Here is a 144,179-nt window from a genome sequence, read left to right as displayed (position 1 = left end):
ATAATAAACACACAAATGGCTTTGCTAGGAAACAGAGGCGACAGGGCCCCAGAGTGGCACAATGGAAGTACAAGGGGGTAGCCTATTTCAATGGGTGATCGAATAAGGCTTATGCAGAAAGGGGCCTGAGATGGACTATGTTAGGAAGCTTGAAGTGGTTCCATATGTAGAAAGTGAGGAGGAATAATGCTCAAGAACAAAGAAGTTCTGGCTATGGAGAGGCTTGTTGGTCTGTACTTTCTTCTGGGGTACTGGAGAGCTGCTGCATGGCTAAAAGCAAGGGCTTCAGATGCAGTTAATTTGAGGAAATAGAACAAGCACTGGGTAGAAGCATTTCCCGGGAGCCTTAAAGGTGTTATGCACAGAACAGGTGTTTAGAATATTCTTTAATGAATATAAAGACAGTTATGTGTTCTTTGTTATGGGGTGAGGCCACAACATTAGTAACAAAGAAACAGAATTTCCAGAGGATGAGGCCCAGAAATCAGGACTTTAAAAAGATTCCTAGGTGATTCTAATGTGCAGCCAAGGTTGAGAACCACTGCTCTAAACCATGGGGCCCAGAATAAGGGTGCCTCTTGCCTCTGGGAAGAGTGAGCTGCCTGCATGACCACCATTCTGCAGCCACCCAGCATTCCTGGTCCTTGTCTTCTAGATACACTTCCCTTTCCAAGGCTGGGGGCAGGGGAGGTGGTGGTGGGGAGAGCTATGATTGACAGGAGGTGATCTTAACCTTCACTCCCATTGCTCTCAAAAGCTATCTTCTATGGGGCCTGGAGAGCATCATGTTAAGCGAAATAAGTCAGTCAGAGAAAGATAAATCACATGATCTCACTCGTTTGTGGAATATAATGAACAACATAAACTGATGAACAAAAACAGAACCAGAGAAGAATTGATCAGACTATCAAACCTCAGAGGGCCGAAACCGGTTTGGCTCAGTGGATAGAGCGTCGGCCTGCGGACTGAAGGGTCCCGGGTTCGATTCCGGTCAAGGGCATGTACCTGGGTTGCGGGCATATCCCCAGTGGGAGATGTGCAGGAGGCAGCTGATCGATGTTTCTCTCTCATCGATGTTTCTAACTCTCTATCTCTCTCCCTTCCTCTCTGTAAAAAATCAATAAAATATATTTAAAAAAAAAAAAAAAAAAAAAAAAACCTCAGAGGGAAGGCAGGGGAGGGTGGGGGGAAGGGGCAGAGATCAACCAAAGGATTTGTATGCATGCATATAAGCATAACCAACGGACACAGGCACTACGGAGGTGAGGGCATGAGTGGGGGGATAGGAGGGCAATGGGGGGATATGTAATACCTCAATCAATAAAGAAAAAAAAAAGTAAAAAGAAAAAGCTATTTTCTACATATCTCTCTCAAGTACTATTTGTGTCACTTTAATGATTTAGGTACTTAAAAGGATTGACTTCAGGTAGCTTCAGATTTCTGGGTAGGGGATGAGAAGACAATCCCAGAGGCAAGGGATTGTGAAGGGTTTGGCTATCTGCTTACAATAGGTAGAGGGAAGGTTACAGGAAAAACTAACAAGTGGTGGGAAGGTAAATTTTAATTGTCACCTTCAGCCCCTGCATTAGGGGCCATTCTGGAAATCAGGTTAGAAAAATGGAACCCTTATTAGAGTAACACTGGCAAGTCCTTTCACCTGAGAGTGATACAGCTTCAAGGGCCAGCTGACAGGAGGAGGTGTGGTGGGGACGAGATTAGGAGGTCTTCAGCCCGTTGGAGAGCCTTTCCCAGAAGCATGGAGTGACAGTTTGTCTCCAGGACTCAGGTACTCTTAAGTAGGACGGTGACTAACGAGCCACGTTGTATTTTAGTAGCCCAGCATGAAAAAGGGCACGTTTTGCATCAGATTGATCAGGTATAATTATAATATAGGTTAGAAGAGTGGTAAGAAAAGAAAAAATTAGGCCCAGAGGGAAAAAAATATCAAAAGTAAATTGTAATTTTATACTGTGAGCTAATTGGAAGATTTAAATGGCAATTGAAATCCTCTCGGGGCCCCAGGGAGATGAGGTGGCCGTCTTCAGAATGTTTGAACGTAATTACCAGGTGTAGCAAAAGCGGAATGGATTTTACAAAATTACCTAAAATAATCATGTTGGGCCCCAGAAATGGTTATATTTCTCCAACGGCCTTAGCACTGCTTTCAAGTTGAAAGATCATTTGAATTATTGAAAATTTAGTAGAAACTCATTTAAAGCTTACAAATTTATGAGGTAGCTATCATTTCCTTTATAGATTAATGTATTTTTTCAGATGAGTAGGAGAATTTTAATGTATTTTCAGATGAATGGGAGAATGTTTGAAAATTCGTTCTATACCCTGCCCCAGCCAGGTGGCTCACTTGGTTGGAGCATCATCCCGTACACCAAAAGGTTGTTGGTTCTGTTACCTGCTTGTCAGGGCACATACCTAGGTTGCAGGTTTGATCCCCTGCCAGGGCGGATAGAGGAGGCTAACGGATCTCTCTCTCTCTCTCTCTCTCTCTCTCTCTCTCTCTCTCTCTCTCTCTCTCCCTCCCCCTCTCCTTTCCCTCTCTCTCTTCTCTACCGCCCCCCCCCCCCCTCCGCTTTCTCTCTCCCTAAAAATCAATAAAAAAAATATCCTTGGGTGAGGATTTAAAAAGAAATGTATTTTGTACCCTGTCAGAAATGTATTTGGGTTTAAAATGTATATGAATACATCTTTAATGTCATATTGGTATATTGGCAGCACATTTCATATGTTCTTAAAAATATTTTTAAAAGGGAAAGGTAATATAATATCACTGCAAAATTTTAGGAAAAAAATCTACAATCTTACCAGGCTATTATAAGAACTCATCTTTTTATAATCCTCTCTGGGCATATGGTTTTCATATTGTTATGCAATTTTGTATTATGCTCTTTTTTTCTTTATTATAAAATAAGTTTTTTTCTGATGTTGTTACATATTCCACATTTTAATTTAAAATTGTAATGGTTGCATGATATTCCTTCTAGGAGATGTGCCAAAATTTACTTAAATGTTGTCTGTAGGATAAAATATTTAGATTTTCTTTGCAATTCTGCCATTAAAAATAAAAATACAATGAATATATTCATGTGTAAAGTGCCCTCCTTCATCGCTTGTTCTGGTTCCAGACTTTCAATTATTTCTAAGAAGTGGAATTAATGAGTAAAAGAGTATGACATTTTCTTGGCTCTGAATATATATTTTAAATTGCTTTACACTAGGGTTGTTCCAATGAAATAAAATGCTACGATATATTAGGCCTCCATGGCCATTGTACTCACCATCATTTCATCTCTCTCTCTCTTTTTTTCTCTTTCTTGCTAATTTAGTTGTTTGTAATATTTTGTTATACTTCTGTGTATTTCTGTGGTGTCAGTTCTTACTCCTCTTTAATTTCTAATTTTATTTATTTGGGTCCTCTTTCTTGCTAATGTAATAATAGTTGTCTTTGATATGTGTTTATTTGTGAGCAGAGCTAAATATTTTTGCTTATGTTTATTATTTATTATGTCTTTTATATTTAGGATTTATGGATTAAACCCTTTCATGGGGGCCTAAATTTAACTGATGACAAATTTATTACTAGTTTCTGAAAATTTGTTAGAAGAAAGTAATTATACTCCCAACCTAAGGGAACAAAATTTTTAGTTATATTTGAATTAGAAATGGAATGTTTTTTAATGAAGGTTATTTAAGGTAATTGTTTTCTTTGGTTACCTCATTAATCTCAAACTAATTTCCCTTAAAATGTGAATAAGAATTCACTGAAAAGAGTTCCATAATCAAATAAGTTGGAAGATGGCCCTTAAGTGGGGATGGTGAGCAAAAAGAACACTTCCTCTGCTCCACACTAAGAGCCTAGACAAATTGAATCATATAATCCCTTATTCTTACTTCCCAAACTGTTCTAAAAGGCCCGGACTCTAGCTCCTCCTGGGGCTTTCCAAAGCACATTAGCATATTAACAGCTCTGCGATGTCCTGTGCTACATAAATCTGGCTAAACTATTTGCATTTTTGTGGATTTGATTATGAGAGGAACCTAGGGCCTTCTTCCCTTTGAAAAGAGGCACATTTTTCCTCCTTAGACTCTACCCCTTTCTACCAAAGCTAAACGAGTAGCAAAGAGGGCTTGGGAGCAGGGGATGCTTATCTGGGTCTTAGGGAGAAGCCTTCATTGCCTTGGATTCGTGTTTTCTTGATCTTTTTGTCATTAAGCTGTAAATTCTGTTACAGTGGTAGTGTGGTTGAGGATGCTGGGGTGTGTGAAAGAATATCCACTAGAGCCCGGCTGGTGTGGTTCAGTGGTTGAGCATTGCCCTATGAACCAGGAGGTCACAGTTCAATTCCTGGTCAGGGCACATGCCCCGGTTATGTGCTTGATCCCCAGTAGGGGGCATGCAGGAGGCAGTGGATCAATGATTCTCATCATTGTTATTTCTATCTCTCTCTCCCTTCCTCTCTGAATAACACACATATTTTTAAAAAGCTATAGAATATCCACTAAAGCTATAGAAGAATGTAATAGAACCTCTAATTTTGTTTATTTTTCACCTTATCATTTGGATATTTCTAACTCTTTTTGTGTTGTATAACATAGAGCTGTGCATCTACACTAATAAAAGAGAAAAATGGTAATTGGCGTACGACGATACCCTTTTCATTGGCTAATCAGGGCTATATGCAAATTAACTGCCAACTAAGATTGGCAGTTAACTGCCAACTAAGATTGGCAGTTAACTGCAAACTAAGATTGGCAGTTAACTGCCAACAAGATGGCGGTTAATTTGCATATGTAGGCACAATGCAGGGAGGCGAAAGGAAAAGCAGGAAGAAGCCCCCTGCCACTGACAGTGATCGGAAACCCAGGGGGGAGCTAAGAGCTGGGGGGCAGGGCAAAGGCGGCCCTGGGGCCACCTTTGCCCTGCCCCCCAGCCACGATCGGAGAATCAGGTGCCTTTTCCGCCCTGGCCAGTGGTAGCAGGAAGTAGGGGTGGAGCCAGCGATGGGAGCTGGGCACGGTTGAAGCTGGCAGTCCCGGGAGCTAGGGTTCCCTTGCCTGGGCCTAAAGCGAAGCCCACAATCGCGGGGCCGCTGCAGCTGTGGGTCCCCGCTGTCCGGGCCGAACGCCTCAGCCAGAGGCATCCTGCAGGGGCAGGGGCAGAGCCCGCGTGATCGCGGCGCCCCCCGCTGCCACTGCAGGTCCCTGCTGCCCGGGCCGGACGCCTAAGCCAGAGGCGTCAGGCCTGGGCAAGGGGCCGATCCTGCGATTGGAGGGTGATGGGGGTCAACGCCTGAGGGGTCCCAGTATGTGAGAGGGGGCAGGCTGGGCTGAGGGACACTCCCCCCCGCCCCACACCCAGTGCACGAATTTCGTGCACCGGGCCCCTAGTGTTTATAATAAAAAAAACATGTACAGTATTAGGGACACATGCTGAAGGACACCAGTAATCTATAGCTAAGATTAGGTTGTGAACTTAAAATGAAATAGTTAGAGAGGCTGTTCATTCATTTATTTATTAAAAAACATTCTTCTTGAGCAAATACTGTGGGTATTATAACAAATAAGGGTCCCTACCTTTGGACCAGAAGGATAAAAAACATTCTGGTACCTCTTGTGTAATGAATACTTCTCATCAAATGGGAACATTGGGGTTTAGAATATACTAGTACTTTCATCTGGGGTTTTCTCTCTACTTACATCCACTTCCAAACTGTGGTGGCAGCAAATGACTTGTTAGGAATTTGGGACTGGTATTTTCAGTCCATCTCTTTCTTGCTATGGTTGTCCTTATTACAGTTATGATGCATACTATGCTAGATTCTAAGCCTGTGATTCTCAAAACTGGGTGCCCTTTAGAATGAGTCTAGCTAAGAGGTTCATTAATATATAAATTGTCCAGTTGATTTATATCAACTTGTGGTTGTGAGATGGTGTATTAGTTTGCCTGGGCTGCTGTAACCAAGTCCACAAATGGAGTGGCTTAAACAGCAGCTTGGAGGCTAGAAGGCTAAGATATTGGTAGGTTTGGTCTCTTTGAAGGCTCCAAGGGAAAATCTATACCATGCTTCTCTACTGGTTTGGTGGCAATCTTTGGCATTCCTTGGCGAGTAGATGCATTATTCCTATCTCTGCTTTCATCTTCATATGGCATTCTGTCTGTATGTGTGTTGCTGTGTCCAAATTTCCCCTTTTTCTAAGAACACTAGAGGCCCAGTGCACGAAATTCATGCACTCGGGGGGCGGGGTCCCTCAGCCCAGCCTGTGCCCTCTTGCATTCTGGGAGCCATTGGGGGATGTCCGACTGATGACTTAGGCCCGCCCCCCTTAGGGGCAGCAGGTCTAAGCCGTCAGTCAGACGTCTTTAGCACTGCCACAGAGGTGGGAGAGGCTCCTGCCACTGCTGCTGCGCTCGCCAGCCATGAGCCCAGCTTCTGGCTAAGCAGAGCTCCCCCTGTGGGAATGCACTGCATTGAGTGTCTGCCCCCTGGTGGTCAGTGGATGTCATAGTGACTGGTTGTTCTGCCATTTGGTCAATTTGCATATTAGCCTTTTATTATATAGGGTCAGTCATGTTTTATTAAGGCCCACCCTAATTACCTCATCTTAACTTGATCATCAGCAAACACCCTATTTCCAAATCAGATCACATTCATAGGCACTGGGAGTTAGGACTTTAACATCTTTTGGGGGGGACACAATTCAGTCCATAACAGATGATGAGAATGTGCTGATAGATGAAAGGATGGCTTGACAAGTGCCACCATGATTTTATACTACAATATTTTATATGCTAGGTTCTTTACAGAGACCATTTTCTTAAATATGTAATTCCAGTCTACATAGATAAAGACTGGGTGTTGATGCAATTTCAATAAAGAATCCAATTAAGTATCTGTTTGGTACCTGTAGTAAACAAGACAAAGGGCTGAATAGTGGCTCCTATGTAATAACATTCATGGAGAATGGAGTGTGACCATTGTGGGGGTTGCATTTCTGATTGAATGCTGTCAGTCGGAACTATTGCAGCCCTCTTTAGGTCCAGACAACTAGTTCTGATAACTTTAAATTTCATTCCTTAAGATTTATTACCACTTAGGGCAATTCACACTAATTGCTTCTGCTTCCTCTACCTTGGCCTCTAATTGTCCCTCAATTTTCTGAGACTTAATGACATGTTGAAAACAGAAGGGAAACAGATACACAAACTAGTATGTAGTTTGATACTATGGTTTCTAAGTACTGCTTCCTGGGTTGGGGGCAACACACTCACTGGAGGGACTGAAAATGCTGATTCCCAAGTCCATCCACGGAGATTCTGATTTAGAATGCCTGGGGTTGGGTATAGAGATGTGGTTCAAGAACCAGTAATTTAGGAGACACAGCTCACGTATCTCCTACTCCCTGTTGAGCTCTTCCTGGCTATAGACACCATCTGCCCCACTCTGTGGGGAAGGATTTTTTTTCTCTGGACCCCTGGAAATCTAGGTTCTAGACTCCAAGTTGTAAAAGGAGTTGAGAATCCCCAGGGTGGCAGTGTGGTGTAATGATTCGGAGCCTGAGGGATGGATTCTGCCACTGACTAGCTAGGTGCCCTTGGACTTAACTTCTCTGGGCTTCAGTTTCTTTATCTATAAAGGTACTGAGAGCTACCTCATAAATGCGTAAGCTTTAAATGAGTTTCTACATTTAAAGTACTGATAATAGTGCTTGGTAGATAGCAATCTCTCACATGACCCCATGTATGAACTAGGATTATCTCTGCTTCATGAACTAGATTTTATTTTCTTTGCTCAAGGTATCTGCATTTACATTACACATTTTCTGCATGTATTTTTATTTTCTGAGAAAAGTCAATAGACTGGATTAAAAACTAAAATATAAGCCAAGAAGCTTCCTGGTCTATGTTATCAAAAATGTTGAAGGCTGTTCACATGGGCAGTGAAGAGGGGACCAGGAGCATTCCAAGGTTAAGTTCAAGTTTATCCTCAGGCCCTCAGGGCCTTGAAGGAACTCTGCTGGCTCATTTCTAAAACTGACTCCTTGGAATAACCCCACCTGCCCCAGGATGACCTGGGGCAGCCTGGCTGGTGCCTGCTATGGAGTGGCAGCTGCTTGCAATTTTGCCGTGTTCTCCCTGCTACTGTCTCAGGTTCTGCAAGGATAAGAATTTTACACAGAACTGCCCCTGAAAGTGGTGGCCTCCCTCTTTGTCCCACCATGGCAGACTCCTCCTGGTGGATGGGCAGTCTCAGGGGCCCGAGTGGAAAACACAGCACAGCCATGTCCCTGTGCAGAGCTGCTGGTCTGGCCACAGTTTAAAACCTTCAGGCGAATGATTTCTTATTTAGCAAGAAAAAAAATGACTGCAAAGATTCTTAAATGCTGACATGTTCCTAAGGAGGGGGCGGGGGGCAGAATTGGCCCTGGTGGAGGAAGATGAGGAATGGACTGGAAGCATCTGAAAGGAGAGGCAAACAAGGAGAGCCCAGAGGAGGCTAAATTTAACCTCCGTATGTAGGTCAAGCTGGCCCGCCTGGGAGAGGGAAGTTGAGATGGGGGCTGGGTGTGAAGGTGTGGCAAACACAGAAATAGAAGTGGCCTAAGCCAGGGCTCCTCAGACTTTGACGAGCACACAAATTGCTGGGGTGTGTGTGTATGTGTGTGTGTGTGTGTGGGGGGGGGAGGGGGTCTTACTAAAATGCAGCTTCTGATTCAATCGGTCTAGGTGGGGCCTGAGAGTCTGCATTTCTATCAGGCTCCCAGGTGATACCGGCACTGCTAGTCCCTGCACTGCACATTGAAAGGTGAGGGCTTAGAAGACGGAGGGGACACAAAAGGGACTCTGTGGGCTGAGAGGAGTGCGGTTTAGCTCGTTGTTTGCTCATGTAAGGTCAGCCTAGTGCAGTGGTCGGCAAACTCATTAGTCAACAGAGCCAAATATCAACAGTCCAACGATTGAAATTTCTTTTGAGAGCCAAATTTTTTAAACTTAAACTATATAGGTAGGTACATTGCTATTAACTTAATTAGGGTACTCCTAAGGCTTAGGAAGAGCCACACTCAAGGGGCCAAAGAGCCGCATGTGGCTCGCGAGCCGCAGTTTGCCAACCACGGGCCTAGTGCTATAAATTGCTTGATCAAGTAAAGCCATCTGTGTTTACAGCCAGTCACACTTGGGAAGTTGCTGGTGTGGCGGAAAGGAGCTCAGGATTTTGCGTTGTGTCGACATGGGTGTGAATCCCAGGGAGCTTGGTGTTTATTTTGTAGGGGATGGGGCGGCTTTGAAGGGTTTAAGCCTCTACTGGTCAACTCCTTCCTTGGCCTCCTGCTAAGTGCCTCATTCGTGCTTGAGACACGGCCAGCCTTCAGCAGAAATGGGCCACCGCCACCATCCTGGCCACACGGAGCGATGCCTCCTGCCCAGAGCTGCTTCCCGGAAGGGGAGAAAGGCTGGGAAGGCCAGACCTCTCGCTGTGGTCAAGGGACTCACTGGACCTCATGACCCCTTTTCAGAATGAGGTCGGCTTCCTGGTCTATGTTATCTGTGCCTGACTCCCTTCCTACTCAAGGTCTGGTCCGCAGACCAGCGTATCTGCATCACCTCGTTAGAAACACAGACCCTGACCACACCTCAGACCTTGGAAATCAGAGTCTGCGCTTTAACAAGATCCCTAGGTGATGTGTGCGGGTGAGAAGCGCTGCCTTCCATAACGCTCCCCCGCCCCAGCACCCTCCAGTCCAGGGAATTTAATAAATCAAACAAGAGCTTACCCAGCCTTACTGTGGGCCAGGCAATGTTCTGAGCGCCTTCCTAATAGTAACTTTTCTGATCACCCATCAGCCACCTCACTGCACCCTTCTCTAACCCGATCCTGTGTCAGGGCCACCCTGCAGTGTCCTGGAGGGTGGCAGGTGCCCTGTGGTGGGGGGAGATTTGTATGTGAGGGAGCTCTTGGTAATCAGGGGGCACTACCGTTATTGAGGGCATGTATATATGCCAAGCCCTGCTGTAGGTGATGCCATGGGTTGTTTTTGTTTTTGTTTTTGTTTTTTTACATTAGCCCATTTTATAAATGAGGAAACAGAGACTGGGAGAGATGGGGTCACTTTAAGGGCAGGGCCGGTGTTAGAACTCAAGCGTGTCTGCTTGGAAAGCCCATCTTCTTTCCACCGCGCCATGCATTTTATTCAAAGTAAACTAAGCCCAGTGAGACACGCCCATTCAGAAGGCTTACCATCCTCAATGAAGTCCATTCCCACAAATATTGCTTGAATATTCCTTCAGCTGGGAGCTGGCCAGAGTAGAATTTGGCAGTAGCCTTTGGAGTCCCATTACCCAATGTGGGGGAAAGCAGTGAGAGGAAGTCTCAGGTTGCTATGGGCCCCCTCTTGGCCTTACCTCAGAGGTCCATGGTTTCCAAGGCAATGCAGCCCAGAAACCCAATGCCCTGCACTGCCTGGCTCAGCTTGCTGTGCAGCCCAGTGCAGGGTCCTTTCAGATAAATGAACGAGAGTATCTTATAGTGGGCAAACCATTCCGCAGACTCAATTCCGCGCCTCCGGCAGCAAAGCTTTGGGCATCAACTGTAATTGGAAATATTTTAAAAATGGAAACAAAAGGAATACTGGAAGAGTTCAAGAATAATGGACATCACACTAAGTGGCAGAGGAGAAGGATACATGTTTGGCAAAAGTGCTATTTTGTTATCAGTGGAATATTCAGGAATACAAACAAACTTGGGCAAAGACCTCCTCTCCTGGTGGGGTGTGGGCAAGGGAGAAGCTTCCCAATGAGGGTGATGCCTTAAGGAGGGGAGCAGTGAATCCAGAGGACACGACTGTCCCTCCTTTCTGCCTGCAGCAGAGCAGGCTTAAGGCGCCAACAGTGTACACACCACAATCCCAAGAGAGTGACTAAGCAGGAGAGCGACAATTGTCTAAATTAAGTAGCTCTGACCATGTGTTATTAATGACTATCACCCAGTGCCAATGGGCTGTGGTTGGACTATTGCTTAAGCTCTTTTACCTCTCCTCTCCCCGCTCATCCTTCCTCCCCACGTCTTCCTCTCCACCTTGGATCCCTGCTGGAAAGCTTGCTGCTCAGAGGCAGGCCTGGTATATGAGGGGTCTCCAGAGGGCAGAGGACCTTTCTTCTCAGCCTGTCTTAAGAGAGACAGGCAAAAGAAGATAGGAAGGGTGAAAGGACTAAGGTGGCCGTGGTGGGAAGAGAAAAGGAGAGGCCCGTGAAATCTCACTGACCTCTATTGTTCACTTTTGATAAACGCGGACACACCTTGTTTTGCTTTGTTTCCATCATTCATGAAGAATGCTTTCTAGTGGAAATGAAGTTGGTTGTTCTGACCATGGTGGCTGGAACCTGGAACTGCCATGTGAACCAAAAGGCAAATAGCCTTGGGGTGAAGGACCCAGAGAGGTGTTCCGGTGGTCACAAACCAACCTCACTCAATCCTCCCTCTGGGAAGGATACATGTAGAGTGGACAACAAGAGAGTGGCTCTCTCAGCGTCGGAATCCCAGGCGCTTCTGTGCCTCTTCCCAGTGACTGTGAACCCACCTTGCCCCCAGAGCTGGGAGAATTGAGCCTTGCGATGAATGCAGTAAAAATTTCCCTCCTACGTGGTCTGCCTACGGGCCCTTGCAACAAACCCTCATTCTGTGATCTGTAGGCTCTGTCTGCATTTCTGCCTTGTGACCCCGAGGAATGTGACTGAATGTTTGGGGCTTCACTTCCAGTTTTAACTCATTATCTAAGTACCAGGCTGCCAAACATGATTCTCTTAGAGTCCCCAATATCACAGTGCCCCAGGGCATGTTTGCCTGGACTGGGGAAGGGGGAGTCTGAAACATTTCAGAGTCTTTACTCAAAAGGGCAACCCAGACTACAGGACCTGCTACAAGTCATGAGAGTTCGAGCAGCAATGCCATACACAACTGTATACAGGAAGTACTGTGTGCAGGAAGAAGGCTTAGGGCTGGAGGTGGGTATAAGTAGTGAGTGGGACCTGGGTAAGATTCTCACTAGCCATCTGTCTTGGTCACGTGGAGCTTCAGTCACTCTGTTTCAGATCCCACCCTCCTCTGAACCCCAGCATGTTCTGCGCCATACACGCTGGCACTGATTCCCTTGGATCTCTCACTGGTTTCACACTGATGCCTCCTGAAAGACTGGTGGTTGGTTTACATGACCTCTCAGGTCCCTTCCATCCTCCTAATTTCTGAATTTGCTGCCAAGACACTTGAGGGCAGGGTTTTCTATGTCGTTGTTATCTCTCCCAACGAGGTGTCTTTTAAACAGGGGTTACCAGAGAAATACTGCATCCAGCTGGCCTCCTGCCTCTGCAGAAAACAAAGATGCAGCACAGAGCCCACGTCTGCCAGACTCTGGGCTCCTCTGTTACTTATACCCGCAGATTACAACACGGGTGAACTTTGGACGACTTTACAGTCCCATCACAGGTTAAACTTCAGCCAACTAGTGAAGTGGAAATGAGATGCACATTTCATTTAAAGGCTCCAGGAGCCTAATACTGTGGCTCTGTGCAGCTAATGATACAGATACAGACTCAGCAAAGAACAGGAGGGTTACTAGTAGTAAGAGGAAATTATGGTGGGCAAGACTGAGAAATACCCAAGAATAATACCAAACTGGCATTAGACTCAGTAGCTTCCACTAACTCTGTGGGGCTGGGGTAAGTCACATTCTCTGGTCCGCAGGATCCTCATAAATAAAATTTTGATTTTATATAGTTGAAACTATCAGTTGTTTCTTTTATTTACTGAAGATTTGAATCAGTCATAAATGTTGTCCCACTCTCTAAGAAGTTCACCCACAGTTTTTGTGTTCGTTCTATGGTTATATTTGTTTTATTTTACACTAGAGGCCTGTTGCACGAAGAGATTCATGCAATAAGCCTTCCTTTCCCCTGGCTGCTGGCACCAGTTTGCCTCCAGCACCTGGGGCCCAGGCCTTCGCTCTGGCTGAGTTCTGGCCAGAGCCGGCCCTGGAAACATCAGGCCTCGCTGCTCCGCCGGCCCCGGGCTGTCAGGTCAGGCTTCGCGCCACCACTTGGAGCCTATGTATGCAAATTAACCACCATATTTGTTGGCGGTTAATTTGCATCTCATGCTGATTAGCCAATGGGAGGCATAGTGAAGGTAAGATCAATTACCATGTTTGTCTATTATTAGATAGGATTGAGGTGTCTAAAGTTAGAAATGATGTGGAAGTATGGAGTATTTTATATTTTCTTTTCCAATGGCTATCTAGTTGTCCCAGTACCATTTATCAAAAGTTCCATCTCTTCCTCAGTCATATTTAGTACAACTTTAATCATAGGACAAATGATATGAACTTGTGCATATGTTGATTATTTCTATACGTTCTATTCTAGTCCACATTTCTTTCTATTTTTATGCTGAAATGAACTGTGTTATTGTAAAGGCTCCTTAGATATTTTAATAACCACTAGGGCTGTCTATTTTTTTCTCCTTGTTTTTAGAACTTTCATGATATCTTAGTCTGTTTGGGCTGCTGTAACAAACATGCTATAGACTGGTTGGCTTCTAAACAACAGCAATATTTTTTTCTCACAGTTCTGCAGGATAGAAAGTCTAATAAAATCAAGGTTCCAACAGATTCTGTGTCTGGTGAGGACCCACTTTCTGATTCATCAACAGCATCTTTTTTTCTGTGTCTTCACATGGTGAAAGGGCGAGGGAACTCTCTTGGGCCTCTTACAAGGGCACTAATCCCATTCATGAGGGCTCCACCCTCATGACCCAATTACCTACCAAATTCTCCACCTCTAATACAATCACATGGGGGATTAGATTTCAACATATGTATTGGGTGGGGGCACAAACACTAGGTCTATAGCACATGGTTAATGTTATCTATCTCTAAGAAATTTAAAATAAAATTGTCTAACTCCAACAAACAAACGAACAAATGTAGCATGCAAATAAATAAGTGGATGAGTACTGAACTGAGTTCAAATCCCTGCTTGGATTCTAAGTGTATAAACTAAGCGGGTAAGTTCTTTAGTTTCTCTGGGTCGTTTTCTCATTTGTAAAGCAAATGGGAAGCTAGCAGTACTGCACTGTAGAGTGGAATTAGGAATCAGACAGACCGGGTCCTATTCCTAATTTGGCCACATCCTCCTTGAGCCTCTGCCTCCTCACTGCAATACAGGGTCTGCATTAGGGCCGACATGATAGAATTGAGTGAGGACATCACCAGGCTCCTAGTAAGTGGAGAGAAAAAATAGTCAGTAGTTATGTGCTTGGGGATCATTTAATTATTGTTTTCTGCTTCAGGTTTTAACTAGTAGTGAAAAGATATAAGCGGCTAAACGGTGATCAGAGTCTGACTTGGGGTGATGAACACACAATACAATATATAGATGATGCATTATAGGATTATACACCTACAACTTAGATGATATTTTTAACCACTACCACCCCAATAAATTCAATAAAATTTTAAAAAAAGTTTTGGCTATATTATTGTGTCAGGTGCCCCCAAATCGCAAATGTCAGGTTTTCCTGGTAAAGCTGATTGGAGACATTAGCTGGGGCCTTGGTCAAGCGAGGGCCTCTTGCTGCTTCTCAAACCCAAGCCTTAGCCCTGCACCAGGGGAGCTTCTGGGTGGCACAGTGGGTGTGGGAAGCCTCGCTGGCTTTAGGGAGGGGGCTGTCACCTCCATTGTTGGCAGAGAAAGAAGGACCCCCAAGAGAATGGTGGCCTCCAGGTTGCCTCTTGAAGTCCTAACCAGAGGTCCTTTCTATTCAACAGGGAGTATCAGAGAGTCCTGGCCCTTCCCATACTTCCTCAAGGCAGGGAAAGGAGAGGCTGAGCAACCCTGTCCAGTGATTATCACATTCCCACCAACCAGGTTGTCCCCTACTATTGTGAAGAGCTTTGGGCTCAAGGTATTTGCAAATCTGGCAATTGGACGTCTCCAGGAAACGCTTTCTGACACCTGTCTCAGATATAATGTGCCATGTTTCCATTCACCTTGAGTGACCTGAATATCAGTTCCTGTTGAAGTTTCCGAAAGCCAAGGGCAGAACATCTGGAACTTTATAGTGCCAGATGCCCAAGAATACACATGAGTTAGTGATTTTGATAAAAAGAGACAGAATGCTTGTGTTTGGAAATGTTGACCTGGGGGAAGAGGGACAGTTTTCCTTGCCAACACTCCCCTCCTCTGGCTCCCATCACTACAGTGGGGCCTCCTAACAGATATTCCGGCTGGCTGGTTCTTTCTACTCCACTACAGCTCACACACAGCTTCTTAGCATCAGAGAGAAGGAGTAGCCAGACAGTGGTTGGAGTTGTAGGTAGGTTGGGGGCTGTTCAGAAGGTAGAACAACGCGTTTACCTTGAAACCAGCAAGAGACTATTTTCAGAGAAGAAGCCACGTGGGAGGCCAAGTTACTGCTTCTTGGCTCTGATGGTAGAACAGACAAGGGAGCATGATGTGTGTAATTATAGAACTTCAAGGCTGAATTATTTTCCAACTCTAAGCTGAGATGACTACTTCTAGTTATAACATGAACCCTTTTGGCCTCCTTGAAGATGGCTATACAAATGGATAGAAATGCAAAGGGGCCTAGATGGTGAAACATCCAAGGAGAAAGGGGGAAGCTTCTTGAAGCTTTATGGTCCTGGTGCAGTGAGTCAAACAGATAACTGGGAAACAGCATCTGATGGCTTAGCGACAGCATGTACAAAGATCACAGGACAAGAACACACTTCGTCTATTAACACATTGTTTGCGGGTAGTTTTTATCACGCGCTAACAGGTGGCGCGGGCCATTTTTGCTAATTTTTTGCACAAATGGCAACGTTCAGTAAAATTACGGTAACTTTAGTTTACGTATTTATACGTTACCCGCATTCTACCGCTAGTCTATAAAAAACGTATTAATACGTGTCCCGCACTCTACTACCAGTCAACGTAAAACATATAAGTAAAATGTATAAATACGTTTCCCGCATACAATGTGTTAAAGGCTGGTCAAGAAGACCAGAGGGGCTGGAGCACAATAATCAAGAAAAGGAGTGGCAGGGAAGCAGGCAGGAAGGGACTCAGGACAGATCAGATAGGACAGCTCTCAACCATCATGCACATTAGAATCACCCACATGCTTTAAAAACATAGGTGTCTGGGCATCACTCCCTCAGGATTTTGTATTGACTTTTAGGCTTTCTGGTTGCTCCACCAAAAAAGAATATTGTTGATGCTGCTATTGTTGTTTATGAAGAAATATTCACTTTTTAAACTTTTACGTAACCAAAGCCAATTATTTCAAAAACTTCAGACCCTCTTTGGAGAGTTTATGTGAGGAAAATGGGAGGACATGGCTGTGAAAGAGGTTGCTTTTCACCTGGGAGATCCAATAGGAAAACAGCAGAGCCTCACTGGGGCCAATAATCTTCAGACAGTTGAAGCTGCTGAAGCATGGTGGCTGCCCACATGTCGAGGTCACCATTTGAATGACCAAAAGCTTAGGTGGAGCAGGGAGAGTTCCGGTCTAGGTGAGCATGGGTTAATGCAGGAAATAGGGCGAGAAAAATCAAAGAGCAGTCCTGGCAGTAGCTTTGCACGTGAAAGAAGATGTCAAACAAGAAAGCAAGTGGCAGTAGAACTTTTCTTCCTTGCTCTGAGCCCTGACTCTCTCTTTTCTCCTTTGGGGCATAGAATATTCTTCATTGCCTCTCCATCTCATATGCCTTCCTTCACCAATCAAAAGCCAGCTCTGGAAAAGCATCCAACCCTTTCACTGTAAGACATTGTGGCCTATGGCAGCAACACTATCTCCCATTGCACATGTTCTTCTTGAGTTGACCTTAATACTCCTCCCATTGAGTGGTGAAGTCTGTGTCCTCTCTCCTTGAACTTGGACGGACCTTTTGATTGCCTCAAATTATAGAGTATGGTAGAAGTGGCACCATGTGACTCCCAAGGCTAAATAAAAACATATTGCATGTATTTTTACCTTCTTCTTTGGGGACACTTACCCTGGGAACCCAGCTGCCATTCCTTAAGAAAGACTGAACAAGCTCAGGCAGGGAGATCTGGTGGAGAAACCCTATGTAGGTGTTCTTAGTCAACAGACCTGCTGGGCTCTCAGCCAACAGCCAGTGTAAACCGAATATGTGAGTGTAGATACTCCAGATGATTTCAGCCCTGAGCCATTTAGGTGCCCCAGGCCCCTAAGTCTTAGCTGAGGTCCAAACATTGTCAAGTAGAGACAAGCTGTCAGTGCTGTGTCCTCTCCAAATTTCTGACAGATACTTAATTCATGTCTCAAATAATACCTCCTTGGAGAGGACTACTTGGACCACTTTTGTCTAAAATGGTATTTTTTAAAATTGAGGTTTAATGGACATAAAACATTATATTAGTTTCAGCTGTACAACAGAATGATCCAATATTTATGTATATTGCTAAATGATCACCACAGTAAGTCTAGTTAATATTCATCTCCACACATAGTTAGGCATTTATTTTTCTTGTGGTGAGGAAGCACGGTGGCTGCCCACATGTAGAGGTAACCATTTGAATGACTAGATCTCTTTCAGCAACATTCAAATATACAATACAGCATTATTAACTATAGTCACGATGATGTGCTTTACATACCCGAACTTATTTATTTTATAACTGGCAGTTTGTTCCTTTTGACCACCTTTGCCCATTTTGCCCAAAAAATAATATTCTTGACTACTCTTTATCTTCTTCCTTTTTTTCCATAGCACTCATCTGATAAAAAGATATAAAGGGTATCCCAAAAAATGTATACATACACTTTGAATAATCATAAAGGCAGTGTTTATTAAAATACATTTTATTTTCAAAATTGAGCTATCAGCTGTTAAAGTGTGTATACATTTTTGGGGGATACCCTGTATTTGTTTGTTGGTTTTCATTGCATGCCTCCCACAGTGGCATATAAACTGCACAATGAAAGGGACATTGATACTTAGACAAATGCCTGCACATATTAGACAGATATCTGTGAGATCAATATCCGTGGAGTGGAGTGAATAAAACTTGACAATTATGTTATTAGTTCTTTCTTCCAGAGTCATGTCAGACACCATTAAGCAACCCCAGAACTCTTTGCCCTCGAGCCTGGATTATGCCTCAGAATAACTCACAACACAATTATGCATTACCTATCTGAGTTAGCAGATGAAATGAAACCTGTTTTCCATACTTGGTCTATCACATTACTTTTGGCATGGTCTTCTTGTTGTTATTATTTGGGTGTGTCCAACTAGATACTAGATGCTCTCTCAGGCCGTAGAGTGGGTCTCATACTGTTTTTGTCACATAGTAGAAGTTCAAAGAGTCTTAGATGCATTGAAATGATTTGTGGTAATCTTCAGATCAACCATGTGGCAGGGTAGAAGGAGGACTAAATCAACATATGATCACTAAGCTTCAAAAGATAAGACAAAATATAACAGATGAGGAAGTTAGTTCTGATGCCAGAAACTTGGGGTTATAAGATGTTCAATATGAATTTCTGTAGGATTTGAAAAGTGAACATTTTCCACCTATTCCACCACAAAGTGTCCCGGACTTTCATTTGCATCATCTCCTTGCATATGGCATGATGCTGTTCCAATGGAATTTCTCCAGGGCTCAGCCTAGAAGCAGGGCTCAGGCTTTGGGTGAGGGAGAGGGAGGGATGGAAACGTGACAGCTATCATGCAGTTCTTCAGACGAAGATCAAAGTGAACCTGTTACCAAACTTTACTGGGAATGGGTGGTCTGTTTTAGGAGAAATAAAATCTGAATGATCTTCAACGTGGAAGGCCCTGGTTCCTGGGTAGATTTTGGGTCAAGACACTCTCAGTAGAAGCATGTCTTCTTGGCTGTCATTTGAGGGCCTTGCTCATATCAAATGTGTTTAAAACAGGAGAGATATATCCTAATTGGTTATGAATGCAATCACTTATACCGTAGGGCATGCATAGTCAAGAAGAACATCCCCAGTGAAACAGAGATGAATGCCAATTTTGGAAAGAAGTAGTTTCAACAAAGATTACCATCACACATGGAAACATCGCTCACCCCTATTATCAATATATCCATCACTCACAAACAACCCAAACTATGGAAACAAAAAAGATACCCCTCTGACGAATCAGATATTTACTCCTCCATCCTTCCTCGGTGAGTTGCAAGAAAATATATGGGTCAATAAAAGCATTCTTTTTTTCTGTAGACTTGTCTGAATGAAACCAGAGAAATGACCCAAGGGCAGATGCTACCCTGTGGCTGCAGCTGGCAGGGGTGCTCAGCCTTCGGGCAGTTGGAGGAATGCTCTGCTAATTTATTAAAGCTCCGAGTCAGGTCCAGATTCTAATGCTTAGGTCTGAGCAGTGACATTAGGTCCTATGGTAGGCTGAAAAAAAAAAATCAGAGAACGCTATGGACATCTGGCAGTTGGTATTGAAATAAAAATTTTCAAGCTTGCCTTAAATCTTATTCTTTGATCATTTATCCTGGACTGACTCTGTGTGTATGTAGGGAGATGGTGAGAGAATTGAAGGAAAAGCAGAATTGCCATCTTGGGCATTTTTCAGAAATTGCTTACGCCTATAAAATTGCAGAAATTGCTTAAGTCTATAAAATGCTCTGTGGCAGAAATTTGTTTAGGTTCAAAGTAAATCATTATTAAATTTGTTTTGCACAATCTAGGGAAAATTCAATGATGCATTTCCAAGTAAGGTCTTGTATACACGTTTAGAAGGATGATTACATTTGAGATTCTGTAATTCTGAAAAGTTAATCAAGGTGAATTTATTGTTAATGTTCTCCAAATTGATTTCAGAGGCTTTTTGACATAGAAGCAGAGGAGGATGCAATGTTTTCATCCATAGTTACTCATCAGCACCTAAAACTTCTATCAGTGTGACCCATCAAGTAGTTCAGGTTGCTTGTTAGAATTTCAAAATAGAGATTAGTGGGCAGACAAATCTATGCTCCTCCCAGAAGTTCTTGGTCCTTTTGCTTTTCTGAGTGTCCTTCCTGGCTTCTATATCCTTCTGCTCAACTTTAGGAGCCGGCGTCTGTGACACTTGTTAAATAATTTCCTGCAAGCTCTTAAAGACACTTTCCTGAACTCTCCAAAGCCAGAGAGCTAAAGTGCCCACATGTTTACTCTTATTCCCTGCCCCTCCTCTGCCTGGAGCACTGAGCCTTTGACCTCTGATGCAGGAATAGGACAACTCTGAGGTGTAGTTTAAACTCTAGAGCACACCCTGAGACCAGGCTGAGAGTGAGGCTGCTTACACTTTATCCCTGTTTTGCTTATCTTCCTGCTTCTTTCCCCTCCCCTTGTTCATCTTACCTAGGGGCACTGCCTAAGTAAATGACTCATGTGTGAAACTTTAGCTCAGGGTCTGCTTCTGGGGAAGCAATTACCTTCCCCATAAGGTAATGTTGTGGGAATTAAATAGGTAAATGCATGTAAATCACTTGTCATAGTGATTGGCCACAATATGTACTAAAAAATGTTAAATAGCTTACTATCATGGTTCTTGCATCAGTTTCTTGGACTCTGATAGTTGGTGCCAAGACTTGGAACATCGATCCATACAGTAGAGCACAGTGAAGGAACATTTAACTAAGACTGAAAGAATATGTGAAAGTGTATATTAGCACACCAAGTCCTCACCACTCTGGCTATCTATGCAAATGAAGCAAAATGAGAGTAAGGATAACTAGCAGTACAGAATCTGCTGGGGAGAGAGTCCGCCTTATACTTCTTTTAAAAACTAGTGAGCCCATTTCTCTAAGAGATGGAAATTTCATGTTTGACCATTTACTATGACTACTTATTTTTAAAGAAATCTCTTAGCTATGTCTCTCAGATATATGGTCGTGGTGGCAATGAGGTTCAAGAATCCTAATAGGGTTAGGGTTGGGAGAGAAATCACAGTGGTATGAACACTCCCCACCTAATGTGTTAGGTGGTGTTGCTTTGTGCTTTACCACCCAGAGACGGAACTAAGAAAGGGAAGTTTTATATTCATGTTGATAGGATTCTACAAAATTCAAGTCATAAAGAATCTGAAAGACTCTGAGATAGTTTGAACAATCTGTAGAATTTGTACTGGCAGGTTACTTTTTATTTAGACTTCTTTTTTTTAATATATATATTTTTAATTGATTTCAGAGAGGAAGGGTAAGAGATAGATAGAAACATCAATGATGGGAGAGAATCATTGATTGGCTGCCTCATGCACATCCCCTACTGGGGGGCGGGGATTGAGCCCACAACCTGGGCATGTGCCCTTGGCCAGAATCAAACCTGGGGCCCTTGAGTCCATAGGCGGACACTCTATCCACTGAGCCAAACCAGGTAGGACTTCTTTAGACTTTTTATGTGAAATAACAGAATTAGAAGGCAACGTTCAATGGGTGTGCATAAGTTCACTGTGGATTTTTTTAAAGCAGAAAATTAAGAATCTTAATATTCAAGAGGCCCTTGAGAAGCTATCTTGTCCTCTCACCTTTCATGAGGGGCTGATGATACAAAATATCAACACCAGATGGGATTGACTAATTCATTCCAATATCTAACAATTTTTACCATCTGGAGAGTCTCTTTGAACCTCTAAGGCAGCAAGTGAATTGAGCCTAGTTTCTCCTCTTTTTGGCCAGAGGACAGCCAGTCTCTGGGCTGGGCCAGAGCTTTTAACATTCTTTATGACTTCGATTCTATAGAATCATGTCGACTTAATTCTGGCAGTGGAAGGATTTGCATCACAAAGTTCAATCACCAATGGGTTCCCATGCATGTCCATCACCTTGGAATGCTTTGATTCTGTACCTCAGGTGCAGGACCTGGAACCCATTTTTAGATCTAGATCTTGACCCCAGGGCATATACAAGGTTCACTATAGTGCCAGGGAGTGGGAATTGACCAGTGGTTTTATCACCAGTGGAATAGGAGAGTAAAATTTGGAAGCAGTCTAAGGAACATTGAGCAGCCATGGGGGAAAAAAAAAAAAAGATAGGATGCACATATTGTAACATGGCTGTTTCCAAGATCAGTGTGGAGTATGACAAGCAGAGAGGATGAAATGTATTGTGCAACACTATTTGTGTAATGACCACTCACATGAAACAACACAGTATAGGAGGATACCCACACATTTAAAGACATACATTGAAAATATTATGGGTGTGGGATAGTATGGAAGAAGGAAAAAATAAAAAAGAGAGGCATTTGTACTGACCGAAGATGACAGCGTTGACCAGTGACGAGCATTTAGAATCCAGTTAACTAGACTCTGCATCCAATCTTCAAGGGAAATAAGAAAAAAGTGACTGGGAGCAAAAAAAAAGAAAGTGCTCCAAGTGACTCAGACCTCAGCCAAGTTCGGCCTTAGGGTGGCAGCCCTATTCTACAGAGACAATGGGGGCCCAAGAGGGGGACCATCCTCTTGGACTAAAGTGCCACATTCTCTTCTATCCCCCCACCACCTACCTGCCTTTTCTCACAGCCTATTTTTTTCTTTTCTTTTCCCACTAGAGGCCCGATGCATGAAATTTGTGCAAGGGGCTCGGCCCTCGCAGCCCTGGCTTCGCCAGAATGTTGTTCAGCTGTCCCGTCTAATTAGCATATTATGCTTTTATTATTATAGATAGCTCTTATTTTCTAATTTTTAATCTGTTATGATGCACTAAGCAACAAGGTTGGTGTTTGGCTTAAAAGAATGACAGGAAGAGACTAAATGGTTCTATTTTGAGCATTGTCTTCTCTCTTGGGTTTCTTGCTTTGCTAGTCAACATGGTTCGTTTACTGACTACTTACTACATGCCAGGCACTGTGCTTTACCTAAATCCTTTAATCTGCACCAAAAACTCAGTGAAGCCTGTTCCTATTTTTTAGATGACTAAAGTTTAGAGAGCTGTGTCTTTTCACACAACAGTTAAACTTAATATTCTATGGGTATTATCACTCCAGTTGAGACTACCGTGAATCATCCAACCAAAAGGATGTTTCTTTTATCAGATGGGAGAAAATAAGAAAGATGCCAAAACTTTGGTTGGTATTCAAGCAGAGAGAAATTAATCAAGTTCTTTCTTCATTGGATGGCTGAAGGATATGACCAGTCTGGTCTTTGGAGTAGAGAATGTGTTCAGACTCAAAGAATTTATATATTACCCATTTCATCTACATTCCATTGGAATTCCATGTCATTAAAATGTTATTTCTAAAGAAATGGTGTGTGACTATATATGATTAATTAACTTCTACCCAGGAGTTATCTGCTCCTAAATGATTTCCCTATTTTGTAGACTGTAGTCTGTAAATATGTAACTGATGAGGCACCTGCCCATGAACCTAGAGAAAAACCATGCATCTAAATGGCTTACCTAAAAATGCCCAATTTAGAGGAACTATCAGCATAGGGTGGAATTTTCAAATGCAGCCAAAGGAAATGGCATTGCTTCTGAAGCACTGCTTTGACTGGAGGTCACCAGTGTTGCCACACCTGTGCATTTTCATGTTGCATATATCACCTGCCTAATTGGAAATTCAAGAGAACAAAGTCTTCATCTGAAAATAAATTGTCATGAAATATAGAGTAATCTGATAAATCAGCATTTTTAAAAGAAAGAGAGGACATCTGTGGCTCAGGGTGTTTAATTCTACTTCTATGGTTTCTGTTAGAGGCCCTTCTTTTTTTTTAATTGCTCTTAGCCTTTCTTTTTTCCATTATGCTGCTTTTGGATTACTTAAACACATGCACATGCACACACAACAAACACAGTCTCCCTGGCTAACTTCTTAAAATGCAATAGTCACATTCTTCTAGGAAAAAACCAAATTATTGCTACTAACCTAATTCAAGAAAAAGCCTGGTAAATCTTCAGCTGGCAGAAAAGCATTCATTTCAGAAATGTGGAACTTACAAAATAGTTTCCAAACTTGTGATTCATTTCCCCCCCTCTGACTAGCAGAATGCATTCTACTTGGTTAATGTTACCATGATGAAAAACTGAATTTTGATAACTGATATATCATACAATGGAAGCAAATGTAAAAAATAAATTTTAGAAACATTGGATTCTTGTTCTTGAATGTCCATAATGAAATTACTTGTTATCTCAAAACCAGTAGGATTTGTGGTTCCTATAGTGCCAATATAGGGTGTTGAAATTCTTGGGGATTTGTCAGGCATTGTCTTAGGAGAAACTTAGATGAAGATTTTCTATAGATAAGACTCCATTGGTATGCATTATGTAAAAGGTGCCATGATCTGGACCATCTACCTTTAAAAGGTATGGGAATATGCTGGGAATCTCACAGCCTTTTTCTGCATCTATTTATTTATTTATTTATTTATTTATTTATTTATTTATTTATTTATTTATCAACTTCTTTCCACAGAGCTTTAGAAAACTTGCCACTCAGAAAAGTCCCCCATGAGATCCCATTGGAGACTCTTCTTCCCTCTGAGCGTGGGCAAACATTATACCACCTAGAAGTCCAGAAATTGTTTACACATTTTCCTAAAGGCTTTCTTGGATGTGCTTCTGAAAAGATTGATTTTCATGAGTCCACCAATGCAGCCTTTCACTTAATTGCTGGCAAACTGCCCAAAGCCAGGTTATAATAAGTCCATTAGAATAGAGACATCATTTGTTTTTCCCAGTGCTGCACCATGTCTAGTGACATAACCGTATTAGCCAAGAGCAAAGAACCAGACCCCTCATTTATATCATGGCTGGCAATGCCTAAAACAAGGATGACAATCCTCCCAGCTGCCTTGTTACTGGAGCACCCAGACCCCCATGACCCAGCACCTTAGTTTTTAAAAAAGCTATTAACATTACACTCATGGTAAGGGTAGTCCTTAATAAAAAACAAACTGGAGGCATTTTATAGCTAAACAATTTTATTGGCTTTTTGTGAAATAAAAAACACAAAACAAACCATCATGGTTAAAGGCCATAGTCAGCGTCAACCAAATGAACCAGCCACTTGGTTAGAGTAGCTGATGACACTAGTGTATATTATTGCTTATACCCCAGGTTCATTTATACGTCCATTATGTTTTTGGCAAGATTACAATCAAACGGGAGCTTTGGTTGTGTAAATTCAACTCTGACTGCACACTGAAAACTCAGCCTCTACCGTTTAGTGACAGGATATATGCCGATTCTTCCTGAGGCTTGGCATTTATCCTCTCATTCTGTGTCCCTTCTCCTTCCATTAATGATGCGCAACTCTATTGACGAAAAATTAAAGCAGATGCATTTATAGCCATCCCTCTGTACTCTACTGTCCCCTCCCCCTCCCCAGCCCTTGTCATGACAGGGTGATGCATTTCTGGGCTTCTCCAAACTCTTGTATCTGGTGTGTTTCCACTGTCAGTAATAAATGCCTATCTATAATCTGGATAGATTTTCAAATGCATGACTGTCAACATTGGGGTCTGGACTCTACTGTCTCTATTCCAAGTTCTGAAAGCTAGAAAAAAACAAAACCAAAGAAAACACAAATCCACAACCTTTAGCATCAGTAAGTTGACCTCCCAACAGAATAAGCCCTAGCTTCCACCACACAGCATCCCATGGCAGATATGAAGCTGTGGCCTTAAAATGCTTTGTATGAATGCTGCAACACTTTAATTCACAGAGAAGCAACGATTGACTGCCTTTCAAAAGCTCCCTGGCTCAGTACTTTCTATTTTAACAGTGAAAACTCAGAATGACAAGGGGTCAGAACAAACTCACAATAGCACCATTTCCTAGACTCTTGGAATAAGATTCCTGTCTACATTGGAGAACACAGGGACCCCAGACGACCCAGCCTCCAGCTTTGTGCCTTCATAGGCCCCGCTGAATTTCAGCTGGGGTGGGTGGTCCACCTTCCTTAGCCTATTTCTGCAGCAACATGGATTTTCCCTGGGAAGAATTAAAAATACGTGTCTTACAAGTGAAGTTGGCCACAGGTGAGAGACCTGAGGAAGCTTGTTTCTGGTGGTGAGATGTGACAAGCCTGCAGATGGTGGGACAGAGTTCAGGGACCCTTGCCCTTACCCAACTAGATTCAAGTCAGTAGAGAATCGGCATGCAGAAGCATGGCGAGATCAATGAATACTGAGAGACATAGACCCTAATACAGCAATCCAAACACCAACACTCTTATGGTATCTTTTGTATTCAGGTCCACCAGTGAGTTTGCCCTGGATAATGCTGGGATTTAATAAGCCCTTCTAATGATTAGAAAGATTATCCTCTTGAAACTAGACATTTTAAACAACAGAAGATTTGATATCACTATATTTTACATGGCACACATAACCATATAATTACTAGCACTTACACGGCAAATATTGTAAATACACGTTCTTGGAGTTGACTTGGTAATTATACCAGTGTTAGTTGGCAGAACAAAGATTAAACACTCTCTAACTTGCACTTTGGGGAGTTTTATTCCAACCCTTTACTTCACAACAAAAGGCTAACCCTCTAATTATGTAATAACGCTCCGTGATCGTGTGGGAACAGAGAATCACAGGGCGACTTCATGGTTAATTTGTGGCCTGTAAAATAAAGTAATACATAGTATTTTCATTTCAACAAAATACAAGAGACCATATAAAAATATTTTCCAAATTGGAATTTGCAACATGAAAGCTGAATTGTTTTTTTCCCTTTGTATAAAAAGAAACGAGAAAAAAAAAAAAAACCACCCAAAACGGACTAAGGTTTATTAAGCCTTCTAACAAAAAATATACATGTAAGTTGAAGGAATGCAGTGAGCATTGTCAACTTCCCTTTTGTCCAGGCTCATTGATGGTGAGCTTGTGCTTTGATCCCAGCCAGATAAATGCACAAAAGTGGAGGAAGACCAGTGCCTGAAACCTGACCTACAGCTTATCGCTAATAATAAGACTAATGGTACAGTAGTGCTTTCAAAAGGGTGTGATGGATTACTGACTTTTCCTCCTCTTCCTCCTCAGGCGACTGCTGGAGATGAATTCCAGAAGCACCACTTTCGTCTCGAGTGATGTTTATTTAGTGCAATATCTTCCTTCTCTCTTTCCCTTTTCACCCGCTGGTAGTGGTCTTCTTCCTTCAGGTACCACACCGGGGGCCACCGGTGGCGCTCAAAGTATTCCTGGTTGTCTGGTGAAAAAAAGGGGTGGATGATCATACCTGCGGTTCATGCATCGATTGCTTCTATGAACTAGGTTCTCTGTTTAATGCTTCACATGCATGATTATCCACAACCTGATGTGCTGGAACAATATTAAGACCATTTGCAGATTGTGACATTGACGTTATTTTTTTTGTTTTCTTTTTAAAAATATATTTTTATTGATTTCAGAGAGGAAGGGAAAGGGAGAGAGAGATAGAAACATCAATGATGAGAGAGAATCATTGACCCGCTGCCTTCTGCATGCTTCCCACTGGGCATGTGGGCTCACTGGGAATCAAATCGTGACTTCCTGGTTCATAGGTCAATGTTCAACCACTGAGCCATGCCAGCTGGATGACACTGAAGTTTTGAGTGATAGAATCACTTGCCCTAAACTCATGTAGCTGGGTACAGAGAACCGGAACCCAGGATCACTTGATATAGTGTAAGCTTGCTCCTAAGCCTGCCGCCCTAGATGAGGCTGAGCTGACAACCTCAGCATGCTCTGCGGCAGGGCCCCGTGAGCCCCACTCCACCCAAACCCCTCCAAACACGAAGTCCTCCAAAGAGAACCCCCAACCTACAATCCCTGTGTCATGTCACATGGGTATGTGACCACCAGCCAGTCACCAGAATTTCTCCCCGAGCTTCCTGTGGCCCATGTTCCTTCTCAAGGGCAAGTAGGATATCGACTTGGGACAGCTGGGTGGGACCCTGAATGGGATGGAAGGGGACCCCGAAGTCTCACCTGCAGATTTCGATTTGATCTCCTTGCGGAACTTGGAACAAACACTGTTGTAGTTGGTGCAGATGTGGTGCAGGCACCAGGCGGCCAGCTGGTGGGCATTGTGGAACTGCAGGGAAGTGAGCAAAAGTGGGTACACCTCTTTTTTTAATAAAGTGGGGATACAAACAAATAGGAAGCCACCGTAGGGGGGAGAGAAATAAAGGCCTGTATAGTAATTCAGTAAACACCTTGTCTTGGCTTTGGCTGTGGTCTATTCCAGCCAAGTATAGCCTTTGGCACACCCCTTCCTTATCCCCTGTGATAGGTGCACCAAAAATAATCACTGTATCAGATCAGGAGTTTAAAGTACGCCTGCCCTCCCGTACCCCACCCCCTGGCCCTCTCGTGTGATAAGTGGCCATGGCCTCTGAATGGCACCAGCCAACACCAGAAAACAGCGATGTCATCTCTGTTTAAGGAAGCCTGGGCAACGCAATACTCCGTGTCGCATGTCAGAGCTCAGCTTTCGGAGCCAAAGATCTGAAAGAGGAGACCGTGGAATGTGTGACTGTCCTATACCTGTCCTTTGGTTACATAAGAAGAGCAGGCAGTGTGGGCATGATGGGAGGGATCCAAACGCTTCACCCCTCCTTTTTTGAGTAGGTGCTCAGGGAGGTGACACTGAGGTGGCTGTGATGGAAAAAGACCCGATGCTCAAAAAACGACAGCTTCCCAAACATGAAAGGTCTCCTCCCATCCCTCACTCTTTTGGTCTATACCCCTTCTCAGACATCCATTCTAGTTGTTGCTCTTGACGTTTCTTGGATTAGATGAGACCCTGAAATCTACAGTCTGGCTTCTTCTGGGGCTCACATGGCCTTGAACAAAGGCCATGAGAAAAACCAAAGTCCTCAGAAACTAAGGCAAGAAGCTCCTTGAAAATTACAACCCCAACCTCATGGACAATTTTAGCTGGTGCTTCCAATTTCTCTTGATATTAGATTTCTTTCTGAAAGTAGGATTAAGATAGTGCTATATTGAAGTTGGCTTGTCCCTATTCAGGAGAGACAATTGTGGATATTTCTTCCCTACTCTGAATTCAGCGACTTGATGTTGTTAAAATTGGCCAGCTGGGAAATTTATACCATGGAATTAGAAAATGCAACAGATCAGGGTCCCACCCAGCTGTCCCAAAGCCTAGTGCACGTGTGTATTGGGATGACAGAATCACAATATCAGTGTTAGCAAATCCGGATTTTAGAAAACCCTGGAGAGCCACAGTGAGACGTGGGGCCTAGCGGGACTTCATGGAATCCTAGAAACAGATCTTGGCCAAAAAGTGTCCAAGAATTTTACAAAGGAGAGACAAATCCCTCCCCTAGACGGCCCCAAGTTGTTCTCCTGCATGCAAAGCTAGGGCCTCGGGGGACAATGCGGCTGGTGCGGGGGTTAGGTCCTTGTTGTTTTTTCAAAGGAAGCCCAGCGGGGTGAATGGTGCATGAAATGTAAAACTCTCAGATCTTCCCAGTGTACACAGGGGGCCTCTGTGACTCAGTGGTGACATCTTTATTTAGACAGATGCAACAGTGGAATGTTTTATCAGCATTAAATGAACTGGTTGAACACACTAAAAAGGTGAAAAGCAAATTGTTACAAACCTGGGCCAACTCCAAATAAGAGAGCACTTCCCCATCAATGCCCACGCCACTCACAGCAGCCTTGGTCAGCTCCTGAACTGCGTGCTGCTCTGGGGAAGAGAGGGACAGGAGAGAGTTAGACCATCCTCTGCAAGCCAGACATCTTGCCTGGAGGGTTGGGTCTGGTGTTGGGCCGCCTAAGAGGGGAGGAAGTATGGGGCATAGCGCTAACGGCCATCCTAACTGAACCTGAGGCCCATTCTGATGTGCGGCCCTTCAGTACAGAGTTTGGCCTCCAGCCATTGCACCTATGACTCTGAGGACACTAGTTAGCACTTCTGAAAGAGCCAGGTTCCCCCAGACCTTTGCTGTCCAGGATGGTAACTACTGGCCACGAGACTATTTCAGTTTCAATTAATTTAAACTTAAATGAAATGAAAAACCCAGGTCCTTAGCCACAACCAGCCACTTTTAAGTGCTCAATAGCCACATGAGTTTTGGACAAGGCAGATGCACAGCGTCCCCACCACCGCAAAAAATCCTATTGGACCTGCTGCTCTACACAGTCCAGCACCTTTCTAGAATCCTCTAGACCAGGGGTGGGCAAACTTTTTGACTCGAGGGCCACAATGGGTTCTTAAACTGGACCGGAGGGCCGGAACAAAAGCATGGATGGAGTATTTGTGTGAACTAATATAAATTCAAAGTAAACATCATTACATAAAAGGGTACGGTCTTTTTTTTTTTTTTTTTTTAGTTTTATTCATTTCAAACGGGCTGGATTTGGCCCACGGGCCGTAGTTTGCCCACGGCTGCTCTAGACTCTCTAGTTTCTTCCTGTTTGACAGTTTCCCCACTCACCTTGCTCCAAATCTCAACACTTTCTGACAGTGGAGAGAATGAGTAACAGGAACGAGTTCATATGGGGAATTAAAATGTGAATGCTGCCTGGATTAGTGGCTGAGCATTGACCTATGAGCCAGGAGGTCAGGGTTCAATTCCTGGTCAGGGTATATGCCCAGGTTGCAGGCTCCATGCCCAGTAGGGGGTGTGCAGGAGGCAGCTGATCAATGATTCTTTCCATCATTGATGTTTCTATCTCTCCCTCTCCCTTCCTCTCTGAAATCAATTTAAAAAATAAAAAATAAAATAAAGCGTGAATGCGTATGTCTATCTTAACAGCTGCAGATGGACCACATATTGCTCAACCCCTTAGATTCTAATGACTGTCAGCCAGAAGTAACACTAACCCAGCTGGGAGAACTGTTTCTGCTTGTGAGCCATGTCCAATGTTTCAAACCTGAATTTAAATTGTGGTTCTGAGACTGAGCTGTCCTGCCTCCGTTTAGGCTGTCACCTGCCTCTGGGACTGACAGGGAGTGGGTAGTCTAGGCCCCGTGTTTCTAGCTGCTTGATGTTACTATGTTTTGTTTTGTTTTTTTCCCATTTCTATCATTGCATCTGTTCTTCTAATCCACTATGTTGCTGAATCATGCTTACTTTCTGCTCTGGCTCTACATTCTTATTGGTCAATATGCCTCTATCTGGTCAATAAGTTATCTAGATTTCAGTGGTTTCTTTGGCATACCCTTCCTCAGCTCGCTTGAAAAATAAGAGCTATTTGGAACTAAATTTCCCAGAGAAGTCATCGGGCTTTTTAATTTGAGGTAACCTCACCATTCCTTGATATTCATTCAACACTTTGGCTTGCAAAGCATTTTCACCCCAGAAGCTGATTTTTAAACAAGATTCTAAACACTCTATCCTTACACTAAACAGTATACATCAATAGTATAAATGATTAGAGGAATCATCTTAGGAAGCTATCTATACTAATAAAAGGGTAAGGGTAATATGCTAATTAGATGGGACAGCTTCCAGATATCCTTCTGGACAAAGCCATGGTGGCAGGGGCCGAGGCAGAGGCGGTGAGGGGCGATTAGGCTGGCAGGGGGGAGCAGCTGGGGGCGATCAGGTTGGCAGGGCAGAGCAGTTAGGGATCTGGCCTAAACCAGCAGTCGGACATCCTCCGAGGGGTCCCGGATTGGAGAGGGTGCAGGTCGAGGTGAGGGACTCCCCTACGCCCTCCTGCATGAATTTCGTGCACTGGGCCTCTAGTATATTAAATAATTATAACAGTAATAATAGCATTTAATAACAAAAGTAAACAGAGAAGTCTATAGTTCATAGGGAAGGGTTTCTTTGGGTCAGTTTCTTTTATGAAGAAATCAGTCCCAGGTTTGCATCACCATACTTAATATTTAAGCAAAAATGACACTATGTTGAGATTGGTCACAAACCCTGTTCAATGGATTTGGCTCCAAATTGCTTCTGTTTTAAAAAAAAATCAAATTTATCCTTAAAGGACAAATACTTGGAAAAACAGCCAAGTGGTTTGCAACTCATACCTCTGAAAAAGGACACTGCCCATCACTGCTTCCTAGTTACTATTTAAAAAGTAGTGTATACTCATTTAGACCTATGACTTCAGGTTTATTAGTTAAAAACAGTTTTTTAAAAATCAGCTAGTGCCTGGCTGGTATGGCTTAGTGATTGAGTGTTGACCTGTGAACCAGGAGGTTACAGTTTGATTCCTGGTCAGGGCATATGCCTAGGTTGTGGGCTCAATCCCCAGCGCGGGGCATGTAGGAGGCAGCTGATCAATAATTCTCTCTCACCACTGATGTTTCTATCTCTCCCTCTCCCTTCCTCTCTGAAATAAATATATTTTAAAAATATCAGCTAGCAATGCTTCAACTATCTCTTGCTATCTCACTGAGAAAGAAGGCAGGGGAGGGGAGGACTCTGACCTCCTATTGGTTGCATGTAGTAGAAATGTGGAGTACAGAGAAATAAATCTTTTTCCTAAAGACACTGACAGAAAATAAAGCACAGACATGACTGGTTGGTTTGCTCATACATTCATTTAATGATTCAACAAATATTTATTGAGAACCAAACATCCTCAGGCACTTTTCTGTGTGCAGAAGATAAACCAATAGACAAAACAGGCACTATCTCTGCTTTCATGGTTAACAGGAGTAAACTAAATGTAGCGATAAACACCCAAATGGCTTGCTAACTGACACTGCTGGTGAATAAAGCTGAAGGTTTAAATGTAAGTGGAAGGTATTTGAATGCCTATGTCCTATTTAGACCTGCTTTAGCTTACCCACTGAACAAATCTACAAATGATACATAAGATTTTGAGAAGTTAAGCCAAGTCTCTTTTTTTTTTTCTCATTCTTTCTCCCAAAATGATCTTGACAATGTCGGAACATTTTCTAAAATAGCTTTAAGAAAACTACTTATATAATGCTGACTAGGACCAGACACTGTTCTAAGGACTTTATATATACATACATCTTAACTCTTTAATCTTCCCTACAGCTCCATGGAAGCATACCATTTTCCCCATGTTAAAGAGAGTGAGAGCTGAGATAGAGCGGATAAGTCAAGTAAGAAGTCAGTAAATGATGCAGTCAAAATTTGAACCCAAGCAATCTGGCTGGGTAGCCTATGTTCTTACCCACTGCCTCCTATAGCCTCTTTCTTAAAGACTGTGTCTGGACATATTATGAAGATGACATGGACACAACAGTGTTATTTCAAATTCCATTGTCCACAAGTGAGGTAGAGTGCAGAGAGCATGGGCCATGAGGGGATCGGCTGTGCATTATCCATCTTTTTATATTTGCATCACCTAACAGTCCCTACCACAAAGGAGGTGTTTAAAAATATTTGTTGAATTGAATTGGGCTGTCTGATACATTTGATCAGTTCATATCATCCTGTACAAGACTGTCTTATACTGGGTGATAAAAAATTAACTTTTAGTCCCTGGAAATCTTACTTTTGTTTAAATGTGAACTTGATAAATATGACAGTCAGACACCACATGGCCTGAGTCATCAGCCTTACCTGCAAGTGCAACCAAGTGTGGCAGGCAGAATCTGTTCGCCAAGGCAATTAATTCCAGTGGGTCCAGGTCCAAGTTAGGCGACAACTGCTTGGTGTAGAGATAATCCAGTACCGCCTGCATTGACATCTTGTTTATGTTCGGGAGATACACCTGAAATGTTATTTGAAAAGCTGAGTTCTGATGAAGAAAGCAGTGGGCACATTTTCAGGCTATACTGCTTATAAACATCCCAACTGTGTTATTCGAGATTGGCGAGTCTGGAACACCTGCTTTGAGGCTGTGTCTAGAAGTCATTCACTATTTATGGCTTTAAACATAACAGTTTGATTTGTAGATGACAAAAGCGTGGGGCTGTCTGACAAAGCCTGATTTGGAATTTTAAATGGCTATTTGGATTTATAAATCAGACAAATAGGTTGTAAATGTAAGATGACATTATGAGTCCTCCTTCCCAAGTACCTTACTTTATTGTGGGGAAAGAAAAAACCTAGCAACATGACAGGTGTCGGGGTGGGGGGTGGGGGGAGCTGCAAACCACACTATTGCTGACACACGGTAGAGCCCAGATCTCTAAGATGTCAAAGCAGAGTATATGCAACCACCTGTGACTGGCTTGATTCCAACATTCTATCGACATATATGCTAATATGATATACACACTTAATTATTTTTCCTATGGCACAACCACATAGATTCAGAACTACTGGAACATTACCAGGTGCCAGTAGATTGAGAGAACCCTTTGCCTGGGACTTCTGGGGGAACAGCTGGTTGGTATGGTGACCTCTCCCCTGCAGGGTTCCCCTAATCTCCCTCCTGAGTACCTGTAGCTGTTGTCCATGTGAATGCATGCTGGAGTTTGCTAGGCAGCCAGGGAGTTCTGGATGGCTGGGTGGGGCATGGATCAGTGAGATCTACACTGCATAGCAGCTGTTCTTTGCTGCAGGTCTCTAACTACATGAAATGGGCCCTGGTGTTTACTTCTGAAATGATGATTACAAAAATGAACCCCATTAAAGGCCTCCTATGCACAAGATATTGTGCTAAGCTTTCCACACGCAGTATCTAATTTAATCCTCACAGGAAAAGATGATTATTTCTACTACTTTACAGATAAGGAAATGGAGGTTTAGGGAGGTTAAGTTCCATATCCAAGGTCACAGAGCTAGTGAGTAGTGACTGAGATTTGGACCCAGGGAATATAATTCTACAGTCTGTGTTCAGAACTGCTGTGCAGTATTGGAAACCCCTCATGGCAAAGGAAGCAAAGGTTTGGGTTACATCTTTCATTACTAGTTTTTAAGAATTACATTTCTGAGTTCAAAAGGATAAGTAGTTATGCGCTTCCTAATTCTGGTATTTAATAAACCTCTCTACAGCATAGTATAAAGATATACATGTCTAATTATATATAATTATATCTATACTATATATCGAATTTTATTCTCTTTTCCTCTCTCCCTCTTCCCTTCTCTCTCTCTCTCTCTCTCTATCTCTCTCTCTCTCTCCCTCTCCCTCTCCTCATGTCTAATGCATTCTAGTGGTTCCAGAATTTTTTCAAGCATAGCAACCTTCTATATTATTCTCTTGTATAGCCACCAGCCACTTCAGAGAGGGAATATCCTTTCAGACAGAACTTCCCCTTAATGTATCAAAGAAAAGGCTCATAAAATTCCTAGATATATTTAGAAAATTATCTCCCCTGCTTCCTTCAGGTATTGTCAGTGAAAACAATTATTATTCCATAAATAAGGTATATCGGTTATTATCATCCATGATTTAACAAGTGTGACCATTGCAAATAAACTCTGCAACATATAGAACTTGGCAAGTAGAAACTATTACTAATATTATTTTGAAATAAAAAGCCCTTGTATTGTAATTAATTGCTATTCCAGTGAATCTAACACTGGTTGTACTTGTGTGCATGCTTACATAGGTAGACATGTTTATGTACACATGCATTTATTTTATACATACATAGATTTATTTCTAAACACCCAATTGTTTCTGTATGTGTGAGCACATGGCAAAATTTTCTCTCTCAAAAGTGGTGTTTGGATTAGTACAATTTTCTAGATAATGGAAGGCTAATTAAGTTGTAAAACTTTAAAATTGGAGCCATTTTGATTGTGAAAGTACAGTGCACATTTTACAAAGTGCCAAGTGCTAAAGGTGTTAGTGATTGTAATATAAAAAGCCCAAGGGCTTCCTGTGAACCCCTGCTCTCTCAGAGGGAGGATGTCTGCTGTTTCTAAAAATACGGGCTTGAAGGACAGGGCAAGAGTCTGGGGCAGGCCAGGGATGTCACTACAATGCCGGGTGATGTTTGACAAATCATTCACCTTCTATGACTCACAGTTGCCTCATCTGTTATAGGGGAGAAATTTGGAGTCAATGATATCTGAGGTTTCTCCTTTTTCACTGAAATGGATTTTCACAATATTCAGATTACTTTAGCAGGTTTTTGTTTTTCTTTGTAAGAGTCTGTTCTAAGTCATGGTTCTAAGAGATGGCAGAGTCCAGCAAGCAGCCCCCAAAACTCTCAATGTCTTTGGAATGTTCTGGCATTTGTAATCATTCGTGACTTGTTGCTTCCTTCTTGCTAAATGGTACTAATATTTTTTTGAAGTGATGGCCCTTTTTGGAAAATAATGTTAGGGACTTTTGGAAGTAACCAGCAAATAAGAATAAACTAAAAACACTTTCAGAGCACACATTTTTTTCCCCTCATAGTTCATTGTTTTTGGTTTTTTTTTAAAGCCTATTCATGTGATTTCAAGATTTACAATGGAACTGATTAACTATGGAGAGACTGTTTTATAGAATTAAAAAATAATATAAAGTGACATAAGAAATGGAATTAAGAATTTTGCATTGTACCTGCTTGATGTAGCTTTTAAAAAGAGAGTAATAAAAGAGAATATAATGCTATCCTAAATAACATTCCATATTCCAGTTTAGTTGGTTTAAAATTTTAATTGCAAAGATCAGCTCACACTATTAGGCTTATAATTAGAGACAGTCTCTTAGAGGATGAGAAAGTATAGTAGATCCAGAGCATTGCTTACTACAACCCTGGCATGCATTTTTAATAAACCATTTGCTGCGAACCTCTGGGGAGAGAATTATGCTTACTGCTGTATTGAAAGTAATGAGAAAAATATACGTAAAATAGTGTCTTCTTAAATATTAAATGACAAAAAAAGTTAAAGGAACATCAATGGGCACATTTTATTATTTTCTGAATATGCATGTGAATTCTATTAATGCCAAAAAATAGGCTGCATTTTGTATTGGGAAGTCAGATTTTCACAGGACAAAACAGAGTTACAAGGTGGCCTAGAAAAGACAAATCCCAAGTGCACATAGGGACCCAAATCAACCCTGGCGCATTTACTGGGCGCTTGAGTGCTCTTCCCTACCCCCAAAACCACCTCTACCAGGAAGGAAACTGGGGGCTTTCACTTAGGGCTTTCAGGGGACAAAGATCTTTAACTCCTCATTAGAAAGCACTTAACAAGAATCCTCTAGTTGGATAATGGTCACTAACGATTCTTAAATGTCCTAGACACCAAATTCAATGCGTTACGCACACACTCTCCTGCCTTGCCTGCCCTTTAAAGAAGGTTCTCTCCTTCTCTGTTATCCCCATTTTACAGACGAGGACACAGATTTAGAGAGGCTGGCCACTTGCCCAAGGTCGAGCTGAGACAGGAGTTCAACATTATATAACGATCACAGTCTAAACTGGATATGAAGAGAAGGAGCAGGAAAGGGCAGGAATGTCTGTGCACGTGGCATTTGCCATACGCTGGCTAGAGGAATTTCGGCACAGACCTTTGGTTGCTTGGTTCCAGGGCCTTGTCTTTTGAGCTGGGTTGGATCAAAACATACCTGTTATTAGCCTTAGCTACAGCTCTAAGTGGTGAGCGACCCTCACTTTCTGGGGGAGTGCTCAACAGGTGGCCATTTCCAGGGGAGGCTACTGAACAGCCGCAAACATGCACATTCACATTTGCTGCCAAGTGTTTGCTTCGGTCACCTCTCCTGCACATTTTAATCTGGAGACAATTACAATCCATTCTGGGAAGGGATAAAGGGGATTAGCATTTGTGAGGTCAGCTCCACAGTGTCCCTCTGTGCCTGGGTCCCCGACCTTGATCAGCTTCTCCCTGCTGGGTTAATCGCAGGCGGCTACAGCACCATCAGCACACATTGCAGTGAGCTGGAGAAAGGAGGGAAGCGAGCCTCTGGGCTTCTTATCTAGAGAGAACTGAAGTCAGTGAAATGCCTTTAGGATGAAGTTTTATTAATCAGCGGCGTCCTCACAGTTTTTTTTTTTTTTTCGAAGAGACAAAAAATATCAACACTGCTGGCATCAAAATAAGACTCCTGACAGCTACCATTATGTACAGTTGATGAGGTGCTTTGCACGTATTCATTCTTACACCTCATGACCACACTATGGCTTATTCTCATGATCTCCAGATAGGGAGACTGGCCCAAGGCCTCAAGCTTGCAGAGTAGGAGCTGGGATGCGAGCCTCGCAGCTCCTTCACTGGGTGGCCTCCACAGGCTACAGGGGTCTCCATGATAACTCCCCAGAACACCTCTGACAGTACAGGGACATTTTCATTGTCACACATGAGAAGTTCCTGATCTACAATGGCTGAAAGGCACCAGGAGAGGTCGTCAGGATAGTTCCAATGCTTTTCTCCAAACAGCAGACAGCCTTTTGCCGGGGGTTGGCTTAACAGCAGCTGCAGTTTGTTCTGGAGGCAGGGGGGTGGCCCAGTGACCTCTCTAGTCCTGGCCATCCCAACTTGTGATTCTAGGATTCTGTTTCCCTACTTGGGGATGCAAATGCAGGCTCCTGGGTCACAATGGGAGTGCTCAGATTTCTGGTGTGAGCAACCCTTTCCAAAAGTTAGCCATTGTTTTCTGTATTTCTTTTTAAAGTTTGGAGAGTTGCTGAGATAAGCAAAGCAAGCCTCTTAGGACAATCAACTTGATGGGGTGTCCCAATGTTTTTTCTTAAAAAAAAAAAGATGGTTAAAAATACTTGCGAAACTGAACAAAAATGCTTGCTCACCTCTAGGCTAACATTAGAAGTGTTTGAATGAAATTTTTATTTATTTTCCAACTGAGTGTGTAAAAAGATGCAGATACAGGGTCTCTGAGGTACAACTTGCTCTGCTCTAAAGAGTGCCCCTCTTCTGGAGATAAGGCCAGCATCTGACACTAACCCAGGGGCTTCCACTAGACCTAAGCACTTTGAGAGATGTGTTCAGAGGAGTAACCATTTGCTGTATTACTGTTTCCCTACTGTTGACAAACTCTCAGAGAAGGCAAGTTAAGGCAGAGCCACAGAGAGAGACATAGCTCAAGGAGACCTCAATGGCAATCCAGTGCATCCCTCATCTTGCGGATGAGGAGACAATGGCACAAGGAGGTGGCTTCTTGAGGTCCTCTCTCTGGTTAAGGCCAGAGCTGAGCCTAGGACATAAGTGACTGAAGACACATTTCACTGTCCTAAACTTTGGAAAGACAGGTTCTGTCCCTCTTATATATGCTTTTGATAATACGCCTGGAGACATCTGTTACAAAGTACAGCTGATCATGTTTTCAGGGGAGAGGAGAGTGGTGGGGATGAAAGGATAGGCACGGAAAGCACTTAGGTGCTCATACATAACAAGTGAACAATAATCAATGCTCCTCACAATTGCAGATTGAAGAAGAGGGTGATCGGACACACAGGCACTGCCTAAGGAACTATTTCACGGAAGGAGTTAAAGAAGCAAAGTCATCTGGCTAATAAAACACTCTATACAAATACACATGCACGTTCATGAACACTCACATAGGCTTTTCGGAAGGCACGTACCTCACTGTTGGCGCTTTCCACAAATGACCCCCCGAACATGGCAGACATCCACTGGCAGCTACAGATCAGCAGCGGTTTGTGGGCACTGATGGCTCCATCGTCCAACTTAAATGTCACATCTGCCCAGGGATTGAGGAAATACCACCGTGAGTCAGCCTCATTGAGAGTTGCACCCATATTCACCTATCTACGTCTTTTTGTCCTCTCTCTTCCATAGCTTTATTGAGTGATTTTGTGTCCCATCTGTGACACACCCAATTCCCTCCATGTTCTCCAAGGATTAAGGAGTAAGCATTTACACACAGTGTCACAACACAACTTCTCTGAACCATAAAGACACATAAAAGAGGAATATTTTTTTCTTCCCCATTATGAACAACTTCAAAAAATTATAACAGTGGTAAGAATAATACAACAGCCCTGACTGGTTTGGCTCAGTGGATAGAGGGTCGGCCTGTGGACTGAAAGGTCCCAGGTTCAATTCCGGTCAAGGGCATGTACCTTGTTTTCAGGCACATTCCCAGTAGGAGGTGTGCAGGAGGCAGCTGATCGATGTTTCTCTCTCATCAATGTTTCTAACTCTCTATCTCTCTCTCGGCCTCTCTGTAAAAAATCAATAAAATATATTAAAAAAAGAATAATACAATTCATTTATCACACTTAATGTTTGCTATGTTTGCTTCAGCTATATGTGTATATATAATTTACATAAATTATTATATAAATTATATTATAAAACAGATAGTATTACACATCATTCCTACTTTATCGAGTTTCTAAAACTAAGAACATTCTCCTAGATAATCATATCATTACTTCTAAGAAAATCTACACTAATAAAAGAGAAACATTCAAATTGGTGTCACTCCGCTACACCTACCAGCCAATCAGGGCAAGTATTCAAATTAACCCAACAAAGATGGCAGCGGCCACGGAGCTGGAGGCTTGGGTTGCCCACGGTGATGGAGGAAGCCAAGCTTCCAGCCCACCCTGGCCGCCACTCAAGGGAGAGAACAACACGCAGGTGTGGCCAGGAGCCTGAGAGATCAACACAGAGGGGTGCCTGCTCCAAGCCTCCACAGTGTGGCTGATGGCAGGCTCCCAGCAAGGACACACACACACACACACACACACACACACACACACACACACACGGGGTGCCTGCTCCGAGCCTCTGTCAGACTGTGGCTTAGTCTGTAGGACTAAGCTGTCAGTAGGACATCCACTGAGGGCTCCAGGACTGTGAGAGAGGACAGGCTGGGCTGAGGGACCACACCCCCTCCCCCCGCACGAATTTCGTGCACCAGGCCTCTAGTTAAAAATAATTCCCTAATATCGTCTACTATCTAGTTCATATTAAAAAATTTCCAATTATCCATGAACTGTATTTTATAGCCTTTTCCCCCCTTAAACAGAATTCACTTGAGGCTTCCCCACTGTATTTGCTCATTATGCTTCTGCAGTAAGGAGAGGGTGATTTCATGAACTTTACTTGAGTCCCACTGTTTAATTTGCTGCAGCTTTGAACATTTTTCCCCCATTAACTTTCAAGACTGCTTTTATATCATGACGGTCAGTGTTTGGAGTAAATATTACTCATAAGTTTTAAAATTTATGAACAGACTCAGTAACACTTACTAAATGTATATATCATGACAGGCATTATGAAAGATAAAGACACAAATGAAGTATACATATTATCAGAAGTTAGGAAGTCAAAATGTAATAATCACATACACACACACACACACACACACACACGCACACACACACAGAGGACAACTGCAAAACAAAAATAGTACAAGATAGAAGACAGTACAAACATGGGCATGTAACCCATCTTGGATACAGGCCACCAGTGTGCTTAAGCAATTATGTAAGGACACCGTGGGCAGATATGCTTACTTGTCAAAGACAAAGAAGGAACAAGAAAGGAGTGTGAGAACAAAAAAGAAGAGGGGGTGGAAAGAGATGAGGCACCCCTGGTGGGAATGCAGGGGTCACCAAAATTGCCTCAAGGATTTCAGTGCCTCAGGACAAGAGGTCTTTGCTTTAGGTCATGAGTAATTGCTGAAGGGTCAGTGGGGAACAGAGTTGCTCAGGAAGGAATCCTGAAGGAGAACTGTGAGCATCAAGCTGACTGGCTCAGGCATAACTTGAGCCATCCTTGGGAGCATTGTGATATTGTGGCCCCTCGGGGGACAGCTTGGTTCAAATCCTGGGTCTACCTTTACTACCTGCATAACCATGGGCAAGTTACCTAACCTTCTGTGTCCCTCAGTTTCCCTATCTGAAAAATAGACATAATAATATGTAGCCCTTAAGTAAATACATGGAACTTTGGCATGTGGGAAAACATAAGTACTCATCGATGTTAGGGACAGTTATGTTTTCCCCTGCTGATGTCTGACTGCGGTTCGATCAAACGCATCAAAGGCATCCAGGACTTGGCCACTGGCCCCGCTCACCTGAGAACGTCCCCTTGCTAAGACACTCTTTTATGCGATTGGCCTTCCTGACGTGAAACGCTTTCGTAATCTCCTGGTTCATGAAGGCTTCCTTGTTCATGATGTTTTCCACCATCATTCTCAAGTCAAACATCTCCAGGATCTCTGCGATCTGAGCCAGGCCCACCAAGTCCTTCTCCTTTTCATCCAGTTGCCCCGTGTAAAGAAACTGGAGCAGGGTCCGGAAAGGGCCCGATTGGACCGACGAGTCCATCCTGACCACGGTCACGGGGCCCACCCGCTTTGAAATGGGATTGACTTGCATTTCCTTGTGCATGCCAAGAAACCCCTTACTCCAGCCTGCCAGTGTCTGTGCCTCTGGGAGTGAGCCCTCGGCTTCCAGCTTTAGAATCTCCTGCTGGGACAGGTTCTGGCTGGAGGACTCCCTCTGGTCAGCCTGAGGCGTCCTTGCGGTCCCCTCCTCCTGCTCCTCATCTGGGTCAACGACACCCCATGCCTGCTCCTGGACATCCCAGCTCTGCTTCTCCTTCTCACAAGTAACTTCGCTCCAATTTGGAGTGTCTTCACATTCCATTAGAAAAAGATCATAAAATTTGGAAGAGGAGGTAGCGAGGTATATTCGGTGTGCAAAGATGTGCTCCTGGTCCTGGAGGACGAACAGGACGTCGGCACACAGAGGATTGTCCAGTAAACAGGCGGCTTCGCTCGTCCCCGCAGAGGGACACTCTGGGACTTTGATGACCGGTGGAGGGGCTTTTGGAGGTAGGAATGGTGCCTGAAGTAAAGGTTTCTGAACTTTCTTCAGGTGGGATTTCCAGAACTGCAGGTGCCGGCGGGAAATCAGCGCTGCCCGGATTGCGTTGTCAAACACATCCTTGATTCCAAACTGATCAAAGACGCTCGTCTCATAGTATGGGATGCCCAATTCCTTTGCAACCTCTCGGCCTTTCTCAGGGGGCAGAATATCTCCTCTCTTTATGGGCCTGAAATAGAATATTTAAAAATTATTATCGGCTTTATTTTAGAAAAATAATGTAGTAGCTAGGGTCTCCCTAAGGACCCAATTGAATCATAATTTAAAATCCTTCTCAAGCTTTTATTTTTTAAAATATATATTTTTTATTGATTTCAGAGAGGAGGGGAGAGGGAGAGAGAGACACAGAAACATCAGTGACGAGAGAGAACCATCAATTGGTTGCCTCCTGCATGTCCCCCACTGGAGATAGAGCCCTCAACCTAGTCATGTGCTCTGACCTGAATCAAATCATGACTTTCGGGTGCATAGATCAATGCTCAACCACTGAGCTACACTGGCTGGGCCTACTAAAGCTTTTAAAAAGCCTCTTGAAAAAATATACTGCCAACTTCAAGTCTTTAAAATATAAAGAACTTATGATTATAGGGAAAAAATGCTTTCAGTAGTAACCACAATAACTGAAGTAACAGCCATTTACTAACTATTTGATCCTGGGAAAGTTCCTTAATCTCTTTAAGCCTTGGTTCTCCCATCTCTAAAAGAGGGATAATAATAATGAGTACCTGTATCTTCAAAGAGTGTTGAGAGGTTTAAATGAGATAATATGCTTAGCATAGTACCTGGTCCACTATGCTTGATAAATGTTAGCATTTAAAAGGTTATCATAGTGACCACCATCATCATCTTCATCACCACTAAATTTTGCTTTATTACTTTAAAATGAGTCCATATTCATTTTCTCATCTGAGCCTCATCATAACCCTATGGGTATTATTTTCATTCTACATTCTAAAGAAACTGAAGGCAGAGAGTTTAAAGGGTTTGCCTAAAGTCACATTTGCAAGTTGCTGAGAGACCTCTACTAAGCAATTAGAGTCTAGAATTTCCTAGTTCCAAACTAGTTAAATGGTCCCCATCCAAAAGCTCATTATATTCTCAGTAATTAGATTTGTAAATCTTCTTTCATATCTTTACCTTCTTTTTTCTTTCACCCTCTTTAGTCAGGACCTCATCACATTTTTGCCTAGACAAGTGCATTAGTCTCTCTCATTCTCCCTCTTCCCCCCCGCCCTTCCCCCTTTCCACTCTTTCTAAAAATCAATGGAGAAAAATATCCACAGGTAAGAATTAACAAAAGAAATGTTTTGCCTTCTGGTTCCACTGAGTTCCTGGAAAAAAATTTTTTTTCTTCTGGTTCCACAAGGTTCTACATCCTTTGGGCTGGCACGTGAGACCAATTTACAATCTAATCAAACCCAGGGAGGCCAGACCTTTGGAAGAAGTCTAATGGAATAGTTCTGTGATTATAGCATAACCACAGCAAAGACACAAATGGATTCCAGAACATAGGTAAGAGGTGATCTGTTATAAATGCATACTTGATTTTGAGACATACTATTAGAATTTATCTTCCTAAATAAACATTTGGCTTTCAATACCAAAGGTAATGTGAATGACAGGCACTAGTCTTAGGGGAAATAAGATAATACTAGGTAGAATTTGGATTTGAAGACCTGGATTGAAAAGAGGAGAAACTGTAGGGTGCTGCAAAAGTGGAAGGGACGTGTAGTGAAGAAAGTGGAATATCAAGCTTTTTTTCTGTGGGCATTTTGTGCTCCTTGTCCTGGGACTGGCTGGAAGATCACTAACGGATGACACTTTTCAAGGTTTAGCTCAAATGTCACCTCCTTTATGTAATCTCATTACTGCTCTGTAGAAGGGCTTGTCCCCTCCCCGTCCTCTAGAGCTCTGTAACTCTCCCCCAGTCCTTCACATGTCCACGGTTATAAGGCCTGATCATCTTAATCTATTCTTTTATACAGCAAGTTCTGAGGTCCGGGCAGTCTCTTATTCACCGTAAGTCCTCTATGTGGCTTCTAATATTCGATTCAGAGGCCATTTATTTACGAACAGAAGGATTGTGAAAACTTTCCATGAAATCTTTTCAGAAAATATATCCAAAATGTACCCAGAACATCAGACATTATTTAAACAAAGTAACATTTGCTTTTGTTGTGAGAGCATAAAAAATTATATCTAGATAAAATTTTGTAACAAGCACATTAGCAAATATTCAAAGAAGGTATTAATATCAGCATTTTGAAAAGATATGCTCTTCAGAAAAAAATGCACTTAAACATAAAACACATAAAATTATTTTTATAAAGGGACTATTGAAGGAGCATAGGTTTTTAAAAACTCTTACTGCCCCCCTCCCCCAAATTGGTATCCACGTTTTAAAATTCGCCTTTGAGTTGATTATTAAACTTGTGACACATTAAAACATAACCACTAGCAACATTTAAAAAAATGTTGTTTTGCAACTATATATCCATATGATTTTTTAAAGCCGGACACTGTCATTTTCGGAATGAAATACTCTCAGAGGCTGGATTGAGGAAAATGAGATTATAACCCTTGGACATGCATACGTGTATGAACCTGATGATCCTGGGTCCAAAAATTGTGCTGGTCACTCTGTTGTTTAACTTTATTATAATCATAATTTCAAGAATGACATTATGAGTAGCTAACATTTTGTTTAATACTTTACAAATTTCAAAGCACTTTTCTCTACACCATGTCATAATTAGAGAATTCACTTCAAGCCCTGGGCAACCATTTAGTGAAATAGGTTTCTACCTAAGAGGTGATATCACCGTGAGAAGGGTCAGGACACACACCCTCATGCTGAATAAGGTGACTGAGAGTGTATGGCTGGCTGAAGGGGTCTCAAGACTGTTACAGAACAGAACGCCAGGCTACAGAGACATCCGCTATCTCCACATTTTAATTTGGCCAGCACAGAGAAACACCGAGTCCCTTGGCTTACCTTGCTAAAGGGCGTCGGGCTCGATTAACAGCTTCAAGATCGGCATAGCGGAGGTCTAGCTGGCAGCCAACTAGGACAACAGGTGTGCGGGGGCAAAAGTGCTTGATTTCTTGATACCACATGGTTTTCACATGATTTAGGGAGTTGGGATTAGCAATAGAAAAGCAGAGGACCACAACATCAGACCTAAAAGGAAATGAAAAAAAAACAAACAACACTGTATCACCTTTTCACTTTTTTTCTTTTATCATTAAAGTTCCTCCCCACTCCCATCCATCTAATGCCAATGATCATGTCATAATTTTAAAAAAGAGAGAGATTAGATATTAAACTACATCTTGGAGTCATGCAAAGAGCCTGATAAGCCCCCACAGTCCAGCATCAGCACAGCCCAAGTTCATGTCCACATTGCACTGCAGAATGCCTATGCATTGACAAGTTTCCAGTGATGCTATTCTATAGTATAGATGGTGACTCAAGCTTGACTCAGTCCTGGAACCACAACATGCTGAACTATTTCTGTTCATCACAAGAAATAGTTTCAAGATAAAAGAAAACAATACAAACTACCTTTTAGCAGTTAAAACATAAAGGTGATGATGACTCAACCCAATGAGATAAAGCAAAGAGTTTAAACAATACTGAAAATGGAACAGGTATTTACTGTACAAGTGGCAAATGCTCAGAAGGATTTCTACCCTTCTTCCCACTTCAGCACCTGAGTGGAGAGCACAACCACTTATCTGGTTCTGAATTTGCAGGGATTTTGAATCTTGAGCAGGTATAAGGTAAGAAGGTAGTGTTCAACATAAAAATAGCAAGAGTTAAATGGATGGCTAATAAGATGAGAAAATGTTGGAAGCAGATTTCTCAATATTATTTATGAAATATAGCAGGTAGATGGGGAAAAGAAAAATTGCTTTATAGTCAATTTTGACATAAAGATCTTTCATTTTTATATAACAACTTACCATTCTAGAAGCCAAAGAACTTTTTACAAGACAGTTGTTCCATTATGGTGTTTGACAGATAGTTGCTAAAAGGTATCTTTAAGAAGAATTATAAACTATCAGTCTAGGTTGAAACAGGCTCAATGATGACTTTGAGAACATTGAGGCAGAAGAGTATAAGGAATAGGAAAACTTATGCCCAAGGATTCGAGATTATCTTGCAGCTAAATTCAGAAATAAACTCTTATAATTTTATTAGATTATTATTATGTAATGAGAAAGATCAAGTTGATTAATCAAAACACCATCTTTATTTTTTAATTTTTTTAGTTCAAAATAAATGAAGGGAAATTTATATATGTTGGAAATTAGAAAGGAACTAGTTCAAAGAGCAGGAGCTAACATTCCATAGGGACCTGAAAGAAACATATATTGAAATCCTGCCTCTAATATTTACAACCTGAGCAGGAGATTCAAGGGTCCAGAATTCAGTAAAGCAGCAGGATACAAAATAAATATCCAGAAATCAGTTGCATTTTTATAAACTAATTATGAACTATCAAAAAGGGAAACTAAAATAACAATCCCATTCACAATTGCTTCAAAAATACTAGGAATAAATTTAATCAAAACACCTTCTTTTAAATCATTAATGAGCTCCCCCCTTACATATCAATAAAGACAAACAAATATTTCCAGGCAACCATAAAATTTCTAAAAATAATCATTTGCAAGAAAGAAAACTGCAGGGTGCTTACATTAAATGTAAATCATAAGTTAACTCTTTACATTTACATATATATATATATAACTGCAACAGATCAGAGCAAATATAGAGAAAAATGCTGAGATTAAAATATTTATAAATCACAAAAGAAGACCTAGGACTCAAAGTAGATAAATGTATTAATCTGCATGTGTAGTGTCCTTGAAATAAAGGTATTATCAAAGATTCTTGGATACTGGAAAATATGTGTAAAATATTGATAAATATATAAATGAAAGGGAAGCATGTCTTGTCTTTGGGATTCTGATTTAGTAGAATATTCTGTGCAGTCTTACTTCTAATCAGCATAAATAACAGTACCCAGTAAAGCCAAGAGTGCTTTGAATTTTACATTTTTTTTCAGGAGCTGAGTTTTCTATTATTCATAATCCTATTTATATAGGATATCTGATGTAGCTCTGCTGTAAGCTTCATCATGATCATAAAATAAAGCCACCATGAATTTCGGCAGTGTGAGAATAATATGGCAATATCCGAGTTTCAACATTATAGAGAAAGGATTGAGGAAATGTATTTACCACTTAAAAGTGGAATAATATGTATTTGTATAAAATTGTTCTAATTGGTGCCTTCTCTTTCCATATTAAGGTATGTGACTATAAAGGAAATCATTCTCAGGGTTAATTTATATGACAGACATGTAGCTAAATGTCAATTCCGTTATCTAATTTTATGATACAGCATGTGATGTTTTGAAATCAGAGCTAGCTCTGTTGCCAAGGTTACTGTGATAACACTCATGCCGCTGAACACATACTAGTTACTCTCCAGATGACCTGTAAACAAGTACAGACAGGACCTTGGGGGTTGGAAAAAATTGAATCTCCTGATGATAGTAGCACAATGCCACCACACAATACAAGTCCGGAGGGCCCAACTTCTAACTGTGTCCCATCAATATTTCAATGTATGACATGCTGTTGGAAAGCTAGAAATATAATTCCGTGCTCTGTAAATATTTGCTCAAAAGAATGATAGTTAAAGAGAAAAGATTGTGCTGAGAGGAACACCACCTCTGAAGCTAAAATAATTTACTGAGTCAAAATTCTACTAGTATCCTTGGAATAAAGTTATTTTTTTCCCTTTTTAATGCACATCCATGAGAATCTGTCCGCATAATTTTATATGGAAAGCAGTTAAGAATATCATCTTTGCTGAAATGTATTCAGTTTAACCCTTGCTGATCTAAATATAAATGCAAATGAAGAAAACATTGTGTACAGATGATACAGAATCCTATTCCTTAGGCTGCAATATGAACGCAGTACTCGAAACCTGGTTTTAACCAAGAAACTGCGTCAATGACTATAACGGTAGGGCCATAGGAAGATGCTGCTTTAACACATTCCTCCTTATCTCAACATCCTTTTCTAATCCCTCATTCTCAACACATCAGTATGCTCTGTGACACAAACACCTATACAATCAAGTAACTATTTTGAGAATGCCATTTATTCCCTCTGCTTTTTTGAGCCATTTTTTTCTATGTAGTCAAAGAAGGCAGAAAACCTACAGTGAAGAATATCTCCAGCTTTAGGCGGAATTCCAAGGAACTAAGATCTTAAGTGACCTTTAATCAAACCATTCACTCCCATGTGGAGGCTCTTCAATGTCTACACAGCTCATGTTTAAAAATGCCATTCCTATGAAGGAAAAAGAGAAAAAGGGAACTTCTAGTGTGTTTCCTTCTATAGTTCTGTTATTTATTTATTTATTTTTTACTTTGAAGAACTGAGTTTAAAAATAATTGGGAGGGGGTGGTGTGATGAGGACATTCTCACATATTAGGCAGCAGGGTTAGCCTGGAAATGACCTCAGGGTTCCTATTTCAGCTGTAAAAAAGCCTGATAGGATTTAAATGGAGTCCTACAGCTATTTGGAGTAGAATGCATAAGAATCCTATATAATAAAGAGCTAACATGCTAATTATACCGGACGGCGGAATGACCGTCTGGACAACCTTCCGGACGACCTTCTGAATGAAGCCGGGGGCTGCGAGGGCCGAGCCCCTTGCATGGCTTTCGTGCATCGGGCCTCTATTTTGAGAATAAAGAGGCAAAGCACAAAGTAGACAAAACTCTAAACTCCAGAAGTTGAATATTGAGAAGGGGGTAGGAAGAAGTTTGGATTATTTGTTTACTTATTTATTTTTGTGACTGGGCTAAGTAACTATATTAGAAAGCCAGGGTTACAAAGGATTCAAATGTACAGTCTCAGCTGCTTGCCTATGAATGTTTATTGTTTTGGAGAAAATGTGATTTCTTGTTCCTAAGGAGAAATATATATATATAAAAGTTTCACTAGGGTACTAACATATCAAATAATGCCCATGAAATAATGTTTTGATTAGTTAAGTAAAAAACAATCCAAAGTAAGTCTGTATGATTGAACATTGTGAATTATCAGTTTCATGGAGGGGTAGCAAGTGGGGAGGGAATCAGAAAGAGATCTAGTCATCCAAAAATGCTTGAGCTGATAAAGCCAACCTCAATCACATCAGTTTTTCTTTTGATGGTAAACAAACAAAAAAGCGTATTTTTCATTGATCTTTCAAGTAGAACACTGGCCAAAAATAGCATGTGAAAAGATTGGCAAAGATATTTGGATAACATAAGGAGTGCATGCAAAGTTGGGACCAATCTTTGTTGGAAGATTAAAGGAAAAAAGTCTGAAAAAAGTGCATCTTATCCACATATCTTGGCCAGAGCTACCCATTAAACAGCAAATGCCACACATGTTCGCAAGGCCTATCTTTATAAAACTACAATCAAATATAGCAAACATAGTAGGAAAAGACCAGAGAAGCAATGAGAAGCTAAACTGATTTTCCAACCAGAAATACCAAATTCATCCTTTGAAGAAGTGGTTGAAAAGGGCAGATAATCACTATAAAAAATTGGTTATTAGGAACGCGTTTCCTAAGTTAATTTCTAAAAGTGCTTCTTGTGTTCCCTTTTCTAGTCCCATCATTGTCCAGTTAACTTATGCTTTCTTATCTGGCTAAGTGAAAAATAATTCCTAAATTATTCTTTATCTGAAAGCCTAAAACCAGGCCAATCTGATGGGCAATGTGAAGGACAGCGGAGTCCATGCAGTTTACCAGACAGCTGTGAGAGGGACAGCCAAACACTCTTCTCCATGGGCCAGTTCTGGTTGGGTGTCTTGAACTTGGTGACTAAAAGAAAGCTAACAATGATATTAACCTGAGTCTTGCCTGCAAGTGTGCCCTTTTTAACAAACATTTGTTAAAAGTGTGCCCTTTGTTCTATGGATCCTACCTCTTTATGTCACTACTGCCTATCATTCTTTCTTTTCTTCTTCTTCTTTTTTTTTTAGTGGAGACATCCACACCCTTTATATGGGTAGAGATCATGATCACATTCTTTTCTTTGTCCCCTTTTGACAAAGATTTAAGTAGGAGTCTCTGACCTCTACTTTTGGGGCTTCAAACTTCCCCTTCCTCCCACCTCCCAAATAATCGAGGTAGGCTCTTTTCAGAAACATTTTCAAAACCAGTCATGTCAACAATGCACCTTTCATGCATATAGTCTGACAGAGCTATGCAAACAGACAGACCCAAACAGCACGAAACAGCTGGGAGCATGGCGGAGAAAAGAAATGTGTAACATGTGGCTTGGGAAAATTTTAGTAGGGGAGCAGCCCGGTGGTGTGTATGAGATGTGGAGGGATTGTCAGTGATGGTGAACATAACCACCTGGAGATGAATGGCTGTGTAAGCTCGTACCCATGGAAGATGGAGAGGCCTGCAGGGGAGCGCCTGGCAGGGCAGTACCATGCAGCGCCCTGGAGGTGAGCAGAGAAATCAAGTCAATACTTTACCAATAGCAGTGAGGCTTCTTAAGGACAGATGTTATGTGAGGAAAACTGTGAAAACACCCTGAAATATATTCAGATTTGGGAATGATTAGCATGCACAACTATTTCTTCTAAGCCCATAACCGCATATTTAGTAGGAATCAGCATTTTAAACCAGTCTTCCCCCACCCTCCAAAAATGGGACCAGAGCAATGCACACTCTTATGCAGGGAAGCCATAGCCACACCCCGACCAATGCCACCAAACCCTGAGATAAATACTGTGCAAGTCTTAAAAATGGTTGGTGTTACCATCATAGCACAAATATCACAGGGGGAAATGGCCCTGTCCTAGAAGGTTGTTGGTTATCATCCAATGGAAACTGGCTATTTTCCACTTGATATTCTATTTTCTATACTTAGCAATCTATGCTCCATTTAGTATATTCTTACACCTTACACAATCATCAGAAAAAGTTGAATGCTTATGAAATTGAGTGAAGCACAAGTAATTTGTTAGAAGAATAGGTTAAGCAATCTGATTTAACTCTTGGTCAATGGAAGCAGGAAGTATTGACATAAGGAAGGCTTGCTTAATAGGAGAAGGTGAAATTGTGGTGATAAATGCCCCCCCTGCTCCACCTGTCAGTTTCATTTCTCTTTGGCTTTCCCTGAAGCTAAGTGACTAAGGAACTTCCTTCCTACACTGTTAATGTTTTCTCCTGAGAGCAAGACTAGCTGTAAACAGAAGAAAGCCTCTGTATCAGCTAGAATGTCAGATGGGAGGTCTCTGGGATTAACCTCCCTGACTCTTCTGAAACAAGCCCTCAAGATCATTCTACCACAATAAGAAAGGGAGTTTAACCCAGGTCTCTCAGCAATCCTCTTTGAATGGACAAAGGTACAAGAACTGGTTAAGTCACTCATCCAATATCAATAAGCAATCATTCAATCATTTATTCCAGAAATATTAACTGGTAACCTGCTGTGTACCAGGCAATCTTCTAGACACTGGGGACACAGCAATTAGTCAAGGACACAAAATGACTGTCCTCATTGTTCTTATCCTCCTCATACAGAGACAATAAGCAAAACAAGCAAACAAAAGCAGTAAAATACATACTATGTTAGGTCGTGACAAGTACTAACAGAAAATAAAACAGGACATGGGGACAGAAATATTGGGGAGCAGAAGGTGCTACTGAAATGTGGCCAGGGAAGGCCTGAGTGAGAAGGTGACATTTCAGTAAAGACCGGAAGGAAGTGAGGGCGCTAACTTGCTGATATCTTGAGGGAGAATATAGTGGAACAGGGAAAGCTAGTGCAAAGGCCCTGAGGCAGAAGCCTGCCTGGGCTGTTTCCCTGAGGGCCAGGGGGGAATACAGCAGGAGCTGAGCTGAGAGGCAATGCTGGGCAGAGGTAGGGAGAGCCTCAGGGGCTCTTACTTCAAGTGAACTGATAGACCATTCGGAGTTTTTGAGCAGAACGACATGATATAATCTGTGTTTTAAAAAGGCGAAAGAGGAAACTAAGATGGCGGCATAGATAAACACCGGGAAATTGCCACCTCCCACAACAATTGAAAAATACCGCAAAGGACAGAGTGGACATCATCCAGAACAACAGGAAGGCTGGCTGAGTTCTAAATTCTACAACGAGAAGGAAAGAAAAGCACACTGAGAGCCAGAGGAGCTGCGGAGGTGAAGTGCAGAGGTACGGCAGCTCGCGCGCGCGTGCGCGCGCGGAAAGGGGGTGGCACCTGAGGACGCGACTGTCTTTTTGAATCACAAGCTCCCGACTGCTCTGAACTCCGGTTCCGGGAAGTCTCTGGGGACCCAGGACTCATTCGGGGAGAAGCTAGACTGTCGGGCAGTGGGCGAACTTGAGGGCGGCTTTCCCTCAGAGCTGCTTGCAGCCGTTACCGGGACACTGAGACGCGTGACTCCTTAGGGCTGGGCGGAGAATCAGCCATAGCTGCTTGCTTTGCCCTTTAATTCCCTGAGACCCCGCCCCACCCAGGCTGGGGCAGAGGCTTTTGCATGTGAATGTACCGGCCCTTTGCAAACTGATAATTACCTAACTGCAGCCGAGCCAGGCAGACCCGGAACTTCCAAGAGAAGGCCCAAGGCCCCGCAGCGGCTTGCATTGCTTCACAGCTGAGCCTCTTCGTGGCTCCTGCTGTGTGGCCTCAGGCAGAGGCTGAATTAGCACCTCCTTAGATCCAGGAGCCACTGTACCCAGTGGTCAGAGGGGGACCATCCAGATTGCAACTCCTCAGATCCATAAGGGACACACTCAGGGAGCAGACTCAGTGAGCACCAAAGCCCAACTGAAGCAAGTCTTGCCCCAGAAGGGTGTCTTCAGCACAGAAGTTCTCCCACTTCAGACACAGCTGATTCTCACAGCCAATTGGCCTGGAGGTCAATTCCTCCCAGTGATCCTACAACAACCAAGGCACCAAGAGTGCACCAAGAGTGTCCACCTCAGGTTAACTGGGGAGGCTGAGCCACTGGGCCCTACAGGACACCTGGCGCGCAGGGCCACTCTATCAACACAGGGAAGCAGCCAAAATGCGGAGACAAAGAAACAGGTCACAAATGGCAGAAATGGAGGAAAGCAAATGACTGGATATAGAGTTCAAGGCCACGTTTATAAGGTTTTTTAAGAAGTTTATGGAAACCGCCGATAAATTTAATGAATCCCTCAATAAGTATAGTGAGACCATGGAGGACATGAAAAAGGACCAACTAGAAATTAAGCATACACTGACTGAAATAAAGAATAATTTACAGAGATCCAACAGCAGACAAGAGGATCCCAAGAATCAAGTCAAAGATTTGAAATACAAAGAAACAAAAAATACCCAACCGAAAAAGAAAAAAGAAAAGAGATTCCAAAAATATGAAGATAGTGTAAGGAACCTCTGGGACAACTTCAAGCGTACCAACATCAGAATTATAGGGGCACCAGAAGGAGAGAGAGGGCAAGATATTGAAAACCTTTTTGAAGAAATAATGACAGAAAACTTCCCCTACCTGGTGAAAGAAATGGACTTACAAGTCCAGGAAGCGCAGAGAACCCCAAACAAAAGGAATCCAAAGAGGACCACACCAAGACACATCATAATTAAAATGCCAAGAGCAAAAGATAAAGAGAGAATCTTAAAAGCAGCAAGAGAAAGACAGTCAGTTACCTACAAGGGAGTACCCATACGACTGTCAGCTGATTTCTCAACAGAAACCATGCAGGCCAGAAGAGAGTGGCAAGAAATATTCAAAGTGATGAATAGCAAGAACCTGCAATCAAGATTACTTTATCCAGCAAAGCTATCATTCAGAATAGAATGTCAGATAAAGAGCTTCACGGATAAGAAAAAGCTAAAGGAGTTCATCACCACCAAACCAGCATTATATGAAATGCTGAAAGGTATTCTTTAAGAAGAGGAAGAAGAAAAAGGAACTCTTACCATTTGCCACAGCATGGATGGAACTGGAGAGCGGATAAATACCACAGGATCTCACTCATTTGTGGAATATAATGAACAACATAAACTGATGAACAAGGACTGATCCAGAGACGGAGAGGCATTGATTGGACTGTCGGGCCTTGGAGGAAAGGTAGGGGAGGGTAGGGGTAAGGGGGAAAGATCAACCAAAGGACTTATATGCAAGCATATAGGCCTAACCAATGGACACGGACAACAGGGGGGTGAGGGCATGAGCGGGGGGGGGGGGGAGGGGGTAGAGGGTAACGTGGGGACAAGGACACATATGTAATATCTTAATCAATAAAAAATATATTAAAAAAAAGGCGAAAGATTTATGCGATCTGAAGAGAAACCAGAGTACTTTAATTTATGTTTTAAAAGGATCACCCACTGTTATAATGAAAACTGACTAAATGGTGGTGGGGAGAGGGTTGCCAGGAAGGATAAGGTAGGAGAAGGGGAACAGTTATGAGATAATGCAGTGAGAGTTGATGGTGACTTTGGCCTGGGAGCAGATGGTAAGAAGTGGCTGCATTCTACTGGTATATATATATATATATATATATATATATATATATATATATAGAGAGAGAGAGAGAGAGAGAGAGAGAGAGAGAGAGAGAGACAACAGGGTTTGCTGATGGGCTAGGTGTAGGGGATGACCAAGAAAAATTGAGAATGTTGCTTGAGTATTCATCCTGAGCAATTCTTTCTTCCCTGTTCCTTGTACTGACATCTTTAGTTCAGCATTTCTAACACCGAATTGTAATTATTTATGTGCTGTTTTCGCCACTATATTGTGAGTTTCATTTTTAGGCATTTTATTCTGTTCCTATTAGTTTGTCTTCCATTGTACACAACATCACAATTGTAACAACAGAGCCCTTCCGTTACTGTTTATCAAATAAAAAGCCTTATAGATATTGGAGGATAAAAAATATAGATGCCAATATGTTTGCAGACTCAAAGTCTAAAAGAAATAAACTTAGGCCTAAAATAAGTCAAGGGATATTTTATAATTTTAATAAAGAATGAAAATAGGATCTGACCGGTTTGGCTCAGTGGATGGAGCGTCAGCCCGCGGACTGAAGGGTCCTAGGTTCGATTCTGGTCAAGGGCATGTACCTTGGTTGCAGGCACATCCCCAGTAGGGGATGTGTAGGAGGCAGCTTATCAATGCTTCTTTCTCATCGATGTTTCTAACTCTCTATCCCTCTCCCTTCCTCTCTGTAAAAAACCAATAAAATATATTAAAAAAATAAAATACTTTAAAAAAAGAATGAAAATAGTACGTGAGTTATTCTCTTTCTTCAGACAATTACTGCTGAAAGACAGCAATATATCTCTGGTATACAGCAGAAATTAGCCGGGCAATATTGTTTTTAAATTGTGTGAATTTTTCTAAAAAACCCATTTACCCAATTTAATTGGATACTTTCATAACACCAGAATAATGGATTAATGATCTCTTCCAGGAATTAGATTATCTCCAGAAGCAAAGGAAATGTAAAGAAATAGGGAAGCTACTTTCAGAATTAATTCTGTATTCGTTACATAGAATTAAGGCTTAAGGGAACACCTTCTATTTCACAGACCATCATTAAAAAAAAAATGCCAAAAACCAAATTTTTTTAAAAAAATCACTAAAATAGAAACATAGCCAAGGGGATAAGTTTAAAAGAGAATTTGAAAATTTGCTTTATCTTTCTGTAATTCAATACTTGGTCCTTCTGACTCTGCTCTATATACTGCCTGCTGGGGGCATAAGAGTTCTGGGGAGAGAATAAAGTGATGGAATAATTGTGGAAATCTAATGAATGGGCAATATTAAAAGTTACTTATAGATTATTGTTAAGATTCACTGAAAAAACATTTGTTGAAGTGTTCTGTAAACTATGAAGTACTAATTATTGTCAGACACATATGATTATGGGTTCAAAAGTCACCAAGGAAATACCTTGTATATTATAGCTAATTAGAAGGAAGCACATTCTCATCAAGAGATCTTTTCCTTTTGGCTTACCAGATCATTCCTTTATTGATATGGACTTGCTGAAAGATGGCAATAGAATTACCCTTTGAAGACACAGTAGAATTACTCAACAGTCTCTTTAATTTTACCTCCTAATTTAAAAGCAACAATACTATATGACTGAAATAGATTTCTTCATCAGCAAATTCCAGTATAGAAACATCACAAACTGATGTTTTTTTCTCTTCCTCCATGAAGAAAATCTACTTAGGTAGATTTGATCCAAGTTATCAAGCTTGTAGTTATTAAGTAGTAATAGAAAAAAGGTAAAAAAGAGGGTAGAACATAAGATGTTAATGTATTGAACAATGCATATTTTTTATTCTTTTTACCCATCTAGTGGCCTCATTATTCATATTTTTGTGGCATCTTTTGGGTTCATCAATGCTTTTCTGGGTTGAACCACAAACAACCCTTCCCCCAGCCATGACCAGTGTTTGGGCAGCAGCAAGCATTCTTGTAGGTCTTGGAACACGAGTGACCCCAGCCATCAATCAAGCCCTGTTGCTATCTCATTTGGCACTGTTTTTTCCCAAGGACAATTTCATCCTGGACACAGGGCTGAGTCTGGCACAGGAATCTGGCTCTTGGAATATTCTGTCTTCTGGTTACAATACAAACTGTACCAGTTCAGAGAAGGAAGGACAGTGTGGGACAGCAGGTGGAGGGGGGCACAGAGTATGGCACAGACATATTTTCTGTGTTCCAGATGATTTGGCATCACTGAAATCCTATGCTTTAGTATATAATCCATAAATTTCCAGCACTTAAAATTTTACCAATTATTTATATGCATTTAGTCTAATGTATTTTTGTTTGTTTTGGATAAGCACAGAGCAGTAATAATCCAACTTTAATTGTTCTCCTTAATGCCTCATCTTTCAGAAAATGGAATAATTACATATATAATTATTTTAAAAATGATTCTTATAAAGATCTTGGAAATGATACCCAGAGGAAAACAACCTATAGTTGGAAAAGCATTAGTATTAATACAAGTAATTCTCTGTTTAGTAATGCTCATTCAAACAAGTTACTCCAAAAGAAATTTTCAAATCCAAATATTGGGGGAAAAAAGAGAGGTTTGGGGTTATGGCTGACTGTGCCTCCCTCCTTTTTCTCTTGGCTTCACAGCTGATCTTTTCATTTGCTAATTCATTGAAGAGAGGCCTGGCACCAGTGTTTTCCATCTTCCTAGCCTTCAGGTTGGTACAAGATTTGTTATTCTTATTTTAAAAGTTCAAATGTAAAATTCAACCTTGTGAAGTAATTTGGTTTTGTTATGATATTTCTTCATAAGTGCCTTAGAAAATCCTGGCTTGTATAAGATCAATCGATAGATTCATGTACTCCAACAACTAACATTCATTAAGCTCCTGCTGTGTACCAGGTCCAGGCACTGGAGACATAGAGTAGAAAGACAAAATCTCTGTTCTAAAAATACTAGGAATAATAGGAAAAAGGGGAAGGGGAAAAGATTAAGGAACAATTTTCAAACAATGTGATCGTGGCTGTAATAGAGATTTGTGAAGGTATTGTATGGAAACATAAAGGAGAGATACTTCACCTGGATTCTGAAGGTGATAGGGATGAAGAGGACTTCTGGGATTTTTTGACCCTTGTTCTAAATTCTTAGAATATTAGTGGTAATTAAGTAGGTAAAGAATAGGTAGAGTAGGAACTGTAATTTTTCCATGTGGATGTAAAGCATGTTTGTGGGCAAGAGGCAACAGAGGATGGGGAACTATAAATATCTTGTTATGCAGGCAGCAAGAGATGAGGCTGGAAAGGTAGGTTGGGACTCAACCAGAGAAACTAACGAGGGTGGAACCTCACACCTCTACTTAGTGCTTAATCCAGTGAGAGGACACTCCTGATAGCTACACTCTGCACCCAATTCCCAGCCAGAGTGGCTGAGTACCAAATGGAAAAGGTCGTTTGTATACTCCCAGAGAATCACTGCATCCCCCAGGTCGAGAACAAACCCACTAGAAAAGACTAAATTGTTGCTATTTGATGGAGATATGGAACACTTTCATGGAACGTGTTGTTCTCTATTTGGCTATCGCAGGGTGCCTGGTCAAAATAATTTTCTTAGAAAAAGATACACACATAACCATAGCCAAAGACATAGGCTACTTGGTCAGACTATAATCTCACATCTGAGGGCTCTATCTCTTGGAAAAGGGAACCAGCATGATTTGGGGACAATTTGATAGTGGTCATCATTAGCTTTGACTTCTAGAACCATCCCATTTCTCACATTCTACTATTAAAAATCTGGTCCCATTCCCACCCAATTTCAAATTCACACAAATGATTTATGTTTTCAATGAGAACTTTAAGTTCTAGAAATAATTAAAACATATATTGTTTACCATGCAAATTTTCTTGTATATCATAGACTACTTTTATTGCCCATAAAATATTTCTATTTAAAAAAAAAACTTTGAGATACAATCAAAATACACTATTCGCCCTTTAGCACTATCATCCTAATCAAGATAACAGCCACTCATCACCCCCAAAGTTTACTTGTGTCTTTTTTGTAATTTATTCCTCCCTCCCTCCTGTTTCCCAGGCAACCAACAATATACTTTCTAACAATATACTTTCTATCATTATAGATTGAATTTTCTAGAATTTTATACAAATGGAATCACATAGCATGTATTCTTTGGTTTCCTTTACTCTCAAGTTCTCTTTTTAATTAATTAATTAATTAATTAATTTTAAAAATATATTTATTGATTTTTTACAGAGAGGAAGGGAGAGGGACAGAGAGTTAGAAACATCGATGAGAGAGAAACAACGATCAGCTGCCTCCTGCACACTCCCTACTGGGGATGTGCCCGCAACCAAGGTACATGCCCTTGGTCAGAATCGAACCTGGGACCCTTCAGTCCACAGGCCGACGCTCTATCCACTGAGCCAAACCGGTTAGGGCTCAAGTTCTCTTTTTAATCTTCCAGAGATTCCTCCCTGTTGGCCGAGGTTCAGTAAAGAGCATCATAATTCCACGGCAGTGTTTACCAAAGCATAACTTGAGAACCATCTGCTTTATAATCATCCAGGCACTAGCTAAAATTTGCTGATTCATCTCTCCCCAGGACTCTGAAACCAAAATAACCAGGGTGCTTATGCATACTCAAGTATGAGAACTAGCAGTTTTAGTTTAACCTCTTAGGGAATAACTATTCTTATCCCTTGGTCCAACGAACTGTTTATGTCTTTCTACTGTTTTCTGTAACCTGGGCAGGTCTTAGTCCTTTAAGCCACAGCAGTACATAGAACTAAATATCTTTTTTAAAAAATATATCTTTATTGATTTTAGAGAGGAAGGAAAAGGGAGAGAGAGAAAGAAACATCAACGATGAAAGAGAATCATTGATCGGCTGCCTCCTGCACACCCCTTACTAGGGATTGCGCCCTAAACCCAGGCATGTGCCCTTGACCAGAATCGAACCTAGGAACCTTCAGTCTGCAGGTTGACGCTCTATCCACTGAGCCAAACCGGCTAGGGCAGAACTAAATATCTTTAAGATATAAGTTGTAAGAATTTTCCTAGATCCCTTTGTACTACACATGTGGTTTGAATTACTTTCCCATAAAGAACATGCATTGCTAACTTTCCTCCCTTTGCTATCAATTTGTGAAGTCCACCATTAGGACCAGGTCTTGGGTGAAGAGAGTTTAGCACTTGCCTCAAGTGCAAAAACGTATAGAGGTGCCAAAAATCTCAGTAATCCAGATGAAACACATCTTTAAAAAATTAAAGGGAAAAAAAATCCATGATGAACAAAATACCAAAATTTTAAATAAAATCAAGACCAGCAACAGTGCCAATACTGAGCTTGAGGCAGAAACACACACACACACACACACACACACACACACACACACCAGTAATAATGCTCCTATCTTTTTTTTTTAAAGCATTATTATTTATATTTTATGCCTGAGGCGGAATGTCTTACTCACCTTACCCTAGTCTTGGCCCTGGTCCATCTCACTTTGATATATTTCTCTCAAACAGGGTTTTTGCCATCCTGAAATCATCATTAGGATGTTACTTCTGGCTCAGCACTTAGAATGTGCCATGAACAATAAGAGCTACCTCAAAATACTCTATCTAGATGCATTAGTTGTTTCTGATTTTTCCCTCGCCATTAACAAGTACAGCCAATCCCAGACAAAGACACAAACCCATAATCCTGAATTTTTTAAAGAACTTCAACCGAGCACTCAAATTGGGATGTATTCATGTTGTATCTGATTACATGTGCCTTCAATGTGAAACATCAGTTACCTAAGACACACAGAAACCACGGCTCTAATTAATGTTACCATTTAAAGCATATACTGTACTTTTCATAGGAGCTAATATATGGGAAAAAACAGAGTGTAAGAATAATTTATAGAATAAATGGATTCCAACTAGACTGAAAATATCATTAGAAACTCTTCTGTATAAGGGCAAGTACAATAGTTCTGTATGCTTAAGTTAAATTTTGGGGAGAAAGCATGCCATTATAAAATACAGTCATGCCTCAGTACCCACAGGGATTGGTTCCAGGACCTGCTGTGGATACCATGATCTGAGGATTTTCAAGTCTCTTATGTAATATGGTGTAGTATTTGCATGTAACCTATGCATATCCTTCTATATATTTTAAATAGTCTCTAGATTATTTATAATATGCAATACAATGTAAGTGCTTGTAAATGCTGTTATACTGTATTGTTTAGGGAATAATGACAAGGAAAAATGTCTGTACATATTCAGTACAGACACAGTCATCATAGGCTTAACTACATAGTACATGCCAGCAACAACATTAACATTGTTTTTCTGAATATTTTCAATCCGTCGTTGTTAGAATTCGTGGATTCGGAACCTGCAGAAATGAGGGGCCATCTGTACCCAAGATTCCTACTCACACTCAGAAAGTTCACTTGAATGTATCATATTTACTGGAAGTAAAAGGACTCATTTTTAGCTACTTTTAGATGCACATAAGGAATTTAGCTATTTGCTATGTATAAAAACTTAAGAAGAACAATGGAATATTAGAGCTGGTGACAGATGGTGAATGCTGGTCTTCAGTGTCCACAAAAACAAAAAACAAAACAGCATAGGAATTAGACTGCACCAGGAATAAATTTAAAGTAAATTTCTGATCAAGCATCACCATCAGCCAAAAAGCATGGTGCAATGGAAGATACAGGCTTTGGAGGCAGATAAAACTGTCAGGAAAAGTTCAGCGTTACTGTTTCCTAGCTGTCTGACCTTGGTCCCTTTCTGTGCCTGTTTGCTCAACTATGAAGAGAGCCTGCTTTGCAGGGTCACCACAGGAATGAAGTGGGGCGAGATTTATACAGCACCTATCACAGGCCTGGCTCACAAGGAGCCCCAATTAAATCGTAGCTGCTGTTGTCACCACCACCTCCAGCACCATAGGCTTTATTCAGTGTTTGAAGGGCCTGAGACAGATCAATGCTGGAAGTTTCCAAGGAAAGGAAACAATACAATTTATAATTATTTATGTGTGGCATGGCTATCGGAGAGGAATAGAGGGGCCCTGTCCTGTTGAAGGCAGGCCCCATCCTATTTGTCTACATTTTCAGTGCCAGGTACCTGAGTGTGAACATTTCATTCTTATAATAGTTCCAGGGATAAACTGAGTTGAGTGATATCCCTTTAAAAAGAGGCTCTTTTCTTGCCAAAAAAGAGAGCAGCTGATCACAGTCATGGTTACTATGTACAGTCTTGTTCTTGACATTTAAAAAGATCCAGAAAAGAGCTTCAAAAGTTCATCCAAAAGTGGATAGAAAGTAGGTGGTGGGAAGACAGGCTACACGAGAGTTGGAGTCATTCACTCCAGACAAGAGAGGGTTTGACAGATTTCAAATGTGTGAAGTGTTAGGATGGTGATGCTGCTACTCTGCTACCTTTCATCTCCAGTGAACACAAGGGCTCCTCTCAGTACTTTTTCTTGTGTGGATGACTTCCCTTTCTGAAGAAAATAATTCAACTAGATGACCTTTCGAGATCTCTTCTAGTTCTAAGTCTGCACAAATATGAAACAGCAAACAGACACTTAGCTCATCAAGGTGGAGTGGTTTTTCAGTTGCATCCTGTTTAAAAGGTGGTTGAGGGAGCCTGGTAAGGTAGGCAGAGTGGGAGCCAGGAGTCAGGCAGAGCTGGGTTTGCATCCACCTCTGAAATTCACTAATGGGCAAATGAAGGGACACAACTCGACTCAATTGTATGCAGCCTGCAAATAACCTCTGCCTCCTAGGGTTCCTAAAAGGATGAACAAAGTTAATGTTGGCAAAGCATCAAATATTTTGACTGGCGCATTATAGGCCTTGGATAAATTAGGGCTATTATTCTGCTATTATTCTAGTTGGCTAAAAATAAGTGGGTTGAATAGTTGACTATCATAAAAAAAGAGCAATGCCATTCTGGTTATAGATTAAAGTTAGCAGACTGACACCACGCCCCGCCCCCACCCCGTGAACCCAGGATCCACTCTGCTTGTCCATGCCAAAGAATGTTTGAGGGGGCAAATTATTAACTAGTTTGGTGCAAGTACGAATCTTGGTAGGAATCTGGTTTCTCTTGGTAGGAATCTGGTTTCTCTCACTGTCACCACAAGAATCAAATGAATTACTTCAAAAAGGTTTCAAATACATTTCCAAGTATAAGGAATATATCACATCTCACTGACTTGCAATTCACACCAAGCATAGTAAAAACATCAGTCAAAAAATAGACTTGCAAACCAAACTGATTGTCAGGAACTGTAATTAGGATTTTTCTCCTTCACGAATGATATAAAGCTAAAAATAAAAGCCATAAAGAAATTCAACAGCTTTCACATAGCCATTAAATGCAGTGGTCAGAGCCTTAGACTGAATAAAAGAAACTCCTGCCCAGCTGCAGTGGCTCAGTGGTTGAGCGTTGAGCTCACGGTTCAATTCCCGGTCAGGGCACATGCCTGGGTTGCGGGTTCGATCCCTGATCATGCTGGAGGCAGCCGATCAATGATTCTCTGTCATCATTGATGTTTCTATATCTCTCTCCCTCTCCTTTCATCCATGAAATCAATAAAAATATGTTAAAAAATAATAAATAAAAGAACTCCTATTACTATCAGAATTTTCCATAAACTGTAATATTTTGGTGCTGCATCCATAGGGTATTACATTTTTATCATTTACAGAAAGATGCTGGAGTCCAAGACAGGACAGCACTTGTGTTTGTTTTTTACCCATAGTGGGGCTTGTGCAGGATGCCGGGAGGCTGTGGAGAATTGGAAAAGACAGAGGAAGTACAAGGTACAAACATGCACATAAAGTGAGGCCCATGGAGAGCTGGGCCAGAAACACAGGACTGTTTCCTGAAGCCCCGTGTGTTGTTTGGAGAACTGGACTTGGCTTGGAAAGCATGTCCTGTTTCCATCCAAGGGGGACCTGGTTGCAGTTGATAGAACCAAACCCGGCAGACAGACAAGGGAGCAGAACAATGCACTTTGATCTGCCGGAGTCATATGAAAGAGCAGCTTGTTTTTGTTGGTGAGTAAGCACAGGCATGACAAATGGTAAAATGACCCCAGACACATCAGGGAGCCAGGAGAGACCCAATGTATGTAGATGCCTGTGAATATTAGGTCAATGAAGGCTACTGTGCCATTCCATCAATCCTAAGCAGGAACCTCACACGATAATGAAGCAGCCCTTACAGGACCACATGCAACTTTTACACCGTGGACCCAAGTTAAAATTCATGTTTTTAAAAGCATAAAAATTTCAAGTGGAAGCAAACCACTGAGGTATTGAACCAGCCTACAGAAGCAAAACCCAAAGTCTCAGCAGGCTCACATTAGGCCCATCATTCTCACAACACTTTGTTAGAAGTGGGGTATATACAAACAGTCCTTTGAAATTTACCATGTCTATTCTTACTTTGCTTCAAGTCATCATGTTATTATGCTTCCCTGAAACCATAGATATTACAAATGTGACTGCATAGTACTTATAAGCAGGTTCATTACCATGTGTGTGTGTGTGTGTGCAATAATTGGACAAAAGAAACAAACTAACATGGGAAAAACCTAACATGGCAACTAAGATAAAAAATCAAGAACATCCTGGAAAGAAAAACAACAAAACAAAAATTAAGGAGAAGACAAGTATCCACAATGCTGAATATTAAGTTCAAAGACCTTGTTACCAAAAATTTTTGTTAAAGTTAAAGCTTTACTTTCATACGCCTCTTTCCGAATCCCCTTGAACAGACCTGTCTAAACTGCAGATTCTCTCAGCATGTGAACGGCTTCTCAGCGGCTTACTCAGTATGTGAGGCCACTTGGAGAAATGCCAGTAGAAGTGTGCTCAGAGGTTAGAGAGCTACTGGCTTGAAGGGATAGAGGGGACTTTCAGAAATGCTTACCTCAATACCAAGGAGCAACTCCCGTGTTTGGAGTAGCTAAATAGTTCAACCCTGTGAGGTAACACCATGTTTGATTTTGACAAGGGATAGCTGATCCACAAAACCTAAATTCTAAACTAAAAATGAAAGGTGTTAATTTATAATTACGGGGTAAGAAGATCTCCTTATCTGGATTTTGATAGGGATGACACATTCTCTACGATAGGCTTAAAGTGAGGGTCATGAAGACTCTGTTGGAGTTTTGGTGACAAGCAGTTGCTAAATATTTTAAGGCATATTCCTTCTCATGTCCTTCCAGATTAAGCTTTCCTTTATTGAACGTTCCCTTCGTCGCTTTCTTTTTTATTTTTCTTTTTTACTGAAAAATATATATTAATGCTTCAGTTCATTTTGGAAATGTGTCTTGTGAAGGACTTCAGAGATATTTTTCTTTCTTTTTAAAAATGACCTTCACATAAAAGTAATAGACTTTTCAGATAACAAGGCCCAAAGCAAATAACATCCGACTCTGCAAATACGGTCATGAAAAGACCAAAGAGACCTTTAGAACTGAGGTGGTCATGTGCTAAGAAAACTTAAAACATTTTAACAGAAGGCAAATAAAGCATTATCCCGGAAAACAGCAATCAAAGCAGCCCCAGGCTGAGGGCACAAAGAATCCTCGTCTTGCAAACATCCCCATTTAACTCGCACTCTGGTTGTTTTTAGTCAAGTACTTCCTGGGAGGAACAGAGTGGCCAGACACACAGCTTTTCTTGACAACAGGAAACAACGTCATTTTGGGTTGTGGGTTTTGTTTTCGTTATTTTTTTTTGGTTTTTTCTTAGACACAGTGCAGAACCCAACACATTTCAAGGCCATATGATGTGGTTTTTTTTATAGAGTTATGAAGCAGCTGTGGGTTTTGGAAAGGAAATTGTATTCAAGCTCAACGGCGCTGCACAGTCCTGGTTTACCTGCCATATGCAAAGCGCCGGTCTTTGTGATGATCGCCAAAAGTGTCCCAAAGCCTGAGAGAAACACTCACTTCATCAACAACATCCCGGGAACGTTCCAAAACCTGCAGAGGAGAGAGAGCATCCATGCTCAGTGGCACCCAAAGGCTCCCCAGGGAAGGATGTCTGGGTCAGCACCCCTCAATGCCCACCCGACTCACTTGCATTTAGTTTTCTCACTCCCCCTAACAGGACTTAACCCCAGCTCAGTTCTCCTCCTGGAATCACATGACTCAAACCCACCTCATTCAGGATCCCATAGCCATCCTCCCAAATTTGCGTTTTGCTTTTGTTTTCTCTTATGGTACTACAAATGCTAGTTTTATTTCGAATGTACAAATTGCCCCTTCCCTCCCTTTAAAATCGGACAGTCAGTAGCAGTGATGTGCCCTGAGGATTCTGAAGAAACTCTGTACATCTTACCTCCTGGCAGACCCGGTACTGGTCAATTGCCCACACAGTTGGTACATGGGTGGCCAGCAGCTGATACTGCGTTAGCGTCGTATTACATGCTCTGGCACAGATCAAGCGTGTCTTCCCCACGGCGTTGTCTCCCACGACCACACACTTGATGGTTTCAACGTTGGGCCTTTCGTAGTCCATGTCAGTGTCCATTTATAAAACCCTGTAGGAAGAGAGTAGATACCACATTAAAGACACCAGGGCTTTCCAGGGCAATCAAAGACCTGCGGGGTTCAGGCAGCTTTCTCTTTGTTCAGGAACTGCTTTGGAGGTAACCAAGCATAAGCAAGAAGTTTGGAAGTTTATACTAAGCCTAAGTGAAACCCAAGTTTTCTTTTTATATCTCACACAAGTACAAAAACACCGGATTGTTATTTTGACCCCAAACGGTTTATTCCGGTTAACATGTTATTTTCTCCTTGGTTTTCTCTAAACACAACCCGCCTACTGGAGATCCATCCAGACTGGTCAGCTGCTGGGGCACATTTATAGCTCACCAGCTACTCATGTTGACCGCTAGAGACTCATCACCTGCAGGTTAGCCTGAGACATGAGGGCAGAGGCTGCCATGGCAGTACTAGTGCCCATACCATCACAATCTTCTAATGATCCAATATCTCCTGCTGGAAAGCAGTTTTCTATAGGTTCTCAGCTATCGTGGTGACTTAGAGGAGACTCCAAAGTGCAAGCAGACAGTACTACCCAACATTACTGAAGAGTGAATTGTAATTTTATTACTTGACACATTAACAGAATTAACTTTTTATATTTATCCATTTATTTATTTTTATTAATCAAGTTCATAAAAATATATTCCCAAGAGGGGCACCATTAAGCAATATATATTTTATTCTCCTTTCTATGTTTTCATCAAGAAATCTGGAACATTTGGTAAAGAATGATTTTACCAGGATGAGGAACTACTTTGGAGTTTTCCTGAAACCATCAAAACAGGTTTAAAGAGAGTTGCTGACCTGGTTTTCTGGATTTTCAAATACGGACGATCTTTCAAGAGGAAGAGGAAGAGCAGCTGCTAGCTCTGCTTTCCGTATCAGAGCCTCCACAAAAGGCAGAGCAGACTGCTTCCTGGGAGAGACCAGATGGACAGCCAACCATTTTAAGACTTTAAGATTTTAATGAAATAGAACTGCCCTTTTGAGGAAATCTATTGTTAAACTGAGAACATTGGTTATATGATCATTTTTAAAGAGCCAATAATGGTTTTAATGGTCATAATGGTAAAGAAATTGTAGGACCTGATACGTAATGGGGACTCTATAAGTGTTTAAGTCAACTGATTTGAGAAAAGTGACCATTTGCCTAGTATGAGAGTAAGAGAATAGAGGGAGAGATAGAAGAAAGAACATGAAGAAGAATGCTTTTTCAGTTTGGACCATCTGGACATGAACTTGTCTCCTGTAACACCATTACAAGAGGTGACAGACCAGAGGCTGAAGAATTATTTGATGGGAATGGAATAGATGTGTGATGGAACAGATGTGTAATGAGGTTAGGACCTGATTTGTGGCTCCTACACAATGGAAGGGCTTAAAATATATAGATACCTGCCCCTCACCTGGCAAATGCTGTTCTGAAGGTCTCGGGTGGGAAAAGAAATCTCCAATTCTGAGGATCAGCCAGGTGTGGTAACTCCTACTATTTATCGCTTTAAAATCTAGCCTTAACATTCTATGGTTTTACTTGTTCCATACTTAATAGTATAAGATGGCAAAAGCATGACTTTGGCATTAGATCAGTGGGTCTTAAGTAGAGAACATTTAGCAATGTCTGGAGATATTTTTGGTTGTCACATGGGGTTGGGGGAGTGCTACTGGCTTCTAGTGGGCATAGGCCAGAAATACTGCTGAACATAGTGGAATGCACAGTACAGCTCCCTCAACAAAATGTCACAGTGCTGCCCCAAATATCATAGTGCCGAGGCTGAGAAATCTCTGCCTTAGATGGATGTGAGTTTGAATCCTTGTCCCCATTTTGCAGTCATTGACTTGGCAAATTATTTCCTCTTTGTGAGCCTCAGCTTCCTTATCTGTGAGGTGGGAATCCCCTGAGGTTGTTGTGAGGATTAGGTGAACTGATGTTTTCAGTCCCCGACACACGGATGCCTTCAAAAATTATAATCATGATCCCGAAGATGAATGCCTATACATGACAGCAAAATTGAGTCAGGTGGAAGACCAGAATTAGATGCAAAATCATACACTTGATTTTGCACAAAGATCTATAAAAGGGATGGATATAGTCTAGAAGAGCAATTAAAGGGTAAGTTACTGAAAAACACAGAATGGAAATACAAGATGGAGCATAGGTGACCGTATACAGAGAAGGCAGAAAAGGTTTTGGGTAGGGAGAAGGATATAATTACCTAAAAGATAATAGAGTTAGAAAGGTAGCTTAAAAATATTTTTAGGAGGCATTTCTAGATTCTGGAATGAGAATGGTAACACTTCTTAATAGTCTTTATAAGTTTTTGGGGATATTAGCATGGGATAGCCTATGCCAGAAAAACAGGTTCCATTTAGAGCCTCACACTCTGGAAACTGAGTTATATTATTTGGAATGTCCTAAGAGATGGAAGGAAACCTCACTTTTTTGAGAGTGAATTTTATTTTATGTTTTAGATCAGTGGTCACCAACCTTTCGGACCTCACAGATCACCAGTGGTTCACGGACCACCAGTTGGCAACCGCTGTTTTAGATAACTAAAAGTCATAGCGAGCCAATCCCTAAAATTTGAGGAATGCTTGAATTTCATCAAAATTGAGATATGAAAAAAAAAAATAGAATTTGTTTTCTTGTTGGCTTGCAAAGTAGCTCCGATAGCAGCCCCAAAAGAGTAATCTTCTCTCCCCTCCAGTAATTTGAAACATGGCAGTTTTGGTGGAATAGCTGTGTAGTTTTTTCAGGACACTGCTTTGAGGGGGCCAAAGCTTTCCCAGCTTTATATTAAGGCTATGATTACAAAAATATCATTACTTATTTATAGACACATCTCATGCACAGTCCTTAAAAGAATTTCTGTGTCAAAGGTGAGAATAACATCAGTGAGTCCTCTAATCTCTAGCAATCTGCTAGAAACCGAAGTGACTGCCAAAGGTGCTGAACCTTGTGCAAAGGGGACAGCATATAAGGGAAATAAAAGGCAGGAATTAAATATTCATAGCCTAGGTCACTCACTTTAGACATAGAAATTAATTTTTAGGAACGGTTTTCTGGATTTTCAAATACTGAAGATCTTTTCTTTTGGGTAGAAATTTATTTTGTCGTAATCTAAAAAGCATTTTAAGGGCATGAAGTCACAGCCAAGGATGTAAACTCATGCTACACATGTATTGTTGTAAACTGGTTGTTCATCTGTTACATATAAACAAATGAGCATTAATCTATGGTGGTAATTATAAAAATATGCAATTTTATTTTCCTTTACGTGTTAGGGGCTCTAATTTATTCATATCTGGCACTCTTATGGTTGAATGAGCTCTTGGGACTATCTGGTTTCTGATCTTTATTTACCTGGCATGAGAATAATAAATAGTATTCATTTAGCACTGTTAATAAATTTCAGCACCATATATCATGCAGATCTGTGCAGATACCCTTTTGCCTTTAGATACATATCTGAAGAGATAAGGAAAGTATAAAAAAGAAAACTTAGAAGAACTGACATTGGTAACCTGATACTATGGCAGCTTTGTAGTCTTCTTACTCAAAACTGACTTGAAGTTCATATCATACTTTCTCTGAATCTTCAGGGCACAGATGCTGAAGTTAAAATAACTGAAGGATCTACCTGCACACTCTGGAAATCAGAAGTGGTATGTTTATTAGAAGACTGGCAGGTGAATAAGACAATGTGGAAGATGACCAATAGGTGGTACATGGTGGCTACTGCTCTGGGTGCAGTGCCCACCATCCATAGGCTGACTTAGAACACAGTGGTTATGATTTTCTGGCTATTAATTAGCCACATCTGGCTTGATTATCCCACATCTGCCCATGGCATTATTACTGTCATCTCCTGAACCTCAGGTCCCTCCTCCACATTCATCATCACCATCAACCCTTGTTGTGTCCACAAGATGATGCACCCCACACTCTAGCCTCACAGTTTCTTTACCTCTTCAACACCAGTGATATCTGCCACACTCTAATGAGCCATTCATACTTTTGGTCATGTGCCTGATATTGTCATCCAGAAACATTTTGCCTCTGAAATCTCAAATTTCAAAATCCTACTCTCTGAGCAAAAATTCCTACCTTCACAACTTGTGCTAGATGAAGTATGGCCACTGCAGCAACTCTCATCAAGACATGGAATCTATTTTCTGTCCTCTTGAATATGAGTTCACCTTGTGACTCCTTGGCCAAACCCAAAAGAATGTGGTAGTGATGTTGTGAGGGGTCCAGAATCCCTGCACCTCCACCTTCTTGCTGTTGGAATGCTGTCCTGAGGCTATCATCTAATCTCACAAAATCATGAGAATAGATTGTAGTTTTAAGCCACCAAATTTTGGGTGATTTGTTATGCAGCAAACATACATTTGTTAACTGAAACATACCTATGGAAAAACTCCAGCATATTGACTCCTCCATCAAAAAACCCCACAAATACCAGGTTATAGGCCCCTGGTAATGAGGCCTGATATGGATGGATAGATGGTATTTTCCACCTGGGGTTGACAGGTTCATGCTAACTTCTCTCTTCATCATCACCTTTAACACCTTGTACTGCACTGCATGTGTGGTTGGCAGAATAATGGTCCCTCAAAGATATCCTTGTCCTGGTACCTATGAGCACGTCCCATTACATGGCATGGGGTAGAATTAGGGGGGTTGATAAAAATAAGATTGCTAGTCAGTTGACCTTACTACAAGGAGATTATCTTGAACTAGAGGCCCGGTGCATGAATTCATGCACCAGTGGGGTCCCTCAGCCTGGCCTGTGGGATCGGCCTGAAACCAGCTTTCTGACATCCCCCGAGGGGTCAGTCCTGATCGGCTGGACCCCAGCAGCAAGCTAACCTACCAGCTGGAGCATCTGCCCCCTGGTGGTCAGTGCACGTCATAGTGAGTGGTTGAACAGCCTTAGCATATCATTAGCATATTACGCTTTGATTGGTTGAACAGATGACCGGATGACCGGACACTTAGCATATTAGGCTTTTATTATATAGGATGATTGGGGGAAGGCCCAATATAGTCACAAGGGCCCTTTACATGTGGAAGGAGGAGTAAGAAGGTCAGAGTCAGGGAGAAATATGAAGATGCTACATTGCTGGCTCTGAAAATGGAAGACAGGGCCATGAGCCAAGGAGTGCAGGTGAACTCTAGAAGCTGGAAAAGGTAAGGAAACAGATTCTCCCCTGGAGTCTCAGAAAGAATGCAGCCTGCCAACACTTTGCCTTGCACCCAAGGATACCCATTTCAGATTTCTGACCTCCAGAATTACAAGATAATAAATCTGTGTTGTTTTAAGCTGCTAAATTTTGGGTGATTTGTTATAGCAGATATAGGAAACGAATATTGCATGATTTAGCCACACAAATTGGCTTCCCAAATTCTGAATGTTTGCTACTCAGTGTCTTTCCATATATCATTCCCTCGGCCAACCCTCTACCACTCCTTGTCTGCCTGGCAAATTCTATTCATTCCTTAAAAACTTATTCAGATATGACCTCTTCAGAAATGCTTCCCTAACTGCCTCGGCTCCATACAGACTAATTTACTTTCTCCTTTGCACCAATAAATGGTTCTAGGAGAAGCAATCACAAAGGCAAACACATATCCACACTCGTTTTTTCCTGAATTAGCAATCACGGAATGGAGTTTTGTGAGCTTTTTATTTTTCCTGGGCTATACTGCAAAGTGCCCATCTCGTGCACTTAATGAATCATCAAGTGTTTCTAGGGTGCTACTCAGTGCTGAAGTGCTTGGAATCTATGAGTATGCAATACCCCTCTTCTGTATAGCTTTCTCTAACTGTTTAGTCTGTTCTATAGGTCCCCCAATTTGTGACTGTCTGCTGGGGACAACTATGGGCAGAAGAGTAACATAGTCATGTGACCTTAGCTGCCCTGGCCTCCTCTTCACATCTTTTCTCTTCCTATGGCGGTACCCCATCCCCACCTTCGTTCCTTGAGTGAAAGGCCTTCATGGTGTCCTGTTCCTCTCTTAAGAAATGGGCTCTCAGGAAGTGTCAGACACATTCACTCCCTCAATCACACTACGGCTAGATGACCATCAAAGAGTCCTGGCCCCATACTTTAATAATTCAGGGGCACTGTGGCTGATGAAACGCAAGCTATTCCTGCTTGCTCTGGAGAGGTGCACTTTAGTACAGGGCCACAGTTTGAATTAAGGTGAGGTGTGAGTCTCTTCTAATATTAGAAATTCAGATATTAGGGAGAGTGGGCAGAAAAATGTTTACCATTTGTCTAAGACATCTCATTACACATCTCCTAATTGTTCAGAATTACCCTACCGTTGGAATATGCTGCCTCTTATCATCACTTTTGCTGTACTTCTTGTGATATTTGCTATTTTAATCAAGGCATGGTGAGCAATCTGCTTAAAGACAAGAATCTAAGGCCCACAGAGTGGCCTTTGTATTTTCAGCTCCGTGTAGCTGTTCACGTAGACAGTTTGAACAATACTATTGTACAGCCACTAAATTTTCTTGTCCTTTCAAAATGCATATACTTAACTTGATCACTAAAAAATACTACTGGAACAAGTTTTAGTGTATTTCAAGAGCTCCTTCTGAAAGAAAAACTGAGAATTTTATATTATTGACAGAAACAAAAGGGAAATGTTAAGAGTTGCATAATAACTATAGCCAACAGCCAAGTTTCAACTGTGCAGATTTGATTATTCTGAGCTCTTAATCACCAGTCCCAGGCAGGCAGGAGCCGCTTTATACATAACATAAACATCTCTGCTGGAACGGAGAATGGGTCCAGAGCTGGGAAAGAGACAGGCAGGGCTGGGCTGGGCTTTCCTAAATCAAAACTTCATAGAAATATAGCTCTAGGATCAAATTTCTTTTCATCATTCAAAGCAAAACTATTTTTTTTTCAGTTGAAAGTTTTGATTAAAACAGAAAAGAGAAGAGATTAAATAACAGAAAGGACACTGCATAGAAGTCCAGGAATGCAAGTAATTCAGAGGTGCTGTTTTTGAACATCCACTCATTATCCTGCCAGAGCCCTGTGATAATGGAGACCTACAGGAACTCATGCTCTCGCTAGTTTTTTTAAACTCAATGTCAGTGGGGGAAGTGAGCCAGGATTAGAAAGAAGCTTTCTACCTACCCACTGCAACTTGCTGCCCCAATTGAAAAGTAAAGAACAGATAAAAAAAAATTAGCTTAAACATGCATAAAAGTTCTAGGGTAGTTTGCAAAACCACCAAAATAAACCACACTGTTCTACTTCCAACTACAAACATGCCATGTAAACTGTCCTTTGGTGACTTTGTTTTGCCATAACTTCTGCTCAAATGCCCTTTCTCATGCCCTGATCCTGGAATTGTCCTTTAGGACTCAGGCAGTCTTAATTAAAGAAATATAGATTGCCCTATCTGGTTTGGCTCAGTGGATAGAGTGTCAGCCAGCAGACAGAAGGGTCCTGGGTTCGATTCTGTTCAAGGGCACATGCCCAGGCTGTAGGCTCGATCCCCAGTAGGGGGTGTGTAGGAGGCAGCTGATCAATTCTCTCTCATCATTAATGTTTATATCTCTCTTTCCCTCTCCCCTCCTCTCTGAAATCAATAAAAATATATTTTAAAAAAAGAAATATAGACTGAGCCAGGCCTACAGGTGTATAGTAGTGGACAATCCAGGTGTAGCTCTTACCCTCACGGACCTCAGAGTCAGGTGGGGAGAGACAACTAAACAAGTAGATGAAATCATATACTTGATATGTAACTTGAAGAAAAATGAAAGGGTGCTGTGGGAAAACTTTAATGGGCGGGAGTTTGCTGGGAAGTCAAGGGCACTCTCTATGAGGAAGCCCCATATTCCTGCTATTGGAAGAATAAGAAGGCCCAGCCATGAGATGGGAAAGGAAGCAGGCCCAGAATAGCTAGAAGTAGGGGGACTAGTGAGACAGAAGGTCAGAAAGGCAGGTGGGACTAGGACCTAACCACTAGGTCATACCTTGCCTTTCAAGCCACAGTCAGGAGTTTGGATTTTATTCTAAATGAGAATAGATGGATTTAAATAAATGGATTTATTCTTATGTCAGTGAGAAGCCACTGAATTGCTGCAGGCAAAGGAGTACCAGGTTCTGATTTGCTTTTTAGTAGTAGCACTGATATCACTGAGACTGCTGTGTGGAGAACTCGCCGTGGGGAATCTGAGCAGTGGCAGAAGGACCAGGTAGGATGCTCCCAAATTCTCCGGGAGGGAAAGAATGGCGGCTTGGACCAGGGTGGAATCAGCAGAGATGAAACAAAGTGGATAGACACATGTTTTGGAAGAAGATGCACTTAAAACATGCATCCTTTATACTGTACTTATAAAATTCTGTGTTGTAATATTGACAATTGTGCTCATATGTATTTTGCTTTTACGACTCCAAGATCATTCATTTTTTACAACAAAAACTGTTATTGTTAAATCCTCAAATCTTTCTTAGTGGTTGGCCATATGCGGCTTTCAGTAAACATTAGTTCAATAGAATATAAAAGTACAGCCACTCTCCTTAGGGAAACTTCCACCTGGGTCTGGCAGAGTACTTGCACTCAGCTTTCTCTGATGAATGATCATTAAGCCCGTGGCCTCGAAAGCAGCAGCATGTGGCTAAGCCTGCAGTTGGTGAGAGGAACACCTTGAGGGACATCTGTGTGACTCATCATGAGAGCGGTGCTTGACAGATGGCATCGCACCAGCCATGACGCCCCATCAGAAAAAAGCATCAGTAACCATGGAAACCACCAGGGACCAAGGACCGGGCTCCTTCACCAAACGGGAAGGTGGGGGCAGGGGAGAGCCCCAATATAGGTTGACAGGAGCAGTTTAGGATCCGACCTGATTTAGAAAAAAAAGGGGGGGGGGAATGTGGTCGTTTATTGTACGCCAGTACCTAGAGTCAATTTACGAATCTTAATAGCATTTAAGGGTCTCACAAAGTTACCATCTACTTTCAGACTTTAACATCTTAATTCAAGAAATTCCCAACTCTTTCTAGTGAGCCACTACTTGCCTGGAAGGGGAGGCACATGTATCCACTACATATGGAGAACAATTTATAATTGAAATGAAAGTGAGTCTTGAATGAAGGAGGTCAATCTATGCCTAAAAGAGCTACATCACAAGAGGCAATTAGCCTTGAAGGCAAGATAGCATCGAAAGAACAGATGCTTGGATCCCCCTCCTCCCACGTCTCACTAAAATGAACCTTATTCTATATAGATAACAGACTTCACGACAGGACCAGAAGCTAAGGATAAAGAATAACCATATACAGAAACGTGAAGGATTTCTGCCAAATTCATTTCTATGGGGCCAAATGAGAAAGTCATTGAAGACCAGCAGACTGCCCATTTCTACAGGGAATGGAGTTTGTCTAGGGCTTGGTAGGTGGTATGCTCTTCAGCATAGATGCCCGTGATGTGCAATAAGAGCTGGCCTGACTTGGGACAAGGGTGGAAAGAGTAGGTTGTGGAGCCACTGGAAAGCCATTAGGAGACCAGCATGCTGCCATGGGCAAGGAGTAGCCCCAGTGATGGTCCTTGCTTGGAATGGACCAGATAGACAGCACTGAGCAAAGAAAAGACTTTGTTTTTGCTTCCTCCAGCCTGCACAACCAGGCCATTTCAGTTCTGACCTTGCAACAGGAGTGATTGATCTTGTGATGTTAATGTGAGAGTGAGTGGGGTGAGGTGGTGCAAGCTCTAAGACTGAACACGGGAACATCTTCAGTGATGACATTACTCACCACTGTCCTTATCTCACCTACAAAAGTTCTCTCAACCTGTACCATACTGAATAGCTTTGCTTGTGCATTCTGGAACTGGGGGGGTTCCTAGGTCACTATAGAGCCCTACCTTGGTCTCTGAAAGAGTCTAAGGTTACCCAAGCATTTAGAATATACTTTGGTCTTTGGTCACCATGAATCATTCTTTATATGAATGGAATAAACAGAGACCATTCAACATATGGTTAATTAAAAACCCTGACACATCGAAAAGGACAAGCAATTAGACAGACACAGAGGAAAGGTGTACTGAAGTAAATACGCTATAAGAAACAGATTGTTATTATTTAATGTTATGTTTGTGCTGAGCTTGCAATAATATAGAGAAATGCTTATGTTATGCTGTTGAAAGGAAAGTGCAGGATAGTAATCTGAAATATAGTCGATGCAAACTACATAAAATAAACAAATATGTGTAACTTGAATAAAATTGGGACCTCTTCCTCATTCTTTCCCTGGAAGTACCATCTTAGCACAGTGACACATCTGAAATGTGGGTTACATAATACATCAGGCATCTGGCAGCTAAAGTCCTAGAAAGAGCTCCACGTCTCATGGCAACTGCTCAAATCTGCCTCTCTGCCTCTCAGGAAGGACCCCAGATCTTTCCCCTTCATTGCTTCTTCTTCCCCTCTTACAGGGCTGGCCATTGCCTTCTCTTCTCTTAATCGCATTTCCACCCATTATTCTCCTCTGACAACTAAATGGATTTTCCTTGGGACCTATCATTTTTTGGGGAAGTAGGAATGGGTGAGCATTAGTATGTGAATACTTGTAATTTAATCATTTCATCTTTCATCTAAAAAGAAGCAACACCAACCTCTTCCTCCTACAACAACGACACATGGAGAAAAAAATGGAAGGGAGATACTAAACAGATAACAATGATTATTGCTGGACAATGTGACTAGAACTTGTTGCCATTTTTCTATTTTCCTTTGGTTTCCAAGTGTTTTACAGTGAAACTATATTACCTTTCTTTGTTTAATTGAGGTAAAAATGCCATAGAACTCACCCTTTTAAAGTATACAATTCAGGCTGTTTCATTATATTCACAAATTTGTACAACTATTCCCACTATCTAATTCTAGAATATTTTCATTAAAAAGAAACCTTGTGCCCATAAACAGTATTCCCATTCCACCTCCTCCCAGTCTGGAAACCACTAATTTACTTCTTATCTCTATGGATTTGCCATTATGGACATTTCTTATAAATGGAATCATATAATATGTGGCCTTTGGTGTCTGCTTTCTACTTAGTATGTTTTCAAGTTCATTTATGTTGCAGCATGTATTAGTACTTCATTACTTTCATGGTGGAATAATATTTTTAGATGTATTACTTCTATAATGAGAAAATATTTTAGCTTTTAAAAAAGGAATGAGTACATAAGTGTAACCCTTGATTGTTAATTCTACTAAGGGTACATTGATACAATAAGAATACATTTTTTTGATAATGCACAAATTAATTTTTAAAATCATATATTTATAAAGCATAGTGAGCCTGTGAAATAGGTTTTCTTTCTGACTCAAGCTCTCAACTAAAAATAACATGGGAATCTAAATGATATCTTGCTGATAATCAGACAAAAATTAAACAATAAAGAGACAGGTGTAGACACCCAGGACACATACATACAGTTCTATCTTAAACAGAAGATGAAACATTCTTGGCTTTAAAATTTTGAATGTTCAAAGAGAAAATTATAGTAGTAAAATGAGCAATTTTAAGAAATTATTTGGAAACATAGTACATGTACTATTCTGTGCAATCAAATAAGATATTTTAAGCATGGATCTACATAGTATACTTCAGCTTTAAGAAGAAAAAAGGTCCTAACTTGTTTGTATGCACACTGTATATATATTTGTGTAGCTGCAAATCACAAACACTTGTTGATACACACTCAGTATGTGAATTCATGTTATAATCTTTACTTGCAAAGGCAGAGTCTTATATATTTTTAGTTATATGGGAGATAAGCTTGAGAAAAGCTGATTGGAACTAGCTCATATAAAGTAAGAGTTCAGTGAAAAATCAAATTCTATAAATAAATGACCCTGGACATAAAATATGAAGCACTTCAAACACACTGAGGGTGCAGTGGGGTGGTGAGCAGAAGCGGGATGCTCATGGTCTTGATCTAGGTGCTGGTTACATAGGTAGTTTCATTTGCAAAATTTCATTAAAACCATACACTTGTGACATTTACACATTTTGCTATGTATGGTATACTTCAATAATTCTTTAAAGTTGAAATAGCAACAAAAGACCCTACACATTGATTTTGAAGGGCATGTGGTTCTCATGTTGATGAGCTTTTGCTAAGGGCTGAATCAGGAAGCTTTGTCAAGAATTAAAAGAGAAAATAAACAAATGGGACTACATCAAAATAAAAAGCTTTTGCACAGCAAAAGAAACCATCAACAAAACAACAAGAAAGCCCACTGCATGGGAGAACATATTTGCCAATGTTATCTCCCATAAGGGTTTAATCTCCAACATTTACAGGGAACTCATACAACTTAACAAAAGGAAGATAAACAATCCAATCAAAAAATGGGCAAAGGACCTAAATAGACACTTTTCAAAAGAGGACATTCAGAAAGCCAAGAGACATATGAAAACATGCTCAAAGTCACTAATCATCCGAGAGATGGAAATCAAAACAACAATGAGGTATCATCTCACACCTGTCAGAATGGCTATCATCAACAAATCAACAAACGACAAGTGCTGGAGAGGATGTGGAGAAAAAGGAACACTTGCGCACTGCTGGTGGGAATGCAGACTGGTACAGCCACTATGGAAGACAGTATGGAGTTTCCTCAAAAAACTAAAAATGGAACGCCCATTTGACCCCGTGATCCCACTTCTAGGAATATATCCCAAGAAAACAGAAACACCAATCAGAAAGGATATATGCACCCCTATGTTCATAGCAGCACAATTCACCATAGCTAAGATCTGGAAACAGCCTAAGTGCCCATCAGTAGATGAATGGATTAGAAAACTGTGGTACATCTACACGATGGAATGCTATGCTGCTGTAAAAAAGAAGGAACTCTTACCATTTGCAACAGCATGAATGAACCTGGAGAGCATTATGCTAAGTGAAATAAGCCAGTCAATGAAGAAAAAATATCACATGATCTCACTCAATTATGGATAATAAAGACCATTATAAACTTATGAACAAAAATAGATACAGAGGCAGAGCAGCATGGAACAGACGGTCAAACTACAGCGGGAAGGCCGGGGAGGGTTGGGGGGCAGGAGGGGCGGGGTAAGAGATCAACCAAAGGACTTGTATGCATGCATATAAGCATAACCAATGGACATAAGACACTGGGGGTAGGGGAGGCCAGGGGATTGTCAAGGGCGGGAACAAAAGGAGACATATGTAATACTCTTTGTAATACTTTAAGCAATAAAACAATCTAAAAAAATAAAATATTGGTCAAGTCTTTAAACAGTCAAAGTTGTATGTGCTTGTTTGAGAAAGCTAATATCCAATCTGTCAAGAAGACATGCTTAAAAATCCATCCTAATGAATAAAAGTCTCTATAGTGTTCTGCAGCTACATTTTTACTGAAAGCATTCTCTAAAGATGTCACTGGGTCAGCTTTTGAAGTACCAAGAGACCACTTGTTGTGAAACCTTCAGATATGATGACAATCAAACAATTGTATTTAATCATTTATGAGACTATAATATGACAGTTAGGATTAGGTTATGCTCTGATTGAAGCAAATGAAGAAAACTGTTTTGATCCCTTTAGAATTTCCTAGCAAAGTTAGAGCATAAATATAAAAGTGCTGGTGGACAAAATCCAGACTCTTTAAAATCTCTTATTTTATTTAAGGTTATTGGCTTATATCATTGTATAGATTCTAGCTAGTATTTTAAGATCATGTTCCTATACCTTTCAACTCTTGGTAAGGAGTTATTACATGAAAGACTGCACATTTTTAAAAGCAGGATGAGGCACTATTTGTGGGAATGTAAGATGGAACCATTATTCAGGAATGCAACTGGCACTCTAAAGACTTAAAAATGTCCATAACTTTCATCAGTTATAAGACTTTATTCCTAAAAGCATAATTAGGGCATAAAAAAATTCCACTAAATGTATGCGCATCATGTCACTATTTGTGGAAATAAAATATTGAAAACAATTTCAGAAATACAACGATAGGGGATTGGTTAAAAAACACCACCAATAAATGTCCATACAATGGGAGAGTATATAGCCACCAAAAATATGTTATAACAGTACATTTATTGTTATCCTATATAATAAAAGGGTAATATGCAAATCAACCAAATGGCAGAATGACTGGTCTCTGTAACACACACTGACCACCAGTGGGCAGATGCTCAATGAAGGAGCTGTCCCCTAGTTTTCAGTGCACTCCCACAGGGGGAGCACTGCTCAGCCAGAAGCCAGGCTCATGGCTCAAGGCTGGAGAGCACAGCGGTGGTGGTGGGAGCCTCTCCCACTTCCATGGCAGCACTAAGGATGTCTGACTGCTGGCCTAAACCGGCAGTCAGACATCCCCTGAGGGCTCCTGGACTGTGAGAGGGTGCAGGCTGGGCTGAAGGATCCTCTTCCCCTCCACAAGTGCATGAATCTCATGCATCAGGCCTCTAGTAGTTAGATACTCATAGGAAATCTTTAAAGAAAAATATCATAAAAGTATTTACAGAGTAACACCATTCCTTAAAATTTATGTGCCTAAATATAAACAAAAACATTTGGGATAGAGATACATTAAAATATGAGTGCCAACTACTATTATAATTTATTTTTTTCTTATCTATATATTCCATCTTTTCTATACTGGACATGAATTCTTTTATAACAAGAAATTTGCAAACAAATGAGATGGGAAAGTAGGAAAACCAGGGACTAAAATATTCTTCTTCTTTATATGGAATTAATGTCTACCCTTGACCTCTCTGAATACCTTGAGAGCTTTATGTGAAGTGCATTTCATAGAATAAGAATAGCCCTATCACTTCTGAAAACGTTCTTTCAGTTCTGAGCAGACATCCCACTCGTCATCAATATCACTTTGGAGCTTGGCATCACTCAGCTCCTTTGACTTATGTCAAAGAAGACTCTAAAATATCAATAGGCCCAAACAAGAAAACTCCACAGCCACCTAGCCTAGAATAATGCGACAAGGATACACCTGCTGAACACAGGGGTAGAAATAAGACAATGGGATCACTCCCTTCTCCAATCTTTTCACATCAAGTCATCTGACTTTGAGAGATTTCAATTCTCTTTCAGAAGAGAGTCCTTGTTCTACTGCAAATAAATGGATTTTTTAAAATTTGAAATATTCTAAGGGTTCCCTGTTGACTTGTGTTTAATACTGGTATACACAAAAGGAAACAATTTCCTTTCCTTGAAACCTCTTTCTAGGATCCTTAATGATCACCTGCCAAATTTAGCTCTGGTGCCTCGCCACCATGTTTATTACTCCTCCATGCTATTGATGTGAGGCCCAATCTCATCTCCATTCAGAGTGCACAACAGCAGATGTCTTGATAAAAGGGGGAGTTAGTGAACCTATACGAAAAGAGCTAGGGGAACACACTGTACTGAAAGGAAGCATAGCTTCCTGGCTTCTGGTACTAAAAGTACATTTATGCGAAAGAATCAATGGCCTTGGTCATACTACATCTATATCCTATCTAATAAAAGAGAAACATGGTAATTAGCGTACATCTGCTACCCTTCCCATTGGCTAATCAGCGAGATATGCAAATTAACTGCCAGCCAAGATGGCGGCCGGCAGCCAGGCAGCTTGAAACTAGCATGAGGCTTGCTTGCTTCAGTGATGGAGGAAACCAATGTCCCCCGCCTGCCTTGCCGGCCTCTGAGCTTGAAGTTTGTAACATAGTTACAAATATAGAAGCTAAACAAAACCCCAGAAACCTGCTTTCAGCCGCCAGGATCTCAGAGCTGGAGTTGATACAGTGTTTCGATTATAGAACCCAAACAAACCAGGTACCTGCTTTCAGCAGCAGAGGCCTCAGAGCTGGAGTCAGAGCTAAAGCTGGCCGAGAATCAAAAAAAAAAAAAAAGAAAAAAAGGAGCAGTTGGGAGCTTCAGTCACCCGCCAGCCTGAAAACAGCCCTCAGCCCCTCACCCAGACTGGCCAGGCTCCCCAGTGGGAACCCCCACCCTGATCCAGGACACCCTTCAGGGCAAACCAGCCGGCCCCCACTGTGCACCAGGCCTCTATCCTATATAGTAAAAGGGTAATATGCCTCCCAGCACCAGGATCAGCGGAGCCGCGAGGCCTCCTGGCACTGGGATCAGCGTGATAGGGGGAGCTCCCCACCCCCCTGATCGCCCTGCGGCTCTGTGTGTGACAGGGTGCAGCCCCCCAACCCCCCCCCCCCACATGGGCCCTGTTCTGTGTGTGACAGTGGGCGGCGCCCCAGCCCCCTGATCGGCCCTACCCTGAGCGTGACTGAGGGTGGCATCACAACCTCCCAATACGCCCTGCTCTGTGCATGATAGGGGGCGGTGCCCCAACTCCCCAATCGGCCCTGCTCTGAGCCCGACCAGGGGCTGCACCTAGGGACTGGGCCTGCCCTCTGCCACCCGGGAGCAGGCCTAAGCCAGCAGGTCGTTATCTCCCGAGGGGTCCCAGACTGCGAGAGGGCACAGGCCGGGCTGAGGGACCCCCCCCCAACCCCCGAGTGCACAAATTTTTGTGCACCGGGCCTCTAGTATATATATAAAAGGCTAAGTGACCATTAGGACCGAACGACTGGAACTACCAGAACCTCTGGTTGACCAGTCGCTATGATGCGCACTTACCACCAGGGGGGCATATGCTCAATGCAGGAGCTTCCCCCTGGTGGTCAGTGCACTCCCATAGCCAACCTCCCATGGCCCCTCCCCCCCGCCAGCCAACCTCCCTCGGTCCCTCCCCCTCCCTGGCCAACCTCCTGCAGCCCTGCCCCCCCAACCCCCTGCTGGCCAACCTCCCATGGCCCCTTCCCTCCCCCAACTGTTGGCCAACCTTCCATGATTCCTCCCCCTGGGCCCGACCAGGGATTGGGGGGGGGGGAGGGGCTGGCAGGCCAACCTCCTGTGGTCCTTTCCCCCGGCTGGATGGCCCCCTGATAGGCCTCAATCGCTGACCAGGCCGACGGACCCCACCTGTGCACGAATTCATGCACCGGGCCTCTAATGCGAAATAAAAGGAGAGGAAGTATAGAGATGTTGGTCAAGAGACTGGCTGCTCATTAGAACCACTGGGAGAATTTGTTTTGTTTTGTTTTGTTTTAAATACTGCTGCTGTCTGTACATGAATGTTCTTGGCAGCATTATTCATAATAGCCAACAACTTGAAACAACTCTCAACAATGGTAGAATAAACAATAAATAAATCAGAAATTGAGGTCTATTTATACAATGAAGTATTACACAGCACTAAAAATGGATGAATTGTGGCTACATCTCACAAATGCAATATTGAGGGAGAGGAAAGCCTGACACAAAAGAGATTTTGTTTTTATAAAAGCACAAAATCAGGCAAAACTAATCTACAGTATTAGAAATCAAGACAGTGCTTACCTCCATTGGGTTGTGACTGGATAGGAGTTTAAGAAAGCCTTGTTGGTGGTGATGTTCTATTTCTGTATGTAGGTGCCAGTTATGTGGGTGTGCTCAGATGGTGAAAATTCTTTAAGTTATATACTTATGATATGTATATTTTTCTTGAAATGAGATACACTTCAACAAAATGTTTTACATTCAGATTCCTGGGCCCCAATACAGATCTACTAAGATGGTTGGTTATATTTTTCCTGGAGTGTTCCAATATGCAGTCAAGGTTGAGAATCACTGGACCAATGGTCTACATCTAGTGGTGTGCTGGAGCCAGTTCCTGTTAGCTCATGAGAACCAGTTACATTTTTAGGATTTTTGTAAGCCTGTTAAAATAGGGTCGGTATGAAGAATTACATTATGTAAAGTTTTGCTTAAATAAAATGTACTAAAGGTACTAAATACTCAAAACTCATTATTTTACTGTTATCTATATTTTTGTCGTTATTTATGCCCATTTTATCTGCATGGTGGAAATACTATATAGTGGTGTGCTACTGTCCCATCTCTTCCCAACTCCATGCTCAGTCAGAATGATAGCATGAAAGTGGCTATGGTGGGAGTATTTACACCACAGAAGTTAGCAACCACTACACAATAGCTTTACTGATCTGTTGACTGTCTTAAGAAAATGATTTTAAAAATGTTAATAATAGATACTAAATTTAAAAGTGTGTTATATGTGTAGCTGCTACATTGTGAATAGTACATTTAAGGAAATATCCTTATGGTATATAAAAGCTATTATCTGGTTCAGCAAAGAAGTCATTCATATTTTTAATGAATGTATACAGTTCTGACATATGTCTTTGTTATTTTAACTTTGTTTTACTCATTAACTTAAAGAAAACTATCAGCCAACAATTATATGGGAATTACACCTTTTCATCAATTGTATCCTAGGTAGGCTTTGGATAGAAGTGTTCTACAAAAACCAACGAACATTCTGTGAAACCCCATGGGCTATATGGAATTTACAATAAAGAGTATTGTATATTTTATTATTATTTGTAATTGTATGCTACACACATTCTTTATGTCAGTAAAATTTATCATCAACTTATGTATGCACATAAATGCATTTTCCCCCAGAGAGCTGGTTGATTTACCTGCACACCTCTGTCTACATTCCTCCCATGTTTAAGATTCCATGACTCTCTATTATGATTTAAGAAACAAGCAAACAAAATAAAGTGGGAGTTGTAGGGCCTATAAGCAATGAGTTTTGGCATAAGTTATAGTAACGATTATACTTTAGAGTCTCACTATTCAACCTGTGGTTCCCACACCAATAGCACTGGCATCAATGGGAAGCGTGTGAGAATAACCTTGGGTTTAACCCCCAGAACTCCTGAATCAGAATCTGCATTTTATCAAGGTGCCCAGGTGATCTGTATGCTGACAAGTTTGAGAAGCACTTTCTATAACAGTGATGGCGAACCTTTTGAGCTCGGCGTGTCAGCATTTTGAAAAACCCTAACTTAACTCTGGTGCCGTGTCACATATAGAAATTTTTTGATCTTTGCAACCATAGTAAAACAAAGATTTATATTTTTGATAATTATTTTATATATTTAAATTCCACTTAACAACGAAAAGTCAACCAAAAAAAAATGAGTTCGTGTGTCACCTCTGACACGTGTGTCATAGGTTCGCCATCACTGATCTATAAAAATAAAAGCATAATATGCTAATTAGACAGGACATCCTTCTGATGTCCTTCCAGACGACCTTCTGGATGAAGCTGGGGCTATGAGGGAAGCCAGGGTCCTGGGTGCCAGAGAGAAGCTGGTGCCAGCACCCAGGGGAAGGAAGGCCTACTCTTGCATGAATTTTGTGCACCGGGCCTCTAGTTTTAAAAATAAACTCATTGGTATGAACTGAAATTGATATAACCAATTTGAGATTAGTAATAATGTTAGAGACAATCTAGCGATTAGTGATCTTTAAGCATCTAAAATCAGTCAACCCACTCCACAGCCCTGGGAAAAATACACAATTGCTGCCCATAAGCCAGAAGAAAAGGACCTATATCTTGCAATATACATTTGTCAAATATTGAAAGGGAAACTGTGCCACTAGGAAAATAAAGGCTATTCTAGGCCACTTGGATTATTAATTTAAGAAGGAGAAAAAATGTAAAAGACAGAGAAAAAAATCACAATAGTAGCTTTCCTCCATGTACATGATGGATAGGACATGTTGCCCTAGACTTGGTTCCAAAATTTCAAAGCAGGGCAGCAAGTGCCACATGACAAAGTGTGGCAGCTGGGAGAGGAGTGTGATGAAACACTTCCCAGAGATGTAATTTAGGCCAGGGTAGTTATCAAGTGCTGAGGGCGAAAGGGGGAAATTGTAGTGCTCATGCTTTTCCTATCAATATATCAGTCAGCAACACAGGACAGAAAGAAAAGAGAGGGCCAGTGCACAGACAACAGTCAGTGCTCAAGTTAATTGAAATGACAGTGGTAGGAAAGTGTCACATATTTTGAAATTGAAAGCAAAAATGTTCTACTGGCCATCATATTCTCTGGAAATATTTCTTAGCTATTTGGTTGAAAATATTGTAGTTGCTTTGAGCTACACAGGTCTATGGGAAAACACGTTAGCTACTTAAACAGTGTCTGGAAGGAAATGTGAGCCACAAATCTCCAAGAGGAACTTGGGATTAGTTGCAGCAGAAACCGGAACAGTAAAATAATTCAGGTAAACTCTGGCAACCCTAGAATGTGAAGAAAACAAATCAAATGTAATTGCGACTGGGCCACTGGTACCCAGAGAGACCATCTTGCCTGTTTCTGCCCAAGAAAAAAGGTTACTACAACCGTCCTTTTGATACCAGAATTCAAATGACTTTAGTACATTTAGGGGTAAGATGATATCACTGCCCTAATGTGTTATAACATTTTCCCTTGAAATAATCTAGGAAGGCTAAGAAGAGAACCAACCCTTACTGGACACCTACTATGTGCTCGACATGTAAAATTTCCTAATATCTTCATAAGCCTTTAGAGGAGGTGATATGGTCCCCATTTTACAGACTAGCAAAATGCGGTCCAAGGAAGTATTTCAGCCATGTCATATAGTAAATAAAAATCTGAGCTCCACAGACAAAATTAAATATCTCCTTACTTAATTAACACAGATTGCTCAACAAAGACAGCTTGGCAGGAATCAGAGTATGGGGTTGTTATCTTCTGAATAAGAGGAAAGGGTTTTTTCTATATTGGAGTTAATGAAGCTAAGTGAGGGGTCTCCTAGTACACAACATATCTTTATCACCCATTTCTGGATGTATCTTAGGCTTCAGATGTATATCATACTGATAGCTGTAATTCTGGCTAAGCTGGAGGGTCTGGAAGACTTGGCATTTTTCTGGAAGTGTTATACAATAGAATTGAGCCCTGGGCTGGGACTTAGAAGCCTGGGTTCTGTTCCAGATGTGTCACTTATTAACTATGAGAGTGGGTAAGTTATACCACTTCTCTAGATGGCAGTTTTTTTTCACCTACATGAGGTTGGATTAAGTATCCTTAAGAACTTTTCTGGATCCATGATTCAACCCTCTATGACTCAACTATTTAAGATAGAAACTTCCATCAAAATATATTAGAAATGACCTGAAGTGTTAACAAATGTGTTGAGAAAAACCTCCCATGTGATTCAAATTACATTAAATTTAAAAAAAATCACATAAGAATAATTATTTACTCCCATATGCTACCATTGGCAAGAGTAACCTGGAATAAAATGATTTAAAGTTTTGTTTTTATTTCTAGGTGTTCTTTAAAAATAAATATATATTCAAGTTCTTAGATCTGAGTGCAAATCCAAGCTCTACCTCCTATTAGCTCTTTGACTTAACATATCTGAGTTCCATTTTTTGCTTCTGTAAATAGAAATTGATAATGAACCTGAGCTGTAATGTAGTAAAGTGCCTGGCATCTAGTAGGAGTATAACTAGTACTGTTATTCCAGATCATCAGGGATTGGAACTATGGTTGGGTAACAATTCAAAGGAAATTTTCCAGTGAAATGGAACCTGAGATGGTAAACTCATTAGCACTGGGAACTTATCATGAACCATGTCTGTGCAATAAATTAACTCAGGTGCAGAATAGAAAAATGTAATTGCTCCTTCTGGACCTTTTAGCATCTCTTTCTTTTTTAAAAAAAACAAAATGTTCTAATTCACCTCTTAGTGGATAAAACCTTCTCAAAGTATTTGAAGACCAGAGTGTTCTTGGACATTTGGAAAGAGTACTGTTATACCCACATTTCATTTCAGTGTCTTATTTGTCCATTGCCCAATTTCTGCCCTATGTGCACAGGAACAAAGGATTCTAGAAAGAGGAGGAGGTAATTCACTTTGTTTAGATAATAAAAAACCAAACAATTCTCATGCTGACATATAAATAACCAATCTACACACACCCCATCCACTGAGTGCCTGTCTCTGGACCACCCCATCAAAGCTTTCCCTTCCCCCATCTCCTGCTCCACTACTCCCACACTACCACTTCCTATCCCTTTCTACATACACTACTTTTTGTGACTTATTTTTTTCTTCTTTCTCCAAGTTTTGTTTTGGGGGTGTGAGGTTGGTCAAAGCGTGGATGGTGAAAAGAAGATGGACATAAGAATCACATCCAAATCACCTGAATTCTTTGAACCAACCCCATTACATGAAGCCCAAGTGAGGCCTCCAAATAATGAAATTGAACTGCCTATTTTCTAAAAGGGAGAACAACAAAATGATTTTAAAAAATTATTCTGTTTTATACAAGAACATTTTCTGAACAAAAAACATAGTAAAATTTCAAATGTTTTCAGCCATGTTTTGAGATAAGTCAAGCACATTAACTAAAGCTTTCTGAAGTTAAGACAAAACAAAAACAAACAAAAAATGATTGCTAATTAAATTATCATTAGAGATATCACACAAATTCTAGCATCTCTTGCGGTACTAACACTATATGATTCAGAGCATAATTTTACTCTTGAAGTAATTATAGATTTGTAGTTGCTATGACAAAATGTTGATGCTGAGGTCTCAACCTGTAATGGGATCTTCCCAGTATAATAATGCTCTTATGATCTATTTTGTAATGATACACTATATAACAACTTTTACAGGACAAAGCTGTTAGGGAACATCTTTAACCACCCCTTAAATGCTTAAAAGGATATCTTAACTAATAAGCTTTTAGGGCTATTAGCTTGAGTTGGTAATATCAATACTTTAATAAAAGATGATATATTAAGGTTTTCTTTAGTAATTTGTTTCCATTTCTTTTATTACCCCCGTCTAAAAGGATTAACAACTGTAACCAATGATTTTTCAAAAAGTAGGGAAGAGTGGGGAAGAGAAGACTATCAACCTAGGCAAAAACTAAAAATGTCTTACTTAATCTATAAATAGTGGCTATTTTCAGGACCCTAGTTGGGATTTATCTATTATGTATCCAAATCCATTACATGGCATATTTCAGACAAACTGAAATTCCAAAAGGAATACAATACTTGGAAGCAACATGCCAAATTGCAATGCTTTCTCAAAGATGCTATGCAGATTCAAACACAAACATCAGATTCAAGTCACCTGAATTTCTAAACCAATCCCATTCCATGAAGCCCAAGTGAGGCCTCCAAGTACAGTGGGGCCTTGACTTAAGAGTGTCCCGACTCACGAGTTTTTTGAGATACCAGCTGATTTTTTGCATTGAGTTGATAGAGTAATTTGAGTTAACGAGCTCCTTAAAGAGCTCGGTCTTGGAACGAATTAAACTCGTAAGTCAAGGCCCCACTGTAATGAGATGGAACTGCCTATTTTTTCTTTTTACAATGCTTTTGAAGCAGTATCGCCTTTGAGTCTGAGATAGTGTAATTTAGTGTTTCTAGATGACTGCAAAATCTCTCCCTGTTCAGTTGAAATTTTACATTCTATCTTTTCCTAAACTTTCACCCACTTGTCATCTATCCATGCAAAATATGTACTGGATATTTCCCCCCCAATGACAAAGTAATCCCACAGAGTGGAAAATGTTGAACTTGTCAATGTACCAATGACCCCCCATTTGGCCTTTTGGTATACATGTTCTTGATTCATTCCTAATTTTTTAAATACATGAATGTTTACAATCTTACTTGTTGGTAAGATCCTTAAGACCAGAGATCTCATGATAAAAACTTACTTAGATCTTTGACAGTCCCATGCCAGAAAGCAGACATGAATACCTATTATTCCACCGTTTTACTCTAGATTCTAGAAAATGGAATTGATTTATTTTGTAACAGCTGTATGATATGAGCTGTAATTACCAAGTTATATTGGGCAAGTCACTTAACTTTTCTTGGCCCCAGTTTCCCTATTGGAGAACAATTTTTTCAACTAGAGAATTAGGTGTTAGAGTAAGATAGAACTTTTTTTTTATTTTTTAAAATCAATTCTATTTTTTTTTCCATTGCCTAGAACTAGGAATTGAAATTATTATCTAACCTCTCTGAGCTTCCAATTCCTCACCTGTTGGTTGGGGATCAAGAGAGTAATTCCACATCACGGGGAGTTTTTTAGATGCAGAATGAGAACATAAATGCAAGGAATGCAGTACATTACCTGAACTTTGGTTCATGTTAAAAATGCCAACTATTATTTTATCAGGTTTCTTCCAGCTCTAGAGTGCTAAGATTAGAATAGAAGTAAAACCTTATTTATCAAGCACCTAGATCTTCAGTATCCTCAGCTACTCAGGCACCACTTTTATCCCCCCCACCCCAAATAAAAAAAGTCTTATAAAGGACAAATTGATTCAAGGTCCATTTTATTCACAGAGTAAATAGAATAATTTTAATAATCATTGAAGTTATGTTAATAAATTATTCCATTAAAAAATGACAAAGACAAATTGTTGTAAGACAAATTGACTAAGAAACCTGTTCTCAAATGTACACTCAGAATTAGACACAAGATGTAATCTGTGGTCACGGGTTTGTACAAAGACACTAACCTGGCTTGCTGGATGTGAAGAACAAAACACTCTGCTTACAGCTGGACTTACCTACATAAAAGAGAGAAATACTGTATAAATCCTACTGCTTGCCAGGAGCACATGAAAAGCTACCAAAATTTTCAACATATGTTGTTTTCTCCCCCTGCCCCGCCCCCAAAAGGGGCAGAATCTGCTTTACTTTTGCTAGGTGCCAGTGTTAAAGTAGCATTTCTTCGGGTCAAAGAAATTTTATCCTAAAATAGCTAGGATAACATTTTGTAGCATTTGTTAAAATATATTTCTGAACACTCGGTATGTTACAAAAAAAGCATTTGGCCACAAACCCAAGGATAGGAACAAGGAAAAGCTTACAGACATTTTACAATACAAAAGTCATAAAGGCAGACATGCTAGTCCTCAAAAATAACATTTTTAAGATAATATTATCATAAGAAAAGTTCTTTTTCTCTATTAAACTATATTTGAACAGTTAATAAGTTGTGTTATTGAGCCAATGACATTAAAGTACCTGTGTTTCTATTTCCACCTCTTGATCACACACAGACTTTTGTACTTCAATTTATACGACATTCAAAATTCTGGACAATAACAACCAATGGGCAAGTTTAGAAGAATACTGGCTGTGATTTTAGTGCTTCCTAATTATTTCTCAGTCTTCCGCATTGGATTGGACTGGTTAAACCCTTTCCCACTAATATGTACAAATATGATCCAGGAATCTCAGAGGAAACCTTGTTTAATGTAATAATTTACTGCCCACTCCACCTGCACAGTAATATGCAGACGTTATTTACACTGAAAAGAACTCTTGTTTATTTTCTAGCAACTAGAGACTCTCTTCAGCATCTACAAAGTTATTGGAAACTAAATACAATTCCAAATTTATAAAGAGTTTTTTGTAAACATAGTGTATGTTTGGAAAGCCTAGAGCTTGTCTGAGATCAAACAAAAACAGACTATTGGCTATTTATATCTGCTGTTAGTGAGAGAAGGTATACAAAGATGCAAACTACTGATAACATTTTTGCAGTTTAGAGAGGATGCACAGTTCAGTGTAGAATATGCAACACAGCCTGGTTGGGGGTGGGAGAGCCCCAAACTAGAGAAACCTCAGGTTGAGCATCTGGCTGGGGTCCAACGGAACTGTTCCAACAGCCCAGGTTGGGTGAAGTTCAAAGTCAAGGCGACTCTTGGTCTTCTGAGACCTGAAGGTCTGGGTGCCTTTGTGTATATATCAACCTTCATGCATTTCCCCCCAGTAAATGTGTACAGTCAGCTCGAAAGGCACAGCTTGTGGGCTGACATGCAAAGCCAAGTCAAAACCCTGTGCTTGGCGCACCCTTCTAACTTTCTGGCTTGTCCAAGTCTAAATATTGACATTGCTCCTCAGTTGAGATGTTTGATACTGCTGGGGGTAGACACGGCACAGCTAACAGTAGGATCTAATGATGTATTTTTACATCGCTGTGCCTTCCTCTCATTTCTTTCTTTGGAGAGGAGGTTGGGTTCCCTTGTCTGCACACTCTCCCCCACCCCCACCCCCACCCCCATTGTTCCCCCCCCGAAAGCTGAGCACAGGGAGACAAGGTAAGAGGTTTTGAAAGCCCCTCATGGCAGCTCCACTGTTGTCACAGCAACTCACAACAGACTCCATCGACAGGGGGTTGGGGGTGGGGAGTGCCAAACTGTGGGCTGACCCGTCAACTCTCATGGGGGTGCAAGCGCCAAAAGGGCAAGCATATCCCCCTCTCGGGACCTCTGGCTCCCCACCACTGTCCTTCCAAGGAAAAGAGCCCTCCTGTCGGCGCGGCACCACCCCCTCCCTGGCGCAGCCAGCCTTCTAAGGGTGCCTGTTGTTCATTTTCTCAGCTCCAAGTTAAGGGTGCGGCTGTGCGGGCGCTCCTAGAAATCTCTCGTTTGCCTCGGATGTGAGGGTTCCCGGCCTCGCGGAGAAACGAGGGCGGTTCCTCTGGCATCTCGGTCCCACAACTCTCTCTTGGGACGCGGCTTACCGCGTGGCGCGGCCCGGGGACCCCCGCACGCCACCCGCTGGGGCCGGGGGCGGTGGGGGCTGCGCGGCGGCTGCTCCGAGAAGTTTCGTACCTTAGCGCACTCACAACACAGAACCTACCCTGAAGCCGAGCGAGACGCGAGCTCTCTCCGCCTTCAAGGGCTGGGGGGAGCGGGGGGGCCCCCCCGTCACTCAGCAGCAGCCACGACTGCGCGCGGTCGCGGGTGTGCGGGGCCCCTGCGCGCGGCGTGCAGCCCGCCGCCCAACTTTGCACAAAGGCAGCATGGCACTGTCTCGCCGGGCGGGCTCGCCTCCCGCCGCGGCCGCTCTTCCCAGTCCGGGGACAGAGGGGTTCGCCCCTTTCCACCCCCAGCCCTCCCCTTCTCCTCCGGCCCCCACCCCGCTCCCGGGCGGGCCAGCTCGGCGGATAGAGCTCCCGGCACCCAGCTCCGCCGCGGTGGCGGCAGCCGCGCTCACTGTGACGTTAGCAGCCTTCGCGGCTATTTATATCCACACGATTGGATTTCATTCATGAAACCAGGGCCTGGTGTGTCTGGGCGCTGGTGCGCGGGTGGCCAAGGGGCCTCAGCTTTACGCAGACTGGGCCCGGGCTCGGAGGCGGATTGCCCAGGACAAACATGCGCAGAGCATGGGAGACCCGGGCCCCTCTCCCGAGCCGTGGGGAGGGGCGGGTCGGTGAGCTTTGTGCCCCGGTTCCCATCCCTAACATCCCACCCATTCCCGTGCAATTGCTGGCCCTTGGTCCCAGGCTCCGGAAAAGTAAGTTGGGCCACTAACCGGCTGGGCAGCATGGCTTTCTTTCCCCTAGCAGCTGACCGGCCGCGGACTCCGAGGGAGGACATTGGCTTTTGTTTCAAAACCGAGCCCAGCTGCTGACTAAGGGCGGCGTTAGCCCAGCCTCCTCCTCCCCTGGGCGGCTGCACGTGCTGTGCTGTCTGTCGGGCTTCCCCCTCTGGGTTCCTTCCTTGGTGACTTAGCTCTTGGGATCCCCGCAGGGGGCGTAAGGACTCACAGGCAGCCCCCAACCCGAGTAAGGGGGTGACTTACAACCATCAACAAATGGCTAAGCGAGGAAGTGAAATTGACTTCTGGCCGCTCATGGGTTGTCAGAATCCTTGGAAACCCAAGAGAGTCCATCTCTCTTCTTCCAGGCTGACTGTGACCTCTGAGGACAGGACCAGGGTGTTTTTTTCAGGATTCACATAAGTATTGAGAATGTTTACAGTATGTTAGGTACTCTGTCAGGTTCTAAGGAGATGACAGTGAGCACAGCCAAGCTGGCCTGGACCCTCGGAGAGCGTTGAGAGGGCCTGCTAAAATTAGTGTGCCCAGGCCTCCACACTTCCAGCCTGGGTAACAATGGTATTGATGTGCTCAGCTACCTTAAAGGGATTTATTCATTTAATAAACATTTATTTAGAAGGATGTGTACACAGGGCTGGGTATGCAAAGATGGCAACGTGTCCTTGGTCCTCAAGGAGTTTTCCAGTAACATGTTCTGAGATATTGAGGGCTAGGGAAAAGGGAGCCATATTTTATTGCAAGGGCTCTGGCTTTGCCATATCCCCCAAGAAACAGAACATTGGGAAAATTCCTAAAAGTAAACCCCTCAGTCCCTCAGTTTCTTCCAGGAAACCATTCTTAGTTTCCCAGATGGAGTACTTACTGTCCCTTCCCAGGTCCCCAGATGAGTTCTAGTCCATTGGGCATTCCTACTCTTCCCCACTGGTTTATATTTCCTGCAGAGACAAAGGCTTGCCTGGTGCTCTCTGAATGTCTCAGAGGCTTCAGGATATAGTGAAATTCAATGGTTTGTTTATTTTTGGCAAGGAAAGGTATTACAGGCAACCTGCTTTGTTTAGGCCATCCTCATTGAACCATCTTCGAAATGGAGTTATCAGTCCCTAATCTTTTCAAACTATCCTCAAGGCTAAGAATTAGGGTAGAAACTCAAAAGAAATGGGAATCAGCATGTATTGCAGCCATCATATGTGGCAGGCAGTGGGCTCGAAGGTTGAAAAGGTATTTGCTCAGTTAATCCTCACAACAACCGATGAAGAAGATACAATTAATATCATAATCATTTTATAGATGATACAACTGAGGCATGCAGAAGTGAGTAGTTTTCTAAGGTTTTGACAGTTGTACTTGTACCTGGGTCAGCTTGTGCCAAGGCTTTATTTTATCACTAACCTGCTTTTTGGTATCCTTCCTTTCCTGTTTCTTTCATTTCCTCGATAATAAGTTTTAAAAAATTAAGTGGCATGCTTAAGCAAGGTAGGTGCTAGGCCCAAAAAGACATCTATACAAAGACTCCAGTTGACAGACTACCATTCAGTTGTCGCTTGCCTTCCATACCCAGGGGACACTGAGGCTCAGATAGGCCTTCTAAAGGATGCTGCTTCCATAGGGGTGAAAAACTGTCATCACGAAATTGCCCAGTTGATGCCTAAACCTGAGGGAAACTGACCAGAAGAACTTTCAGGAAAAAAATAATTGGTTAAACAGCAATTAAGATTGCAGGGAAAAGTCACTATTCTAGAAAGTCCTTCCATATTAAGGCAGTGACCTGAGAAAGAGGCTGCCATAATTATGCTAAGTCGCTCTCAAATTTTACAAATGACCCTCCCCCCAATTCTAGAAAAGTTGGAGAAACCAGTCTCTACTTTGCCAACAAGAAGTGAAAAGGAACAATAGTAAATTGAACTCCGGAATTTATCCCTGTTCTTGTTATTACCACAAAATAACCCACATCTGTATACTGAAATTGTTGTTTGCTAATAAAATCAATACTATTTGATTTTACTAAATATAAAAATGGGTATTTAAGCTTAATTAAACCAACACTGCATATTTAAATACTTCCAGGATTATACTGAACAAAAGTGGATGTAAAAGCGTTTTGACTAGCTTTTATGGTAAATAGTTATCAAAGTCATAGGATTAAAATATAATCCCCACAATGAATATAGAGAACTGTTCCATTATCACAAAAGCACTTCATCATGCTACCCCACCAGCCATTCATCTGTCGTCCATCTCTACAGTTTTGTCACGTTGAGACTGTTATATTAATGGGAGAATACAATATATAATGTTTTAAGATTGATTTTTTAAAAACAAGCACAATGCCCTTGAGGTTCATTCAAGGCATTGCATATATCAGTAGCTCATTCCTTTTTATTGCTAAGTAAATTGGCATTATACCAGAGTATCTTCATCCATGTATCCATTAAAGAATGTTTGAGTAGTATCCAATATTTTGCTACTATGAGTAATAGTTCTATAAACATTTGTATACAGGTATTTGTGTGAGCATAAGATTTTTATTTCTTTGGGATGAATGCCCAAGAATGTGATTGCTGGGTCATATGTTAAGCAACTGTTAAACTGTGTTTCAGAGTGGTTGTACCATTTTACATTCCCACCAGTAAGGTAAAAGAGGTTTAGTTTCTTCACATTCTCCCTGGCATTTGGTATTATTACTTAAACAAACAAAAAAATCAGTTGTTCAATAGTTTTGTAGGGACGACTAACTGTGGTTTTAATTTGCATTGCTCTAAAGGCTAATAATGTCGAACATCTTTCACATGCTTATTTGCCGTTCAAATCTCTTAGCTAAAACATCTGTTCGTGTCTTTGGCCTATTTTATAACTGGATTGTTTATTTTTTTACTATTGAGTTTTGAGAGTTTTTTTTAAAAAGTATATTCTCAGATCATAGGATTTTTCAAATTACTACCTCAAGACAACTAAGTTCAATCACTATTGTTCAACATTTCTATTGCCATCAGTTTATAGAAAACATTCTCAGGGAGTTACGTAAAGCACACCCACGTACTCACTTACATAAGACTCCTGTAGAGAGGGTCTTTTCCGTATTATTTCATAAACCTGCATTTCAGTGGTTGGCAACCGACGCCCAAAGCCCAGCAACACGTGGTGGCGGCGCCAGAAGTCCCATTCTGGCTTCTGCGCATGCTCAGGCGCAGGCGCAGACACCTTTCCAGCCGCCAAAGCGCCGCAACACAGCAGCAGAGCCCACACACGCCGGAGAGGAAGACCCCTGTGGTCGCCTTTTCGTCCCCGGATGCTGTCTGTGCCTATAAAGAGGATGCTCCCTTAGGTGGCGAGTTTCAGGTGTTCCAGAGACTCTTTCCTACCAGGGTTTGAAGACGAGGACGCTTGAAGCTCACTCTTGCGCCCATTTTTAAGACTCGATGTGTCTGGTTGCAAGATACTAAAAAACAGCGGTGCGCGAGGATTCCCGGCGTGAACCGGTGGCTTTCACGACAGCCGTGGCGGTCCTCTAAAGATGCAGTGGCTGGGGACATGGCCCACGTGCGGACTCGCATGCTCGGGTCGTCTGGCTTTTCCAGAAACGCTTCTGCGCCACTGACCAGGGGAAGGCCTCTGGGCACGGGACGTGAGCAGCGCTGTAGCGCGGACGCCCTTGTACGAACCAGCTCGCGTGCCAGCTTCCCCAGCTCCCACCGCCGCGCCAGGGAGAGCGTGCGCCCCAAAGGCTCCAGCTGATGATGGCAGGAAGGTAAGGCTGACCCTCCTCTGTGGCCCGTCAATGCTAAGCGTTCCAGGTCAAACGGAGGATGACCCGAACCTCCCGGGGCCTCTACGAGATGCTTCTCGCAGCTGTCAGACTCCTCTGGGGCCTGGTGATGCGGGGCGTTCCATCTGGGGCCCCTTCCCTAGCTTTCATGTGGTTGATAATGGCAATAAGATGGGTTACCCGCCACCACACCACAGACCTTCTCCTTTCCAAACGCCACAGGCTGTGTTAATGGTCTTTCATTTGGCAAAGTGTGAAAACCCTTCAGCCCAAGGGATTTGGGATGTGACTACTTGGGAATTTATCTCAGGAGCCAGCTCCGAGATCTCTGAAGCTTCTATTTTCTGTCCACTGTTCTGGGGTAATCTTTGTTATTCTTTTTTTTTTTTTAAATGTTTTTATTGATTTCAGAGAGGAAGTGAGAGGGAGAGAGAGATGATTAGAAACATCAATTATGAGAGAGCATCATGGATCGGCTGCCTCCTGCACGCCCCCTACTGGGGATATGCCCTTGACGGGCATCGAACCTGGGACCCTTCAGTCTGCAGGCCGATGCTCTTCTAGCCACGGAGCCAAACCGGCTAGGGCAATCTTTGTTATTCTTAACTGGGAATCAACTGAAAGAGATGTTCTTTACCTAAAACCTACAGGTGGAAATTTTATCCCCCAGTCTTGGGTTTTTAGTTCAGTTATCACTGTCAGTATTGATGTAGTTTCTAGGAGAAGCTTTTGAAAATAAATACTTAAAAGAGTTTATATTAAATATATAAATTTAAAGATGTTTATATGTATTTATAGGCGAACACATGAATACTAACCTTAATCTAATGGATTCAATCCTGGAATTTCCAAAATTATCCATTTAAAGATAGAAGCATTAAATCCTGGGTGCTTTTAGTTGTTAGGTCTATGAAGGCAAAAATACTTTTTACGTTGGAGTTTCTAATTTACTGGGCACCAATGGTTATAATCTATGAGCTGGAAATCAACAAAAAAAATCCCTTTTTTATAGCATGTTAAACGTATTTTTGCAGGTTTGTATGGATCCATTTATTAGGTTTTCTGTTGGGGTGGGGCAAGTTTTGTAAAAAAAATGTGATTTTACAAGTTCCACAATTCTACGTATATTCTTCTTTCTGTCAAAATCTCTCTTACCAAGATGGTGGTGTTCCACAGCTCTAGCTCAGCATGTGTAAGAGGGAGGCAAACAGCCTTTATGGTTATATGTCTGGCTTTGTTGGCATGGCATTACTAATTGGAAAACATGTATTCACATCTATACAAAGAAGAAAAACAACAGTCTCACGCACAATGTGTATTTTAGTTTTGTTTGTTTTGTTTTTAGAGTACAACATGATTCTGTACTGGAAAAAATCTGCATGTGATGGGACATTTGTTTCAGGAATAAGCTACGTTTCCTCCTAATATTTGCAAAAGGTGTTAATGCTAGACTTCGGTTTTACCTAATTAAAAATAAATGAAACTATTTATGACTCATAGCATGTTTAAGGCTGTCTTGCCTGACCAACTGTTTCATACAACAAACACAGAACTGTGTTTCTGTTCATGAAACAAGCGGAAAAAAAAATCCCCAAACCCACATTAAGGGAACACATGGTAGTTGAAAGCACAGAAAAAAATGGGATTGTATTTGGCTGTCCCACTAAGTAGCCATGTAATTCTGTGCTAGTTTTAATTTATAACAACTCAAAGTTCCATATATGAAATGAGAACAGGAATAATAACTTTCTGAAACGTTGTTAAGAGACTAAATGAAATAGTGTTTGTGGAAAACGTCTTGTAAAATGTGAAACTCTATACACATTGGTAAATGTAAAATTGGACTCATCATGAGGCCATTTAAAAATAATGTGCAGCACAAGGTATCGTTTGATTTGGGAGTACCAAAGATCAATCATTCCTATAACTCATCCCCCAAATGCTGACTGTAAGCATTATACATAATAGCCTCCATCAAGTTCTCTCGTAAAGTAGAAAGTTTAGTATTTGAGGTTTTTGCACTGCGAATGACTTGCAATTGCTGCTTTTTCTTCCATCTATAGAAGTGAGCTAAACTACATGCAGAAACTAGAAAAATAAATGGACTGCGCCTGCATATACACACAGCCCACTTCAGAAAAATAATTCCACCTACGTTCATATCACAGTTTTCTGCTTACCAAACATTTGTAATATACATTTCACTTAATCTTCATGACAGCCTTGAAAATTATTATCTCAAGTATGAGAGAAGGGGGAAATGAAGTTTCCTAGAAGGTAAGTGACTTGCTTTATGTCAGCGAAGGGGAAGCCAGAATTCTGCTTAACCCAGAATTCTAACCCTGATCTTCTGGTCATGCAGATGTAGATATTCTGAAGTAAATTAGTGCATAGTACACTAACATATGTATACGTATCACTTTAAAAGGAGACACATTTTTTAGAAATTCCAGTGACCTGGAAGGAGACATACAGTCACCAGAAAAAAAGCTGAATTGGGAGGCTTTTTCTTAATAGGCATCACTCCTTTCATAATGGTTCCTTATCTAAAAGCACAGAGGACCTGACTCAAGAACATCTGATGCAATGCATACAATTGCAGTCTCTCCTTAACTCTGTAAACATATTTACTTTAATATTTCATGTGACTCCAATTTACCACTTGGTAAACTCCCCTTTATGGACAAGTGAGTTAAACTGCATTGCAGGTGAGTGATATAAGCAGTTAAACATGTCAGATCAATATTGAAGGAGTATAATCGCTTAGTTTGTAAATATAAGCTGGTGACTCCTGACATCAGAACACAAAATCTCACTTCCCATCACAGCACCAGTCTTAGAGGAAACTGAAGTTTTGGTGAAAGACATGGAAGTATCATTATGTTTTCATCCCACAGTGCCTTGAACAGTAAGGAAGGCCATAGTAAATGATTTTTAATAATGATAAATGATAAAACTTTTATAAGACACCTTAGTTATAATTTCTTCTAGCTTATATACAGGCCATCTGTGTGACTTATGACAAAGCTGCAATTTTAAGGGAAAACTATGTTTCACGTTTTTATTTGTTCTACTGTAACAATTGCCAGCAGTACATTGATCATCATGAAGATGTTTTGCAAAGAATTAAGTGTGATAAACAGGCAAGCTACTTAGTGTGCTCGAACAATAGAAATAAACACCAGTATCACCACCTGACTTTTTAGCCTGTAATTACACTAGTTAATATTTTAGTAAACACCCACTATGTGTTGGGCAGGGTGCTAAATGCTTTCACATTTACATTAACTCTTCAAAATGACTATGAGGAAGGTACCACTATCATCCCCACTTCATGGATGAGGAAACTAAGGACCAGAAAGGTCAAGTCACTTGCCAGAACTAAAATTCCTATTTGTTTGCTTATTTGTTTGTTTATTTAATCCTCACCCCAGGATTTTTCCCATTGATTTTTAGAGAGGGGAAAGAAGGTAGATAGACACAGAGAGAGAAACATCGATGTGAGAGACACATTGATTGGTTGCCTCCTTGCATACGCCCAGACCAGGGCTGGGATTGAGCCTGCAATTGAGATATGTGCCTCTGACCAGAATCGAACCCAGGACCCTTCAGTCCTCAGGCTGACACTGAGCCAAACCCGCTAGGGCTCAAATAAATACCCATTTAGATATTATTCATTTTAAAGTAGGAACTCCTCATAGGAAAAAAAAAATCTACTTTCATATAATAAGCGTTTCATATTTACCATTCCCTATTCATTCAAAGTAAAGCTGATTACAATGCATAATATCACACTGTGTGATTAGAAGACTAATGGTCCATAGATCCTCTTAAATTCAAATATCAAATTAAATTACCTTAATACGTTATATTTCAGAAACTTCAGGTAGGTTAAAGGTCAAGTTTAGTTGAAGAGAGTGAGATGTCATCTTCATGAGATGACAACTTTAGGACTGGCAGGGTTCTTGACAAGCTGGCTAACATCGAGGGTCATTTGTCTGTGAGTGATATCACCTCACCACCATAATGTATCAGAAAACTAATAATGCAATTTGTAATTAATTCCTTGATATTTCCATAAAAAATAAATTATTATTCTACTTCCTACCTAATGAAACAATTGGGATATTACAATGGTTTCACCTTGTGGCAGCAATGTCAGGTTGATAAGAGGGGGAGGTTAAAATGGGCAGAAAAAGCACAGCCCATTTAAACAGATGATGTGATTATGAAGTCTGATTTAAATACATGGACAGTATGGGCAAGGCAGGGACTTAGGCTCCTATAAGTGTATCATTCCCAATTACTCAAGTAAAGAATATACCTTGATGTTTAAATATCCACATCTATCCAGAGGAGGAATAAGCTGGACACATAAGAACCCATTACTTCAAAAGAGATGCTTCTTTCTTCTTAATTCTTGGCCAACCCAGATTCCTCGTTGAAGATCTGGGTCTCTCACTCATTTCTCTAAGTTACATGGCACCTGAAGGGACAGTGGTCTTTGTGTGAGATGGACACTAAATATGACACTCACAGATAACAAGAAGAAATATCTGAATCACTTTTTTCTTAGCAGTTTTCAATACTTCAATACAAACAGTACTTTTGTGTGTGTGAATAGTAAAGGTGATATAACATCTACTGTGAACATAAATAGTTCTTCCGCTTTCTATAAAAAGGAACCTGTCACAACTGTTCATCTTATGAGCATTACTGCTTGTACCGTTTGATTGTTGCTGGACTTGAAGTTTCTTCTCAATAACACATTTGAGGTGGCTAACAGATGAAATAAAGTTATATTTCTTATTGGAAGACTTCTCAGGGCATTTATATGTGAAAAGAAATTATGCATTTATAAGAAGAAATAGTCTTGTTTTGGGCTGCCCATTCATATTAGACTAAGTAACCCTTCTATGTAACCAACAGTCCACAGTGTTTCACTGAACACACTTTGTGGACATCAGAGTAAATAATACAAAAACGGTGGATAAGTCATTCCACACAACTTAACATGGAGGCTTCCTTCTGATTGGGCAGACATGTGGGTCACTGTGGTCAATTATTCTAGGAGTAACTGCCCTCAGTTTTCCCAAACCACAGATAATTGCCATCTATCATTACTTGGCACAAATACATTCTCTTAAATTGCCAGTCTAGTATATACCAGCAGTGCTAATTGTAAAACACTGTAATTGGAAGGAGTGACCCAGTTATTAGAAAAGCATTCTCTTAGTCTAAATTTGTGGTCTGGTAACTTGTCAGTGATGGATACTCAAATGGGTCCAGTGTTTAATGCAAAGGAAACAAGAATTCATATTCACCAATCTTACTTGTTGTTTAAAAAATAACATCACTATATTGAAAATTAAGTGTGTGCTATCATGGTTGATGAGGTATTTTTCATTTAAACGTATTATTAAATTCATAACAATTTTTAGCCACGAATTTTCTTCATGAACAGTAATGAACTACTATCATGTGGGATTCTACAAAAGTTGTACAGTTGGGCCTTATTTCTTAATAAGCTGGTAATACTCTTCTGTGTGTAGAATTGTAAGCAAATAAGTGAAATGGTTGTTTTAAGCCTCCACATTCTGGATTAATTTGTTATACAGTGATGTATAAACATAATGCTAGATCTTTCTTTTGTTTTGGAGGAGGTATTAATGCATTTATTGGTTTTATTAAATGGTAACAACTTTACCATGTTATAATCTTTCCCTTCCCCTAATTTAGTATTGGAGGACATACTTATTCTTTTAATAAAGTTTGCCAATTACCCCTGTTGGGTGCCATTGGGCCCTGGATATCCAAAAATGAGAAAAAGATTCAGAAGAGCTCTCAACCTCACTGAGGAAACAGAAATACTTACACACAGGACCCGTTTTGTTTGTTAGAATGGTGTGTGTCCAGTGTAGTGACAGCACAGAGCAGGGATTAACTCATTCAGGTGGCTGGGGAAGGGAGCAGAATCTTCCAGAAAATCCTAGAAGGAGCATTGTTTGTGTTAACCTTGAGGGATGAAAGGAATTCTCCCAGGTGGAGAAAGAGAGGCATGGAAGAGAGCATTCAGTTCTGAAGGAAGAGCAAAGTTCTGACAGTATGAAAGAATATGATGGTTTTGAATAACTAAAAGTAGTCTTGAATAGCCGTGTAATAGGTGAAGTGACAAAGGTGATTCAGCTGTCCAAGGAGACAGAAGCCTTGAATGCCATTCTAATGAATTTGGTTTCAGGGCAAGGTGAAGCCATCTGAATGATTTTTTAATAATTGTACTTAAATCAAGTGTAATTTATATACAGTAAAATGTCTAATATCTTGAGTTCAATGACTTTTAATATATCTAAGTACCTTTTTCACCACCACCTGAACCAAGATGAGGCCAGCATAACACTCATCACAAAACCTGACAAGGACATCATGAGCATAGACACGTATCCTGAATAAAATATTAGCAAATAAAAATAGTATTAGCTAAACCCAGCAGTTTAGCAAAGGATAATACATTAAGGCCAAATTGTCAGTAATGCAAGGTTGGTTTAACATTAAAAAAATCCATAATGTAAATCATGATATTAGAATAGAAAATCACATGATTATCTCAACAGATACAGATAATGCGATTGATAAAATTCTATACCCATTCATAATAAAAACAAACACCAAAATGTTTATCTGAGCATTTAAAGTAAGAAAAAGGCATGACCAGCTTAGGGCTGTTTAAAATAGGAGACTTTTAATGAAGCAGTCACAGTTCTTATTCTTGCAGTAAGGAGCTACAGTATGACATTTTTGGGGAGAAAGTTTCCAGAGATAAGGGAGAGTTGGATTCCACAGAAATCCAACTCTACCATGTGAGGAGCTATGACAAATGCTGACTGCCACTAAGAAGCAATAGATTCACTCCAGACCTCTTTAAGAGCTATGCAGACAAGCAAGGACTCAGACAGGGTCCATTAAAAATGTGATTGCTCTATACAACGCAGACAGCAGTGATAATGGATATGACTTACATGTCTCTGGATGCCTTATGCTGAAAAAGAAATGCAACAAGATAAAAAGCTGAATATTTTAGGCCTATAGTGATGGCTCATTGCACTAAAGATAACTGGTAGAAACCTGAGCCCTCATTTTGTCTGTCAGTGTCCAGCTGTGTGCCCTTTGGAAAGACAGGTTAGGTTATCCCTTGGGCCTGTTTCTGTATTTATGAAATACAAAGTGGACTAGACTAGAAGGGCCTCAGAATGAGTCATATCTGAGTTTGAATCCTGGCTCTAGCCTTTACCATCTATATAACCTGTGCCTTACTCTCTCTATCTGTATAATGGAAAGAAACCTCAAAATGTTCCTCTGAGATTAAATAAGATCATGTAAGTGGAATTCTTAACATATTCACTGCACATATTGAGCACTCAGTAAAGGTAGATGTTATTAATGTTTTTAAGAATTAGCTATAAGGCTCTGAAATGCTATAATGATAAATTGTCGACTGGAAATACTCATTTGTTCTGACATGGAGATGTGGAAAGCTTTGAAATTCTGTTTATCCTGCCTGTCATCACAGGTGGTACCATAAGAAGCTCGATAATTTTAGCAGGAAGGAAAACAGAAGGGTAGATATTTTTTCATGATTTAATCTTGGTAATGTACCAATGATTTTATTACCATGTGCAAAAAAACTATGATGACATTTCTTATACTCGGATAAGTACTAAGTGAAAATTTTAATTAAATGATGCGTCCATAGAATTTCCATAGAATGTAATTAATGTGACAACCAGAACCCCCTATTGATTACACTCGTAAATTTAATCAAATAGTATGTTTGTCTAAATAATCCAACAGAGTCTGACGTCCACAGCCAGACATGTGGTTTATGCCAGTTGTAAATAAGCTGCTCACAGGAACAAAGTACCCCCTTAGAGAACTGGAAATCTAATCATCTGCATTTGCAACATAACACATTGTGTCAAACAAATGACTGCTTTTTCCCAAAGTAATATTTATAGTATCTGAGACTTTGAACTATTTGGTTAGACCAAATATTTAAACTGGGAATACTCAGGAGAGAGGTTTTACTTTTTGTATCATGCCCCCACCATCTGATACTTTCTTATTTACTGGCAATCATAGCCCAAATCACGAAAAACTTGTAATAAACTGCAATTGGATTGCATTTTTGGTGGCCTTTTAGGCAGTAATGGCAGGTTGACTGCCCTCACTGGCCTGTATCCTTTGGTGCCCTTGACTGCTGCTCTGTTGTTTACTACCTTTAGTACCTATGAACTTGTCATTGCCACTTCATGAAGATGCCCTGTCACCATCATGTGGCAAGAGCAGGACTGCAGTCTTTTTCAGTTCTCATCCTGTAGCTCTTCCTTATTTGTTTATTGACTTGGGGTTGGGTTTGTGGGTAGGGAGTCATAACTCTGCCCTGTACTGAGAGTCCAGTGTGCTTTACTCAGGGCAGCTTTTTCTTCTACCATTGAACCAACCAATGGAAGAGGAGTGAGTGGCCCTCATTCTTAGAGGGCCCTGGGGCTGGCTTCCTGGATTACTTCAGTTGGTCCTTCAGTGATGTTCAAAAGAGACTGTGCCATGCCATGCGAATTACACTCAAAACAGAGAGACCACACCAACATTATTTGGAGCTCGTAGAAAACCTTGTATCCAGTGAAAACATACAACAGTGAGGAAAAAAAGCACAGAACTGCGTGACATTTTAAAAATAAACCATTAGGGGAGTGAAGGCCCAGTTTAGAAAAAACCCCATCTAGTAATGCACTGGAAGGAAAGTCCATTTCCGACAGGTAGTGTGGCTCTGGAGCCGGACACCTGTGACTCCACTGCTCACGAGCTGTGTGATTCTAGATGCAGTATTGAACCTCTCTGGGATTCCACTTTCTCCTCTCTAAAAAGGGGATCTGTGCATTGAATACATTGCCTGGAACATAATTAAGAGCAACATTCTGCATGTGTTCCATCGACATATGAGAAAGTTGCCTCATATAATAAAATGAGTGCAATCATGTACTAAGCACTACCTCACTATAATGTCACATAGATCTAGGTCAGAGTGAGGAGATCTTGTCTGAGAAGCATTTGGCAATTTTCAAGTTATGTGACCTTGGGAAACCCCCTATGGCTCTCTAATTCTTAGAAATGTCTGGAATGGGCTTAACTACACTCACCTGAAATCAGCATTGCTGTGTGTGGAAGTGCTTTTACAAGCTCTGCATTCTACGCAAGGTAGGCTCTTACTCTATTAATATATTATCACAATACTATTTAATGTAACGATTGTTTATAATGTTTTTTTTCAAAGAAATTGACAATTTCTTTGCCCCTCACATCCAGAAACTCAAAATGAGCTACATGATAGAAACTCAAAATTAGCTACATGATAGAAAATGTCTGCTGATTATAAAGCTTACGTTTTGTTAGTAGGCTGTAGTTTTTTTTGTTGGAACCAACATTAGAATCACTTGGTTATCCGTGACTTCCAATGTAACAATTCCCAACAGAAAAAAAGAGACTATTTTCTACAAATAATGTATCAAAATATACACAATGGTTATATTTTCATTTTAAATATAATTACATAGAAATGGCAGGAGACATAAATGATGAATGTCTAATAGTAGCCATTTTATAGATACATCTCAAACTGCAAATGCAAAGTAAAGTTAGGAGTCAAAATTGGCTCCTATACCTACTCTTTCTACAAACAGTTTTTTAAAAATATGTTTTTTTTTAATTGATTTCAGAGAAGGAAGGGAGAGGGAGAGAGAGAAATATCAATGACGAGAGAGAATCATCCATCAGCTGCCTCCTGCACCTCCCCCTTCCAACTGGGGATCTAGCTGCAACCGGTATGTGCCCTGACCTGGAAAGGAGCTGTGACCTCCTGGTTAATGGGTCAACACTCAACCACTGAGCCATACCAGCCGGGCCAAACAATATATATCTATATTTATATTTTTCCTTTTGGAAGAAATTTTCACACCTCCAAGAAGAAGCAAATTATGTAGTGTTTTTTTTCCTTCCTCTCATAAACTGTCTCATATAAATGTCTAGGTCTTTTTCGAACAGTCATAATTTTCTATTTTCTTCTAAAGAAATTGACCACTTGACAAGTACTTAGAATCACAACTATCCTTTGATAAAGTCTTAAGATGATTTACTGTAGCCCTGGAAATAACAGTGGGCTTAGTCCAATCTGGGAAAATAGAAATAAATATCAGTTTAAGAATCTAATTGTAACAGTTTGTCCCTTGTTTTTAAATTGTTTTATTGCTTAAAGTATTACAAAGAGTATTACATATGTCTCCTTTTAGTTTGTCCCCTTTTTGAGTTGGTCCTGGTGCCATAAACTTTAACCTGTACACTGACAATACTGGTTCTGCTACTCTAATTCTTTAAAGCAGTGTCACTGAAAATATCCACCATTTTTAATATGCTTAAACAAATATGTCATTCCTAATCTAATGTTAAACCACCATAAATAATTATCATCCATATTGTTAGAAATGAGTCTATTTTCCAACATCTCAATAAACTATTGATTGTAATGCAGACCACGGCTACAGATGTGATGGCAGAGTTTCCCCAGGAGGTTTTGCAAATACGTATAATTTCTAGCCAGAGACATCTGCATAAACAAGCAATCACATAAACAAACCATATCATTTGGTTTGACCAAAAGTTATGGCAGGAATATTCTCAGAGCCACTCTGCTATACAGGTAGACAGATATTATTACCCTCTGCCTCCCACAGAAAACTCAAGTGGCTTAGTAAATATTGACTGAATTATAATTCTGATATCATTAATCTTTTTCTTCATATACTTGAGGTTTGCATCTTGCTCCCAATTTCACAAGATTAAAATAAATAAAGAAGTTTAATCAGCAAATAACCCAAATACAATAAAAGAGATCCTGGAAGATAAATACCTAGGTATTATAAGAGGCTTTTAGGACAGCCTTGCATAACAGGCTCTTTTGAAAGTTGCACCCTTTGCATAAAAATGTCTGTGAGCAGAATAAAATATTTAAATAGCAACATTAACTAAAATTGAAAACCTCAGCATTAGAAAAGCGCACATTCAGGCTCTCCCTTCCTATTTAGGAAGCTTCCTGTGGTTCCTCATCACCTTTTAAATATAAAGTTATGTGTCCTGTTGGACCCGGACAAGGTTTTTGGAGCCTCCAAAAGAAATGCAAAACATTTATAAAATGTTTTTTATGTTACATTGCTACCAAAGTTAACAGCTAGTTGAGTATATTCCTGTGTCATCCTTTCCTGTGTCATGCAATTATCACTTTCTTAATTATAAGCTCCCAGCATTAGTTTCTTTGTTCCTCACATTATCAGTGTATCTTGTAATATAATATCTTACACATTAGGTAACTCCTGGATGAGTTAATAGGCATTCAGTAATACCATGAGTTGTTTCAAACCAACTAAAGGAAAAAACTTTAATTTCTTTGCCTTGACACAACTGTCTCACATCATTTTCGACTTCAAAATGCATGAAAAGAACCAATTAGGGTGTGTGTATGTGTGCAACGTGCATGTGTGTATTAAGTGATATACGCAAACAAAATATAATCTTCATAAAATGTTCTTTTCTTTCTCTCTCTGTAAAAATATACTTCATGCAAGTTCCTTTTCTAATATTTAGTGCTTTTGCTAGTTCTGTACTCAGAAATAAACCTACCACTGCCAACTTGCTTATGGAAGACAGATCTGTGAGAAATGGTAAAGGGACTGGAGTGAAAGTTGATGCCAGAGAGGACACTGACAGAAAATCCTTTCCTGTGTTCTAGGTCATCACTGCCCTCTAGGGGACACATGGAAAATATATAAAGTCTCAAACATCAAGAAATTTGAGAAGACTGGAAAATTATCTTGTCTATGCAACTTTTACTAAGGAAGGCAATTAAAATTACTTCCAGAATAGCTGTATAATCCTAAAAAAATATTTACATTGCATACTTTTCTAGGGTCACCTAATTTAGAGTCACTCTCAGCAGATAAAATGTTATTTGGTCTGTCCTAATTTTCCTACAGTATTTTAAACATGTTATTTCTTTTCCTATTAAGGAACAGCTGCTTACTCTGACTAATATGTTAGTCACTGTTTATAATTTAAGCTTTCGGCTTTCAGTGCTCCAGAAACTAAAACCCCCAGCTTCTTCCAGGATTTCTTTGTAAAGTTAATTTGTATAGAGGAAAATAAGCAAACATTTCAAAAGTTGTCAAATTGTTACTTATTTCTGGACCAAGAAGCTTCACTAATTCAAGGTAAAGAGGAAAGAGCAACTTTTGATTTTTACATGGTAGATCCAATTTAGAATACCCTCAGGTCAATCTTTTTTATGTAAAACTTGAAAAATTAGTGATAATATCTATTGTAATCTTACTTTATAGGCAGAAATTAATTTGGTCTTTCATTTCTAAAATCTTAAAGGAGAATTTAAATCTTGATACTAGAATGAAGTTTTTGTACATACTAGTAAATATTCTGCCTTAAGAAAATTTCATGACTTTAGGGTGATATTGTGAAGAGTTACTCATAAATCATCTATTTGTCCATCTATTTAACATTTGTTGAATATTCTATTACTCTTTAGATACCATATTAGGGGTTCCTGGTATTCAAAGAAACTTACTCTTTCTAAGTAGTGTATTATTTGCTTTCATTTTGGCATCTCAGGTTCTTCAAACTATTATGTTTTGTACATAATAGGTCCTCAATAATTGTTGAATGAATGAATGAATGAATGTAGATTATTTTAGGAATTGTCCTTTGATTATTTTTTCATTACATTAATTATTATGGTATATCAATAATAGTAGAATAAAGTCTTAATATTAAATGTCTTATGAGATACAGTATTGATAGTAGACTCTAACCAACCATCCTGAAATTCATTTTCAGCTAAACTCACTACACCTGATAGGTCATGGACCTGCCTTGTTGGCAATTTTATTGTCCAGAAATTTGGGGAAATGAATGTGGGAACTGATATTGCAAAAAAAAATAAATAAATAAAACCAAATTCTAACAAAGGGGAACTGGTTGACCATGTGAAAGTAACAGACATTTTATAGAACAATATATATATATAGTTCTAAAAACTGTGATGGGATAGGGGAAGTCGAAAATTATCAGACAAATATGGCAAATTTATGAGAACAGATTTTTAAAAGTTCAGGGGACAGATTAGAAGAATTCTATAGCATGAGAATTTGAAAGAGAAAATGCCTTAGAAAGATTGAGAAGTTTGCAAAAGTTCTAAATATACCCCAAACCTTAAAAAAAAATCCTCACCCAAGGTTATGTTTTTATTGCTTTTAGAGGAATGGAGGGGGATAGAAGAGAGAGAGAGAGAGAGAGAGAGAGAGAGAGAGAGAGATTAACCTGAGAGAGAAACACCAATTGACTCACATATGCACCAGACCTGGGATCAAACCTGTAACCTAACCGGACTTGACTCAACCTTGCAACCTTTTGGTGTATGGGACAGTGTTCCAACCAGCTTAGCCACCTGGCCAGGCCTAAAACCAATTAAAAAAAATCTCAGGCTACATATGTTTTTGTCTGTTTTTTTCTTTTTTTAAGTTTAAGGAGCACAATGATCCAATTAAAGATGGACCTGCAGCTTAGAGATGATGGTAACATCGAAGGCTGAGAAAGAAAACAGGTTTCTATTTCCTTAGTCTATGTTAAGCAGTGGATGATCTTTGGAATGGAAATGATAGACCACTATTGCTAAGAGGGAAGAGATGAATAAAGAGAGTGTAAGAAGAAGCCTATATTCTAGATGTCTTCAAGGATTCTGGTTGGTGGGAGCTGTGTCCTTGGGTGTTCACTTCTTGATCACGTAGAAATGATTGTAACTCTGGGGCCAAGAGACAGTATTGGTGTTTTTATAATTATTTTGAACAATCGCCATTACTAGTAATTACCCAGATTTATTGAAATGTGAGATTTGTCCATCACCACCTTCTACTTGTTATCTTTAGAAACTCTTCCACGTGAAATTCTTTTGTCCTTCTGGCTTAAATTTTCTTAAGGAAAGGTTAGATTATATTATACTAGTGGAAGAGGGGCCAGGACCTAAGAGAAATTGGCCCTGGAGGAAAAAGGGGAAGCAGAAGGACTCCAGTCAGAGGGGCACAGAGGAATGAGGTCTCAAGGGACTGGATTGGAAACCTTATCCCTTTCTATTCCTCCAAAGCCCTATCCCCTTCCTCTTAGGTCCTTTAATGCCACCCGACCTCTTCTCTTCCTTTTTCTTGTGCCAAACAATTCAAATATGGCTCCATCTGAGCCCACACTGTCTCTGGATGTAATGCAAATAAGCTTTCTAAGAACCCAGAGAATATCATTTACCACAGGAAGATAGCTTGGAAGGGTGTTAAATAGATGTAGCATGTAGTCAGATGTGGGAGTGTTTCTTTGCCCAATTCAAATTCTAATGTAGTGTACAAATGAATTTTATAATTTCTATTTCAGAGTTTTAAAACATGAATACAGCCACCAAAATATCAAATTTTGTGTGCTTTAATTTTTAAAAATAGCAGGATGCCACTTATGTTTTAGACACTGTGCCAATTCTAGAGACCGTGAGTATGCTGAGGACACTACGGTAAATGAAAGCTACTGAACCCTTGCTGAACACCATTGAGGAACTGTGGAAAGCAAGGGAGGTGTATAATAGGCAAAGGATTGGCAAATGTGAGTGTGATTTTAAAAAGGGAGAGGGGGAAAGTTTCTCAAAACCTACGTATCTGTGGGCCTTACTTCAACCATAAGAAGGCTCATAACTGGGATCCAAATGATTCAGCAAGGAATAGATCATGTAGGTGAACATCATTTTCTTCTCTGAAAGGGGTACTGGACTAACTAGTGGGGCTAACCAGTGTGGGGAATGGGGGTAACTAATATATGTGGACTTCTACAGAATATTTGCCAAAGCATCACATAGCATCCTAGTGGCTAATATGAAGAAATACTAGTATGAGCTAGAAATCAAGGGTGTTTGGCAACTTGTGGAATAGCCATACCCAGAGGATAACAATGAATGATCAATGTCTGTCTGGAAGGACATTTCTAATGGTGATGCCTCATTTCTGTTACTGTCAACATTAAGAAAACATCAGGCATTAGAATAGAAATTAGAATAAATAGAAAGTATGCTAGTCAGGTTTACCAATGCAGTAAGTTAGGATTTCTAGAGAGTGAGGTGACAGAATTAGAATACACTAGACATTCCAAATTTGAAGGAAAAAAAATAAGTTGTTGGGATGGAACACATTTAATGAGGTAACATTAATGGAAATAAAGGTGAAGTCTATGGAGGTCCAAAACAAAAATGTAAAAACCCAACTACACAGTACAGGATGGGGTACATGTGACTTGGCTTAGATATTTAAGCACTTAGGAATTTCAACTGTCACTCTGATATAGTTGCCACAAAAGCAGATTCAGTGTTAAGAGAAAGACAGTGCTTAGAATAAAGCTATTGCTAATTTTGTTTTATCCTGTGCAGGTTAGATTATACTCTGAGTTTGCAAAATGTTAAAAAAATTGGAGCACGTTCAGAGGAAAGTGACTAAGGAGATCGAAGTAAGAAAAGAGAGAGAATGGGAAGTATTGGAAAGGAACTTGTTACCAAAGAAGAAGTAAACATTTCATTTGACCAAAAGCTCGTATCTAGGACTAAATGGAATTTACAGAGAGAAACATTATAGTTTCATTCAAGGACTTTCTGTGAACTGGAGCAGTCTGATATTGGGAGGCCAAGAGATTCCTATCATCAGTGGTGTTTCAGTGTCACTGCAGTCATCAGAAGAAGATAGGACCATCATTCATGACCTCTAAGGTCCCTTTCAGAGAGTCTTTAGTTTTTGAGTTGTTTACTAATCATTGTACAATGACATTGACCTACCTCTTTAGCGTCACTTTTAGGCTGTACTTTTAGGAATTGTGGATATGGAGCAATAGAGATAATCTCTCCTCCCATCCCGATGTGAGAGCAGACTATATATAGCACTTCAGATTTACCCATCTCAGTTCTGATGTCCCCAAGGAAAGACTATGCAAACCGGGGCAATTGCTTAGTTGATTCATACAAGGCCAGATGGGTAAAACTATCACCTAGGGGAGTTTCCAGTGTGGTCTCCAGTTCTGTCTGGTAGAGGGATCATTCAGTGCTATGGACGAAACTTGCTATCTATGCTGTCATTTAGTAAAATGCCATCAGTGATCATTTGCCTATAATAGTATCAACTTTTCTCCCAGTACTATAATAAAAATATGTGATTGTTGTCAACAATTCTAATTATTCCACTGCTTAAAAAAATGCTTCCTAGTTTTGAATATAGTGGGGTTGATGTGAGTTTATATTTGGCACAACAAAATGCTACCCTCTTTAGATATATAAATCCATTATTTCAATCATAACTCATTCAAGAGACAAGGAATGTTAATAAAATATTTTTTCTTTGTAATACCTTATATCAAATATTTGCTGATCAGTTCAGACCTGTATTGAACATTAACTCTCTATTCCATGGCTCTTGGTAATTAAGTTCAGTGGTGCACATATACCTGAGGAACTAATAAATTTTTGATAAAAATGGTTCACTATGAAACTTCAGAATCATTTTTGACCCTAGCATAATTCCTTTTGCACTTACAGTACACACAATGGAAAAGTTACCGAATAACATAAGAGTTAAACATTTTCTAACAATACCAAGCTCAGAAAAGAGCTTACATAGCATTTTTTCTGCTTGCTTTACATTTATATTTGTGTCACAATACAAATAGGGCTTTTACAGTTCAAGATTAATGCTATGGTTTTCTATGTTCATTCTATATTATCCAAACTGCATTTGGACCAAGCAACAACAAAAAAATAATCAACTAAATGCTGAAAAGATCATTGTAAAAATATTCATGGACATGTAAAGTCAATACCAGAAGAAATGTCCCAGACTCTATGAGTAACTCACCATTTTTATTTTGGTAAAACTTCAGAGAACTGTTCTGATGATTAAATATAAATAATATATGTAAAGCTCTTCCAGGGATTAGCTCAAGGTAGCTAGCTGTTATCGAACATTGTTCTCATTGCCATTATTAGTAGTAATAATGTAATTAAGGACAATATTAGCACCTGAATCTAGAGTCAAGCAGATCATCCATTTGATATGGAAGAGGTCTATTTTTCACTTTTTATTTAAAGTTTTCCACTGGTTCAAAAATAGCTGATTAGAAAGTAATGAAAATAATAACCTAATTATAGATTCAGACCAAGCACTAAAGGAATGAAAAATCAAGAATAAGGAAAATAGTTTGGTATTACATTACTTGCAGAGGAGAAGATGTAGGTTATTTTGGAAGAGATTTGAATTAGATATTAGAATTTATTCAAAGTGAGGAGGTGTGTTAAACACTGAAATTAATTCCTGTTTAGGTTATAAAATGTTAATCTTCAGTGATAATTGCCCTAGCTGGTTTGACTCAGTGGATAATCTTTTCTTAAGAAAATATTCTAATGTTTGAAACAGTTGAGGTAAAACAGCTACTGGAAGATGGAAGAATGATCTCATTAAGTTAAATCTAAATGACTTAAATGCTGTTTAACACTTATAATTCTTTAAGATGTAAAAAAAAAATAACCTCCAGAATTTTTTATATCTCCATAACATGAAATGTATTACTCCTAATACCTAACATGTATAGCCAAAATACAAAATATTTCATCTGTGCATCACTAGGCTTATAATTAGTTAGGAATACCCTTCACCTCTATCACAAATAGCTCCAATTAAGTAGATAGAAGACCTTTCAGATTAGTTTTAGGTAAATAATATGAAATACATTTGGAAACAAAACTATATTTCAACTAACAAAATGTAATAATGGGAACTGGGCTCATAATTATGTAGCCATATCAAATAAAGAGATATAAATAGGTAATAACAGAAACTATGAAACTGCTTAATGAAATAACGTCTTTAAAATTTCCCAATGGCCAGATAAGTAGTACACATTGAATTCTTAAGTTTACTATAAGCAGATATCTTCGTGTTGAATTCATTTAAAAGTCAGATTCCAAAATAGATGTATAACTAAATTATCAGACAAGGTTTCTTCCCATATGCATGAAGATAAAAGAGTGCCAGTTACAGAACACCCATTTCTTGGGTGTGAGATTTGGGTTTAGAAGAAATAGCCAATAGTCCATTCAGCAAATGTTTATTCTCTAGCAGCCAGGAAATAAATGTTATCTGTGTCTCCTGGTCAGGGCCTGTTGCTAGTAGTATATCCAAAGTAAAGATACAAGTTTATTTGTAAGGGTATTGGTCAGACCTGAGTTTTAATTTCATCTCTATTACTTTCTGGCTGGTGAACTTGCACAAATAACTATTTCTCTGAGGACAATGTAAGGCCATCATTGTTTCTTGCAAGCATTAGTTCCCTTTCATGTGGAGTAGGAAAGGCTTTGTGATAACATGTATGGGAGTGGTTATCCTATATAATAAAGAGGTAATATGCAAATTACCATCACTTCAACACACAAGCTGGTCACCCCCATGTGGTCAAAGATGGCCACCCCCATGTGACCACAAGATGGCCTGCAGGGGGGGGAAGTTGTGGGCAATCAGGCCAGAAGGGGAGGGCAGTTAGGGGCGACCAGGCCAGCAGGTGAGGGAGGGCAGATGGGGGTGACCAGGCCTACAGGGGAGGGCAGTTAGGGACGAGCAGGCTGGCAGGCGAGGGCAGTTGGGGGCGACCAGGCCTGCAGGGGAGGGCAGTTGGGGGTGACTGGTCTGGCAGGGGAGGGCAGTTAGGGGCAACCGGGCCGGCAGGGGAGGGCAGTTGGGGGTGACTGGGCTGGCAGAGGAGGGCAGTTGGGGGTGATTGAGCTGGCAGGGGTGCAGTTAGGCATCAATCATGCTGGCAGGGGAGTGGTTAGGGGGTGGTCCCGGTGGTAGGCAGAAGCGGTTAGGGCAGCCGTGGGCAAACTACGGCCTGCGGGCCGGATCTGGCCCGTTTGAAATGAATAAAACTAAAAAAAAAAAAGACAGTACCCTTTTATGTAATGATGTTTACTTTGAATTTATATTATTTCACACAAACACTCCATCCATGCTTTTGTTCCGGCCTTCCGGTCCAGTTTAAGAACCCATTGTGGCCCTCGAGTCAAAAAGTTTGCCCACCCCTGGGTTAGGGGCAATCAGGCAGGCAGGCAGGCAGGTGAGCAGTTGGAGCCAGCAGTCCTGGATTGTGAGAGGGGTGTCACAATGGGATTCGGCCTAAACGGGCAGTTGGACATCCCTCGAGGGGTCCCAGATTGGAGAGGGTGCAGACTGGAGGGTGCGAATTTCGTGCAACTGGGCCTCTAGTATTATATAAGCAAATATAGATGAGAAATAACTCTCTAGTCCTATGTTCCAGAAATGGAACTTCTACTTCTGTACATGTGGCTGGAGTTCTATGTCTTGAAGATTATCTCATTGGCAATATTTACATTAATTACAAAGCTTCTTTCTAGCAGAATGCCAATATGTTATTTTATAATAAGAAATGCATCTGTGAAGCTAATGAGTTATATAGACTGTATTTTCTCTCTATGAGTATAGACCAGTGATGGCGAACCTTTTGAGCTCGGCGTGTCAGCATTTTGAAAAACCCTAACTTAACTCTGGTGCCGTGTCACATATAGAAATTTTTTGATATTTGCAACCATAGTAAAACAAAGACTTATATTTTTGATATTTATTTTATAGATTTAAATACCATTTAACAAAGAAAAATCAACCAAAAAAATGAGTTCGCGTGTCACCTCTGATATGCATGTCATAGGTTCGCCATCACTGGTATAGACATATAGATATACATATAAGTATATGGTATGGAGAGTTATAATCAATGAACTGATTAGCAGGTGAATCGGGGTTCAGAGCCATGGGAATAAGTTAGAAAGTATAAATGGCTGATGTTTCAAAACCATGACAACCTAATGGAGTCTTCTCCCTCAGGGTTACATTTGCTGCATGGGCTAGAGACCTGTGTTCTTGGGCCAGGATCTCCTTGAAATGTCAGGGCAGGACAGGCATTGCCCATACCTGTCCTGTTTAGTTTTCTTCTTTTACTGTAACAACTTCTTATGGACAATAATGCTTACTTTTAAGAGCTTTTACTTGTAAGAGTTTTAGAGTTACATGTAGACTAAAAGCTGAAATTTTAAGCTGAAATATGATTTTTCATTAGCCTGGTAATGTGTAAATGCTGTACTGATTTTGTCTGGAATCAAGATTGAGTTTTAGCAACTTCTCCATATGCAGTTTTGAAAAATCAGGAATACTTGATTTCATGTAAGTTTTTTCTTTGAAAAAGAATACAGTGATTTTAGCTAGCATGAACATTATTTTCTTTCTTTCTTTCTTTTTTTTTTTTTAAGAAACCCTCCTTGATATGTTTCTTTTTGGCAAAAGCTAACAGAATTACATAAAAATGAAAACAGAAACATCATAATAATGGATTCTGAGATTACAAGAATGAGACCTTGGGGATCAAGTCCAGTTCAACATTTACAATAATAAGACACTCACTGGTATCTCATGTTCTTTGAGGGGTAGTGGAAAATGAGGAAGCGTAAGGGAGTCTTATCTGGTTCTCTGCCCTTTTATTCATTGTTACACCAGAAAGTGATATAAATCCCCAGTTCTCCTGTAAGGCTATGTAAGGACATGGACTTCTCAGGGGAAAATGATATATATAATTTAGAAGCTGCAATATTGGTCAAATAAATGTAACTAGGAATAATAAGTGCTATTGAAAAGGTCTGGACTAGGGTAAGCCCTTGGGAATTAGATATTGGAACAATGTCATATAAGGAAAGCCCATAATAGCATTTCATTTGGATAATTTATTAGTTGGAAGATTTTATAAAAGAGTAAATTTTCTATACTTCATATATTGAATTTATACTCTAATATTCAAAATGTTTCTTTTGATTATATGTGTATTTTTCTATTTTTTATAACAGAGGATACAGTTACATCTCTCAATTTATATTTAAAATCTATATACATACTATATACCTATAGAGATATATGGATGTATTATATATGTGTGTGTATATAATATATATAGGATGTCCCAAAACTGTATACACACTTTAATAGCTGATAGCTCAATTTTGAAAATAAAAACTGCCTTTTTAATTATTCAAAGTGTGCATATATATTTTTGGGACACACACACACACACACACATACACACACAAAAATATATGTGTAAAGTTTATGGCAATAATTCACAGCATCCATTTAAGGGTCAAGCATATATAACTCTGAGAAAACTGCACATTGAAGTGCTGATTCCATTAAAACTGATCTCTAAGCAAGAAGCTCGAGGAGAATGTTTCAATGACTTCTCTGTGGTAATGCTGCTTGTTTTTTTTTTAAAAAATTATTTTTAAAACTTCTATGTCCTGATTAAGTAGATACTGTAAAATGTGTCCTCGAACAGATCACACAAATTTAAAAACATTACTGCATAGTGTATTGTCTTACTGGTAGATCTGAGTTTATATTTTAGTATGTTCAAATTTTTACTAAAATTATTTTCATAAAATTCTTGTCATAGCCCTTCCTGGATCTATAAGTTCTTTCCTGGTTTCAAGAATACATTCCAATTTTGAAAGAGACAATTTCTGGATTCTGGAAGAGTTTAAATATCCAGCACATCCAATGTGTTTTATATCATTAGCCTTTGACAGCTAACATGCCAATATTTAGATTTTATCAGAAACTTTGCATATGAAATTAGGGCAGGAACTCTTTGCAATGAATTTTTAAAATCTTAGTTTTATTGGCCAAATTCAAGAGTCTTGCAATTAATAAATGAAGGACAATTATATATAGTACATTATAAAAAGAAAGCACATTTCTAAAAAATTAGACTTGGAAAATGACTGAAGTTTTTGGTGGGTAGTCCTCTAGCTTACAGGATTAAAGCAGTACAATGATATTAGAGGGGTATTTTGAGAAGCATGGACTTTAAATGCCACACACGTTGAGAGAGGCAATTTTTCTAATAATTCAATAGATTGCAATATGGAGAATAATGCAAACAGTAGGAATGCAGGGGATGTTGTCCTTTTTACTAAATCTTAATATATTACTTATGTGTGCAGGTTAGTTATACTTCTCCATACAAGCAGTCACAGCAACTGTCATACTGATGCAAATATTGATAAAAAAAAAAAAAAGAAGAAATGAAGGTAGAAAAGAAAGAAGGAAGCAGGCAAGATAGAAGCCCCACAATCGCAAGTTACTCTTGTAGGCAGATATAAATGATCACACTTGCTTACCCTTCCACTAGCCAAATCATAAACCTTTGGTTCTTTTATTTTACAGTTAAGATTATAAACTCAGAAAATCTCAACACATCTTTTCTATATCACTGGACAGGTGCCAGGTGGTCATTTACTAGGAGGACCATTTCTTACCCTCGCAAACCAGAAGTGGAAGAAAGAGGGTTGATTTAAATACCCTAACTCAGAATTTACTGGGATTTAAATTCTCTGACTTAATGCTGCATTAACTACTGGTGGCTGCTTTACTGCCTTTAAAACATGCATATATAATTGGATACTGTAATGCTTTGCGGGTAAAATAAATACCAACTCGCACTAAAATAAATACTCTGCATGATGAAGTTCATGTAGACATAAATTAATCATTTACCAGTTAACCAATATGCACAGGAAAGAAATAGATCACTTATTAAATGTTGCCTCATCTATAACATGGGAAAAATAAAATGCTGATATATTTTACTATGTTGCTGTAAGGGAAAATATATAAAATTATTGCTAGCAGTTTATAAACCATAAAGTGCAGTATGAACATTAAATTAATAATATTTGTACTAATTCAAATTCAACACCCCCTGCATTAAATATATCTTTTTGTCTATTGAAGCATACACAAAACCAAGCTGAGGCTTTTTATTTCGTTTTAATGGTGTCTTTGGAATTCTGCAAAGCATCACATAAGTTATTGGTTATATAACATTAAACACTTCTCAGTGACTCACTCCCACCATTTCTAAGGCAAAGTTCTTCACTTTTCACATCCCCATACCCATTTTTTAATGTCTATTCCCAAAGGGCTTCATGTATTTCACTTGTATAGACATAGCAGTTCTGAAGGGAACATGGGTTTCGATTTTTTAATCAGGCAGAAGTTATTAACCTGCTCTGCACGTTGGCTTATTCTAAATTATAGACTGAAATAGGGAAGCAGTGTTAAATTTGCGGTGGGGGTGTGTGTTGGGTCTCTGCATATTGTATCAAACTGGTCTGCAGGGTAAATCTTCTGTGTTGGGACACAGCCTGGCCTGAAGGAGCAGATTCGCCAGGCCACCATGCTGCTCAGAACCTTAAAGGCTTTAGAGATAAATCAAGCTTCTGTTTCTCAGCTCAAGTCCAGAAATATTGTTTAAGGGCACAAGAGAGAAATAAACAACATAGAACATAGTTCCTTTCTTCTTCTTCTACTAGTTTTTTAAAAATGGACTCATTATTTAGAGACCAACTTGTACAAAACCTGTAACCCACTCAGCACATTTTTAACATTGTCAGTGTCCCTTTGACTTTCAATGATAAAGCACATGAAATGTTTCTCCACTCACATCCTTTTATAGGGGCTGTTAATGTAGAAATACCTCCTCATCTTTATGAAATGATAAATGACTGACTGGAGATGTCTGAAATATTGCCAAATCTCCCCTATGTATTATGTGTCACCAGCAATAATAAACAGGGACTAATCTTTGGTCATGAACTATATTTATGGCTTTCTTGTCATCAGGAGGCATATGTATTTCTTGAATGAGGTTTAAGGCTCTAATATTTATGCTAGGAACATGAGTGCTAGAAAAAGTATACCTAGATTCAAAGGGAAATAATCTTCCCATTTTCTTTCATATAACTACTTATAGAGCTTGTCATTTCTATCTGTATCAATCTCTTTTTTTTTTTTGCATCAGGTTTCACCCGGGAATGTTCTGATCTGGAATCTAATTTATCCCAGTTTACCATTTTGGTGATAACAGTCTCCTTGTCTGATAGGAAAAGTAATATGGGAAGGAATATGGCTAACATGCAATTTTATCCAAGTTAAGCTAATCAGTAATCAAAAGGAAGCATGGTGAAATTGTTTCCTCCATCTCCTAAATCCAGACAGTGGCAGGGGGAAATAAAAGTTTTTGTAAAGGAACTATAAGGGCAGAGCACCAGAGATAAAACTAACAGAAGGCAAATTTAGGCTTTGAGGGAGATGAAAAAGAGTCAATAAGGGTATAATTCTGCACAATTCAATTTAGTTTAACTAATATCCATCAGGTGTCTGCTGGATACCAGACACTGGAGTAGATGCTTAGGATACACTAGTCAAAACTAAAAACAATCGCTGTCCTCATGGAGCTTACATTCTAGTTGAGGGAGACAGACAATAAAGAAATGAGTAAATTGCATATTTTATCACAGGGTGGCAAATACCACAGACAGAAATAAATCAGGGAAGCAAAATAGGAATTGTGGTAAGGGGTGGCATTTTTAGAAGGGTGGGCAGTGAAGGTCTTATTGAGAAGTTGACATTTGAGCAAAGACTTGAAGGAGATGAAAGAGCAGCAAGTCATGTGGATTCCCTGGGGAAGAATGTCTCAAACAGGAAACAGCAAATACAAAGGCCCTGATGCCAGAACATGCCTGGTGTGCTGGCAGAACTGTAAGGAAGCTAGAGTGATTGGAGTGGAGTGAATGTAGGATGCAGGTAGGAGTTACAGTGATCATGATGAGCTGAAACATACACTGAGTGGCCAGATTATTATGACCACCTGACGTTTGTAGGGAAATTAGCTATAGTTTCACGCTGAAGTTGCTAGAGGGCCAGACCATTATAAATAGGGAAGCAGGTTGTTTACCACGACAGTAGAAGTGATTTTTTTCTGAAGATATGGGTAAACAACGCGATTTAACAGCCTTTGAATGTGGGATGATTGTTGGCGCTCAGAGCCATGGAGTGAGTATCAGCAAAACAGCCGAAGGCCTGTTCGAACAAACACCTTTGTTGTCTGCAGTTACCAAGATAAAACGTCTCCAATTCTCACAGGAACACAAAGATTGGACAGTCGAGCATTGGAAAAAAGTCATTTGGTCCGATGAATCACGTTTCCAGTTGCATCATGCAGATGGCAGAGTGAGAATTTGGCGGAAACAGCATGAAAGCACGCACCCCACATGCATGAGTACAACCCTTCAAGCTGGTGGGGGCAGTGTTATGGTTTGGGGCATGTTTTCCTGGCATGATTTGGGTCCTTTAATCCGTGTGGAACAACGTCTGAATAGCACAACATACCTAAGTATCGTTGCTGATCAAGTTCATCCTATCATGTTGATGGCATATCCCAATGGAGATGGCTTCTTCCAACAAGACAATGCGCCATGCCACGGTGCTCGTATTGTGCAGGAGTGGTTTCAAGAACATGAGGGAGACTTTACCTTGCTTAGGTGGCCCCCACAATCACCAGATCTCAATCCAATTGAACATTTGTGGGACGAAGTTAAAAGAGCCATCAGGCAGCTGGTTCCACAACCATCAAATCTTATAGAACTGGACAGTGCTATTCATCAGGCATGGTGTAAGATTCCTTGCATCACCTTTCAACATCTCGTGGAGTTAATGCCAAGAAGAATCGCCGCAGTATTGAAGGCAAAAGGTGGCCCAACGAAGTACTGATGGGGTGGTCATAATCTGGCCACTCAGTGTATATGCCCTTGAGGACCATTGTTAGACTATAGCCTTTACTCTGATACAAACAGGAGCCATTGGAGAATTTTGAGTCAAGGAGCAAAATGATCTGACCTATACTTTATTGAAAAAAAGGCTATAGTGGACAAGGTAAGAAGAAAGGAAATTATTTAAAATGAAAAGTTCCAGCCTGACTGGAGTGGCTCAGTTGGTTGTCATCCTGGGCACTGAAAGGTTGCCAGTTGGATTCCGGGTTAGGGCATATACCTGGGTTGCAGGTTCCATCCCCTGTTTGGGGCTCATATGGAAGGCAACTAATTGATGTTTCTCACATCAATATTTCTCTCTCCCCCCCCACCCTCTCCCTCTCAGCACATCCTCGAGTGAAGATTAAAAAAGTAATAATAATAATAAAATGAAAAGTTCAACTCTCCTTTCTGCATAAGTTTAATGACTATGATTCAGAAATTAATGAGACAATAGTTTAAAATTATATACAGACATAATGAAGTTGTAAGTATACAAACCTAAAACTGGTTGGAAAAGAGAGAATTCAATAAAGCAATCAATTTCCTTTCTACAGGACCAAATGGTAAGTTTGAAAACATTTTAAACTAAGGATGTGACACCAATGATTTAAAAAGAAAACAACTATTAAGGTTTGGGAATTTCAAACATCTATTGTTAAGGAATAGGTAAAAAATCTCCCTTCCCAAAATAATCTAGGTTGTGGAATTAAACAACTGCCTCTTATTATGTTGAGACTAGATGCCCGATGCACGAAATTTGTGCATGGGTAGGGTCCATAGGCCTGGCCAGCAATCAGGGCCAATTGGTGGGGTGGCCAGTGGGGCGATTGGGGGCTCCCCACTGGCAATTGCCTTGTCTGGCCTGGGGCCTGTGGGCTGGGGAAAGCTCCTGCGTTGAGCATCTCCCCCCCTGGTGGTCAGTGCACGTCATAGTGACCCATCCTTCCACAGGTCGATCCATAGTTCAGTTGATTTGCATATTAGGCTTTTATTATCTAGGATGGCCTCCTCAGGTACCTTTTATTTCTTTGTTTTTCTGGAGTTGGAAGTTGGGGAAACTTTAGTGAAGAAGAAAGCAAACCAAGAAAAATGAAGGGAGCGGAGCCATAGTTTGGATTAATCGTAAATATTGTTATTGCCAAATATAAAACTCTGAATGATGAAAAGATTTTAAAAATACTTGGGCCTTCTCCAGGGAACAATGAAAATGAAAAAACAAAAACAAAAGAAAACAAACAAAAAGTGAATCTAGCCTTAAGTCAGTCTTTCTGTCAGTTAGGATTATTAGGTTGTGAAATAGCTCTTCCCATCTCTCCTTGGCCATTTAGGCTTAGAACAAATTGGACCTGAAAAAGTGTCAAAATTTACAGTAGGAGTGCCCACTCAGAGCAGCATTTCTCTCTCTGAAGTAGGTTCTACATTCAACTAGGGAAATTTCTATTGAATTTTAATTAGGTGGCTAATTAAAAAGTGGATTATCAGCTATATTAAAATATGCCAGAAAGATGTGCACATCATTCAGTCTTTAATTTAGGAAATATACCTTTTCCTAAAAAAAAATTCTCACTGGGAAATTCCATGTATAATATGTACATTTTCTTTTTTCTTCTAAATCAATTTTATTGAAGTAAGTTTAAGGTGGGTTTTGTTTTTTTATTGAGGTAATGGAAGTAATTTGAGCTTCCTCTGCTAATAAAAAGTACTCACACATTATTGTTATTCTTTACAATGAGAACCCATGGCCATGATAAAACCCCAAGGCAATGTAAAAAATAATACTAATAATGAAATTAATAAATATTACCATTTATTCACTGCTAATATACAGGGTTGGGCAAAAGTAGGCTTATAGTTGTGACTATGCAAAACACAGAGTTTATTCTTATATTATTATTAATTATTGTAGTATTTTTCATATGAACAACTGTAAACTTACTTTTGCAACACTCTGTATGTCAAATGCTATATGTCTCATTTAATTCTCTCAAGAGCCCTATGAGGTTATTTATGTCTGTTAAACAGATGAGGGAACTGGCTCACAGAAGTCAGGCAAATTACTCAAGGTCACAGAGCTTAAAGGTTATAAAGCTAAAATTCAAACTCGGGTCTGTTTGTCCTAAATTTTTTTTTGCATCAAACAAGTTTCTCATCCTTAAAATGTTTTAACATTAAGTTAAAACTTTATTGTTGCAGGATCTTATATTAATTAGACCATATTTCCTAGCCATGTATCCAAACACCAGTTTATTTTTATCAAGTAAATGATCATCAGGAGACTCCTGAGCCATTACTAACAGCAGAATTTAAAAAGTAATGGTCACGTGGTACTGTAAGTTACTTTTTATTTATCTTTTCCTATTTTCTTCTAACTTCTAAAAAGGTACAAATTAAATGATAGCCCATGAACTTTGATACAGTTCTATCTGTGAGTCTGCTAGACTAGTCAAGTATTAAGTGGGTCATTTCATTCCTGAAGGCACTTGAAAATTGGTCATCCCATGTAGATGACTTAGCAGATAGGCATGACTATGCCATGGTGGGCTTACTGAATTGCTTTTAGTGCTCAGTTCTAATACCATAGGGGGTGGGATTTGGAGTTCCTTTTGAAATAAACAATGATGACAATAACAGTGTAGTTATTTTAATATTTTTTGAGGGTCTACTGTGTACCAGACACTATGCTCATTACATATATTACTTCACTTTACTTCAGGGTTTTTCAGTCTTAGTACTATTGATGTATTGGGCCAGGAGACTGTCCTGCTAGGAGATTAGCAATATTTATGGCCTCTGCTCCCCAGATGCCAGCATCACACCCACACTCTCCAGTTGCAACAGCCCAAACTATCTTCAGACATTACTAAATGTCTCCTGTTGGTCAAAATCACCCCCAATTGAGACCCTCTTTTATTTTGTTAGTAATTCTAGGAGGTTGGTACTATTAATAATAATATTAGACTAATAATATTACTGGTGAGGATTCTGTGGCTCTTTGAAGTTTAAGTAAAATGCCTGTATACAGTCTCATAGTTAGTAAATTATAGAGCTTGAATGTGCATGAGTTGCCTGCTTCTCTAATGCTGTTATTGTGGTTGAAATACCCAAGAAAAGATGTGCCCTCCTTCCCACTCTTTACTCCTGTATAACATCACAGGGTTGGAGCAGTGCGAAGGAAGAGAGGATGCACATGACATAGTGCACAGAACTTTTTTTGTATCATGGTCTTTTATTGAACAGATTAATTCCTTTTTAATTGGAATTCTGGAAACTAATGAAAAAAATTACAAGTGTTAGATGGTCTATTCTCAAGGTTTTTGAATGTCTGATTTAATTTTAACCAATTAGCATGCCATTATGGGAGAGTACTATTTTGAGAATCAATATTACACTAAACACTAATATTTTATTCAGTATTAAAAATTTATACAAATGGTAATACAAGTGCTTTATTCCTACTTTCTTTAAATAAGAAGAAATGCTTCCTTAGGGCGATCCCAACTCCAAAGAAAATGTTATTTTCCTTGAAGAGTATTGGTATTATGCTTTCTGTAGATCATTGCTTAAATGAATCAGTAAGATATAATTGAATGAAATTTGTTTACTTTTGATAAAGTGTATGAGTTTTTCAGCATATCAAAAATTGTTTTCTATTTTATACCTATATCTCATGTTAAGGTGACAACAAAAGTACATTATTGTCCAATACTGCTAAAAAGGACAAATGACGTTATAATCCTGATTTTAGGAAATTACTCCTTCCTCTCTTCCTATCTTCCACCCTATACCCTATTTCTCTCTCTTTTTTTTTTTTTTTCCTATTTGGTACTCTACTTCTGATTCTGATAATCTTGGGCTGGAATTAGAACCTAAATGTATCCAAACTTCACATTTTATAACTTCTTTGTAAAGAGGAACTAATAAACTTACCTCTAAATTAAACTAGATAAACATCTAATAGTTCAGTTAGGCGTGATTTCAAAACTGGATTTCAGATCTACTATCCAAATTGTGTCCCTGTGTGCCTTTCCCAGCATCTGGCCTTGCTGTGGATCCTGTGGCTCTTCTCTACCTGTCTCCCCCCTCCCCCCGCCCCCGCCCGCTTCCATTTAGTCTGTCCCTCTGTTTCTACTCTCCTAGCTTCATTAGCTTTTTCAAGCTTCCAAGCTGAGGTAGCACTGAAAGATTTCCGTAGCTTGCATCTAATAAAGGCATATATAGGTTTTTAAAATTACTCATGTACATTAATTCCCAACTTCTCAAATATTTGAAAATTATGAGAAAAGGTACCTTTTATAACATCCCTAACTTTGTTAATTATTATACTCTGTTCCTCAGTGTTAGACATGTTTTGCTCCTTATTTTAGAGATCTCCCAACTTGGTTGGTCAGATCAATCAGTTAATATACACATACCTTGAAAAAGGTACTCTTTAGGAAAAGGTTGCTTGAAATTCTAAAGGCACTATTAGAAATCAAAGACTGCCATGCAAAATCAGAGCAAAAATAATTGTTGAATAAATTAAGCTAACTGAAAATTAGAAATTGGTGGTATGTTCAGCATAGTAATCCCCATTACAAATAGAAAAATTTAAACAACAACAAAAATACATTTAATGGGTTGACTCTTCTAAAATATTGATTGGATTTAATAAGCATTTTATGCATATGGCAATTCTGAAAGTTCTTTTAAAAATGAAAGACCAGTGCCTTTATGAGAAGTATTATTACATGAAAATATTTGAATCTGGATTATGAATATTAGGACTTGAGAATTTAACGTGTACATAAAATGCAAATGGATTTAATTAACTGAATACCCATAAGACAGAACTTCTTCAAATAAGCAATTACTTTGGGGACTAATAGTGTAAATAGGATCGTGATTCATTAGCACAAATACCCATCTGAGAGAAGGATCAGCAAATTTTATCCTTTAAGTTATTTATGCACACATGGTAATATCTCATTAATTTAGGGCTTCAGTTAATTTAAAAATCTTTCGATAGTTTGTTCATGAGCTTGGGTGACGTTTACCTTTGCTTTGCAAACACATTTATTTATAGGTAGATAATATATGGTGTTTTAAACATTTATTTTCAATCTCATATACACATTTTAGATGCAGAGTAAACTATTTTCAATGAACCTCAGGCACTTTACAAGCTCCTACATACATCTAATCTATATGCTAATAACAAAATATTCATATGATTTATTATAACAGGTCTCCTTAAGGATTTTCTACTTTGTAGTGTTTTGTTGAAGTTACTGTATGTAGTTTAAAGTAATAAAAGCCACATTTGTTTAAAAGTTATCTATAATTCAGCCTTTCCACAAATTCAGATATGCCCACCTTCCTAATTCGTTAGAATAAATGAAATTTTACAGTATTCACAGTTATACATATATAGAGAAGTTTTCTCTTAAATTTGCATTAGAACATACAAAGGAAAATAATGAAGAGTGAAAATAAATGTTTTGTGGGTAGACAAAGGAGATGAACTATCTCAAACCATTGTAAGTCCTTTAGGTACAATACTCCGGTGAAAGAAGTCAATATAGGGTCCTTTCTTCAAAAGTTGATTTTGTTTACTTGGAATGTCTCAGTTTTAATCACTTGCAAAATGATGATAAGATTTCCTATTAAAAGCAGTCAGTTCCTAGGCTCAAGGGGGTGGATGCTCCAAATTAGGACATCTGGGAGAAGAGAAGTGCCACCAAATAGCCATCTGGCATTTCTAAATTATCCTTGTACATGGCCATGACTTTTAAGAGTCCACATGTCCATTTTCTGCACAAGATGCTACTGTGAAAATTAACGAAGGGAATCCTCATTTAAAACGGAGTCAGGAGGCCAGAAGAGGGAGCCTTCACTTACTCCTACTCCACATCAATTATAGACCCCAACAGGAAGAGACGCCTGAAAATCCATTGTACTTTACAACTCCTGCGGGAGGAAGGAAGATTTCCTTCCTTTTCCACAGTTCACCCAATGAGAAACTGTCAGCACCCTGAACTCTCACTTACCTTGAGTGGTCTTTCAAAACAGCCCCTTCCAAATTCCTCCTTTTTCTCTAAAAAGTAATGTTCCTCTCTTTTGCTAGTTGGACTTGCCTAGTTTTTGCTGTAGCATGCTTGTCCCCAATTGCAATTCACTGCTATTCTCAAATACATTCATTTTGCTGGTAAAATACTCGGTTGTTTTACTTTTTAGGACATTATTCACTAAAGAATTTTAGAAGTGTGTATAAAGTGGGTAGGTAAATTATGTTATTTTAATGATAAAAACAGATATGTAGGTCAAAATGACTCAAGTTCTAAACCAGGTGAAACATTAAAATTTATAAAAAAACAATTGAACTGGAAAATGAAATAGTCCCTTTTTTAAATGAAACATCTTAAAGGCAAATTTGGATATTATTTATAAGTCACCTTCACACAAGTAGCATTTCCATTTCTTTAGTAAACATTGTGAGAAAATTAGATGGAGAAGAAAGTAAATTCTGTTACCAAAACCAGTAGTTACTTACCATAGAAAGAGGGAATAGAAACGTCAATTCCATTTTCATAACTTAATCAAGAATACTTGCTGAAAGAGGTTTCTTCCACGGCTTTTTGATTGTTACGAAACCTGGGAAGGGGATACAAGTGTGGAATGTTTCATTATAAAGAAGAAAACTGCTCAAACAATACTAGTTCCTTATGTCAGTGATTATTTTCTAAATGAGAGCGATATGCTATTTACAAATCAGTCCGCTGCCCACAAGTGTTTGAGCAAGAAGAGCAACTACTGCCATTAGAGAGAAAGTCCTGGGGTCCAGTCCCACTCAGTATTTGTCTGAGTGAACTTTAAGCCTGTAAGGTCACTGAGGGTCAGTTTTCTCATCGGGTGGGAGTAATATTATCATCTATTCAAGGGGCTGTCCTGATGATGAGATGAGATGTGTGGAAAGACATTTACTTTGCAGTAAAAGTATTTATTTATGCCATGACTCTAGCTTGAGAATTTGAGGTGGCTTCCAAAAAGAAAAATAATGAAATGTGAATAAAAATAAGCAAATAGGGTTGAGAGTAAAAAAGGAGGAAGTATACATGCGACATAATGTTGGTCAGTAGTTGAGCCGATTGAAGTTATAATTTGGACTTGAATATCTTGGTAATTTCAGTAGAAGGGAAATGATTTCTTCTATAACTCAAGTTATTAGAAAGGAGAAAATATATCACTCAACCTAAAAAAACCAAGTATTTTATCTTTCTGACATGAAATTCATAGAAAAGAAATTTTCACGTCAAACATGATACAGAGAAATTGAGGAAAAATGGACTGTTCTACTTAACAAGAGCAGGACTACCTACAATGAAAACTGAAGGCCAAAACAGTACTTTTGCTTGGACATAGTTATTATTGCTATAAAACTTGTATTTCTCCTAAAGACAAACCTGAAGCTTGAATTAGGGAAATCCGAGATATAAACCCACTAACTCTCAATTAGCAAATCATCCAACTCTCTTTCCTTGTTGTGCCTTCCTAACCAACACAGGAGGGGCTTCTTAAGCCATGTTCTCAGTAGAGGAGGAGTTTCTGAATGAAGTCACTGATTGCTGCTCACTAATACACAGGGGCTAGAACTGTGCCTCCCACCTCCCCTCTCCATCACTGCAGCTCCCCACAACACACATCCGACTGATTATGGCTACTGTGCCAACACAAAGCTCTGTTTCTGATATGTCAATGGTCACTGTCCACCAAGGCTGTGGCTTCCCATCTCATGTACTCCCTGCTTCCAGTCTTCATCATTTCCCAGCTTTCCTGATGATTTCATTTTTCTTCCTAAACTTCATGCTTCTTCACTTAAATTAAAAATTCTAACAACTCTCCAGTCATTGTAGGATCAAGTCTAAAGCTTTCTGGCAGAACTTTCTAAGATCTGAGATCAATATATTTATCATTGTAATAGCAGAAATTCACCATCCACCATATACCAACCTTTCTAGAAATATGAAATCATTTTGCCTCATTGTTTCTACTCTTTCCAAAAGCTGTTTCCTGCCTCCATGACTTTGGTTAATAGTTTTCTGCTGTCTGAAATGTCCATCTTTTAACACCCAGTTCAAATACCACGTCTTTCAGGGCTCTTTTGGAATTCCCGAGTAAGAATTCATTGTACCCTCCTCTATATACCCAAGGATGCTTAGTTGTACCCTTAATCTAAAAATCTCATTTCTAGAACTCTGGCTTTATTTTGTATAGCATTGTACAGTAGTGCCAAGAGCTCTCAAACGTTTATAATCTAGTATGGAAACCCTGCTTTATTTAAATTTCTGACTTCCATAGGGTAATATTCAATGATTGAATATTGTGCATGCTCTATAGATAACAGAGGATTAGGTGATTTTAAGGACACCATTCTAGGAATTTTTTTCTAAATAAGTGAAATAGCAAGACTGTTCACATTTGAAACACAAAAAGAATGAAAGGAGAGATTAGGGATGGAAAATGACTTCCTGGTGCCTATCCTAGTGTCTGGCACATATAAGATAGTTCAATATTTGTTGAATGAATAAGTACTTACTCATTTCCTCATCTCTCTCCCAGCTGTGCACCCCCCCTTCCCAATCTCTTCCTCTCTATAACCTAACTAAGGCAAATAATTACCGAGGCGTGTCTTCATTTTCTTACCTCTTGTTTGCAGTTCACACCACATCAATCCGACCTCTGTCTTACCACATTGCTCACGGTGCTGAGATGTTGACTTCCACTCTGCTATGTCTGTGTGGACTCACTTTATAACCTTTCTTTAGACAGTCTTATCCATCTATGGATCATATCGATCATAGACAGACCTATGAATGTGAAGATGAGTCATAAGTTTCTATCCAAACCCCAGAGTTCTCTGACAAGCTCCACACCCATAATCAAATGACTGCTTGCTCTGACCGGTGATATGGTCAAGACTTCTTAACCTCAACATATCTGACGTTGAATTTAGCATTTATATTTGTAAACTTGTTCCCTGACACTTTCTCAGAAGATGGCTCATCAGCATTATCTCCTATATATCTCTTGAATCTATTGACTTTTTGAAAATCACCAACATCTCAACCTTCATCCCCTAGGAAAAGCTACCAGTGTATCTCAGATGAAACAGTTCAATTGGTCTACATAACTTTTACCCCTTGTCAACCAATACTCTTCATTATAGCCAGAAAAAAAAATTTTTTTTGAAATACAAAATTGACAAAAAACAACAACATACCCTATCCTAGGATCAAGGTATATTCTTTGATATGGCTAAAAAGCCTTTTGTGGTGATGGCCCCTGATCACATCTTTAGATTGGAGATGTTCGCCCCTGCTCTTGGTACTGTGGGCACCCGGCTTTCCTTGTCTCTCACATTATCCCTGGACTCTTCTGCTTTCTATACATGTGGCTTTCCAATATATCATGACTTCTGCCTATACTCCTTATCTAGTTAGTGGCTCCTGTACATTATTTAGATCTCATTTTCTAGACCCTTGTATTTCTCCTTTGTAAGATTTAGAAGAATTTCATTTTCATACTTATTTGTGTCATTCTTTTACTGTCTGTCTTCCCCATCAGCATTTAGGCTAAATGAGAGCAGTGAATGCCTGATGCAATTCATTGCATCCTAACAAAGTCTGGCACATAGTGAATACTCATAAAGATGACTTTACTGAAAGCATAACTATATGAAATGAACATGAAAATAAACAGATTTAAATTCAGTGAGAAAAATGTAAACTTAGCCTACTGTTTAAAAATTCTAAAGATAAGCACAGTATTGAGAACAGTGCAAGACCACTAAGAGTTTTTGATGAATTTAAGAAATTAAAATAGGAGGGAGTCCTTTCTCACCGAGATTAGTAGTACATGAGTGGGAAGGATAGAGATTTTTTAAATGGAAATTTCATCTGGGCTGAAGCAACTGGTTTTAGCATATACGATATATATTTAGATATGAAACTAGTATTTTTTCAATCCTGTTCTTTCCAATTTTTGCCACTGCATATACTGAACAAGAGCCATTGCAAGGAGAAGAAGAGAGATTAAGACTAGATACATGCTGAGGAGGCAATGGAGAGAAGAGATTTAAAAAATGCTTAAGTGTCTGGATTGTGTATATTCTGCTGGTTGTGTTTTTTTGTTTGTTTAAAATTTTTTTTGTATCTTTGATTCTAAAATCCATGCCATTACATGAAATATAATTGTCTCTGTTTCTACATGGTGACAGAATTCTAGCAACTATATCAAGATCACAACAAATAGATAAAATGAAAATGTTGCATAAGTTGTTTTCCCTCAGTTAACTTACAAATACAGACCCCCCCAATAATGAAACACAAAGTTTGTATATTAGAATGTATCAGTTATAATTGTACTCTTGCAATTATGAGACTAAAAACATTCTGCATGGAAATATGAAATGCCATCTGATTTTGATTTAACAAAGGCGGGAAAACACACTTCATTTAAGAATGACAAATAAAGCTGCCAATGTGACCCATTTATAGCTCCTCAGAGAATGCCTTAAATCCATATAATGTTCTGAGAAGCTAGTTATTATATTTGCTCTCTCAAAGAGAGAAGGCAAAAAAGTCCCCGATGGACTTCTATCTAAGGAAACTAAGGTTAGCTAGAATAACTTGCATTAGTCAATGTCCGAGATGCACACCCCTTAAAGGGAAGAATGAAAGTATCAGGCCTTTCATTTAAATAGTGTATAACAATAGAAAAACTGGAATGTTGCAGGGATTGGTGGGGGTGTAAAAAAAATAGAGAAAAACCTTTGTCTTCCTTGTCCACTCCCCTCTTTACTCCCCTGAAATCTAGGAGGTTGTTACTGACTTGATGAGGCTTCTTTTTGCCATGCCTAATGCTAACCAAAAATTATAGAGAGCCATAGAAATCACAGTTATAAATATCTAAGTGCTATTTATTTTAAAACATTTTAATATGGGTTATTTTAGGCTTGGGTACAAAGGCACTTGGTAAAAACAAACATTGGAACTATAATCCTTATTCCTTATCACTATACTCAGGTTTCTTTCTTTTAAGGAACAGTTTGCTATTTTAAATACATGTACATATATTCACATATCCTATCTAATAAAAGAGAAACATGGTAATTGGTGTATAACTGCTACCCTTCCCATTGGCTAATCAGCGAGATATGCAAATTAACTGCCAGCCAAGATGGCGGCCGGAAGCCAGGCAGCTTGAAACTAACATGAGGCTTGCTTGCTTCAGTGACGGAGGACTCCAATGTTCCCTGCCTGCCTTGCCGGCCTCTGAGCTTGCAGTTTAAGAAACATTGTTACAAATATAGAAGCTAAACAAAACCCCAGAAACCTGCTTTCAGCGAGCACGGGATCTCAGAGCTGGAGTTATACATTGTTTTGATTATAGAACCAAAACAAACCAGATACCTTCTTTCAGCAGCAGAGGCCTCAGAGCTGGAGCCAGAGCTAAAGCTGGCCCAGAATAAAAAAAAAGAAAAAAAGGAGCAGTTGGGAGCTTCAGTCGGCCTGAAAACAGCCCTCAGCCCCTCACCCAGACTGGCCAGGCACCCCAGTGGGGATCCCCACCCTGAAGGGTGTGTGACCAGCTGCAAACAGCCATCAACCCCTCATCCAGGCTGGCCAGGCAGCCCAGTGGGGACCCCCATCCTGAAGGGTGTGTGACCAGCTGCAAACAGCCATCATCCCCTCACCCAGGCTGGCCAGGCACCCCAGCGGGGACCCCCACCCTGATCCAGGACACCCTTCAGGGCAAACCAGCCAGCCCCACCCATGCACCAGGCCTCTATCCTATATAGTAAAAGAGTAATATGACTCCCAGCACCGAAATCAGTGGAGCCGAGAGGCCTCCCGGCACCGGGATCAGCGTGACGGGGCAGCGCCCAAACCCCCTGATCGCCCTGCGGCTCTGTGTGTGACAGGGGGCGGGGCCACAACCTCCCTATCTGCCCTGATCTGTTCATGACAGGGGAAGGCGCCCCAACCCCCTGATCAGCCCTGCTCTGTGCCTGATAGGGGGGAGCTCTGTGTGTGACAGGGTGCGGCGCCCCAACCACCCCCCCACACACACACACATACACACGGGCCCTGCTCTGTGTGTGATGGGGTAGAGCCATAACCTCCCCATCGGCCCTGCCCTGAGTGTGACAGTGGCGGCGCCCCAACCCCCTGATCGGCTCTGCTCTGTGGGTGATAGAGGGTGGCGCTCCAACCCCCTGATCTGCCCTGCCCTGAGTGTGACAGGGGGCGGTACTCCAACTCCCCTATCGGCCCTACTCTGTGAGTGACAAGGGGGAGCTCCTCAACCCCCTGATTGACCCTGCTCTGTGCGTGACAGGGTACGGAGCCCCAACCCCCCTGATGGGCCCTGCTCCGTGCATGACAGGAGGTGGCGCCGCAACCTCCCCATCGACCCTGCCTTGAGTGTGACAGAGGGCGGTGCCCCAACCCCCCAATCAGCCCCACCCTGAGCGTGACTGAGGGTGGCATCACAACCTCCCAATCTGCCCTGCTTTGTGCATGACAGGGGAAGCCGCCCCAACTCCCCAATCGGCCCTGCTCTGAGCCCGACCAGGGGCTGCACCTAGGGATTGGGCCTGCCCTCTGCCACCCGGGAGCAAACCTAAGCCAGCAGGTAGTTATCTCCTGAGGGGTCCGAGACTGCGAGAGGGCACAGGCCGGACTGAGGGGCTCCCCTCCCCCCCCCGAGTGCACAAATTTTTGTGCACCGTGCCTCTAGTAAGTCTATATAAAATATCACCGTTTGTAAGGCATAACTAATTATTTTATTTCTCCTTCACATTGGCTGCTAATAAACTGAGAAATTTGTTACTATCTTTTAGCAATAGTTTTGAATTTTGTGGCATGAATTTTGAGCATGAATCTCTTTCCTGGTCCCAACTTATGTTTTCAGCCTTATTTTTGACACACATTTTTCCTTATTTTATGAAAAATATCTTACATTGCTATACAGTATATTTTTAGTAGCCTTTTTCTATAAGCCTAAATCATTTCCAGCATATACTAGTAAATAAAATATACAGAAGTATAGCTAGCCCTTTTTTCCTTTGGAGGGTTGCAAGATTTCCCAAGATACCATATAATTTAGCTCAGTATTTCAGTGTTGTTGTTGTTGTTTACTATTTATCTACTTACTAGAGGCCCAATGCAAGAAATTCGTGCCCTCAGGGCATTCCTCAGCCCGGCCTGCACCCTCTCACAGTCTGGGAGCCCTTGGAAGATGTCCAACTGCCAACTTAGGCCCTCTCTCCTAAGTTGGCAGTTGGGGAGTGGGCCTAAGCTGGCAGTCGGACATCCTTAGCACTGCTGCAGAGGCGGGAGAGGCTCCCGCCACAGCTGCTGTGCTTGCCTGCTGTGAGCCTGGCTTCTGGCTGAGTGGTGCTCCCCCTGTGGGAGTGCACTGATCACCAGGGGTCAGCTCCTGCATTATCAGTGCATGTCATAGAGACCAGTTCTGCATATTAGCCTTTTATTATATAGGATATATTCATGTTTAGGGCTAAGTTTTCTAGCCTGAGTTCCATGGACTCTCAAGTTAGATGCAAATTTCTTTGCATGTAAATATGTATTAAGGAGGAGTCTCATGATTTTAATCCAATTCTGAAAGGTGAATTTGACCCAAAAGATTAAACATTACTGAGTTATAGTGGAATAATCCTGAAAGACCAGATCTTGATTTTTTGACATTCAACAAATAATTGGCAAAATATTTATTAAGTACCTACAAAGCTCCTGGCACTATATAAATACTCAGAAAACACCAGTAAACATAGAGAATTGACCTCTGACCTCAGGGAATTTATAGTCCAGTGGCGATGAGGGAAGATAGACGATAAGGATAAAATAACTGGATGGCTATGTATAGTAACAGAAGAGAGTAATGTAATAGAAAATGAATGAGATTGGGTGTTCAGGAAGACCTCTCTGAGGTGTCATCTTATCTAGGCCAATCAAGTTTGGAGGGAAGAGCATTCTAAAGAGAAGGATTAGCTAATGCAAAGACCCTAATGGAGATACAAGCTTGGCATAATCTATAGCTCTTCTAGAAAATATGAATGGTAGATCTCCAAATCCACTTTTCAAATTCATTTTCAATACTTCAGTCTAGATATACCAGACTAATGGTATTTTGCATGAAGGTTAGATACCTTTTTCTAGTTTTCATTTTCTGTTTTTTAAAAGTTATATTTCCTAATGTGAGGGAAAGGTATCCACAGAAAAAGAGTCTGGCGTTTTCTATTGTCCATTAAATTCACTTAATAAATATGTACATCTATCATCTTTAAAACACTGTGGAGGATGCCTTCAAGGTGCTCAGCACAGACCAAATAAATATAACTGCCATATATGTAACCATATATGTAAGCCCAGACAGAGTAAGTAGCTTGAAGATCCAGCCTCTGCTGTTTACCACTGCAAATGACTCTAGTGTCCCCAAGAGTTCTGGCAGTCTGGAATCCATGGAATAATATGAGAGTTCTCTATCATGATTGTACATATGGCTTTGCTACAAGGAAACAGATGCCCATTATACCTAATAAACCAATTTTCATCATTTCTGCTACTTGTTAGATTTAAACACATTGAACTCCTCCCCAAATATCTTTTGTTTAAAAAAAAATCCTCTTAAGAAAAAGGAATCCTCATACACTGCTGGTGGGAATGTAAACTGATACAGCCACTTTGGAAAATAGTATGGGGGGTCCTCAGAAAATTAAGAATAGAGTTACCGTATGGCACAGCAAGTCCTCTTCTGGGTATCTACCTGAAAAATTTGAAAGCATCCTATCTAATAATAGACAAAGATTGAAATTGACCGTACCTTCGCTATGCCTCCCATTGGCTAATCAGAGAGATATACAAATTAACTGCCAACAAAGATGGCGGTAATTTGCATACGTAGGCACGAAGTGGCAGAGCGAAGACTGAAGGCGGCTCCGGCCGCCAGAGCCGCGAGAGGCTGGGAGGCGCCTCCGGCCGGAGCGAAGGCCTGGGTCCCCGGTGCCGGAGGAAAACTGGTGCCGGCAGCCAGGGGAAGGGAAGGCCTATTGCACTAATCATTTTGTGCAACAAGCCTCTAGTTTATTCATAAAGATATATGTACCCCTGCATTCATTGCAGCATTACTCATGGTAGTCAAGACATGGAAACAACCTAAGTGTCCTTCAGTGGATAATTGGATAAAGAAGATGTGATTTTATATATATATATATATATATATATATATATATATATATATATATATCTCCTATCTAATAATAGACAAACAGGATAATTGACTGTACCTTTGCTACGCCTCCCATTGGCTAATCAGCACAATATGCAAATTAACCGCCAACAAAGATGGCGGTTAATTTGCATATGTAGGTGCGAAGCGGCTGAGCGAAGACCAAAGGCAGCTCTGGCCCCGAGCAGCAGTGAAGACCAAAGGCGGCCCCGGCCAGAGCGAAGGCCTGGGTCCCGGAGGAAAACCGGTGCCAGCAGCCAGGGGAAGGGAAAGCTTTGCACGAATCTCTTTGTGCAACAGGCCTCTAGTATATATGTCTATATATATATATGTCACACACACACACATACTAGTGGCCTGGTGCACGAAATTAATGGGAGGGGGTGTCCCTCAGCCCGGCCTGCACCCTCTCCAATCTGGGACCCCTCAGGGGATGTCCGACTGCTGGTTTAAGCCCACTGCCAGCCTCCAACTGCCCCCCCCTGCCAGCCTGATTGCCCCCAACTGCCCCCCCCTTGCTGGCCTGATTGCCCCCAACTGCCCTCCCCTCCTGGCCTGACCACCTCTAACCATCTCTGCCTTGGCCCTGCCACCATGGCTTTGTCCGGAAGGTCTCCTGGAAGGTCTCCCGGTCTAATTAGCATATTACCCTTTTATTAGTATAGATACACACACACACACACACACACACACACTATGGAATATTACTCAGCTATAAAAAGAATGAAATAATTGCCATTTGCAACAACATGAATGAATCTTGAGAATATCATGCTAAGTAAAATAAGTCAGAAGGAAAAGGACAAGAAGCATATTATTTCACTTATATGTGGGATATAAAGCAGAAAACAATAAATGGACAAACAAAACTCATAGTCACAAACAGAATGGTGGTTACCAGAGGGGAAAGGGAAGTAGGGGGAAGATAAAGCGGATAGAGGGGTTCAAATATATGGTGACGAATGGAGGCTAGACTTTGGGTGGTTAGCACACAAAGCAATATACAAATGATGTATTATAGAAGTGTACACCTGAAGCTTATATGATGTTATTAACCAATGTCACCCCAATACATTTAATTTAAAAAATCCTCTTAGAAGGAATCTTGGAAAATTCAAAACACAGAAATTATTATTGGACCTCAGTGTGATATCTTCAAACCATTTGACTGAGAAATCACTAAAGATATTTGTTAAAAATGTAGTTGTTTGGGTCTAATCTCTGACCTATTAATTGAGAACAGTGCTACAAACCATCCAGTTTTTTTAAATAAAAGCTTTCAGATGACTTTTATGGCTTCTAAAGTTTAAGCACTTTTTTATGGGACGTAATATTCCAGCAAGGATTTCTATCTAAGAGAAAAAAGTTATTTTCGTCCTTTAAAACAAGCCATCATCATTTGGAGTTCAAAATATCAATTATCCTTTAAATGTATCTTTAATCTATCACACTAGTAGTAAATGATTTGCACTGTAGATTTTCCATTTGGAACTTCCAAGCATTTAAACAGAGTTGGTAAACTAATAATAGGTATTAAAAGGCTTGCCTGATGGATCATTAAAATAGTAAATGAGTCGCTGAAATTTATGGAGACCATATGAAATTTAAAATTATCAGACATAGGATGTCCTGCTTCTGTGCTAATGCTGCTCCTCAGCATTGGTCTGGGAAATGTAAGGCTCTTTGGAATTTCTGGAAGAAAGCATCATTGTCCAAAGCTCCCCACTCCTATTGATTAGGTGGTTCCCAAGTTTTTTATTCTGGATGGTGAAAAGAGCGCTGGTCTGGAAGTCAGGAGGCTTAGGGTCTATCCTTTAGGTTCTACGTTTTTCTGAGCTTCAATCTCCTCGTCAATAAAACTGTGGTTTAGATTATTAACTGGTCTTAATCTTATCTTTCAAACATAAGTTTCTGTTATTGTTGAGGTCAATTTTCTCTGCTGTAAAATATGAGGTTTGGACAATTTGCAGTGTACCTTTGGTCCCGTGTGTCCGATGGCAGCCCCATTGTCTCCAATACTATACTTGGAAACCCATTCATAATTCAGGCTCACTCTAACATGGATGGGGAACATCCAGGAATCATTTCGTCTGGCCCTGCCAAGGCATTAGGGGTGAGTTAACTAAATGTTTGACCAAATATAGCAGGCTAATTTTTAAGTTGATAATTTTGTATGGCCCACGAATGATGGTGTAAATATCCAGATAGCCCTTGGCAGAATAAAGGTTCCCTACCCCTGCAACAGTTTAAGATTGATGATACTTCATTTAGGTTATCCCAAAAAAGAGGCAGTATATTGCCACATGCCCTTATAGGCTATAATTATTCATTCAACATATACTTATTGATCACTTACTATGTGATATTTATCACCATGGTGGGCCCTGGGAATACAATAATGAAAAAAAGCCAGACAAAAGGAGTTCTGGCCTCATTCTACTTACACTCTGATGGGGTAGTTATAAATAAATTAACTGAAGCTTGTAATCAGTGTTCTAAGGGTTCACTAAGGGTTACGGTATCGAATAACAGAAACCTGAAAAGTGTTTTGGAAAAGCCTCTTGGAGGAAGTGATATTTCCCTGGATGTAAAGTTAGATGAAAGATAAATTAGGCAGGGCATTGGAGGAAAGTGCAGAAGAGAGTATATTCTGAAACCCTCTGGGAGGAGCAGTTCATCTGCTTGGCAACCAAAATCCTGAGTTCCTTCCATCTCTAAGAGTTTAAACCAAAACTAAAGAAAGGAAATAAGAGGCCCAGAGGGCTTAAGGGACTTATCGAAGGTCAAATGGCCAGTTAGTTAATGATAGAACTCTTCCACACTTCAGTCCAGAATGTGAATCTTTAGGGATCACAATGTAACAGGACGTGCCAGAATGCCTTGGTTCAAATCCTGACTCTTAGATTCATAAACTGCTTGTTCCTGGGCAGCAAATCTTCTTTAAGAGTCCGTTTCCTCTGTGTGAAACACAGATGACATCGACTGCATCAGACTGTTACAGGGATTAAATAAGATAAGGTGGCACAGTGCCTGGTATATCAGAGCTGCCAGATAAATGTAAGCTCTTTTGATTTTTCACCTAGTGCACTTTCACCCAAACCAAGCTGCTGGAACATGAGTTGGGCAGAGGTTAAGTTACTTGGGTAAAGGGAGGGGTGGCAGAGGAGAAGTTCTGGAATACAAGGCTGGAGCCTATTTAGCAGCTCTCCATCTGATTGGAGGAAATGGGAAGGCCACTGAAAGTGGGAAGCTGTCAAGGGAAAGAATTCCAACTGCACTAGTTTACTCACAGCCTAATCTACTAGTGGTGAATGTAGGGTTGTATTTATAAAACAGAAAAGATTAGTCATAGCAATGTTTACACTTACATTATCATATAAGAAACAGGTTTTACTCTAGGAGACAAATAAACAAAAGAATGACATACCTTATTAATTATATGCAAAGAAAAAAATGTGTTGTTAACGTCACTCAGTCCAATGGGAACAAACTAATTCAATTATCTGCAGGCTATTAAAATGATTGCTGGTGTTAAAGATGCTAAAAAACCAAGCCCATGATATTGAAAGATTGAATAATTTATCCAAGTAACTATGAGGATTTTTTTCATTGTCTATGAACAAAACCACAGATTGAACTTCAGCCTTAAAATACCAGGAGGTGTATTTCATGGAATAAAGCAGACAGCTATAAGGTTAGGCTATTCCTCAAAACCTGTTTGCCCTCCCTGTTGACTAACCCAAAACATAATGGAATACTTATGGTTCAGGCACACACAACCAGGGCTGAATATTTCTTAGCTTTAGAAGTTCACTGGGTCCCTTTCCCCCCAACCATAAGGTAAATGCCATTCTATATATAGCTTTTTGAAATGCTGCTTATTTTATGATTCTCTGCCGATGGTGCCTTATGGGAGAAATTTTATTTCAAAGTTTCATAGGATACGAATTGAACTCATTATTTTATTCCAAACTCATTGTTTAATTGACAGGAAACATGCATTCTAAATCATCTTGTATGCATGGCAGAAACAGCTACATAAATTTAACAATGGGTGGATTATTACTAATTAGCATATTTATGGAATTTTATATTTGGGAAACATTTTACAAATCTTTTATTAGTTAATGCTTACATTTCAGAGTGAGTTTGACAGGTGGGTCTAAACAATGCTTTGGGTCTTAAATTGCCAGTACATGAAAACTTGAGTAGGGGAAAAAAATCTGTAGCATTCCTCCTTGCTCCTATACTTGCCTAGAAGCACATTTCTGAAATATTTTTCCTCTCCCTGGAGAACAAGGCGGGAGGCCTGCGGAGTGGGTCACACCCACCTGAAACAATGATAATAAAAGGGAATATAGTGGGCTCTGCCCCAGGTTAGGTGGCCTACCCCAGAGGAAATCCCACAAGACACCCAGGTTTCGTGATGGGATTCCCAATAGAGACACATCCTAGGAACATAGACTCCAAAGAGCACAGAAAGAAGCAGTCAATTTTTCTAAAACTACACAGTAAACTTAGTTTTCAATTGTAATGATGCCACACCTGCTGAATTAAATATCTAATGACCATCACCGGTTATTCTCTTAAGATACATGCATGTATAGTTAAAAAAAGAAAACCTAATTCAAACTAAGAGAGTTTGTATCCCCTCCCCCCTCTTTATTTGAAAATTCACAAGTTTTAAAGACTAAGCTTCCTGAACACCCACCTCCAGCTTTTTACAGTCCTTCAAGCTACCCCTCTTCCAGATGCCAGAGGTATTGGAGAGCAGGGCAAAGAAAGCTTGTGTGGACCAAAGTCTCATTCTTGACCCAAACCTTTCTACAGTCTGGGGTTTTCAGAGCGAACAAGCCAAGAAAAATTCATTATACTTCACCTGAGGGCTGGATCTGAGGAGCCACAAATGCTGCTTCTCTTTCTCAAGATCCCAGCCTGGATGTATTCTGCCCAGATTCTAATCTCTTCTGATGGACAGCTACTCTATCTCTCAGGCCCCTCCCCTTTTCTCTTTTCTCTTTTCTCTCTCTCTCTCTCTCTCTCCCCCTCCCCCCCCCCCCCCCCCGTTTGTGTGTGAGAGAGACAGAGAGAATGAATATGATG

The 144,179-nt window shown here is 40.4% G+C and overlaps 1 protein-coding gene across 10 annotated transcripts; it reads right to left on the bottom strand.

Moving 5' to 3' along the window:
- Positions 1-24,954: 24,954 nt before the first annotated feature.
- On the bottom strand, positions 24,955-132,575 carry RHOBTB1 (Rho related BTB domain containing 1). Of its 10 annotated transcripts, none has more exons than XM_059662620.1 (12): positions 132,471-132,575; positions 130,321-130,421; positions 91,308-91,358; positions 66,622-66,823; positions 66,160-66,263; positions 45,675-45,860; positions 41,866-42,848; positions 39,398-39,516; positions 33,510-33,660; positions 29,610-29,698; positions 27,973-28,078; positions 24,955-27,211 (listed from the first exon to the last, which is right to left on the bottom strand). In XM_059662620.1, the coding sequence occupies exons 4-12, from the start codon at positions 66,811-66,813 to the stop codon at positions 27,042-27,044; spliced, it is 2,100 nt and encodes a 699-aa protein (XP_059518603.1). In that variant the 5' UTR covers positions 66,814-66,823; positions 91,308-91,358; positions 130,321-130,421; positions 132,471-132,575; the 3' UTR covers positions 24,955-27,041. The 10 variants fall into 10 exon arrangements, with proteins under 10 accessions (XP_059518603.1, XP_059518607.1, XP_059518606.1 ...); XM_059662624.1 differs by lacking the exons at positions 130,321-130,421; positions 132,471-132,575 and adding an exon at positions 93,442-93,712 and having other exon boundaries at positions 24,955-26,625; positions 27,024-27,211; XM_059662623.1 differs by lacking the exon at positions 91,308-91,358.
- Between the last annotated feature and the right edge of the window lie 11,604 nt (positions 132,576-144,179).

This window comes from Myotis daubentonii, chromosome 13 (genome assembly GCF_963259705.1).
Source record: "Myotis daubentonii chromosome 13, mMyoDau2.1, whole genome shotgun sequence".
NCBI lineage: Eukaryota > Metazoa > Chordata > Mammalia > Chiroptera > Vespertilionidae > Myotis > Myotis daubentonii.
The sequence above is the reverse complement of the archived record's forward strand: the minus strand, read 5'-3'. Positions and strand labels throughout refer to the sequence as shown.

Excerpts from the sequence above, each read along its gene's own strand:
- RHOBTB1 (XM_059662620.1), bottom strand. The coding sequence starts at position 66,813 with ATGGACACTGACATGGACTACGAAAGGCCCAACGTTGAAACCATCAAG. Across the intron at positions 29,699-33,509 it reads ACACTTGGTTGCACTTGCAG|AGCAGCACGCAGTTCAGGAG; the intron begins GTAAGGCTGATG and ends TCTCTTCCCCAG. Across the intron at positions 28,079-29,609 it reads CTTATTTGGAGTTGGCCCAG|TTCCACAATGCCCACCAGCT; the intron begins GTTTGTAACAAT and ends ACTTCCCTGCAG.